Source organism: Sarcophilus harrisii, chromosome 1 (assembly GCF_902635505.1).
Source record: "Sarcophilus harrisii chromosome 1, mSarHar1.11, whole genome shotgun sequence".
Taxonomy (NCBI): domain Eukaryota; kingdom Metazoa; phylum Chordata; class Mammalia; order Dasyuromorphia; family Dasyuridae; genus Sarcophilus; species Sarcophilus harrisii.
Window position 1 is genome coordinate 159,820,115 of NC_045426.1, and position 144,179 is coordinate 159,964,293.

Genomic DNA, 144,179 nt, shown 5'->3' on the forward strand with positions numbered 1-144,179 from the left:
TTAGAGGTCTACACTGCATCCAGTAAAATCAGGGAATTATATTCTTAGATTAATTTCCAAGTCTACAGCCCTAATTCCTAGAAGAGCAAGCTAAAACTATTTATATTTATGGTCTCTAGATAACATTGCCCTCATCCAACTTAAAGTCATTATTTCTCTTTAAAGATTTTAAAAGATAAACTTTTATTCTCTGAGGCTGTGCTTTTTTTCACCTATAAACTAGAGAAGTCAATCTATTGATTACAAAACACACACACACACACACACACACACACACACACACACACAAATCCTCATAGCAACAGTATCTAAGAAAATCTTTAAGCAAATGATGCAGAGTTCCTGCAAGGAAAATCAGTATCTTTAAGAGAGGGAGAATTAATGACTATGCCTAGGAATATTGGTATCCCAATAGAAATGATCAAGGTTGACCTTGTCCTCTGTGATGTCATAGACTTGCTATTCCATAGTTCCCTTTTATTGTCCTGCCTCAGTTTCCCTAAATTGTTCTGCCTCAGTTCCTTGAATTGTTCTGCCTCAATTCCCCTGGTTGCAACACCACCTCTCCCTCCTAATCATTGGAATTTAGGACTGGCTACTCTAAGATTATAAACTGTAAAAGTTTAATCCAGATAAGGAGAAAGACCTTCTATCTTAGACATCATGACTCCAGACCTTCCCAACTTATCAAACTGTCTGGTGCCTTCCCCCATTTTGTCATTGTTCTTTTTGATCCCAATTTATCAGAATGTCTGGTGCCTCCAACGACCCTGTCAGAACCGGATTGATGGTCCGTTTCTGCTCTCATTGTTCTGACTCTGCTCCTGCCTTCGTCTACCCCAGTTGCTTAGAGCCTCATATATATGTATATATATATATATGTATGTATGTATGTATGTATGTGGGCAATATGCCTCCAGCACAATCTCTCTCTCTCAAATAAAATATTAAAAACTCTCTAATCTCTATCTTGCCTCAATTTCTTCAGCATTACAGACTTATGGTCATGGCTAAGTCATGAACTGGTATGGAAGACTCCACTCTCAGGTGAAGGGGCATACCAGCAGCTGTCAGAAAGGGAGTTTGGAGAGAATTGGATTCAAGGGAAGGAGAGCTGTGCAAGGGTACCTGCCTCACTTTCCCCTCCAGAGCCATCTGGGTCCAGTGGCAAAATATAGATCAGAATGACTAGACATCACCCTAGATCCAGTGGGAGACCTTGGCCCTTGGAGTCTTTAACAGGTTTCAATTTGGACTGAGTCAACAACCATTCAGTGATTTAGATTAGGTAATTGAAGCAAAGAATAGTCTCTTTAAGATTTCTGATCAAAACAGAAACAATTGCTATTTACATTCACTCCGAGTTAATCAGGATCTTAACAAAGACCAATTAGGGCTTGGTCTGGGACCTATTGTTGGCCAATCAGAATGATTTAGTTGGATTTAAGGCATAGTCCTTAAGAAAGAAATCTAGACAGCAAACCTCAAGCCCAGCTTTTTTTAAAAAATTATTTAATTATTAATTTAATTTAATTAAAAAATATATTATCTCATTTGATTCTCAAACCTACAAAGTAGGTACAATTATTATCCCCACTTCACAGCTAAGGAAACTGAAATTAAGTGACTGACTCAGGATTATACAACTAACAAGAGTCTGAGACTGCATTTAAACTCTTTCCTTCCTGACTTCAAGATCCTGGACTCTATTCCCTACAATTGGCTGCCTCCAAGGAAGAATGGAATTCTGAGAAAGGCAAGGGGAGACAAAGCAAAACTTGGGGGAGAAAAGCTTGGCCATCTGTGCTCTCTCTAGCATTATAAATACCTATGACTTTATCCACAGATACAGGTTACAATCCTCCTATGCCTTAGTAGATGGTTAGAAGAATTGAAGTGACCAAAAACATTCATCATTTGGGTCTAACTGGAAATGAGTTTCCTCAAACTTGGAAAAATTGGTCTTTAGACAAGAGACACATGGTTGCCATTATCATGGAAGTGTAGTATTAGAGAGATGGAAGGAAATTTCAATGCCATCTCCTCAATTCCTTTCCCAATTCCTCCCCATTTTACATATGAGAAAACTGAGGACAAAAGAGATGAAAGGACTTGACTAAAGCCCTATAAACAATAAGTAGCAAAGCTGGAATTTGAATCCAGGTCCCTTTGATTTCAAAACCTGTGTCTTTCCATTGTATCACACTGTTGATTATTATTTAAATTTTTTTCTCAGCTGAGTGGGAGCTTCCAGAGCTCCCACTCAGCTGACATAGTCTTCAAAACCCAGGATCACCTTCACTTTATGATGAGGCAGGAGTTTGGCAGAAGCATGGAAATGGGAAAATGTTTTTTTTATATTCTGATAAGAAATGTCATTACAGAGATTTTCTGTTCTGATTTCTCTCTAAAGCAGAAACTTGAGAAAATGAAAGGAGATAGGAATGCCAAAGAATATGTGATCATTTTGATGCCATTGTTAGATACTTAACTTACCTCTTTCATCTAGGCAGAAACCATCTTGTAAGGGCTGTGTCTCCCATGACCTCAATCTTGGGTCATGTGAATAACTGCCCACCTAAGAAGAGAAACCATAGCCCTGCCATGCTCTGTGTTTTCTTTGGAGCCTCTCTTGGGCTGATTGAGTTGGTGGGGGTATGAGGGAGCAGTCCTCCATTAGGAATATTTTGTACACTACTTAGAAGAAGAAAGAGGAAGTAGGGTATATTGGACATAGAGTCAACTTCAGATTTAGAAAGTCCTAGAATCAAATCCCACTTTTAACACATACTGATTGAGTGAACCTGGGCTAGTTTCACCTCTCAGTGTCCAAGGCAATTATCTAAAATGATATTTCAGGACAATAATAATAAATAATAAAATAATATTGATTTATTTTTGTAGTATGATTTTTTTCATCTAGGAATGGATATATACTTTATACAATGTAATCAAGGGTCTAGCAAAAAAAAAAAATTAATGTGAGACTAGAAGAGTGATGGAAAGAATAGTGATAGTCCCCTGATGTCTTCTAACAGGATATCATGGCACCTTTACATGTTGTTATCCCCCCTAATATGTACAAAAATATTTATAGTAGTTCTTTTCAAAGCAGTCTCAAACTGTAATGTCTACCTATTAAGCAAAGGCTAAACAAATTGTGGTATATGAATGTAATGGAATATTATTGTGTCATAAGAAATGATGAAATGGATATTTTTCAATGAAACCTTATAAAGTTTCTATGAATATATGATGCAGAATGAAGAATTAGGAGAACAATTTATATAATAACAACAATATTATAAAGAAAAATAATTTTGAAAGACTTTAACATTTTTCTCATTGCAATAATAAACCATAATTCTAGAGGACCAAAGATGAAACATACCAGCTATTTATTCCCAGAAAGATAATAGAATGAGGCATACATTTTTTGATATGGCCAGAGTAGAAATTTGAGTTTTTTTTAAAAATATTTGTTGTACAGGTCTTCCTTTTTTTTTTCAATTGTTCAAATAAGAGGGGATAATCAGAGTGAAAATTAATAAATGCTTATAAAAATAATTTAAAAAAAAAACCGATTGCCTCCAAGTTGAGAGGTATATAAACTTAATTCAAATTCAAGTCCACCATTAAATGGCCCTGATGACACTTGAGAAGGGAAAAACCAATTTTCTAATAATAGTTCAATAGGATTTCAGGATTTTAGAGATTTCATAGTTTCTGAAACCATAGAGGTTTCATAGATTATGATTTTGGAATATAAGTCTATTGGATCAAGACTTGCAAATTGCTTCCATTTTCTTTTGATATGTAAGGCTTGTAATTTTTATATCATTATCTTCATTTTATGGTTCATAATAAGAGGCTCATGTAAGATCCAGCCATCTTATTGTAGACTTTATGGGGTCAAAAGAAAAGATCACAAAATTTCATTGAAAGTACAATAAGACAAAATCATCATTTCCTCCAAATTTACGGTATTTGAATAATATATCATCAGTCATCTTTTACCCACTAGAAAGCTAAAATGAGGGAGTGTCCCATATAACCAGTCCTGTGGTATTTTCTCTTTATAGTTTATCCGTAAGGACATTTCTATTTCTAATAATTCAGAAAAATATATACACATGTTTATCATGATGTTCATCATATTGTGTATCTGTGTGCATATGGACAATAGCCCAATATTCTTGAGTGTTTGTTCGCCATAGTTTCTGAGAACATAATGACACAGAATACATCTCAGTGACTGCTGGATCCAAATTACAGGGCTGCAATCTCCAAAGTATTCCACGTGTTATTAGTGGGATATATATTATATTCATGGTCCTTAGTTTCACTACCATTTTGAGCTCTCCTTTGCCTCCCAACCAATCCTGCATAATGCTATCTCCCTACAGAGAATTTCAGCGCTCATTGGCAACCTCACCCAAATTATTTTGTATTTGTTTATCATGTATGATGTCTCTCTAAATAAAATGTAAGCTTCTTGAGGGCAGGGACTGTTTTGTTTTTTTCTTGGTGTTCCCAAGCACTTAGCACAGAACCTGACACATAGCCAAGTTTAACAAGTATATGTTAAATAATTAATTCATCAGGATTTCATTAGAAGAGATATAGCAAAGTAAACATTATATTGCCATTTGAAAGAACTTTGTTTGAGTTTACTACTTACTAGCTTTGTGACCTTAACAAGGCACTTTGGCTTTCCAAGTTTCACTGTCATAATGGCAAATTGGAAAGAAATAATAAAAGCTGCTCTGCCTACCTCACAAAGTCATTATAATTGAGGGAAAGTGTGGGAAGAAGCTCTACCCTTGTTTAATACCTATATAATCTTAAGCAAGTCACAACCTTGTGAGACCTCAATTTCCTCCATAGGATAGGAAGAGAATAGGAAAATTGAACTATGTGGTCTCCAGAGTCCCTCCCAGTTCTAAGTTTATGATTCAATGAACTATGCTGTTGGAGACATTGTCTGATTCTTATATAGGCTCAAAGAATTCTTATTATCCCTGTTGCTATCATATATCATTTGACTGGAGAGATCCACTATCAAGTTGCCCATCTCTAAAGTGCTCAGTAAAACAGATGATGAATAAAACTTTAGGTTCTGACCACTAGGATAAGCACATTCAGTTTCTGCCTCAGGTCTCAAGTTGCCATTAACTCTTCCTAAGTCTAGGGTGAAAGGGTAGAAGGAGACATTCCTTTACTCTGGAAGAAGGAAGAAAGGTAAAGAGAGAAAGAGAGACAGAGAGACAGAGAAATGGAAAAAGAGGCAGAGATGGGGACAGAGAAGAGAGACACAGAAATATACAGATAGACTAAGAAAAGAAAGACAGATGGAGACAGATACAGAGAGACATAGAAACAAAAATACACAGAGACAGAGAAAAAGAGAACATAGACACAGAGAAAGACAGCAAAGAAAATGTCAGTTTTTATAGAAAATACAAAGAGTCAATTCCTGGGAAATGGCTGAATAAGTTATAGCACATGAGAGTAGTAGAATATTATTTTTTACAAAAAATGATAAACAAGCTGATTTTAGAAAGGCTTGGAAAGATTTTCATGAACTGATACTGAGCAAACCAAGCAGAACCAGGAATACATGGTACACCATAATAGCAAGATTGTGCAATGATTACCTATGAAAGACTATTCTTCTCAGTGGTCCAGTAATCCTAGGTAATCCCGATAAATTTTGGATAGAAAACATCATCTGCATCCAGAGAGAGAACTATGGGGATTGAATGTAAATCAATACATGCTATGTTCACTTTTTTCTATTTTTTTCCTCTTATAGTTTTTCACTTTTGCCCTGATTTTTCTCTCCCAACATGATTCATAAATAAATTTGTATTAATATACATGTATAACCAGAAAAAATAAAACAATCAAAAAAGTTGGGGGAAAAGAGTCAATTCCTGAGCACTTAAATCAAAAAGTTTTCCACCCCTTTTCTTAGACCAATTTCAAACCTTCAGACCTTGATCAAAGATGACAAAGTTCCAAAACATAGAGATTCTTAGATAGATTTCAAAGAATAATTGGCCTCTTCTGGTATTCCACTAGTCAATCGATTAATATTTATTAAAAACTACTATGTGCCAAGCAATGAAAGTGTGTTAAGTGCTGGGGATATAAAGAGTCAGCAGTACAATTCTTTCATTTCATACCTGAGGAAAGTGAAATCAACAAAACTGACTTGTTCAAAATATATGTACATACATAACTAGTTAGAGAATGGGACTGATTCTTTAATCTTTATCTCTTGGCCACTACTTCAATAGTCTCCACTATACTATACTATCTCCTATGGCTCATCTTTGGTTCTCAGACTGTAAGTAGTCTTCAAATAGGCTCCATGGAATGCTAGATTTGGAGTAAAGATAATCTAAATTCAAATACTGACCCAAATACTTCACTGTATGACCTTGAACAAGTCATTGAATCTCAGAGTTTCAATTTCCTCATCAGTAATATGAGGATATTGGACTTGATGGTTTGTGGATATCCTTTCATATCCTAAATTTATGGTTCTATGCTCATAGAATATGGAAGGTGTCAACAAAGGAAGAACATCTATATGTCCATGATTATGATGGCAGACAAATACCAGAGGGGCCAATTAATCTCTGTACCTATCTAAGAATATCAGAATATAGTTTTCACATTGGACTTGGTCATCTTTGACGAAGGTTTAAAATTCTGAAGTTGGTCTAAGGTAGCAAAGGGAAAAAAGGTTGGATGGGGAACTTTTCGAGGTGAATGCTCAGAAATTGGTGAGAAATTCAATAAGTAATTCAGGAGAAATGAACTGATGTATGAAGAGGAAAAAGCAAAAAAAAAAAAAATTAGAATAGTCTTGATTGAATTTAGTAAATGATCAAAGGATTTAATGAATATGAATGAATGAGAATGAGTATTAAGGCATGAACAGAACTGTCTACTTCATGATAAGGTACTATGTTTACCAACACTGATAGGCAGAAATGATAGGCTGTTTCCCAGCTTCCATTTCATATCACTTATCTGACCCTAGCAAGGTTAAAAACTCTTCCTCAGCTATTTTAGGGAAAGAATGCCCAGAGAAACACAGGATTATTCAAGGATATGAGTGAGGCATATGTGCCGGTTAATCAATAGGTTAATATATGCATTAAGGACCCATTAGATTCCAAGTGAGGTGCACTTTGGGGACAATAAAAAGAGATCTTCTGAATTAGGAAAACCCAGCTTCAAGTTACACTTCTGCCCTATGAAAGAGCTGTGTAATCCTAGATCAAGTCATTTTGTTTTTTAGGGCCCGTGGGCAACTAATTCACAAAGATTATACATTATAGACAATGCTACCTTAATTGAAAGTACTTCTTCAGAAACACTCTATTATCAAAGAAATCACAGATTCGGGCCATTCCCCTGCCAAAAATCTTGTGTCAGATACTGGGAATGACAATTGTGTGATAATCCCCATGACTGGAATGCCCCCTTCATCATCACATATTTGTTGAATTCCCATCTTTCCTTTATAGTTCAACTCAAATATCTCCTCTTATATAAAGTCTACTAGAATTTCCTCATTCGAATCAGATAAGGAACTTTTTCTGACATCACAATTATGTATTTCTCAGTTGTTATTTCATATTGAAGTTTATTTTTAACACATCATACTAAGCAGCTCTCTTACTGTGAGTTTAGGCAAGTAATTTCACCTCTCTTTGTTTTCCCATTTGCAATATTAGGGGGCTGGACTAAATTATCCCTTAGAGGTCTTTCAAGTCTAATTGCTAATATATATGAATGTACCATCTCACTAAATTATAAAATTAATGGGAGAGGTGGCTGTGTCTTCTCTACATTTTGTGCCTCATAGTGCACTTAACCACAGTGCTCTGTGCACAGTAGGCACTTAAGTGTATTGAATCAAATTACTGAGTTCAAAGTTTCCCAACTGAGATCTATGAACTTTTAAAAAATATATATTTTGGTAACTATCTCAATAAAATCAATTTCCTTTGTAATCTTATGTATTTTATTTTATGCATTTAAAAACATGATTCTGAGAAGGGTTTCATAGACTTTAGTAGATGGCCAAAGAGGTGCATGATATCAAAAAGATGAATCCCTGCCCACTTATCTATAGTTACCTACTTCTAAACTGTGTTCTTCACAAGCTAAATAAATACTATCCACTACTCAACTTCAATCCAAATACTACCATTATACCTTCCTCCAAGTAGAATGCATTTTTGGCATTTACTTCTCTCATTTTTGGCCCCTAAATAAGTCAATCACCACACCTATGGGGTGATTCATCCAGGACCAATCATGAGATTTCAAAAAATTCAAAGTAACTTTTTAGCACGAACAGGTGAAGAGATACATATAAAACCATTTAGGTCCCTCAGAAATAATATAATAGTAGAAGTACTTGCATCAACTTTTCCAGAAATCTTTTAAGGAAGGGGTTTGAGAATAATGTATCAATATTGTTTTAATACATTGTTGGTGAAGCTGTGATTGGAGCCAAAAGTTTTTATGCAAAAAGTCACTAAACTATTTAATGTCCTTTAACCCAATGTTCAAAATCAGAATATACATGTTGGGGGATATATATAGATAGACAGATATAGATATACATATATATGGATAAATGAGCACACATAGATACATATATATATATATGTGTGTGTGTGTGTATGTGTGTGTGTGTGTGTGTGTGTGTGTAAATAGATAGACACAGTACTTCCTAGTTACCAAAAAGAAAAAAAAGAAACAACCTAGAAACAATTGGAGAATAGCTGAACAAATTGTAACAGATAAATATGGTAGAGGAAAAACCAATATGTGGAATTCATTTAGGAAAGGTTTTGTGAACTAGCATGAAGTGAAGTAAGCAGAACCAAAGGAACAATAAATGAAGTATTAAGTGCCTAATATTCTAGGTGCTTAGGAAACAAATATAAAGAATGAAGCAATCCCTACTCTCAATAAGCTTACATTGTATCAGTATACACAGTAACTACTATACTGTACATGAAAATATTAAAAGGATACCAAACTCAGACTAATTGAAATAGCCAATCATAGTCTCAGAAAAATAGGTGATGAAATATCTTTCCCTACTCTCTATAAAGAGGCAGAAAATTGAGGTATAAAATACTGTTCAGCCTGAGAGATAATAATTTTGTTAGCAGATTTTGCATAATTCTTGTCTTTTTTACAAGTGAGAATTCCAGTTGTGAGGAGAAATCAGAAAATGAATGATTTTTCTAAAAAGTCATCAATACAATTTTTGAAAGAGAAGCCATGAATAGAATTCTATTCTGTAAGAATAGAAATATAGAATCATGGAATATAAGACTTGTAAGACCTCCAGCCATGTGAAATCCCCAAGATCCTTTCACATCATACCAATCTCATTTGAATGTTTCCTACCATTTTCCATTTCATGTTCTGGTAAAATGTTGCTCCTAAGCAATTACAATCCTATTTTGTAAGAATAGTTTAGATGGATCATTTCCTGGACCTCCAGATCTCAACTCCAGATGCTTAAATGATGTCACTTTCGCACTTTTTAAGTATTCTGAATCATTGTTAACAGATGTGGGTTTTCAAAATAAACACTCATCTACCCACCACACCTTTCTAACTGAGTGGAAGTCATTGGTCCAGAGGATAACAGATCAGTTTCCTTTAGTATCATCCCACCATCACCCCAATCCAAGGAGATAGACACATGAAATATTGCTCTTGGCAACCAAGAGCCCCTGTCCCCTGTAAGTTTACTCAAAAGCATTCAAAGCAGTACTGAGGCAAGGCTGCCCATGATTACTGAATATCATGTGATGTTTGCTGCTGAGTATTCTTTGAAAAATACAAGGGATTGAACTCAGTGGCACAAAATCTAATATGAAGTTTCTGAGCTGATTCAGAGATTTTCATGTTATGCTATAGCAGCCCAATCTTGGATCCATACACAGACACTCAGGGATACACCTGAAGTCCAAAATGACTTTCCAAAAGAATCAGCAGCTAGAGTCACACACACACACACACACACACACACACACACACACACACACACCACACACACACATTCTGAGACAGAAGTGCAAAGAAACTTCAGATCCCACAGCAAAGCTTCCGAGACTCTTGCCTACCCATTTGGTCCTGTACTCTCACCCACACACTGCATCACAAACTTAACTTAGTAAGATGGGACAGCTTGACAGCCTGACAATTTATACACCAACATGGAATGTGATGTGAATCTTGCTTAAATACCTCCTCCTCATTTAAGTATGGGTGGAGCCACCGAAGCTCATTGCAGGTATTTCTGAGCAGCTACCCTTTTTGAGAACATATTTTCCCAGATAACAAAGTACTAACACATCCAGCTCCAATATTTCTGAAATTAAAAGTAGCTTCCCAATAGGAAAAGTGGCTTTAATAAGGCAAAGCTCATGTAAAGGTTGCAAGTAAGCCTGGAATCATCCAAAAGAAAAATCCGGCAGAGGAAATATAAAATCTGGGTTTAAGATCCATTTCTGAAGTTTCCTAGTTGTGTGATCACAGGCAAATAATTTTACCATTATTAGTTTTTTTGTTTTGTTTTTACGCAGTATAGAGTATAGGCAGATAGGTGGAACAGTGGCTAGAGCACCAGGCTTGGAGTCACAAAACTCATTTTCTGAGTTCAAATCTGGCCTCAGAAACATCCTAACTGTGTGACCCTGAACAAGTCATTTAACTCTGCCTCAGTTTTCTCATCTGTAAAATGAGATGGAGAAGGAAATGGTAAAGCACTCCAGTGTCTTTGCCAAGAAAACCCGTAAGGCCACAAAGAGTCAGATATGATTAATGACTGAATACCTACAATGGAATACTTACAATAGCTATCTTGTAATAATATTTATAATACATACCTTGCAGAGATACTGTGTGGGAAGCCCTCTGTAAATTATGAGGCATTAATATAAAGTGACAGATTAATATTAGAGAGATAACAATATCATCACACTACCACCAAAAAAAAAAAAAAACTTCCCTGAAAATCCCACCATTAGAAATTCAGTTTTTTGGATTAAGGCACTATCTCCAAATATAAAAATACAGTTCCTTCTGCAAGCTTGTGAGGACATGACCTTTATGTGAAGAAGAGGAAAGCTTAGAATGGAGACTGACAGTCTGGAGATGTTTCTGAGATAGGCTATAAATGGACATCCTGGAGGCCAGGAAGAGGTGATGATCCATCTATCCGCTGAGTCCCACCTTCTATAAGAAGTCTTTCCCCATTCCCCTTAATGGGTGTGTCTCCTCTCTGGGATTAACTCCACTTTTGCTTGTATGCGTTTTGAGTTGTTTGAACTGCTTGCCCCATTAGATTGTACACTCCTTAAGGGCAGGAGCTATTTTTGTCTTTTTTTTTTTTTTTTTTTTGCCAACATTTAGGACAGTCCCTGGCACATAAGAGTCCCTTAAATACTAGTGGACCTGACTATGGATTCCAGGTTTCCCACTAAACAGAGATTAGGTTTTTGATTCACAGTAGGTAAAGTGTCGACTGGAATCAAGAAAACTGACCTCAAATCTAGCTTCAGATACATACTAGCTGTGTCACCCTGGGCAAGTCACTTAAGCCTCTTTGTCTCAGTTTCCTCATCTGTAAAATGAACTGAAGAAGAAAATAGCAAACCACTGCAGTGTCTTTGGCAAGAAAACTCCAAATGAAATCATGAAGAGTTGGACATGACTGAGCAATTACAAGGGGATCAAGAAAAAAAAAAAAAAAAAAAGGAGAGGAAAGCCTTAGTTGATAATGACTATTAGGAAAAAAATTGGGAAAAATTAAAATTATTCAATAATGGAGAACTAACAAAGGTCTAAGCTTAGCTATTTTTCCAGGCTTTAGACAATTCCAGGATTTACAGGAAAAGCTATAAGCAGGTCTGACAGATAAAAAAAAAAAATAAGCTGTTTAGATTGTTTCCATGAATTTGGGGAAGAACCTGACATGAGAAAGTGAGAAGAGGACTTGTCTTCTTGGATGCAAAATGAGGTCTCTATCCACAATGCTATGCTGTATGAAGGGAAAGAATACCAAAAAAAAAAAAAAAAGTAGTAAAGCTAAGTGTAGCTGAGTATCAAGATATAAAATGGAAATTCTCATAGGCAATAAAGATAACCCAGAGGTTCTTGATCAGGATAATGGCATGAGCAAATATGGGCATCTTACTACAGACCTGTACAAATGGGAGAATACTCTACCTTCCAAGGAAGTCCATTCCATTAATGAACAGCGTTATAGAGAAGGGTGCGGAGTCAGGAAGACTCATTTTCTGAAGTTCCACTCCAACTTCACATGTCTTTGTGACCATGGACAAATCATATAATTCTGTCTGCCTCAGTTTCCTCATCTCGAAAATGAACTGGAGAAGGAAATGGCAAACCAATATAGTATCTTTGCCAGAAAAACTCCAAATGGCATCATGAAGAGTGGAATGCCATTGAAAACAACTGAACAAATTACTAATAAGTTTTTACTTGTATTCAGCCAAAAATCTACCTTGACCTTAATCACTGATTGGACATTGCCTTCATTAAATGCAAGATCTGTTAAAAACAAACAAACAAACAAACAAACAACCCTTAATTAAAAAAAAAAAAAAAAAAAAAAAAAAAAAAAGGTCTTACATTACATGCAGAACCATCTTCAGTCATCCTGACCAATAACTTGCCACTGGACCCAGTTAGCTCCAGAGGAGAAAGTGAGCTGGTGACTTTGCATAATCCTGCCTTGCTTCAACTCAATTCATTTGTAAATCGTGGCCTCAACCCCCGGTGGCATGGTCTTCTTCAAAAACAAAGGACAAACAACAACCTTGATCTTGGGTGGGAATTCCTGAGGTCAAGTTCAATATCAGTACCACATTATCTGTATAATCCTGAACAAGTCATTTAACATTTTGTAATGCCAGAGAAACTGAGCAAGAAAGAGATTAGAGAACAATTTAATAATTTATTTAATGGAGAGATTTACTGGTTCCAAATGGATCCATGGTTTGGTCCCAGGGCTGAATGAGACGATAGTCTCAAAGAATCCAGCAGGGAATGTCAGATACAAGATTCTTTTTATAGGATAACAAGAACAATGACATAATGGGGGAGGTACCTGGATGGGGATGCCCTAATTGGGGGAAGCACCTAGGATGACATAATGGGAGGTACTGGAGAGGCTTCTGATATTCTAATGACATCTAAAATGGATAAAGACCTTTATCCCATTAAACATTTTTTTTTATTTAATAGCCTTTTATTTACAGGATATATGCATGGGTAACTTTACAGCATTAACAATTGCCAAACCTCTTGTTCCAATTTTTCACCTCTTACCCCCCCACCCCCTCCCCTAGATGGCAGGATGACCAGTAGATGTTAAATATATTAAAATATAAATTAGATACACAATAAGTATACATGACCAAAACGTTATTTTCCTGTACAAAAAGAATCAGACTCTGAAATATTGTACAATTAGCTTGTGAAGGAAATCAAAAATGCAGGTGTGCATAAATATAGGGATTGGGAATTCAATGTAATGGTTTTTAGTCATCTCCCAGAGTTCTTTTTCTGGGCATAGCTGGTTCAGTTCATTACTGCTCCATTAGAAATGATTTGGTTGATCTCGTTGCTGAGGATGGCCTGGTCCATCAGAACTGGTCATCATATAGTATTGTTGTTGAAGTATATAATGATCTCCTGGTCCTGCTCATTTCACTCAGCATCAGTTCGTATAAGTCTCTCCAGGCCTTTCTGAAATCATCCTGTTGGTCATTTCTTACAGAACAGTAATATTCCATAATATTCATGTACCACAATTTATTCAGCCATTCTCCAACTGATGGACATCCATTCAGTTTCCAGTTTTTAGCCACTACAAAAAGGGCTGCCACAAACATTCGTGTATATACAGGTCTCTTTCCCTTCTTTATAATCTCTTTGGGATATAATCCCAGTAGTAACACTGCTGGATCAAAGGGTATGCACAGTTTGATAACTTTTTGAGCATAGTTCCAAACTACTCTCCAAAATGGTTTATCCCATTAAACATTAAGAGGGAATAAATATAGCCTGAGGTCTAAGATATAAGACTTTTGTCCAATCAAATATTAAGAGGGAACAGTTATAACCTAAGGCAGAGTAACTAAATAGGACAATTAGTGAAACTAGGTTAGGACATTAAAAGAGAATAGTGGCACAACAATATACATAAATATATATTTATGTGTATGTATATACATATGTATTTATGATATATGTGTATATAAGTATGTATATTAGGACATTAAAAGAGAATAGTGGCACAACAATATACATAAATATATATATTTATATGTATGTATATACATATGTATTTATGATATATGTGTATAAGTATGTATATACAATATTGTATGTGTATATAAATATGTATATATACTATACATTTGTATGTGTTCTTATAATGTGTGTATAATTTACATGATACATGTATATATAATATACATAGGTATGTATATATGATATGAGACCTATCACTAAGGGGAAGATGGAGACAGAGAAAAAAGACAGACAGAGAAAGAGAGAGAGAGAAAGAAGAGAGAGAGAGAAAGAGTATTCTTTGTCCTTCATTTTCAAAAAGAACCAATGAAATCATGGGGTGATGTCTTGACTTGCCCATAAACTGGATTTAAGTGAGATAGAACTGAACAAAGTCATCAGCCTCTTTCTCTCTCTCTCTCTCTCTCTCTTCTAGTGTCATCAAAGTCCATGTCAAGATAAAAGTCAAGACAACTGGTGATAGCCCAAGAGAGGGAAAGGGGAGAATAAATCATATCCACAGACATACATATGTGCATTCATGCATGCATACAGGTTCTTAGAAATCAATAATTTAATTAATCACTTTCACAAAACTCTGGTTCTGTCCCCCACCAAATAAGACCCCTGGGACTTGAAATAATTACTTAAAAACTGTTTCCAGAGGACTGGAGTCTTGCACTTGTGGGCTTGTCACAGGAAACCACTAAGGCCCTGAAAAAGATTGTGTTGTAATCTATCTTCCCCTTTCCTTCCCACTTATGATTTGAGTATAAAATTTCTGTCTTTACTGCAACAGGCAGGGTCTCTGGCCCAGAAGAGCTTCCAGTTTGCAAAGTGCATTTCTCACTCAGAAAGTGATTAATTAAACCACTACTTGATCTCTAAAAATCTCTCTCTAGACCTGGTACCTCCAGCTTTTCACAGTATAGAGACCAATACAGTAAAATTCTGCTAACAAACTAGATGTGAACCAATTTCTTCCTTCTACCTTAGAAAGGAGGTCATAAATTCTATTTTCTAAGCCTTGGTTCAAATATCAACAACTCATTTTCAGACACCAACTTTTTAATCAGATGCTTTTTTCTTCTAAAGTGTTTGCCTGCAGTGGTACACAATCTGTGTCTCTAAGATCTTCCTTTTCTTGCCCAGATCTCAATCAGGTCAGTCTCTGTCCTAAAGGAGCATAGAAATTGCTGGGGGGAAAGGAGAAAGGGGAGAATAAAACATATCCACAGTGATTAAATAATAGATAAAAAGAGGATAGATATATGCATGCATGGATGAATCCATATATAAATACATATATGAATCCATGCATGTATACATACATAGCCAGAGGACTGAATGTACTGATAAATGTTTAACTTGAATCTCCAGAATAAACAAATAAAAATAGTATGCCGCATACACACAGTAAGATTAATCTGCATTATGAATGCCTTCTTTAGTCTAGACAATCAACAAAACAATAAAACAAGTCTGGTTTGTAGAAATTGCTGATTTCCAAGGTATAGTTGCTCACACTAATAATTTAACAATCTCTGGAATACAAGAGAGACAGAGACAAAAAGATAGAGGCATGGGGGCTAGGAAGGGAGAAGAGAAGAAAAGAGTCAGAGAAGGGGAAAGGGAGAGGGTTAGAGAGGGAGGAAGAGGCTAGAGAGAGGAAGGGAAAGATTGTATAATAAACTGAATGATAGCTATAGAAACAAATAGATGATAGATTAGAAAAAAGATGGATGCGTAAGAAAAATAGAGAAGAGAACATTTATTAAACATAAATGTGTCAGGCACTGTACATTGAGTTAATATAAGATACATACAAAATCAATACAAACTGATTTCAGGGGAGCCACTAATACCTGGAAGGAGCAGGAAAGGCCTCCTCTAGGAGGTGGCCCTTGTACTGAACTCTTGAAAAAAAACAAGTCTCCAGAGGGGGAGGTGAAAAATATTCCCTATGAAAGGGCCCACATTGTGTATAGAAGCAGACTGGTTTCTCTGGAATATAGAATATAGAGAGGAAAAATATGTAATCAGCCTAGAAAGATAGTCTGAACACAAAAGGTGAAAGGTTTTAAATTGAAAATTAGATGAGCTTTATCCTAAGGTCAATAGGGAACCAATGAAGTTTCTTGAGTAGGGGAATAACATGTTGATATCTATGTTTACAAATATAGCTGTTCCAAGGATAGATTGGAGAGAAAGATTCGGGGGATCAAGCAGAAAGCTATTGCAATAGTTAAAATGAAAGGTGATGAGGATCTGAATTGCGGTCCTGTGAATGGAGAGAAGGGAACAGATGCAAGAAGTATTGTGGAGATAGAATTGACAAGACTTTTCTTTTTTCTTTTTCTTTTTGCTGAGGCAATTGGGGTTAAGTGACTTGCCCAGGGTCACACAGTTAGGATGAGTTAAGTGTCTGAAACAAGATTTGAACTCAGGTCCTCCTAACTTGAGAACTGGTGTTCTATGCACTGCATAGAACATAGAATGTTGAAGCAAAACAAAAAACTGAAGATCATTCCTAGATCATAAAGATGAGTGTCTGAAACAAGAATAAAGACATTTGACAAAATTTAAAGAGTTAAGAGATGGGTAGATTTAAAAGGAAAGATAATAATTTTGATCTTGGGCTTGATGACTTTGAGATGTCAATGGACCATCCAGGTCAATATATCGATCAGTCGTCAGTCAATAAACATTTATTAACTGCCTACTATGTTAAACACTGGAATGTGCTCTACAAATAGTTGTAGATTCAGGGCTGGAATTCAGAAGAGAATTAGGTTGGTATGTATATTTTGGAGTCATCAATACATAAATGATATTTGAACCCATGGGAGCTGATGAGGTCACCAATAATACAAATGTAGAAAGAGATGAGAAGAGGGAAGTCAGCAGTCATTTTTTTAGTAGCAGCCAAAAAAGTTAATGCAGGCTTGGGTTCCATCAGGAGATGAATAGCTTCCAGGAATACAGAGATAATAATCCTTGTGTACTCTGCCCTGGTCAGACCATTTCTGGAGTATTGTTTTTAGCTCAAATTGCCTCATTTTAAGGACAATGATTAGCTGAAGAGCTTTCAGAAAAAAGTACCTAGGATAGTAAAGGGTCATGACTCTTGAGGATCCATTTAAGGAACTGAGGATCTATACACTAGAAGAGAGAAACTCAAGGGAACATGAAAACTGTCTTAAAATATTTAAAAGGTTGTCATGTAAAGGAAGAATTAGACTTGAACTGTTTGATCCCAGAGGGAGAACTAGTGACAACAGATAACAGTTGCAAAGAGGCATATTTCGGCTTCATGTCAGTATAAAAAAACAATTTGAGCAGTGCAAAAGTGATTGGGTTCTCCTTCATTGGAGGTCTTCTGCCAGAAGTTGGATGCCTACTTATCAAGTATGTTATAGTAAGGATTCTTTTCAGTATGTGATGGACTAAATGGTTATTGATTTCTTTTCCAACTCTGCAGTTTCATGATTCTGCCATTCTGGGCCCACGACAGAGTCCTGGAGTATATCCACACATGGGGATCAGGACATGGATAATGATCCTGCCAACAGCAATAAGAGAATTAGTCAGAGAAGTACAAAGAGAACTGTGACAGGACAGTGAAAACAAAAATCTAACAAGAAAGATTGATGAATAGTGTCAAATGCTGCAAAGAGGTCAAGAAGGACAACTGAAAAACAACCATTCAATTTTGGAGTTAAGAGATCACTGTTAAATTTGAAGGAGGAAGCAATGGCAGTTAAGTACTTGAAATGGAATCCCAACTGAAAGGGATTGAGAAGTTAGTGGAAAGTAAGAAAACTGGAGAAAATTTCTAGGAATGTGGCTACAAAAGGGAGGAAAGATACAGGACAATAGCTTAAAAGGTATGTAGGAGGGCAAGAGAATGTTTTAAGGATGACAAAGATTCTCCTATAATATAATGTCCTTTTTCTTTTTCTATTGATCTTCACCCAAATGTTTTCCATCATTCTACCCCAGCCTCCACCCCAGGGCATAGTTTCCCCACAAAAGAATATTTTCTTGGTACATGATAATGGTATACATCAATTTTATCTATTCTGTTTCCTTTAAATAAGAAATGTTTCTCCATTGCCATACTCTAATCATGACTCACATTCTATCAAGTCTTAGTGAAATTCATGAAGTCTTATTTATCTATTTCCATTAAGGCCTCTAGTTCAGATTGTTTATTACCTTTACACTGGGCAGTTCTGTATATACGAATATACAGAAGTTGAATATTATTAGAGTTCTTTTTCCTGAAAAATAATAGCTGTCATTTTTCATTCAGTTAGTCAACCAGCATTTATTAAGTACCTACTATGTGCCAAATACTGTATTAAGTTCCGGGGATAAAAAGAAAGACAAAATATAGTCCTTGCTCTCAAGGAACTCACAGACCAATGGACATTCGTAGCTTAAAGTTTGCAAAGTGTATTATAAACATTATCTCATTTGACCCTCAGAGCAACTTTATGAGGTAGATACTATAGATATTATATCCACTAAATGGATGAGAAAATTAGGGCACAATCAGTTGAGAAATGACTGAATAAGTTATGAATCTAAAAGATATGAGGAGCAGGCTAATTTCAGAAAAGTCTGCAAAGATTACATGAACTGATGCTAAATGAAGTAAGCAAAGCAAGAGAACATTTTACACAAAAACAAGATTATGTGATGATCTGCTTTGATGGATTTGGTTCTTTTCAAGAATGAGGTGATTCAAGGCAATTCCAGTAGAGTTGTGATGGAGTGCCTTCCACATCCAGAAAGAGAACTATGGAGACTAAATGTGAATCAAAGCATAGTATTTTCACCTGTTGTTTTTTTGCTTGCTTGCTTGTTTTTTTCTCTTGTTTTCCCCCTTTTGATCTGATTTTTTTTGTATGTGTGCAGCATGCTGAATATAGAAATTTGTTTAGAAGATTTGCACATGTTTAACTTACATCAGATTGCTTGCTGTGTAGGAGGGGGGGAGGGAGGAGATAGGAAAAAATTTGCAAAGGTGAATGTTAAAAACTGTCTTAAATATATTTGGAAAAATAAAATACTTTTTAAAAAAAAAAAGAAAGAAAGAAAAATGGAGCACAGAAAGACTAAGGGTTTGGGAATGGTCACACAGCTAAGGATCAGATCTGGGAATTAAACCCAGATATTTTTGCCTCCAAGACCAGCATGCTATATACAATGCTCACTCTGTATTTTAGATTCAAAGCTTGATCCTGGACCAGATTCCTCAATAGCTCCATCATTTTTTTTTTTTTTTTGGCAAGACAATTGGGGTTAAGTGACTTTCACAGGGTTACATAGCTAGTAAGTGTTAAGTGTCTGAAGTTACATTGGAACTCAGGTCCTTCTTATTCCAGGGTCAGTAATTCTATCCACTGCCACAATTAGGTGCCCTGATTTTTTCTTAATCTTTTAATCCTTTTTTCAGTCTTTTAATTTTGCTGCTACTCTAGATCTCTTTGTTCCTCTTGAGTGTTCGACTCGAGCTCATTTTCAACTTTGCTTTTACAGGAAGCTGGCACAGTGGATAAAGAATACCAAGTCAAGAAGACCTGATCCCAATTCCAGCTTTAGACAGGTAAGTAGCTGTGTGATGCTGGGGTAGTCATTTTAATTTCTATCTGCCTCTATTTTTTCATTTATAAAATAGGAATGATAATAGCACTTACCTCCTGAGGTTGATATGAGGATTAAATGAGATTTTAATTGTAAAGCACTTAACATCATACCTAGTAAGTACAATATACATGTTATCTACTATTATTGTTGTTATTGTTACTTGTTCAAGTCACTTTCCTGAATATCAGTTCCTCATTTCAAAAAATATAACATCTCTGATCCTGTGAGGGAATTAAATTAAGTGTTTAATATGTGCTGAACACTGCACTAAGTGCCAGGGATACAAATATAAAGGAAAGTAAATTTGAAAAGAGTGGGAGTCCAGGGAGAGACAGTGGCCTGAATGCACATCTTGGAGGAGATCAGGAAATCATATTGTCTGGGACCTGGCAAGATAAGGCAAAAGCTGTCTATCATCAAGTCTTGGGGGTGGAGTGCAAATTCCAATGGAAAGGGGTGAGGGAGGAGGATGAAGAAGAGAAAGGGGGAAAGGAGAAAAATAAAGAGAGAGGAGAAAGAAAAGGAGGGGAAGGAGTGAAAAGAACAGTAGGAGAAGGAGAGGAGAATAAAGAGGAAAAGGTGGAAGAGGAGAAATGAGGAGAAAATAAAGAATGGAAGGAGGAGGAAGAAAAGAAAGAGGAGAAAAAAGGGGGAGGGAGGAGGAAGGGGAGAGAGGAGAGAGAAGGGATAGAGGGAAAGGAGAGAACAAGAAAGGGAGGAAGATAAAGGGAGAGGAGATAGAAAAGGAGGGGGAGGGTGAAAAGAATAGTAGAAGAAGGGGGAGGGAAATGAGGAGGGGGAAAAAAGCAGGAGGAAGCAGAGAAGGAAGAAGAGGAGGAGGAATGTTTAAATACTATAGATTAAAATGCTTTCTCTCCTGCTTAAGTTTGCATATTCTCTATAAGCTACTTTCAAGTGATATATCCCCATATGAATTGCCAGAAACCTAGAGCAATGAACACATTTGACAGAGCTCAGGAGGTTCTCCAGCATGTCCCAGAAAGACAGCACATTTCCTGTTTCCTGTCAGGCTGGCATATGTTCTTGTCAAGTCAGCATATGGCACTTCAGTGCCCCTCAGCAGAGGGGAGTCACCAACCAGCAGAAATCAGCTCTTCTCCCTGAGGTTAGTACTGGATGCCCACTCCCCTGATGCAACCTGCAGATCTCCTCTTGTGGAACTTGAAAGGTCTTAAAACCTATTCCCCAGATCCAGGGACTCAATAATCCTTTATCATTTCTGCTTCATCTGGGTCAAGTCTCCAATCTCTGGCCACCAATCAGCCTGATTTATATCTGGCCACTAGACCCAGACCCAGACAGCTCAAAGGAAAAAGTAAGGCACCTGCCTTTGCACAGCCCTCCTTCACTTAAATCCAATTCACTTGCATGTCATGACATCACCTCCCTACTGTCAAGGTCCTTGTCCTCTTTAAGAAGGAAGGGCAAACTATACCTCTGTGAGTAGAGCTCCCCACTGGGACCTCCTCTTAATTCTTTTTCTTTGTTTGCTGCTTGTGATATCTTTTACATTCTTTCTAGGAAAATTACATTGCTCCTGATAAGCTGGCAAACAGACTTTCCTCTGAAAACAGGTTTCTCACTTCTCTCTCTCTCTCTCTCTCTCTCTCTCTTCTCTGTCTGTCTCTCTCTTTTTTTCTCTGTCTGTCTCTCTCTTTTTTTTCTCTGTCTGTCTCTATAAGTTTTTTATTTTCAAAACATTTGCATAGTTTTCAACATTCATCCTTGCAAAACCTTGTGTTCCAAATTTTTTTCTCTCCCTTCCCCCATTCCTTTCCTAAATGGCAAGTAATCTAATATATGTTAAACATGTGCAATTCTTCTATAATATTTTCACATTTACCATGCTGCACAAGAAAAATCAGATCAAAAAGGGAAAAAGTGAGAAAGAAAACAAAATGCAAGCAAACAACAACAATAAAAAGTGAAAATGCTATGCTGTGATCCTCACTCAATCCCCATAGTTCTCTTTCTGGCTCCATCACAAGACCATTGGAACTACCTTAAATCACCTTGATGTTGAAAAGAGCCATTTCCATCAGAATGGATCACCATATAATCTTGTTATTACTGTGCACAATGTTCTCTTGGTTCTCTGTTTTTATCACCATAATATCTTTCATATACAACTCTCCCCACTCACATAGCTACCATCCTGCTTCAAGCTGTCATCCCCTTTCTAATAATTCCTTCTCAGTTTCCTTTCTCTGTCTTCATCTTGGTCACACCCACTAACTGTAGGTATCTAAGACTTTGTTCTGAGTCAGATTCTTTTTGACTTCTATACTATTCATTCTACTTAGTGATCTCATCAGCCTCTGCTGATTTACCTATGCAATTATTCTCAAATCTCTTTATCTGGCCTTATCTTTTTATTCCTCAGTCTCAAATCTCCAAATGTCAATTGTTTATTGGACATCTTGAACTGAATATCCTGTAGACATCAACATTTCTACAAAGGAATTAATTATCTTTTCCTCTAAGCCCGTCCCCCTTTTCCTAAGTGTACTATTACCATCAGGGATATCAGCAATCTTGCAGTCATCCAGGCTCACAATCAAAAGTGTCTTTCTTAATTCTCTCTCTCTCTCTCTCTCTCTCTCTCTCTCTCTCTCTCTCTCTCTCTCGACAACTGCTGTGGATTCTATCTTCTCAATCTCTCCTATGTACCTCCTTCTCTCCTCCCACACTGCCACCACCCCAGTGCAGACCCTCATCACCTCAGACCTGGAACTGTTGCAATAAACTGCCAATTGATTTCACTGTCACAAATTTCTCCCTTCTCCATTCCACTTTCTATTCAGCTATCAAAGTAATCTTCCTAAAGTACAGTTTTAATGATGTCATTTCCCCATTCAATAAATTCCAGCAGCTCTTTATTACCCACAGAATCAAAAATAAAATCCTCTGTTTGGCACAAAAATACAATCCTCTGTTTCATAATCTGAACTCTTCTTATCTTTAGTATTCTTACACTTACCTACTCTCTATGAGCTCTGTGATCCAGTAACACTGGCCTCTTTGTTGCAAGACACTCCATTTTCCGACTATATGCATTTTCAGTGACTGGCCCACATACCTGGATCTTTTCTCTTCCTCCTCTTCTTATGGCTTTCACAATTTCCTTCAAATCTCAGTCAAAATCCTACCTTCTATAAAGTCTTTTGCAGTGATCCTCAAGGCTAGTCCTTCTATGATTATCTCCAAGTTATCCAATACATATCTTCTTTATACATAGTTAATGGCATGTTTTCTCCCTATATTGCTTGTTCCCAGAAAGCAAGGACTCTTTGGGTTGTTGTTGTTTTGTTTTGTTTTGTTTTGTTTTGTTTTTGGGGGGAGGAGAGCATGCCTTTTTAAGTGTCCCCCAGTGCCTGGTATATAGCAGACACTTAATAAATTCTAGTTCATTTGACCTTTCACCTGGCCTATTGCACTAACTTCTTTGTGATCTTTTTGTCTCATCTCTTCCCATCCCATTCCATTAACCATGTGGCTGTCTGTCCTTTTCCTTAAAAGCAGATCTATTTGTTCCATATCTCTCTTCATTAAACTCCAGTGACTCCCTATTACTTTTTGGTTCAAATACAAGGTCTTCTATTAGGCAACTAAAGCTCTCCACAACTTTGATTTTTCTTTTCCCTCTTCAACATTTCTTCATTCTACTTCTCCACATACACCCCACAAACCAGTCATCTTAACTCACTTGCTGTTCCTCATATGTGATATTCTATCACCTGTCTCCATTCATTTTCTACTGGCTGTTCCTCATGCGTGGAATGCTCTCCCTCCATTCCTTCATCTCTTATAAAACTTGATTTCTTTCAAGGCTCAATCCAAGGACTACTATCTCCAGAAGGCTTTCCTGTTATTACCTTCTCCCAGTCAAGATTACCTTGTATCTGCTTTGTATGTGTCTTGAATATACATTGTACATATTGTCTCCCCTTTTAAAAATGTAATCTCCTTGAGGATAGGAACAGTTTCACTTTTTCTTTGTACCCTTAGCACTCAGTACACTATCTGGCAAATAGTAAGTGTTTAATAAATTAAAAATGCTGGTTTGCTATATGATAAACTCCAGCCTATTTATCTACTCTTTCCTCCAGGAGATCATTCTTCTTTATAGTTTGTCCCTTTTGCTTTAAATTTGTCTGTCTTCCTGTGTTTTTTTCTCCTTGATAGTTTCAAAAGGAGGCAACCATGAATTAATTTTGCTTTGACCTTTGCTATGACCTAAAATTCAATATGAGATCAACAATCTTTTCATGATACATTCATTCAAACTCAACTAGAAGTGCAATCAGTGCCTAGACCTGTTTAAAAAACCTTTCTAACTTGTTGAGCTTTGCTTGCACTTTTCTGGGAGATGAGATGGTACAACTGATAGAGAGCTGGAATCAGGAAGCCCTAAGTTTAAATATGAACTTAGACACTTAATAACTTGGTAGGTGGCTGGACAGTGGATAGTGTACTGGGTCTGGAGTCAGGATGATCTAAGTTTAAATCTGAACTCAGACATTTACTAGCTATGTGACCTTGGACAAGTCACTTAAGCTCTGCCTCACTTTCTCATGTATCATCTAAGCTTCTGACTCTATGATCCTATGACCGCATTTGGAAGTCCTAGATGTTAAAAGGCAAGCATGAATATGACTGGATATCCTTAAAAGAAAAGATCCACCCAAATGGGAAACTTCAAAGGCCGTTCCATGGCATAGAAGGTACATAAACTGAATAATGTGTCTTCCATTGTCAGGTATATAGCAAAAAACAAGTTTGGAGAGACTGTGAATCCCTATGCTATCCATGTAATACCAAAAGAACATGTCAAGTAAGCCCTCCAAGACAGATCTATGAAGAGTATTGTAGATTAGAGTTCCTTTACGTTTCCAGATGAGGAAACTCAGGCTCAGAGAGTAAAGTGACCTATCCAGAGTTACACAGGTGGGATATAGAAGAACTGAGATTTGAATCCAATTCTTCTAAGTACAAACCTAGTCAGCTGAATATGGATGGGCAAGAATGTTCATCATTAGAAGGAAGACCCACAATGGCAAGATCTCAGATCCATTGGCACACTGGAGTACTAACAAAGAAACCTCATGGAAAAAATGAGAATCAAGAAAGCTGTTACTCCACAATACCAGGAAAAGGTTAAAGAAAATAGCATGTTAGGGTTAAAAGATTAAAAGAATTTATCTGGATCAGGACTTTTTAACTTTTTTTCACTTATAACTCTTTTTCCCCCCAAGAAATTTTTATGTGACCCTGGGAATATAAGGTATATAAATCAAACATCTGTTGATAACAAATCATAGTTTTGCTTCTCCCACATTCAGTTATGCAATCCCATATGGAGTCACAACTTACAGTCTCAGAAGCTTTGATCTGGACTATCTTCCTCATTTCATAGATGAGAAAACTCAGATTAGATAAGTGATTTGTTCAAGATCACAAGGCTAGCTTATGGGCAAATCAAAATGAGAACTCAAATCACCTAGCTTCCAGTATACTTCCTTCTGTTGTATGGCCAAGGGAAAGGGAAAGTATGCCATGAAACTATAAAAATTTTGCTTTTGTGTATGTGCCAACAGATTAAATATGTTTCTCATTTGCTAAGATCAATGATCAATACTTTGGAAAATGATGACTGAAGAACAAATACTCCTACTTCACATAACCTAATTAAGATGGTCCCATTACTACCGATAGAACTGAATTAAAAATCATTAAAATGGCTTTCATAGAGTGTTGCAAAGATAACTTTATCCCACTGACTGAAATTTTGTTTTTGGGTTAAGTTCCTATTTTCAAACACTTGCCATTTTTAAAAGGATTGCAGTTTAAAAAACAAAAAGATGGAGTAGGCTTAGGGAGGGAGAGTTGGGGGGTGGGGAGGTGGGAAGCAAAGCTTTACCAAACTTGTTCTCAGCTCAGAGCAGACTTCTTGGACCCATCTGAAAGAAGCAGGTCAGGCAGCCATGTACATTATTTAAACCAGAATTTATGACTTGACTTAACCTAGATAGTAATTTTTCCAGAGACACTCAGGTGTTTGGGCAACTCCAAAAAGGCTCCACTTTGGGAGCTCCAAGTTGATACAAAGACTTTCAAGCACTTAATAAATGCCTTTTCATTCATCCATTCATTCATTTAATAGAAAAAGGCCTGAATTTCAAAAGAATTGGTGGAGGAATAAAGGCCCATCAAAGGAGACTCATGTTGAGCAGAATTTCAAAAATGCAACTGATACCTTCTTTCTTTGTATCTAGAGTCCTTTTGTGCTATGGTCATGAAGAAAAGGGGAATGGGATAGATGTCTTTGGGTGGCACAGAGAAAGAGAGAATAAAGACCACTCTGTTGCCTGATAAATGCCTGGGTAGGGGAGCAAAAGCCCAGACATTGGCCTTACCACTGTTCTTGGAGAATATTTAAATCCAGAAATACAGTGCTTAGAATAGTACCTTCAAGTATTTATAGCTTCTTTAAAGGTGAAGCACGGTTTGGGGGTGTGGTTTTTCTCCTCTCTCTTGGCAAAGCTATGTTCCTACCTCAGAAACTATAGAAAAAACCAAATATGGACTTCAGATCATCTAAACTGAAAGACTTTTTTTGGCATTTAAGAATAAAAAAAGGGGGGAAAGGATCAGGGGTTTGAATAGCCTGACGTGTGAAAACACCACATTTTAACACTCAAATGATTCAAAAATAGATGAGCAGAATGCTTGCAAAGTTTCCAAAAATATTCACCTTCGGGAGAAAAAAAAATCAGTCTAAAGGGTCATTTATTTCCAGAAACTAAAAGCTCAGTTGAGTGCTCACTGAGCCCCCACAATGAAATGATGCAGGAGCCTGGGACTCCATAAAGGTCATTTATACTCCTTCTCCTGCCCCTTAATGATAGGTTTAGCATAGCTAATTTTAGAGCTGCAGGAAGTTTTTGATACCCTTAATCATAAGGTGTTAGTGACAAGACTGTGGTCAATGGCAGGCATAGGCTGAGCTCCATTTGAAGTTGTGGGGTCCATTCCTGGAAGGAAAGTCTTGATAAGCAGTCATGGGGAATTGCTCTTCATCTACTTAAGGCTTCTGGGAGGTCTTTCTGCTCTCCTCTACCCTGACTGATTCAATATGTACAAGATATGCTAGAGATAATGAACAGAGGCTGCTCCAGTGTATCAATGATATTAACCTCTTTCCTGCTGATCCATTCAAAATAGATCTCCTATTGGCTTGGCAGGCAGCTATTTGGGTTTGAACTGGAAGCAGTTGGCTTTGACTCAAATTGGAAAAGGCTAAAATTATGATAGTTGGTCAGAGAAAATGCTTCAAAAATATCTGAAGTGGATTTCCATCATTTTTATTCAAGGATGGAGAAAGGCTTATCTTTATAACAGGTGCAATGAGTATCAAGGAGTCCTTTTTCTTCTTTCTTACAGTAAATGATGGTGACACTTCTACCATTCATTCAACGGGCAGTTTATTAATTGCCACTCTGCTAATGGATAAAGGACTTGTCCCAGGATTGGGATTATCATAATTCAAATTCTGCCTCTAACACATTGGCAATATGTAGTATCTATGAATTCAGTGATGAACTGAATTGTCTATCATCCAAGTACCAGTATGGGCCATCCTGTAAGAGAGACAAAGCCCAGCAAAGAATCTGTCCTGATCTCTATAGCCTTTCTTTGTTATGGACCTCAATTTCCTCATTTTACTGACCAATGACAGGATTAGACTAAATTATCCTTAATATCCTTAATATCCTTCCCAGCCCTTAATCTGTAAACCTTAGTATGAAAAGCTTACTACCAAGAGCTTGATTCCCAAATAATTTGTGTTTTATGGCCATAGCATTTAAAAAAATATATTAAAGCTTTTTATTTACAAAACATATGCATGGGTAATTTTTCAACATTGACCCTTGCAAAACCTTATGTTCCAAATTTTCCCCTCCTTCCTTGCACCCTCTCCTCCCCTAGATGGCAAGTAGTCTCATTCCTGTTAAACATGTTAAAATATGTGTTAAATCCAATATATGGATACATATTTATACAGTTATCTTGTTGCACAAGAAAAATCAGATCAAGAAGGGGAAAAAAACTGAGAAAGGAAACAAAATGCAAGCAAACAACAACAGAAAGAGTGGAAATGCTATGTTGTGGTCCACAGTCAGTTCTCATAGTCCTCTCTCTAGGTGTAGATGGCTCTCTTCATCACTGAACAAATGGAACTGGTTTGAATCATCTCATTGTTGAAGAGAGCCACATCCATCAAAACTGATCATTGTATAGTCTTCTTGTTGCCATGTATAATGATCTCCTGCTTCTGCTCATTTCACTTAGCGTCAGTTCATGTAAGTCTCTCCAGACCTTTCTGGAATCATTCTCCTGGTCATTTCTTACAGAACAATATTTCATAACATTCATATACCACAATTTACCCAACCATTCTCTAATTGATGAGCATCCATTTAGTTTCCAGTTTCTGGCCACTGAAAAGAGGGCTGCCACAAACATTTTTGCACATGTTTTCCTTCCTTTAAGATCTCTTTGGGGTATAAGCCCTGTAATAACACTGCTGGATCAAAGAGTATGCACAGTTTGAAAACTTTTTGAGCATAGTTCCAAATTGCTCTCCAGATTGGTTGGATCCATTCACAACTCCACCAGCAAGGTATCTGTGTCCCTGTTTTCCCACATCCCCTCCAACATTCATCATTATCTTTTCTTATCATCTTAGCCAATCTGAGAGGTGTGTAGTGGTGTCTCAGAGTGGTCTTAATTTGCATTTCTCTGATCAGTAGTGATTTGGAACACTTTTTCATGTGGCTACAAATAGTTTCAATTTCATCTGAAAATTGTCTGTTCATATCTTTTGATCATTTATCAATTAGAGAATGGCTTGAATTCTCATAAATTTGAGTCAATTCTCTATACATTTTAGAAATGAGTTGGCTATAGCATTTTACAAAGCCATTTTCTAAAGTACAGAGGAGTTTGAGTCTGCATTGATAAAGGGAATGCCCTTTCTGAATCTGTCCACCTCTTTCAAAAGTTGAAAAATATACTAAGGTCTGAGAAAGGTGCTAGAGAAGAGGAGGAAAAGAAAAGAAAAAAAGAGATTCTACCCTCAAAGAAGTGACAGTTTGGTAGAGAGAATGAGGACCCATGATCTAAAAAAGATAATTCTATGTTTTATCCCATCCTTAGTTTAGCAAGAAATCCAGCTCAGTTCTATCTCCTTATTTATCCAGCTTGTCAGGCAGCATAGTGCAGTGAACAGAGAGCTGGTGTCAGAATTCAAAGGACCTGAGTGAAAGTTCTGACTCCAGAAGGAGTTTCCTCATCAAGAATTCCTTAAACCAATACATCACAGGTCTGGACCAAATTACAATACCACCAAAACAAAATCACAAAACCACCATGATTTACCTTGCTGATTCTGTAATCAATTCAGGTGAGTGAAAAGTACTTTTGATTAGAGGAATCAGGGAAAGCTTCCTGGAGGAGGTGATATTTACATTGGTCATAAAGGACAAAATAGTAGAAATTGGAGGGTGAGAAGAATGAAGAAGGGGATGCTGTTGAGGGGAGGAAACCAATCCAGGAGGTGGGAAGAGTACAAACAAAACATGGTAGCAGTAGAGTGTTCTGGGAATGGGTTAGTAGCCAGTTCCTAGAGTATGTAAAGGGGAGTACAGTGAAATAAAACCAGACTTTAGAAACCCTAAAGAATTTTAACTCTATTCAGTAGATAATGGGGAGTCTTTGAAGGTTTGATTGTATGTATGTGTGTGTGGAGGGAGAATCTTTGATTTGATCATGAATTTGGCATCTTAATTCAAGAATTTTGTCTGAAATATCTATTTTTGAACCTGGTACAATGCTGTATACCTAATAGGTAAATATTCTTATTTATTTTGGTGTATTGTTTAGGAATAAGGGCAATATACACTCATATGAGTTATTTCTCATGAAACATTTTCTATATTATTTCAAAGAGCAGAGCCATAGGTATAAATAAATAGATACGAGGTATCTCAGATTAAAGGAAAGCAGAAGTCCTCCTTACATCCTTTCTTATTAACCAAATATAATGTTTGTGGTAACCAGTGCAATGAAGCATTATCTGGATAATCAATTTGTTATAATAACTCATCTTTATTACATCCATCCTATATGCTAAGACCATACCTGTGTTCTAAGTTTATTTTTTCCATTTTTAAATAGAAATTACATTTAAAGGGAAAGAATTTATCTTAAGATGCTGAAAACTACCATCAGGAGGTTGTTGTTTTTTTTTTTTTTCCCCATTAGTAGATGATGTCATCTTTACAGAGACAGTACTTGAGACTACCACTGTTCCTTTTCCAGACTTGATCAGCTTTCATATGCTAAAGATTCTTACTCTGAAGTACACAGAATGGTGCACATATAAAGCATACTTTAAAAAAAAAATCCAAGTTAGCAGAAGAAACAGCCAATCAAAGCTAGAGTATTCTATTTTTCTAGGCACCTCATTTTAAGAAGGAAATTGCTTCCCAGAGAATAACCATAGCAGAACAACCAGTATGGGAAAGGGCATTGAGATCCTGATAATTGGGGAATATTTAGGCAGGAAACGAGATGAATTAGTTGGAACATGATAACTGCCTTCAATTACTTAACCAGCTGTCATGAGGAAGAAGAATTAGCTTTGTTTTCTTAGCCCCAAAACCAGAGGACCTAGGACTTAGGAGCATTGCACCAAAATTTTATAGAAGTAAATTTAGACACGAATCACAGAATCTCAGCCTGGAGGGATCTCAGAGGCATCTTGTTATAATTGGTCCACCTGAACACGGATGCCCTCAGTAATAACCTAGACAATCCTCTCTACTAACCTCCAGTTAGAGACCTTCAGTAAAAGGAGAGTCTGAAGCTCCAGAAATATCTCTTCCTCCTTCTAGGTAGGTCTGTTTTTAAGTACAAGGTAACCCAAAAGTATTAGTGCAGTTTTAAGCTATATTTCCTTACAAAAAGCTGAATTCTTCCTTTTTGAAACGTTCACCAAATGATTGTAGTTCTGTACTCTGGGTCCCAGCAGAGCAAGTCTAATAATCTTTGATCCATATGATAGTCTTTCATGTACTTGAAAACATTGTATCCCCGGAGCCTTCCTTTCTCTGCTCCAGGCATTTTCTCTGACTGTCTCCTATGCCCACAATGTTCTCCTTCCTCAGTACCACCTATTGACTTTCATGGCTTTTTTTAAGTCCCAGTCAAATCCCATCTTTTATAGGAAGTCTTTCCTAAACCCTTTTAATTTTGGGACCTACCTTCTGTTTATTATTTTTTATTCATTCTGTATATAGTTTGTTTATTGTATATTTTATGTGAACTCTTTGAGGGCAGGGGTTGTTTTTTTGTATCCCCAGAACTTAGTTCAGTGCCTGGCACATGGTAGGTGCTTAATAAATGTTGATCAATTGATTAACCACTAGCCGGTGAGAAATAGTGAACCAGGGCCAACTATTTCTTATTTTAGTAATGGCCCTTTTGGTGCCTTCCTCCACTTAGTTCCACAAGTTTCATGGGACTTTGGTTTTCTTCTCACAGTGTTTCGAAAGACTTCTTGGGTATACTCATTGATTATCTCTTCTGAAATATCTGCCATTACTAGGACTACTGACATAACATCACCACTATTACTACTACTACCACCACCACCACCACGTACCTTCACCTAAAGTATTTTCCTATACATTATCTCATTTAATTATCAGAGCCCTGAAAAGTACTAGAGTATTATTATACCCATTTTACAGATGAGAAAACTTCAGAGAAATGAAAGAAATTGTCCCAAATTTGGTTCTTTCTGATTCTAATTCCAGAACTCTCTCCACTAAATCACACTGATGTTCTCATGTCTAAGGCACTTTATAATACACTTACTTCACAATAATCCAAGATTCATAAACTCAAACTAGAAGTGGAATGGTTCTTAGAGATATAGGTCATACAGTTAAATCTCCTAATTTCCAAGATAAGAGCACTAAAACTCAGAGGGGTCAAATAAACTTGCCCAAGGTCACACAGCTGGTCAGGGTGCATTGACAAGCTATAGATCTAATTCTCCTGGTCAGCTGTTCTCTCCCCTATGTCCAAGACAGTATTTCCATGTTGAGGTCCATACATGTTTAAAGTGCCTATTGTATAGATCCTATATAAGCAGCATCACAGTATAATGGAAAGAGAAGTGGCTTTGGAGCTTGGAAGCTATGGCTAAGTACTGCCTGTGACATGACATTGAATGTAACTATGGAGAAAGTCATTTCACTTTTCAATATCCTAGAGACTTCTTTAAAATTGTTAAATAGAGAGGAGTTACAGATATGCCCAATGATGGGGGTTTCCAAACTGGGAGTTTCCTAAACTGATGGAATTACAGTTTTGGAATTGGAGATTAAGGGTAGAAGGAAAGACAGTAGAAAGTGAGAAACAGAGAGACAGAAAGAGGAATCAGAGAGTTATGAACCCGATTTCGGGGAAGACCTGAGATCAAATCTTGACTGTCTCAGACACTTCCTACCTATAACTGGTTAAATCACATAACCTCCCTTAGCTTCAGTTCCCACTCTGTAAAATGGGTATAATAATCCACCTCCCAGGTTTGTTCTGAGGCTCAAATATGATAATAATTGGAACATACTTTACAAATCCTAAAGTACTATATAAATGCTGGTTGTTATCATATCGCTTAAACTTGGTGAAGTCTAGAATGCCTAAAACCGTCCTAAACACCTCACTATGGATACCAGACCTAAACATCCTAATTATGGCTGGCGGCTGTGCACACAAAAAGTACTTGCATCATCAGACAATTACAAACTTACTCCCCCATCACAGAAAAGTCTAGAACACAAAATCCATTTTCATTTGCTCATCACCAGAGCAATTCTGCTTTCGCCTAATGGCCACATTTCTATTTTATTTCCCTCATTTTCCTTCCTAAAGACATTAAAAACAGAATCCACCACTAGTGAAATTTCATCTGCTCCTGATGTTTATTCCCTATTTAAAAGTCATAATATTCAATTTATGAAACCTGCAGTGGGCTGGCTCTGCTGCTGCTGCCCTAGGCTACCACTTTAAGGGTCTAAACTGCACCAAGTTTATGAATTGTCCCTCCCTTTGGAGCCAACTGAACTACATCTGGGTAGCAAGGGTGGTCCCAGAGAGCTCCAAGTAACTAAATGGAAAGGAAGAAAAATAGAAGTGGGAGACTTTAATGCAAATATCCCCAGCAACTAAGAAAGAAATAGCACTTTTCTACCAAAATGCATTCCGGGATTAATGCTTTTTTCAGACAAAGCCTGAGGGGAAGAGAATCCCCTCAAATAATTTCCCCAAGACCTCTATCTCACTCAGGTGTATTTACATCTTATTTCTTATTTATAACAATTCATTCCCTAAGGCTAGAATCTTGTTGCCAGGCAGACTATGCCCTGGGAGGTCAAAATGCATAATTAATTAGTCAAGGGAGTTGAAGATCCACAAGCGTTCAACTATTAATGCCATATACCTGCATTTCAGAAAGTTGGGGAGCTAACATTTTTTCCTATGGAAGGAAGCATCAAAGGTTAGGGTCAAAAAGGCTAGGGATTTTCCCATCATGCACTCCTCCCTTTGCTCTCCTGCTTCTGGGAATAGGAATCCCCCCCATACACACCCCCACTCCCCACTCCCTCTTGCAGGAAAAGTCATTCACCTCTGCAATGACATCAGTAGGCTACTGCCGGCAGGCTGTTGCTTCCATTGAAAACCAAGGTGACAGTGGAGGGGGCCCTACAGCTGATATAAAAAGATTCATCCTGAAGAGATGAGATCTCAGGAATTCATTCCTCTTCCCCTCCTTCTCTCCCCCCCCCCACCCCCCGGTCCCTGTCTTTTGAGAAATCAAGATCAAAAGCATCAAAACGAAAAAGTTTTCTTGGTTGCACTATTTATGCCAGTTCATTACCTCCAGCTCCACTCGAAAGCTTTGTAACAGAAATTGGCTCTGATTTTTGAGATAGGCATTACATCATGGTCTTCTTTTAGCCCATTATGTCATCCCTGCTGAGACGCATTATCCAGGGTTGGCTCAGCAGTAGCGATTTCTGCGGGCCTACTGCAGTGCTCCCAGAGTGCTGCTGGGAACCACAGATGGAAATCTGAAACATTTATCTTTTTACAAAGCTAGAAAAAAAAAAAAAAAAAGAAGGGGTGGGGGAGGAGGGGGGGAGAGGAGGGGGAAGGAAGTTAACATTAGGTTCCATTTATTGTCCTTAACCCTCTCCTAGCTCTGCCTCCTTTTTAAAGAATTTGGCAGGTGGCTGGCAAAAGATCTGCTGTCGGAGCAAGGGAGGCAATTTCCATGATACCCATAATCACAGAAGCGCAGGATTTTCAATTGCTCCCCATCATCCCTGATGTACCCCCTCCTCTTGCTGCTGTTCCATTTCATTTGGTTTTAGAAAATGCATTTGAAAAGAACCATTTAGATTCTTGCAATTATGAGATTTATTGACTCGTTTTTAAGAAAATATTTATATTATAAATATGTCTATAAAAACACTAATTAGAGATATATGGACAAACCTGTGTGTGTGAGCCCTCAAGACACAGAGACATGCATATCCCAAGATCATTTTGAAATTTCTGAAAGGTATGCATTAGAATGTAATTTTTATGCCAAGATCTGAGCAGATTTTATCTCTTCTCACTTCAACCATGAAATTAGAATCCATTTTGTATCACTGCATCCTAGGCAGGATTAGAAACCATAGCACAGAGGGAATAGGCAGGTGCTTTCAGGATAAAGCAAGGATATTCCCAAACCCTAGAGAATCCCCAAACCTCTCTCTTCACAAAAGGATAATTATTAAGAAAAAAAACTTCTAAATAGGAAAAGGAAATGGAATACATTCAACCATGACTAAATGGCAGTCCTCTCCCCACCACCCCCTATAAATTGACTAATGAGATTCATTGAATGGGGCTGGGTTTGGGAGAAACATTTAGGGAATACTGCTCTCCCTTATTTCAGGGACTCTGGGTCTCATGTTGTGTCTTATGAGATTCCCTAATGGTCTACTGCTTTTATATTGACCTTAAAGACAAATAGTGGAGTCTAGGGTGTCTTTTGCTAGGAAGTGGGAAGTGCCTCCATAATTAGGATCATAGATATAAAACTGGAAAGGACTTTAGAGGCTATCAAGCCCAGCCTTCTCATTTTTACTGGTGGGGAAACTGAGGCACAGATAGGTTATGTTATTTGCCCACCATTACACAGGTAATAGGCATTAAAACTGAGGATAGCCGAGACACTATTTATTCTGATACAATCATCTCCTTTCTATTTAACCACCAAATTATCATTTCACCTGATTCCTCACTAGTCTCAGGATAAACCATGAAGCATGGGTAGAACCACTATATACTTGTCTCCATCTGTGTGGTAGCACAGCAAATAGTCTATATTCCCACTTTCTATCCTTTGCCTATCTATTTTTTAAAAGAGCAAAAAAGAAAGCAATAATATTTATCTTTTTTCCTTGTGGACTTGGACACTGTAAGGATTGATGAGTAGTTATCTAAAGGGCTTCGAGTCTGTCAGATAAAGAATGTTTTGTAAAACACCATTATTTCACTACAAAGGGCATTTGCTGGCTGGAATCCTTTCTCTTTCCTTTCCTCCTCCCAATTTTATGATCCAGAGGCTAAAAACACTTTTAATCTTAATAGCTGTATGTGCTATTCAGGATGCTCAAAGGAAACTATATATTCTTTTCTTAATTCATCTTGTGCCTTTTACTGCTGCTAAAGTAATTGCTGGGTGATCTTTAAATTCCACCAAAAAAGGAAAATAGCTTCCAACATTGTCAGCCAGTTTTAACGGAAGTCATAAAGTAGTCAATAGTCACAAGCTTCTATCCAGTGATGGAACAACCTAATCTAAATCTTTTGGTTTCCTCCCAAAGAAAAAGTGAATGAAAGTAGACTGTCCTAAAGGCACTAAAACACATCTTTTGAGGTTCTTTGTAACTATCTTCTGACTTAGGAAGGAAGAGGTGGGAAAGAATTCTATCTCTCTTATTTATACCTTCCAGAGACCTCCATATTACCTAAAATCCCTGAAGGGAGTTTGACCCTGTTTTGAATGAGCAGTAACTGTCCTTCATATAGTGTCCACTCCTTCTCAAGAAGTTTCTTATTCCACACCTAGTCTAGAAAACATAACCAAATTCTCTGAGGAAAGATTGCTGATCCCTGGAGCAGAAATTTAACTACAATTTTTGGTTTTAGGGCTAAGCAAGATAGAATGAGTCCTCAAACCAACTGGAGGGAGAACTCAAATCAATCTATCAAAAAGGATCAATTAAGTGCTTACTATGTGGCAGGCATTGTCCTAGGTTCTGGAAACACAAAGATAAAAATAAAATAGTCTCTGCCCTCAAGGAGGAAACTGCAAGGTCTCTGGTGGGGAAATAGAGGCTGAGAGGAGCTCACTTGATATGTGATCATTTGTAAGGGAGTGGGTCAGAGCATTTGAAAGCTTTCTATCTTAAAATTATTCTGCTATGTTCTAGGTGCCGGAGGATCAAAAATGTCAATTTGTAAATATAATAAATTTTTAAATTGCACAATCTCTTAAAATCATCATTTGACATTGTTGTGCCCTACAAATCTTGGTGCCCTGGGATAATGCCATGGTTGCCCTACATTAGTTAAGGCTCTGTACAGAAACAGTGGGAAAAAAAGGCTTAAGGAGGCTCTTCTTCCCTCTATAAATAGGAAGGTACATTATTAACACCACTCAAGGAATGGAAGGGTTAGGGGTTATCTGAAGGAAAGGAAATATGAACTGAATATTCATTGGTTGTTCTGAGAGAAAATACAAATTAAGGATCTGATTTTAAAATGAGAAGAGAATGACATGTTCACTCTTAGAGGTCCTAAACCAAAGTTTTTCTTTAGGGAACAGGGTAAATAAGAAAGAAAAGGTACCAGAATCTACTCCCCATACTGAGAACACCTGAGTAGTAAAAGCAGAGGTAGAGGCTTGGAAGAAGACATTCTAAGCTTGCTTTCTGCCTTCTTCTCTAACTGCTCTTATTTTTGACAATGAGACTTTTGTAGAAGACAGAAAAGAAAAAACAGCAAATAGATATCAGGTTCTCCCAGACAATGAGTGCCATGAAGTGTTTGGAGTGGCCACCTTGGCTGAATACCCTGTGACTCAAAAGCTTCCTGATAATGAACTATCCCAGAAACTAGGAAAGTTACTCAACCTCCTTCAACTCATCTATATGATGATGGGGTTAGACTAGATGACATCTATATTCTCTTCCAGCTACAGATCTATGATTGTTCTTTACAGAGAGATTAATTGACTTGCCCAGAGGGACTCTACTGGTGAGTATCATAAACATTGTATACCTAGATCTCTGGACATGTAAGGTCAAAAGCACAGCTCTTCCTTATACCAAGCCCAGGACTCTATCTACTGTAGAAAGCTGCCTCTAAAGACTAAAAGCCTAGGTTTCTCCAACCTGGAAACTAATGATTTGATTTGATTTTAATTGTCTTTGAGAGTTAACTGGAACACTGAGAAATTGAGTGACTTGTCTAAAATCAAATTACTAGTATGTGTCAAAAGAAGTACTTGAACCCAAGATTTTCTGACCAGGACCTTCCTTTTATTCATTATGTCCTGCTGCTTCTCTCCTCTAAGGATTAACCCTTAACATTTAATTATAGTCACATATAGATTCCTAGGAGGCATCTGAAATGAAAAGTATCTATAAGAAAGAGAAGTTGTGTTAAAATAGTTGAGTAGTCCTAACCCATTTGTAGGAATTTGGAAGGAAGGAAGGAAGGAAGGAAGGAAGGAAGGAAGGAAGGAAGGAAGGAAGGAAGGAAGAGGAAGGGAGGGATGAAGGAAGGGAAAGAGGGGGGAGCAAGGAAGGGAAGAAGGGAAGGAGAGCCAGGAGGGAGGAAAGAAGAAAGAAAATCAGGGAGGGAAGATGGAAGGAAGGAAGAGAAAAAAGGAGGAAGGGAGAGAAGAAGGGAAGAAGGGAGGGAGGGAGGGAGAAATATCTATGTATTTTGGAATAAGAAGTTAGGTGGCTCACTGGATAGAGTGTTAGTCCTGTAGTTAAGAAGACCTGAGTTCAAATTCAGCCTCAGACATTTATTGGCTGTGTGACTCTGGGCAAATCAATTAACTTCTGTTTGCCTTAATTCATTGTAGCAGAAAATGGCAAATCATTCCAGTATCTTTGCCAAGAAAATCTCATGGACAGTATTGGCATATTATGATCCAGCAGAAACAGTGGAAAAAAAGGCTTAAGGACACTCTTCTCCCCTCTATAAATAGGAAGGTACATTATTAACACCACTCAAGGAATGGAAGGATTAGGGGTTATCTGAAGGAAAGTATATATGAACTGAATATTCATTGGTCTTTCTGAGAGAAAATACAAATTAAGGATCTGATTTTAAAATGAGAAGAGAATGACATTTTCACTCCTAGAGGTCCTAAACCAAAGTTTTTCTTTGGGGAGCAGGATAAATAAGTTACTGCTCATTCAAAACGGTCAAATTCCCTTCAGGGATTTTAGGTAATATGGAGGTTACAAAGAGCCAGACACAAATGAATGACTGAGCAGCAATAATATATGAATGAATGAAGTATTTATCAAGTACTTACTATGCTAAGTATTACTATTACTAAGCCCTATGCTAAATGCTGGAGATATAAATAGTAATAGTCCTTGCTTTCAAGAAGCTCACATAGTGACGGCTTCGGCTGCAAGTCAGGTGCAAAGGGCCCATAGTCCTTAAGGTGCTTTTGATACTTCAGCTAGGATGGCTTGGCTAGTACAGTAAAGGCAGCTGGTCAAGACCACTCCATCTTTAAAATGGAAATCCTAAGAAGAATGGGAAAGGGGGTCATAATGGGGGGGGGAAGAGTGAGAAGACTTCTGGGGAATAGTGAGAAAAAAAATCTAGAGTCAAGAAAGAGGTTCAGAGAGAAATGAAGGATAGTAGTGGTAATTTTTCAAATTTTAGGTGGACCAACAAAAGATGGTTAGTGTTAAGAAACTATTTGGGATGACCAAGGTCTCAAAAGGAGCATGGTGAATTCTCTGTGCATTGGGGAAGGCTTTAGCTAAGAGCCTTCTGGATATAGAAGGCAAAAAAAGCAAGTCTCTTCCCCCTTCTACTCAAGCTACAAGGCAACTGTGAGTCATGATATTGTCTCAGCAGGGGTCTGTGGTCTTTAAAAAGTGGTAAATCAATGTTTATTTTCCTGTTCTTTTGGCTACCCAAGGTACAGGGTTGTGGGCTGTGATGGAAGGCCAACTTTGATATGACTCAAGAACCAATCTTGGGGTGGAAGGAGGACATCCCTCTAGAGCCAGAGGGAGGGAATCCCCCAAGACTTCAATACCCAGGCTTGCTGATACTAAAAATCAGCCTCTATGCCACCTTTGGGTGCCAGTTTCTACTGAAGGGCTTTAGACTAGGTACCAGGCAACACTTCCTGGAAAGTATGCTTATAACTAGTCTTAACTCTTCATTTTATAGATGTGGAAACTGAGGTCTAGACAGATTGAATGACTTCCCCCAAAGTGAAAGTGTCAGAGGTACAATTCAAATTTAGGTTTTTTCATAACAAGTTCAGATCTTCTCCAGTCTGCAATGCCGATGATTCTCAAGCAGCATCTGCTTTCTTCCACTTCCTAAGAGACAGGTCTCTCTTGGGAGCTTAGTGGTCTTGGATGCAGGTCCTGGATGGAGAAGAGTAGATATAGTACCAAAGGGGCTATTGGAAGAAAGACAGAAGAGACTTTTTTTTCCTGTGGATCTGGGGAACAGGCTGCTTCCACAGGAAGGGCAGAAAGAACAGAGCTCAGAGTTTTATTATTATTTTTATGAAGGAGAAAATCAGAGATCCAGAAAAATGATGATGAGGGATGCTTTCAAAGTTATATTTAGAGATCTGACTCCCACATTCAAACCAACTCCTAAGCAGCCTTTCAGGTGGGTGGTTCAGTTGCTGGTCTGTTAACATCTTTGTGTGTACTTTGAGCACAGGGAAGCTGATGACTTGTTTTTCTGCATTGTAGTTTAAGAAAGTACTCAGGGGTAGTGGCCCATAAGAGCTAGGTTCTTTTTGGCTTGAGACCCCATCCCACCCCCAATTCTGATTAGAAGAAACATAGGGTTTGAGATCCCGTGGGACTTTCTGAGGAAATAAGATAATTAAGTTCATTTTAAACAAATAGATCCCTACTTCTATTATAGAGCAGTCAAATTTTGAAATTGGAGAAAGATGGATGAGTATTCAGCTGGATTCAGTTAGGTTGAAGTCCAGGAGCAACATGCTTTCTTCTAAAGAGCTCTGAGAGTCTTACCTTCTCATTTAACTCACTTTGAAAGAATGATACTTGAGGTTATGAAGAAAGTTGATAGTTTTGCATGAAGTTAAGGCTTCACAGAAGGTTTAGTAAAGTCCTTCTTTGCTTCCTTGCTCCTTGAAGATAGTCGTCTAAGTGAAAATGAGGTGGAAAGGGAAAAAAAGGGAATAGGTTTGAGGAAGGAAGAAGTAAGGAGAAGAGAGGGCAGAGAAGAGCAGGGAAGGGCAAGGGAGGGAGAAGAGAAGGACAGGGAGAAGGAAAGAAAAGAAAGAAAGGAAGGAAAGGTTATTCATTTACTTCACTGCTCTTTGACAAAAATCTCCACTCTTACTACTCTAGCAAAGTGCCAAGCACAGATTGCTTGCTTCTGTGATCATTTTTGCTACCAGAACCCCTGGACTCTCTTAGAGACTTTGTCCTATTATCCCTCTCATGCATCCTACTCAATTCAATCAAATGAAAGACACAAAATGCTACAGAAGACTGAGAAAGAAAAGGCAATTTCTGGTTGGTTAGGAGGTGAGGGTGAAGATTATGGAAAACCTAAAAGGAAGAGTGAGACTCAATCTGGGTATTTCAGGAGAAGTAGGATTTCAGCAGGTGGACATGAACAGAACGACAACTCTAGATATGTCACAACATGGGGGAAATTTCTAGATTAGCCAGAATGCAGAGAATCTGTATAAAATTTTTCCACTAATGGAATGGAAAGAATAGCAATTCCATCCCTAAGTGGCTGTGTCCCCATGAGATAATTATGAAAGCCTCCACATATACAGAAGTTAGGTTTTGTGTTCTCCAGACTGGACCAGGCACCATCTAATACTGGGACAGATTCTTGGAAAGAGCAGATCTAGAATAAGAATTTGAGCTTGAACGCTGTTTTTGTTATTTACTAACTATATGACTTCAAGCAAATCATATAACTTCACTGGGCCAGAGCCTCCTTATCTATCAGAAGAGAGGGTAGGATGACCTTACAGATCTAATCTATGATCTTAAGAATTTACCTTCACTTCAGGGCTCTCCTTTTCCTCATAAAATGAGGAGGCTGGAGTAGATGATGTTGCTTAGTCTCTCAGACTGGCCCTATCCTGTCAGGTAATCAACTGACCCAAAAGAGGCTTTGTGGTGACATCAAAAAGGCATTCCATTTGAAGTTGGAAGAAAGAGCTGAGTTCAAACTGAGGATCTGACACTTCTGTGGTTTAGAGCAAGTCATTTTTCCTCTCGGAGCCTGATCCATAAAATGGAAGGGTTAGACTTCGTGATCTCTAAATTCTTGTTTAGCTCTATAATGTCATCCTAAGATTTCTTCCATCCCTAAAATTCTATGCTCCAGGGCCCTGCAGGGTAGGTACCAGGAGCTACATTTGCTTTTCTCTTGGGTCTCTGGACCCTACTGGGCTATTTGCCTCAAAATATTCCCTAACTTATTTTTAAGAAGAGAGGAACTTGAAATCCTTTAAGGATAAAGGTGGGGGAAACCATAAATCAAGGACAAATCTCTGTCCAAACTAAAATTGCCTGTCTGGTCCTCTTTCTTCCTTTCTGTCCTGCTTTCTCTTCAGGGTCCTCAGACTCTAGACCCAAATGTTTGTTTCTGGTCATTTGTAAAGAAGATCTGCTGCCTACCCAGATCACTAAAAACTATGCTGTATTTTCAGGAGGTGAGATAAATGTATCAAGGCCTTAGGATAGTAGCCTTCTTTTGTAGAACCAATGCCTGCATCCCTTTCTATAAGATAAGCTTTGGCTAAGAGGACCTAAATTTATCTGTTACCTGTAGCTTCAATGAGGACTTCCTCACTGAAGGTTTTTCCATGTATGTGTTTTATTATGGAAGGTGGTACCTAAGGACTATATAGTTTTTAAGTAGGAATGGCTATAATAAACATATAAATGTACATACATCTTAAAGACAAAGAAGAGAGGAAACAAAGAAAGAGAAACAGAGACACAGAGAGAGAGAGAGAGAGAAAAGAAAGAAAGAAAAGGAAGGAAGGAAGAGAAAGAGAAAGAAAGAAAGAGAAAGGAAGGAAAGAAAGAAAGAGAAAGGGAGGAAGGAAGGAAAGAAGGAAGGAAGGAAGGAAGATAAAGAAAGAAAGAGAAAAAGAAAGAAAGAAAAAGGAAGGAAGGAAAGAAAGAAGGAAGGAAGAGAAAGAAAGAAAGAAAAAGAAAGAAGAAAGAAAGAAAAAGAAAAAAGAAAGGAAGGAAGAAAAGAAAGAAAGAAAGAAAGAAAGAAAGAAAGAAAGAAAGAAAGAAAGAAAGAAAGAAAGAAAGATAAAGGGAGGAAGGGAGGAAGGAAGAGAAAAAGAGAGAAAAAAAGAAAGAAAGAAAGAGGAGGAGGAAGGAAGGAAGGAAGGAAGGAAAAGAAAAGCAGATAGTTTGTCTCCAAATCTAGAGCTCTTTCTATTATACTCAAATTATAAAATCATAGAGCTAGAGGGGAACTCAAAAGCTAAGGAGACCAACTCCTTTATTTTATTCTATTTTATTTTTAATGAATTTTAATTAAAGTAATTTTATTTTTATTATTCCATATTTGACAAATACTAATTGGCATGAAAAATCATGTATGCAAAAAGAATCGTAAAAAAAAAGAATATTGTGCATGAAATTGTGAATAATCTATTATAAATGATTCAATCTACTCAAACTCATGGGTTCCAAATCTATTCTCAGACAATTATTAGTTATGTAACCCTGGACTTAATATTTCTTTTTTTTTTAATTTTTTTTTTATTTAATAGCCTTTTATTTACAGGTTATATGCATGGGTAACTTTACAGCATTAACAATTGCCAAACCTCTTGTTCCAATTTTTCACCTCTTACCCCCCCACCCCCTCCCCTAGATGGCAGGATGACCAGTAGATGTTAAATATATTAAAATATAAATTAGATACACAATAAGTATACATGACCAAAACGTTATTTTGCTGTACAAAAAGAATCAGACTCTGAAATATTGTACAATTAGCTTGTGAAGGAAATCAAAAATGCAGGTGGGCATAAATATAGGGATTGGGAATTCAATGTAATGGTTTTTATGGACTTAATATTTCTAAAGCACCTGGCATATAGTGGGCATTATATGTTAGTTATCATTATAAAACTGCTTGAAAATTTCCAGAGCACTTTATACTGGTAATTTCATTTAATCCTTATAATAACCCTATGAGGTAGCTGATATTGCTAGCTCCATTTTACAGATGATGAAACTGAGTTAAACAGGATTACTACCTTGTTCAAGATCATATAATTATTAATTGTCTAAGGTCAGATTTGAACTCAAATCTACCTGGCTCCAAGTCCAATGCTCTATCTACTATACCACCCAATTACTTGTGCAAGCTTCTTTAGCATCTCAAGTCCATCAGTTCTCTCTCTATCAGGCTCTGGGTAGCATGCTTCATTATTGGTTTTCTGGAGACATGGTTGATCATTGCATTAATCAGTTGACCATTGCATTAATTAAGTCAAAGTTGATTTCTTTAAAATTTTATAGTCACTGCACAAATTGTCCTCCCATTCATATTGATTTCACTTTACTTCAGCTCCTCTAAATCTTCCAATGGGATGAGAAAATTGGGTCATAGGAAGTTTTTTCCATGGTAACACAGATAAGAAATATTAAAGATGGGGTTTGAACTCAGGACTTCTTACTCCAAACCCAAGATTCTACTCTTTCTCTTCTGAGACCTCCTCTCTTTTTTTTATTTGTTTTGAGACTGGGCCTTCCCAGTCTTGCAGGCTGGAAGTGCAGTGGTCATTTTCAGACTCAATCCCTCTCCAAAAAGGCATTTTATTTTTAACTTGGGTCAATTCAATCCTCCTTAGACAACAGAGTAGCTTTTCTTCACTGCCTAGGGTTCACTACATTGGTATCAGTCTTAGTTTAGAAACTTTAATCCTACTGCAGCTTAAAATTCCTAAACTTAAGCAACCCATCATTCTCAGCCTCCCCAATAGAAGGGACTACAGGCTTGTTCTACCACGTCTGGTCTGGCTTCTTGGATCTCTCTACAGCACAGGCTGCTTGTGATTTGAGCCCATCTAAATGTCTTTCCCTGTGCCTTGGCAATGAACAGAGATAGAATTTGTGATCTCATTCAGCAGAGGTGAGAAGGTCCCTGTTCTATCAATAACTTTTCTCCATATGACAGACTCCTTTGAGCTGGAATTTAACTGGAGTTTATTTAACACAGGCCAAGGACAGAATCTGGAACTGGATCAACAAATGGTATTTTATTCAGGCACAAACAGTTTGTTCCCTTCATGAAACACAAATTATTTAAAAAATCATTAGGTATGTGATTTGCTGGAAGATACCCCCACATTAACAGGAAAGATATGCTTCTACTTGTTTAGAAGCATTTATGTTGGCAGCCCAGTTATGCTCTTCTGCTAGACCTGAAAATGTGGAAAAAGAAATCTTTTTCTAGTCTTTGTTATGACACTGGCCAGTCAGGGGTTAATATGAGTCTCTTTTAACTGAGGAAATCTGAACAGATGCATGTGACCACATTATAGGCTCACTGCTTTACAGAGATATAACCCTGGCTACAGAAAAGAATCTCTTTTCAATGTAGCATCATTTCCCCTTCGGAAATAGATTTTATATGTGTGTGTGCATGTATATAAATATCCACACATATGTATATACATATACATATATGTGTATGTATGTGCATGCATATGAATATATATATATAAATATAAATATTTTAAGGCAGTATATTATGGTAAATAAAATCATCATTAGAGTTAAGAAGATCTGGGTTCAAGTCTACCTGTCCTTACCCATACTAATTTTTCTATTCCTCAAGGCAACTTTTTAAGACTATAATTTGAAGACCAGATGCCAGTATACACTGGTAGAAAGTGCTTCATCATGGGAGCTTCCCATACCAATTGAAACATAATCCAGCTCAAAAAAAAATATCCTACCTTTTAAATGATCTATCATGGTCATTGCTCTCTGATCTGGTCTGTGATCTCACTGTGAAGATTAGTTGAAAGGTAATTCCTTCCAATAGTACAGATCATGCACACCCTCTTATCTGGGAAGGTCTTGTTCATACCTGTCCATGTCTGCTTCACAGCATAAATACCTTTTTGGATAGAGGCCTTTCTCAGGGTATTTTAACAGTTGGTGATATCTAGTATGGCATTCAAATTGTCTATCCAATGGTCATAATTCTCACTAACCTATTTTTCTTTGAATGGTTCTTGTGTGTCACTTTTTCACTTCTTACATTGATGTCATCATTTGTAATAGACTGCAAAATATTGTCTAAAAAGGGAAGAGAGTAGAATCTGCTAATTAAAGGCCAGTGAGCTTGATTTTGATTCCTGGCAATATCTGTTTAGTCATTATGAATAAGATAGGGGAATTTAATCAAGTGAATCTGGTAGTTATTGGTTGGCCAGACCCAAAAACTAGTCATTAATGGCTCAATTAAGGGAAAGGGGGGTGGGGAAGGAAAAAGGAAAGGGAAAGGAAAAGGGAGAAAGGGGGAAGAAAAGAAGTCTTCACTGGAATGTTCCAGGGATTAATTCTTGTTTTTATGATATTAACATTTTTATCAATGACCTTGAATAAGTTTCAGGTGGCATGTATATCAGATTTTTGGATGATAGAAAGCTGGGTAGCAGAGTTAGATTGAAAAAGAATTTAAAACATTAAGCCAAATCTAATAATATTAAGCTTTAATAGGGATAAATATCTGAAACTTGGGCTCAAAAAATCAGCTTCTCAATTTCAGAGTGGGTTCACAATCTAATTTGTCTGAAAAAGAATCTGGGAGTTTTGGTGAGCTGCAAAATTATTAAGAGATGAAAACCAAGAAAGCTAGGGCTATCTTAGGCTTCTTGAATAAGGTAATTGGTCACCCAATGGATAGAACACTAGAGTCAAGAAGATATGAATTCAAAAATATCCATAAGCAAGTCACTTAATTTCTCTTATCCTCAGTTTAACTCCTCTGTAATATGGGAATAATTTTAGTACCTACCTCCCAGGATCATTCTAAGGATAAAAAAAAGTGAAGACTTTTGTACAAAGTTGTATAACACTAGCTATTATAATATACATATATTTATCATGTATATATAATGTATATAATATAAATGCTTGACTATATCTCAAGTATTGTGTTCTAGACACCACAGTGTAGGAAGGGCATTGAGTCTAGACATGGACAGCTGGAATTATGAAGAGCTTCAAATACCAACAAGGATTGGTTGAAGGGAATTGAAGGTATTTAGAAGGGAGAAGAGAAACTTAAATCAGAGCCATTACACTTAACACTGACTAGTTGTGTGACATTGAGGAAATTCCTTTACCTCTATTTGCCTCCTTACCTTACCTTAAAATGGGCATAATAATAAAGCCTGCCTCACAGGTTTGTTGTGAGAATCGAAAGGGAAAGTATTTGTAAAATACTTGACATAATGTCTCACAGATGCTATATAAATGTTGGTTGTTGGTTGTTGTTGTTATTAGCTATGTGATTCTTTCTCAGAATAGGTGCTTTGTTCATATATGTAAGTGCTTTTCAAACCTTAAAGGACTCCATAATACTAGCAATTATTGCTATGATTCTGCTCAGCCTCATTGGTCAGAATTAGAAATAATGAGTATTAGTTGCAAAGAGGCTAATTGAGTGACATAAGGAAGCCTATCCTAACAGAACTATCCAAAAGGAAGACCCTCCTCAGTGGGGGTCTTCAAGTAGAGGGCAAATACTGGATATAGACTAAAAGGGAACCTTTTTTCAAGCAGACACAGGACTCTATGACCTCTGAGTACCTTCCTCCTCCAAAAGTATTTAATTTTGTGATATCTAGGCATCAAAAAAAGTCTGTGGGTCAACTATTTCCCAGTATTGTTCCTTTGAGGGACAGCTTGTCCTTGAAAAACTGCTTTTGTCAATTGCCTAAGATTTATAGCATCATCCTGGTGGATAGAAACTGTATCTTTCCTTTTTCAGTAGTGTGACTTGCCCTTAGAGCTCAGCACAAATGTAATAAAACATTGCTTGACTCTCCCCCACATCTCACAGAAAGCATATTTCCCAAGCGGTGACTCCCTCTGCTTCCTCCTACATTCTCCTCTTAGGCTCACAGTGTACACATGATACCCAGCTTTGATTTTTTTTAAGTGTATTGCTCATTGCTACTTTGAGAAATTCTTAAAAACCATCTCTGTGTTCTCAGAAGAATATACAGTGCTACTCAGGGATGGCTGCAATCACGCTTTTCTGTATATCTCTGTGATTCCAAATAGTCCTCTGATCTGGTGAGACCCGGTGTTGTTGCTGCTGGTAATGTTGTTTTTGTTGCTATTGCTATACCATCTCTATAATTAATTGACTTGCCCAGTCACGCAATTAATAAGCAATAGAATTGTATTAAGACCCAGGTGTTCTAACTCCTAGTCCAATGCCCTTTTCATTCTACTAAGATACCTCTCTAATCAAAGAAGATAACATTGGAAGAGTTGGCCATTGGAACAGTCTTCTTGGAGAAAGTAATGAGGAAGTATCAGGGTCAGAGAAAAGTCAGCTTCCATTTATGGAAAGGATGTGGAAAACATACTTGTGGAAAATATACATAGGGCATAGGAAAGTGTTCTTATAATAATACAAAGTTTCCATGTGGTCCAATGGGAAAGCAATTAAAAGGACAGATGTAGGCAAAAAAGGCTTGGGAAGGTGTAGAATTTAGCTGGATGGAAATGAGAGATGAAGGGAAATAGGGTAGGGGAGAAAGAATTTTTGTTTAGTATGTCAAGTATGGTAAAAAATCAATCAGGTATTAGGGGATAAGAAAGAAGATTAGAGAGACAAAATGAAGAAAATTCTCTGCTTCAGAAGGGAGACTTTTTTTTCTTTGAGATGGTAGAACTAACAAGCACTAATATTCTGATTATAATGCTGATACAAAGGCATGAGATCTCTTTCATCCTTTCATCTCCAGTGCAGGGCTAGGATTGATTGTCTCATTTCAAAGTTCTGATGGGAAGCATTGCTTTTACAAGAATCATCACCCAGTAATCCATCATAGGTTGTAGTTGAGAAGATTCCATAATGTGGAAGTTGGAGAGGAAGCCAGAAAAAAGTCAGGTTTGGGGGTCCCTAATGAACAAGTAACAGGATATACCAATTAGACCAAGAATGATGCTAGTTGTTCTAAGGGTAGCATAGGATTCCCATGCCTGATGATGGCAGCTTCTTCAGAACTTCTTCAGCAAGACAGCTCTCACCTTAGCTTCTTTCATTGCTGTTCATAAGTCAACAACAGAAAGCATTTGTATAACAACAAAAAAGTGAGAAACAAAAGGGATTTAATTTGATTCAACAAACATTTGTAAAGAATATACTGTGTTCTAGCCTTAGACTAGAAGGGGGAAGTGTGGGACAATTGGGAACAGTGGGGGCTTGGCAAATTTACTTCCCTAGGTGCCAGGTACTAACTTGCCGTCTATTGTTTGATGTGTGTCTCTTTGCAGCTAAATGTTCTTGAGGAAATGCCTTTCTGAAATGCTTTAACCCAAATTCTTTTTTTTTCTTGTACAAAGAGCAAGATAGAAGAGAATATAGATGCTGAATTTTGCCAGTGCTAAAAGCAAATATGTTTAAGTTGTATTCTCACAAAACTCCTCAAAGTACATCATGATTACAATGCAAATAAAAAATCACTGGAAGGAAGAAAGATTCTGAGTAACTGAAAAATCCAGTGGACAGACAATGAAATATTCCTCTTTCACAGAAGAGTAGTGAGGGGATCACTAGGGTAGAATGTTGTGTTTTCAGATTTCATCCTTGTGTCATATGTTTTTAATTGTTTGTCTTTGTCCCAAGAAAAATCTTCTCTGGGAAGAAAATGGCATCTTCCATCCCAGAGAAGACTATGTGTGATATGTGAGCCAAGTATTTCTTTTTAAAAAAAAAAATAATAGTTTTTCCCCTCAATTACATGGCAAAACAACTTTTAGCATTTATTTTTACAAGATTTTGAATTCCAAATTTTTGTTTACCCTTCCTCCCATCCCCTCTAAAAATGGTAGGCAATTTGATGTGCTATAAAATAAATAAAACTATGATGTAAAATTTATTTTCATATTACTCATAATTGTGAAAGAAGAAACAGATCAAAAGGGAAGAAAACCATGAAAAAGAATAAAGTAAGTGAAAAAACATATTTCTGTATGCATTCAGAGAGCATCAGTTCTTTATTTGGATTTGGATAGCATTTTCCTTCATGAGTCCTTTGTACTTTTCTTGGATCATTATGTTACTCTGAAGAGCTGAGTGATTCATAGTTGATAATCACAGTGTTGCTGATACTGCATTGTACAACGTTTTCTTGGTTTTGCTCATTTCACTTTGCATCAGTTTATGGAAGTCTTTCCAGGTATTTCTGAAATCTGTCTTCAATAAGTATTTAAGTGCCTACTATGTATCTGGCACTGTGGTAAGTACTGGGAATATAAGTACAAAGGATAAATCAGTTGATTTTTCTTGCTCAGCATGACAAATATGGAAATATATTTAAAGGAATTTCACGTTTAACCAACAAATGGGATTGCTTGCTGTCTTGCAGAGGGAGGAAAGAGGGAGAAAAATTTGGAACATAAAGTTTAGCAAAGGTGAATGTTGAAAACTATTTTTGCATATATTTGGAAAAAGAAAAATAACATTAAAATGGGAAAAAATAAGAATGAATCAATTCCTTTTTCAAAGATTACTTATATTCCAATGAGAAGAGACAAGTATACATACAAATATATACAGAAAAAATAAGTAAATTTGTGTGTGTATTAAAAGAATGCTAAGTATCACCTAACCCAATTGCCTCAGAAAGAAAAAAAAAAAAAAAGAATGCTACTGTTGGGGAGATCAAGAAAAATGTCCTACACATGTTGGTGCTTAAAGCTGCATCTTAAAGGAAGAGAAGAATTCCATGGGGCAGAGTTAGAGATGATGAGCCAGAACGATTAGACAAGAGAAGCAACCCAAAAGGAACAGAAATGTAACAAAATGCAAAGAAGAGAGGATGTCTAGGATAGAATATTTAAGTGTCAAATGTAACAGGTAGCTTGAGGAGTGGGCAATTAGGTGACACAGTAAATAGAATACTGGACCTGGAATAAAGAAGACTACTCAAGTTCAAATGTGACTTCAGAAACTCACTAGTTATGTGACTCTGTGCAAATCACTTCATCCTGTATGCCTCAGTTTCCTCATCTGTAAAATGAGTTGGAGAAGGAAATGGCAAACCACTCTAGTATCTTTGCCAAGAAAATCCCAAATGGGGCAGTAAAAAGTCAAACTGAAAAACAACTGAATAACAACAAAAGTTTAAGGACTAAGAAGCACCAGTAGAGGTCATCCTGCCATCTAGGGGAGGGGGTGGGGGGCAAGAGGTGAAAAATTGGAACAAGAGATTTGGCAATTGTTAACGCTGTAAAGTTATCCATGCATATAACCTGTAAATAAAAGGCTATTAAATTAAAAAAAAAAAAAAAGAAGAAGAAGAAGAAGAGGCACCAGTAGATTAAACAATTAGAGATCATTAATAACTTTGGAAAGAATAACTTGTAAAGATAAAACCTATCAACAAAATACATTGATTTTTTTTAAAGTATTAGTACCAGAGGAACATTTAGGGGCCTTACATATACTCTTCCTCTCTGTACTCCGTACTACTAATTCTATTTTTAAAAAAGAGAAACAAATATTTTAAGCACATACTAAGTGTCAGGTACTGTGCCAACTGATTTTAAAACATCATTCCATTTGCTTCTCATAACAAGACTGGGAGGTAGGTGCTATTTTTATCCCCATTTTATAATTGAGGAAATTAAGAAAAACAGAGATTAAACAGCTTGTCCAGAGTCACACGACTAGTGACTGTCTAAGTGTGGATTTGAATTCAGATTTCCTTGACTCCAGGCTCAGCACTATAGCCACTGCATGACCAACTGTCTCCAAGGTAGGGATCACTTCTCTGGATTACTCTTTCTTTTTCTTTAGGCCTTTACCTATAGTACCTGAGATTAATTCTGTCTTCCCATAGTTACTCTATCACTATTTATAGGCATTAAAGTTAAATTAGTCCAGGTGCCAAATTCAATTCAATTCAACAGCTCTATGTAAAACATGCCTAATTAAGAAAAGACAGCATCAAAGTTCTGTAACTTGCTATTTCTGCATTTCTATTTTTACATTTAGGTCTGTGTCCCTGATGTTCTTGAGCTGAGAACTAGACTTCCTTGATTCCATGGCTTAGGTTCTTGGTTAGTCATATAGCATAAAAAAAAATTCTAAGTTAGATGTCAAGTGAGACCCAGGTATCAATCCTCCCCCTCTTTAGTTGTAGGACTCTAGGCAAGACTTCTCTGAGATTCAGTTTCTTCCTTTGTAAAACTGTGATAGTACACATTCCAAAGAATTTTTATAGGAAAAGATTGAGACTGTTTATGTAATATATTAGCAAACTCTAAAAGCTCTATATAAATGTAATTGTTATATGGGCATTGCATTAATGTAATTATTATTAACAATTATGTATTAAATACCTTCTATATAGAGTATTTAATAGACACATATATTAAATACTATATACAGACTAGGTAGCTAGTTGGCACAGTAGAGGGCCATGCTTAGAGTTAGGAAAACTCCCCACCTTGAGTTCAAATCTGGTCTTAGACAATGGCTGTTTGATCCTGGACAAGTCACTTCATCTTGTTTGCCTCAGTTTCCTTTTCTGTAAAATGAACTGGAGAAGAAAATGGTGAATGACTCCAGTATCTTTGCCAAGAAAACCCCAAATGGGGTCACAAAGAGTCAGACATGAATGAAAAACAACTGAACGATAAAATATACACAGTTCAAGTATGATGTAATGAATAAAGGGCTCTGCTTAGAATAAGGAAGACCTGTGATTAAGGCCTACCTTAAGTGACAAATACTTGTGCTTGTGACCTTGGGAGACTGCATTTGGTCTGAAACTATGCCCAAAGGGCTATAAAACTGTGTATACCCTTTGACCCAGCAGTGCCATTACTGAGTCTGTATCCTAAAGAAATCATAAAGGAGGGAAAAGGACCCACATGTGCAAAAATATTTGTAGCAGCTCTTATTTGTGGTAGCAAAGATTGAAAAATTAGTAGATGCCCATCAATTGAGGAATGGATGAACAAGCTGTGGTACATGATGGTAATGGAATATTATTGTTCTATTAAAAATGATGAACAGGGGCAGCTAGTTGGTGTAGTGAATAAAGCACCAGCCCTGAAGTCAGAAGTTCAAATCTGGTCTTAGACACTTAACACTCCCTAACCTGTGTGACCCTGGGCAAGTCACTTAACCCTAATTGCTTTAGCAAAAAAAAAAAAAAAAAAAAAAAAAAAAAAAAAATGATGAACAAACTGATTTTAGAAAGACCTGGAAAGATTTACATTAACTTATGCTGAGTGAAACAAGCAGAACCAGGAATACATTGTGTATAGTAATAGCAAGAATGTGTGATGATCAACTGTGAAAGACTTGGTTCTTCTCAGTGGTTCAGTGATCTAAAGCAATCCCAATAGACTTTGGATAGAAAGTGCTATCTGTATCCAGAAAAAGAACTAAGGAGACTGAATGTTAATCAACACATGCTATGTCCACTTCTTTTTTTCTGGGGTTTTTTTCCCTCTCTCCCATGGTTTTTCTCTTTTTCTCCGATTTTTCTTTCCCAACATCTTCAGCCTCCAGCCAGCACCAAGATGAAAGTTGCAATGAATCTGTCTTGCCTCTGAGAGAGGATTTGTGGGCTTCTGTATCTCCCAGAGTGCTCCTCTCCAACCCCTGACAATGTTCAGAAGTAACTCACTAAACCAAAGCTAAGAGCCTCTTTATATATGATCTCCCAAAGGTTGACTCCTCCTTCTGGAGGCAGGGATTAAAGGAGGTGTGAATTCGGTTATCTCATACTAAACCCTGAAATTTCCCAAACATGTAAACTCCAATGAGTAATTAAATACTTCTTGCTTATATGAGCTCTCTAAAGGTGTGAACACAAGCATTGTTTCTATTAGTTCCACTTTGTACCTTGTTTCTTCTGACCTATAACATCTCCTTCTAAGATCAGATCAATCATACTGAGCCATGCTAAATTAAATAATTATTGTCTCTGTCAACTCTAATGACAACACTTTGTAAAGATCCCAAGACAACATGATTCATAAAGCAATGTGTGTTAAAAAATAAATAAACATAACTACAATAAAAAAAAGAAAGAAAGAGACTGCATTTGAGTAGACTAGGAAATCTATAGGTAGTGAGAATGAAAAAAGAAAGGCTATGAGGCTGGAAAGCAGAAGTCCTATATAGGAGATAGAAAGTAATCCATTTTGACTAAAGCATAAAGTTACAACCTGCACATCCCCAATACTATATGAAAAGTAAAGCTAAGGTAGCACTCAGGTTAGTGGGACCAGCAGAGCAGAGCCATAAGCAGCCATTTTATTACCGTTATGTGAGTATAGGACAGAACTAAAAAGAGCAAGAAGAGACTGATGCAGCTGAATAAATGTAACCGCATTGCCTTTGCCCAATTTGATTGTTAGTGGGGTGAGATCCAGGCCCAGATGAGCTTCCAGATATTGGGCTACATTTCCTGAGATTTCCTCATGCCGTGTGTCCCTGTGTTTTTTCTCCCTATGTGCTAGTCTGTAGAAAGGAATCCCAGTATTTTATATTTTCCCTCTCTTGGGTCTTCATTGCTCCTCTACTTGATACCTCCTTCAACATAAGATGATTCATTATAAAACAGAAAGATCTGTGATAATAGGACAATTTTAAGATAATCCAGAGTAGCTAGGTGACACAGTAGATAGAGTATCAACTTCAGTCATGAAGACATCTCAACCTAAGTACAAATCTAGCTCAAAACTTACTAGCTGTCTGATCCTGAGCAAGTCACTCAATTCTGTTTGCCTCAGTTTCCTCATCTGTAAAATAAGCTGGGAAGGGCAGTATCTTTGCTAAGAAAATCCCAATAAGGCCACAAAGAGTCCCACACCACTGAAACAACTAAACAACAATAATGACCCATGGATTTTATCCCCAACTCACCCCTTAAGTGGTCACCAGAACAATGCCCCATTGCTCTCTGGGATAATTTGAGTCTTTGAGAGAGGAACACATTCACTTCCATTTAGCAAATATTTGTTAAGCTCCCATTGTGTATCATGCTAGTGATTTTCTTTGGCATCCACCCCATTCTTAGGATCTAGAGTTGGAAAAGAACTTTAGCTTTTCTGGCCCAGTTCCCTCAGTGACTTCTCACATTGGAAATACTCTACCTCTGTGGCATCATTATTTGACTGGCTGATTCCTCCAAGAACCTCCAATCTAAGGAGAAGGTTCAGGACAAAGATATCTTCATCCCTCTCTTGTGCTGATTCATCTCCACAAGGCTTTGTTTACCATGACCCCATTCTAGGACCTTCTCCTCTAACCCGCCTTTTTCAGCCCCTTTTTTTACATATTGTCTTCCCCAGCAGAATAAAAAAGCTCCTTAAAGACAGCAACCAATTTTTCTATTCCTGTTTACATTCCCAGCAATTATCACAGTATCTGGCATATGTTGGTGGTGTAACATAGTTTTTCAGCTGTGGCTGATTCCTTTTGACCCCATTTGGGATTTTCTTAGCAAAGATACAGGAGTGGTTTGCCATTTCTTTCTCCAGCTCATTTGGCAGATGAGGAAACTGAAGTAAAAAGGGTGAAATGACTTGCTCAGCTAATAAATGTCTGAGATTGGACTTGGACTCATGAAGATGAGTCTTCCTAATTCTAAGTCCCATGCTCCATACATTGTACCACCCTAGTTATTCCTACCTGGCACAGAGTAAATGTTTTTAAAATGTTTGCAGAATGAAAGATGTATAAACTGATTAAATGAGTTGCTCAAGACAACACAGGGTAGATAGTCTTCAAAGTAAGCGTGACTATAACTCCAATGGAGAATTAAGGAGTGAGGTAAAGGGAAAGTGGGGAGGTTGGAGAGAGAATGAGGCAGAATCTCAACATACATAAGATGATGAAATGTACTTATTTATATCCTATCGCTTTCAGTAAAGAAAACAGCAAAATACAACATGTATATATTAGGAAGCATTCTAGTAAATAATTCAGGTTAATTACTGTCATGGTCATGGCATACGTTTGACTTGAGGAAAATATGCGCTTGGTAAACTGAAAATCTCCATAAATTTAAGAGAACACTAGAGATGGGAAGATTTTTAAAGATCATCTAATCAAATCTTGTTGAATGCCCACAGAGAGGAAAATGTCGGGGGTAGGACTCCCCAGAACTTGTTACAGGTTCTCTGAAGTTTAGAGTTGGAAGAAACCTCAGAGGAAATCCAATCTGACCCATACCTGAACAGAAATTCTCTCCATATCATCTTCAACAAGTGAAGTATTGAGGGTATCTAACTCAATGGAGCAAAGGCAAGTGTTTTCCTCCTGGAAAAGGAGAGCGACCCAGATCACATTCTAAGTGGGATTGCACTCCAAGTCATGTTAGTGTTTGGGAGTCATAGGAAAAGAGGAATAATCCTGTCCCAGAGGCCAGGATGGAAGTGGCAAAGGAGCTTATCACAATGGCCCAACATTAAGAAGGTGAGCAAAAGTCAGAAAGCACATATGCTCTAAGGGCAGCAGCAAGTGATAGTGAGATGACTATTTGTTTCACTTCCTATTCTGCCTGAGAATCCATGCTATATCATCTCCTTCATCAGATCTATTGTTGTTGGCAAGCTTTCTCATTTTAGAGATAAAGACATTGAAGACCAAAGGAGAAGTTATTCATACCATGTTACATTTTGCCTCTTCTTGTCAGTGACTAAAGTGACTAATGGCAGTTAGATGGTTCAGTAGAGAGCATTCAGGTCTGGAGTCAAGAAGACTCATCTTCCTGAGTTCAAATCCAGTTTCTAACACTTACAAATGATGTGACTCTGGACAAGTCACTTAACTCTACTTGCCTCAGCTTCCTCATCTGTAAAATGAGCTGGAATAAGAAATGACAAATCACTCCAATGTTCTGCCAAGAAAACCCCAAATGGGATCATGTGGAGTTAGACATGATTGAAATGACTGGACAACAACAAAGGACTAATAGTTGATTGTCAGAAAGGATCATTGCTTCTAATGGAGAAATAACAGCAAATCTTGACCCATTCCAAAATCAATGACTTCTGAAAAAAAAACAAAACACCATATGTTTTGTTTCTCCATCAGGAGTGATTAATTAGCTTGCATTTTTAAATACCTACCATGTGCTAGACCCTGTGCAAAGACTGATAGAAGCCCCTTGAAATCAGAAACTGTCTTAATTTTCTATTAATATCTCAATGCTTTGCATAGAGTAAATGGTTAACTATGATTTTTATTTTATTTTATTTAATATAAATATTAAATATTTATTTATATTTATGATTTATTTTATTATTTATTAATTTATATGATTTTTATTTATTATCATAAAATTGCTTACTTACTTAAATACAAGTTAAAAAGAGGACCCAGTAAGCCAAGAGAGGCAGCATGACCCAGAGAAAAGACCAATGGATCTGGATCTGGATACATTTACAAGTCTCACATTTGACACCTCTCTCTGGGCCTTAGTTACCTCATCTGTAACATAAGACCCTTCTAGCATTAAACCTTTGATCCTCTGATCCTCCATAGCTCAAAAGGCCCAGTCTATCAAGCTACCATGGGCCAAATCACAAGCAAGACTTGGCTTCCATCTTAGATATGACCTTCGACCCTGGAGACTAGAACACTTGTTAGAAATTCTTCCAGGAATAAAGGTAAGTTGAGAGTTTGATAGGACCTTTTTCTAAGCCATGAACTGTTTTGGTATATTAGACAAATCTGCTTTGAGGCAGCGTTTTTTTTTTTAAGTGTTATGAACCTGTTAGAGTTGACTGGCTTCTTTGAAGCTGCTTTGGGTTTATTGGTTAAATATTTATTCATTAATATATTTAAAGGCCATATTATTTACACAATAGTTTTGGAACCATTCTGGTCTATTGGATAATTATTACCTATTTCAAATCAGAGTAAAAACACTGATAGTCATTTATAGGGAAAGAGCATCTACCTGATCTTTAAATATGCCAGTCTTTAAGAACACTTTTATTTTTAAACATGGGTTTTTTCCTGTGTTTATATGTATGGTGAGAGTAAGGTGGGAGGAGAGGTCCTTTTGCCAAAGCCCAACACAATTAAATGGCTTTATGGACACATTGCCTGCCAAATATCTCATTGAAATGGTGCCTTTGAGTTCCTCAAACAAGAGCAGGGTTGGGGAAAGTGCACCTGCAGTCTCTTTCTCATTTTGCACTCTTGTAACTCAGCTGTCCAGTGGATTAAGTGAAATTTGCTGCTGAATTGAAACCATGTATCTCATGGATCAGCTCCATTGGAATTTGGAAACTGGAGAACAGAAGTTGTTGCTCAAGTATGTAACTGGTTTACACTGAATATGCTACAAGTCAGGGAATCATGGTTTAAGAGTATGGATCCTCAATTTCATGGCAGGTAAGAGAAAAGAGAAAGCCTATGCTTGCCATCAGTGGCAGCACTCTCACCCTGCCTATGGGGATTCTTCTGCAGAAAGGAAAGGCATGTCCTGGTTTAAGGAATACCAAGAGCTGCACATTGATAGTTCATGGCCAAGATGTAGATTTATAGCCACCTCCTGCTGCACAAAAAAAGAAGCCAAGCAAGTGGGGGAAGTGGAGTGGGGTGTCAAAGAAATCCAGGGAGGATATAGAACTTCTGGGCTCTCCGCTAAGCCTTACCCCAAGCTACAAGTAGGAAAAGGAGGCCCTTGGGCTCAGATCCTATACTGAGCTTGCCTAACCCTGAAAAGGATTTTGCAGCTTTCCAAAATAGTCTCTGAATTAAGGGGCGGGGTGAGGGATTACTGAATCCACCCATATAAACCATGTCCTTTTTCAGCCTGAAAGAATTTTCTTTGACCAATTAAAAATAACATTTAGGAAACTTCTCTGAATCTTTTCCCATCCAGAGACAGAGAAGAACAAAGAGAGAGAGAGAGAGACAAAGGGAGAAAGAGACAGAAATAAATTAAGATGGATAGATGATGGACAGAGATAGTGCATGTGTCTAAACATGTACAGAATTACATATATGTATCCTTACATCACATGTGTGTATGTACATACATTGAGCCTATGTGTGCCCTGTGGGTATTTATGGAAACACACATGGTATGGACTGGACCTCTCTCTGAGCCAGCATGAAGCCCCATGGTGAGCTCATCATTTGTGTGTAATGAGGTACTGGCCAATAAGCCTGATCTTTAAAAGCAAGTATTTAATGTTCCTCCAACATCCCCCTCACATGGAAGAGGCAAGCAATCTCACTTCCAGAAAAGTATGATGGCATGTAACTGAAGTACTCTGGAGACTTTCAGAGCATGTATGGACTTTCTACAATTGGTTTCAATCTACTCAACCCATCATTAAGAGGAGCTACCTGATTGGCAGCTGAGTCAGAACTGGAAGAATTCAGATGGCACTATGGGCCTGAGACTGCTCCTCTTCAGCTATGTCCTCCCTGCCCATGGGCATCTAGTGAAAGGGGTTAGACAGTTTTGAGGGCAGCAGCCTCAAACCCTCCTCCTTTGAGGTAGATATACAGTACATAAATATGAACTTTGGTTTTTGTTCTTATGTTAAAAAAAAATGGAGTTAGGAGGCTGTGTGCTTTGAGAGGTCAGACGAGTAACCCACTTGAGGTCCAAGAGTTCAGGAGCAGAGCTTGTGCCAGATTCTGCAGCCAGTCCATCATTAAGGTTCCAAGATGAGGAACAAGTCTTACTTCAAGCCAAAGCCAAAGCCCATTGGTAGCTAAAACAGGGACCCATCCAGCAGCAATATGAACTTGGCTGGACCAATGTAATGGAGAAATCTTGTGAAGTCTGAGTGTGATAGAGACTGTGGTGGTACAGGGGATGGTGTGCCTCCAAGTGTGTGAGGGAAGGGGAATATTTGCATTTCTGTTCTTGCTATCTTTGAAATAAATGTCCCTTTGTAAAAGTAAATTGATGTTAAATAGTTCAGTGGAACTGGGAGTTAATCATTGACAGTTAATAAAAGAAAATTACCCCAAATCTTCAATCACATCTCAGAAGAGAAGAGGTAACTAGCCTTGTGCTGGGAGAGTAACTCCAGAGTAATTGCTCCATAGATATAAGATAAATATTATGATATATACATATAACATATATGTAAGAACATATATAATATACATTATGCATATCATATAATTCTGTATTTATGTATGTGTAGCTAAGTGGCAAAATGGATAGAACACAGAATTAAAGAAGATCTGAGTTCAAAGTCTGCCTTGAATGCTTGCTATCTGTGTAACCCTATGTAACCTCTCTCAGCCTGTTTCCTCATCTATAAAATGGAGATAATAATAGTACCTACCTCCCAAAGAAGTTGGGGCTAATCAATTAAGTTAATGTATACAAAGTGTTTTACAAATCTTAAAGCACCATATATAAATGTTAGCTATTACTATTAATAATTATTATTATATATTTTACACAATATACACATGTATCTGTTTCCTGTATCTATGTATATCTTTGCATAGTCTTTCCATGATGCCAAATAGGAACTTGGCTAAGCCTTCAAAAGCTTCTACCTCCTCAAAATCTTAGCGTCTATCCCCCCTCTGAATTTAGACTACAAACACTTTTTTTTCAGGAAGTCATCATTTCTGCTATTGTAATAGCCTACCTGTTCTCTCTGCCTTCAGTTTCTCCCCTTCCAATCCATCTTCCACAGTGCTGCCAAATTAATGTGATAAAATCCCAAATGGGGTCCTGAAGAGGCAAACATGACTGAAACAACAAAAATAACAACAAAGTGTGAGTTTGATCATGTTGTTCCTCTAAGAAACTAATGATTTCCCATTGCCTTTAAAAACTTCTTTGTTTGGTATTTCAAGCTCTTTATAAAATGACTCCCATCTGTCTGCCCAGACTGATTACAGATTTCTCCCTCTTGTTTCAGTCCAGCTGATCTGCTTTCTTTTTCATTGTCCTACTGTCCATTTCCCACCTCTTCACTTTTGCACCCCCAGACCTGAAATGCTCCTCCTCAATGTATCTTCTTCAGCTATCTGGCTGAGGCTCTGCTCCAGTGCTGCTTCCTTGAAGAGGCTTTTCCTGATTCCTCCAGTTGCTATAGACTAAACTGACAAACCTGTGAATATAGTTTTTACCCCAAGTAAAATACAAAACTCACTGAGGGCAAGAATCATCTCACTTTTGTATTTTTGTCCCCAGCGCTTAATATAGACATAATACATTGTAATCTCCTAATAAATGGAGAAAGAGAGAGAAAGACAGAAATGGAGACAGAGAAATAAAGATAGAAAGAGATAAGAAAAAAAGAAAATAAAAGATAAAGAAATATAAAGATAGGAAGATAGAAAAATAGAAAAAGACAGAGAGAAAGTGAGAGAAAGAAAGAGGCAGCAAGATAGAAAAAAGAGAGGGAGAGAGAAAATAGAAAAATAGAGAAAGAAAGATAGATAAAAATGGAGATAAAAGGGAGAGAGAAAAAAAGAGGGAGGAAAAGGACAAAAAGAGAGAAAAGAGGGAGAGAGAGGGAGGGAGATGAAGGGAGGAGAGAAGGAAGAAGTAAGGAAGGGAAGAAGAAAGGAAGAGAAAATGAGAGCTTTTGTCATAGTATAAGGAAGACAGAAGAAATGGGGAAAAGATTTCTCTATTTGGTTTTTCTGCCCTTTAGGAGTGAATCTGTGAACGCACACACACACACACACACACACACACACACACACACAAATTCAAATGACACTATTTTAAAAAATGAAGCCAGTGAGGTGAAAAGATCATTTTTCTCTCCTGACATTTTCAACTACTTAGATGCTTAATTATCTGTTACCAGAAGGTCTCCTGGTAAGCGCCAGCAATTTTGCCCATTAGCAATTAGTGAAAAGAATTATTTTACTTTTTTTAATGTGCCCAAATAAATAGATAGATGCTTTCCACAAGTACCCAGAATCAGCAAGCAAAGGAAAAAAGCCATGTAAAATACTAAAAGTGACTTTCTGTTTGACTCCCTCACATCAAGGGTATTATTGATCCACTGACTGCATCACCATTTAATACAGCAACCAAGAAGTTTCCTGGTCCAGATGAATGGTGGGCAGAAGGCAGAAACCCTATTGATAACAATAATATCATATCACATCTTTCAACTTTATAGTTCAAAGGTTCATTTAAATATGGAAACAAGAAAGTTATTTAAACTCTAATGATTTTTACCAAGCAATTAAATTAGCCAAGGAAAGAGTTATCCAAAAAGTGCCATAATTAAATAAATATATGGAGCTACGGGTTGAGGTAGCTATTCATATTGTTGAGGTCTAGACCAAATGTTGAGGTCTAGATTTGGGGTACCTAAATGAAATTAGGATTTAGTTGAGATCTAGTGGCAGGTTTGGGGTACAGGGAGTCAAACAGAGCTCCCCTGCAACCCCCTTGGATTTGGCGCAAGGATACGGCAGTAAATGAGGTCTAGTAGCAGCACAAGTCCCCAATAAAAGCATTTATTAGCCTGAGAGCTAGATTGATAAAAGAGGTTTATTATTGAGTCTGGAAGTAGGAGATAGGCGAAGGTAGAGATAAGGAGGGCACTGGACAGAGGGTCCAGTGGACAGAGGGTCCTCACATGGCTACCATGTTTGGAATCTCTGCAAAGAGGGGTTCCCAGAGTGGCCCTTTTAAAATAGGAGACTTAGCTCGAGGGGCTTTTGGGTGTAGCCCCAAAGTTGGCTCAGATCCGGGTGGGGCTGGGACAGGCCCGGATCTTCTATTGGAATTCAAAGGGACCAGGATTTGTGAGTCAAAGGGTAATTTACATTAACTGGTGGGGTTGGGAATCAAAGATGGAATCTTTCCACATCAATATGACATATAAGTCATTACTGAATTTAGGGGTGTTTGTTTTAGACTAAAGAATTCCCCCCACCCCAGAACTGGCTACTTAGTTTAAATTAACATAGGAGGAATATATGATAATAGGACACAGAAGTAGTTCAAAGGGACAAAATTATTAATCTTTTGGGCTCCAGTCTGAGAATACACAAAACAGATGGTAGAAAGGGCCAAATCTCTCTTCATGAATCACAAAAGAAACTTTTTAAAAACTCCTATTAGCCCAGAATCCTGGATTCTCACTGGCTTTTGGGTCAAGACCAGGACTTTCTAATTCCACTCTGAGTTTGTATAAACTATAATTCTAACAATTTACAAGCCTATATTTCATGTAGCTTAAATTAATGGCAATCTTGATGACCACCGCCATTGGGAAGTGCCTTAAAATTTCCAAGGTACATTATATATTTTATATTCATTTGAGTCCCACAACAACCCTGTGAGATAGTTTCTATAGGTTTTTCCTCCCATTTTTCAGATAAGAAAATTGAGGCTCAGGTCACACACCTAAGAAGTGTTAGAAGCAGGAGAACCCTATTTTACTTTGTTTCCAAATCATCCACTCTTTCTACCACACTCTACTTCTTGCTTTTTATGCTCATCCATATAAGAAGAGTTAATTGGGGCTTCATTTATTTTGATCTTGAAATACCAATAAGAATTTTTTGTGTTTTTTTCATGAATTTTATTAAAACAAAAAAGATATAGCTGAAAACATGAAAAAACAAACCACAAGAAAAGTATACTTCCATGAAAAGCATTAAGGAAAACGTTAAAAAGTGTTTGCTACTGAGAATATATGCACTAGTGCATTTTCATAATTTGCAATTTGTCAAAAGAAAGGCAGCTTTCTATTCTGACATTAATAAAGCCATATCACCATTATCCATTATATTTAACCAGAGTTTTGTGGCTGTTTAATGTTGTCATTTACATAGTTGTAGTCATCGCATATTTTGTTATTTTTGATCTTCTTTCTTCATTGCCTCACTTCATATTTATCATTTCTCATGACACAATAATATTCCATTCCATTCATATACCAGAATTTATTCAGCCATTCTCCAGTCATTGAGCAAGTAATTTGTTTCTAGCTTCTTGCTAGCGTTGCTATGAATATTTTGTACAGTGAAATTTTTTTTCTATCTATAAACTCCTGGGGATTAATTTAGTGGCATGACTGGGTGATGAGCTATGAATAATTTTATAATTATTTTGTATAATTCCATATTGCTTTCCAAAACAGTCCAACCAATTTGTCAACAATAATGAATTGTGCCTGTTTGCCCACAGCTCCTCCAGCATTGATTTTTTTCTACCCTTTATCATCTATGATAATTTGACAGGCATGAGGAACTAAGAGTTATTTTAATTTGTATTTCTCTGTTAATTAGTTATTTCAAACACGTCGAATGGTTGCTAAAAGTTTGTGTTTTTTTCTTGGGAAACAGCCAGTCCTTATTCTTTGACCCAGTGTTTTCACCAAGGCCCACATTTCTCTAGCTCCCATACAGATTTAGCTCTCAAATAAAAGCCTTTGCTTAAATTTTGGCTTAAATGAAAGAACAGGAACCTGGACCAGTAGGATTTGAAAGGGAGATAAAGGAATGTGTGAGTCCAAAATCAAAATAATACACTTTACAGACCAGTCCACAGTTCTTTGTGTGAAGTTGATGAGGTTTAGATTTAGGGAACTCAAATGAAATTAGGGTTTCTGGTGGTCAGGGATTTAAATGAGGTCTAGTGGTGGCACAAAGGTAGGAAGTTCTGGGGATTCCCTTTTGGTGGAGCAGAGATCCTCTATAAAGGAATTTACACCCGAAAACCTAGATTGATAAAAAAGGTTTATTATGGGGATTGGAAGTAAGGTTAAAGTCTGGTTAAGGAAGTAGGTGAGGGTAAAGAGAAGATAGCACTGGAAATAGTATTCCAGTGGGCAGAGGCCCTTGGCGTGCCAAGCATAGTATAGAATGTCATGTTTGGAACCTCTGCAAAGAGAGGGTTTTAGTTTGGCTCTTCTGATAATGAGAGATTTAGCTAAAGGGGGCCCATAGGTGGAGTCCCAAGTTGGCTCCCTGCTGGGTTTCATTGAGGGCTAGAATTTGCTTCATGGGGGTTGGGAAACCCAAGCAGATCATCAGAATGGGGGCTGGGACAAGCCCAGATCTCCTATTGGAATTCAAAGGGATGCTTTTGACCAGGATTTGTGAATTAAAGGCCCTGGCTTCCTGAACTGATAATGCATCAGCCAGGAGGGGCTGAGGGTAATCTGAAAGGAGTCACAAATCAATCTGAAAGGAATCACAAATGTAGTTTCTTTTTTTTTTTTTTTTTAATAAGTATAACTTTTTATTGACAGAGCCCTTGCCTGGGTAATTTTTTACAATATTATCCCTTGCACTCACTTCTGTTCCGACTTTTCCCCTCCCTCCCTTCACCCCCTCCCCCAGATGGCAAGTAGTCCTATACATATTGAATATGTCATAATATATCCTAGATACAATATATGTGTGCATTATTGCACAGGAAGAATTGGATTCAAAAGGTAAAAATAATCCGGGAAGAAAAAACAAAATGCAAACAGTTTACATTCACAAATATAGTTTCTTAAAGGGACCATAACCCACTTCATTATGACTGGTAATGATACTTTTACCTATTATCTTACCAGGACCTCACTGTCTCAGGTTAGTATGACTTCAACTTTCAATTTTCTTGACCTTCCCATTTCAATACCTCCTCCTGGCCTTGTGTTCCCAAGAACTTCCTCCATATACACATTTTTCAGAGCTGACCTATTTAAACTGGAACCAAAGAATTTCTTTATGAAAAGTTTCTTTAAATGTGCTCCTAGAACTGCCTTAGTGTTTCTCAACACTAAAGTTGAAGGATTTGTCTTATAACTATTTCCCTTAAGGTTTAGAATCAGATAATGTTGACTAGAGATTATGCAGAAATACAACATTCTGGTGTTCTAAATCTAGGAAAATGAAATAAAATTTTAATCAACTTAACTCTTTAAGAGACTGGTACAAAGAAAACTGTTAACTAAAAGAAAATGGCTTTAACACTATTATTAACCTGATATATTAAAAAAAAAAAAGTTAAACCAGTGCTCTTTGTAGTGAAAAGATTAATCTTTCTGGCCTCAGCTACCTAGTCACTGCTTGGTACTATGCACATTACTAAGATGCCGAGTCTCTATACTTTACATGAACAATAAGGCATTGAAGCTGAGCTATCATGGTAGGGCAATTACCTAAATGTCAAAATTTAGGGGCCATCACCACAGTGGACCATGCTTCTGCCCTTCAGATATCTTATCTTCAATTTCAAACTCCTTTCCAATATCTAGTCTTCATCACTTCAGAATCCCTGCATCCTTCTAGCATATGCTTCTTCCCTCAGCAGCCACAATTAGGAACTTTCTTTCCTTGCCCACCTCCCCTCAATCATGTCTGCCTTACTCCTTTACCTCAATCATAATGATATCTAATTATGGCTTTGCATTAAAATAATACATGGCAGCAGAATGAACATGGATTAAAAAAAAAAAAGATGGGAGACTATGATTGGCTGGTTTGGCCAATAATATGTTCATGTCATGACTAGTAGCTAAATCCCCAGTGAGAATGACATACATTTAATTTAATGGGGATTCACTAAGTACTTGGTTGTTGTTCAGTTGTTTTAGTCATGATTGACTTTTCATGACCCCATTTGGGATTTTCTCGACAAAGACCCCCCAAAAATCGGGATTTGCTGGTTCCTTTTCCAGCTCATTTTACAGATAAGGAAACTGAGGTAAACAGGATTAAGTGACTTGATCACACAGCTAGCAAATATTTGAGGTTAAATTTGAACTCAGGTCTTCCTGACTCCAGGTCAGGAAGGATCACACTCTGTCACCTAGATGCCCACAAAGAACCTACCATTTTGCAAATTGAAAGGTACCATGGCAAAATAAATGTCAGTCTTAGAGTTGAAAAGATGAAGGTTCTATTTTAATATTTACCAAAAATACTTGTATATACTTTGTACATACTAAGATACTTGTATATACTTTGTACATACTAAGATACTTGTATATACTTTGTATATACTAAGATATACAAATCATGTAAAGGTTTTTTCTCCCTGAGATAGATCTTCAAAGATAACATAGCCTGGTGAAAAAGAAGATGATCTTAGGGTCAGGAAGGCTTGGGTTCCCATCCTGACACATATCAGGGATGTGACCAGGAGCTAACTACTTGTTCTCTTTGTGATCTCAGGCAATTCTCTAAGACAAGTTACAAATCAACAACAAACATTTATTAAATCAGCTATTGATTAATTGCTAGTCAGTAATGGTGAAGGAAGTTTCCACGCTGAGAGTTCCCCAACATGATAAAATCACAGATCCAGACCACTCCATCCCACTCTCCAAAAGAAACTATCAAATTAATGCTCTGGTACAAAGTGTGGATAATAATATTTATATGGATGATAATTCTGACTGTATAATAAAGGGCAAGAATAATTGGAAAGAAATTAGAAAAAGAGTAGGTAAACTTGTGGCCAGAACAGATACTTGGGACTTGTCCATTTCTTTCATAGACTTTGGCACACCACTCATTTTCTTTGGCTCCAGTTTGTTCCTCTGTAGGAAAGTGGGTAGGAGTGAGGCAAAAGAGGAAGTTACCTAGATGTTCATTGTTCCTGTTCTCATTCTATGGTGAAGTTGGTCAGTAAGTTAGATACCCTAGACCAAGTCTTCAACAATGATTAATAATACAAGGGTAGTTTAAAATAGAGGGATAATTTTGTCCCATTGTTTCTATTTGATGGGTTGCCCTGCCCACAAGGTCCAACACAAATACTGTGGTGCACTTTCCTTTAAAATAATGCTCGATGCAATCAAGGCTTGTTATAATTTCTTGAAAGGGTTAGGAGATTTGGAAGAATGCTACTATAGGATTGGGTCTACTTTGAAATCTACAAAAGATCATTTTCAGATGACATGGTATAGAGGATAGAGATTTAGCCTTGAATCCAGAAAGTCTTGGATTCAAGTCTCACCTCGAACATACATTGTATAATCCTAAACAAGTCCCTTAAACCTTTCAGTGCTCTGGATTTAAGTTGAAGAAAAGGTGTCAATCTGAATTAGTATCTATTTGGGCAATGGCTGGAATTAAGAATTCAAATCCAGTTTCAGACATCTCTTAGCTATATGACCTTGGGCAAGTAACTTACATTTTGTCTACCTCAGTTGCAAAATGAGGATAATAATAGCAGTAGTTATATATATATATATATATATATATATATATATATATAGTTATAGTTGTAAGGATCAAATGAGATAATATTTATATATTATTTCATATGGCACCTGACATATAGAAGGTACTTAAACAACAGTTCCTTTGCCTCCCCCTTCTTATATCAATCCTAAAACAAAACCCAAATCTTTTAATGCTCTCTCTCTCTATTTCTCCCTCCCCTTTCCTATCCTATTTTACCTTTATCTCTCCTTCCTCTTCTCTATCTCTCCATTTCATATAAAGCTAACCACAATATAGTTAGTCATTCTTTCTCAGAGTTACTCCAGATGCATTATAATCACTTCCAAAATTTTAGATAGTCACTGCCAATACCTCTTTTGCAAACTCAATAAATGAAGTTCTGCTTTTAAAAATTTGAAAGGCAAGAAGTAGCCAACCAAAAACAGATAAAGAGCAAAATCAACCAAAGAAAACATTGTAAACCCACTTTACAATTTTGCTGATATTGTATAATGAGGTTTAATGCCCAGTTCACAATATTACTTGGTGTTGACAGATTGCAAGTAAGGCAGTATTCATTCTAACATATCATGTTTGTGAATAATGATGTTCTTTAAAATCCCTTTGCCCTTCTAGAATGTCAGCTGATTTGCTTGAATGATGATCAATCTTGAGGTGGGCCTCTTGTTACTAGCCAAAATTTCACAAAGAAAATTCAAGGACACTTGTTCTCCTGAGTTCAATTTACTAATTTAATTTCAGTACATATAAAAGTAAAATCCATTTCATATTGTTCTAACACCTGGATGCAAATATTGCCCTTCTTTATTTAGAGACAAGCAATTAGAAAGGTTTAACATCTCTTTAAGAATTTGGCTACATATATAATATAAAGGCCTGGCAATGAATTGGATAATATAACTTACATAAAGGATTTTTGTTTCATACATATAGTTTCATCAAAATGGGAAGTTTTAACTATGGAAATTCCTACCATGAATAAAGTCTGTAACTTGTAATTTAGGAATTTCCAGAGAAAAATTAACTTAAACAGTCGATATATACCAAAGGCATAACTTTAAACCCAGATCCTCTTTGATTCCATGGCTGTTATACTTAGAAATTCACAGACCCCTATTGCCATTTTCCCCTTGGTTCTCCTCCTTTCCTGGCTTAACTAAATCAGCATTTGTCCTGTAAAAATGTTGGAGATAAATACTGATTCATCTTAGCAATAGAGAGAAGAAAGGAGGGTCAAGGAAAGAATGGAGGGATAGCATGTAGACAAAGAGTACTAAAAGTGAACAGGAGCCATTCCTGTATCCTCAGAGTCCGTTCAGAATAGGAATACAGGCTGGTGAGCTTTATAGTACCCAGAAAAGTGGTTCAGCAGCTTGGAAGTCCTACTTTCTATGAGTAACTATCAGCAAAGGGAAAATAGCCAGAAAATAGATGATGGAAAGAACACACACATTCATTAAAAAAAACAAAAAAAACAAAAACAAAAACAAAAAAAACTGAAACACAAAAGGTTTCTAGGAGGAAATTCTCCATTAAAAAAAAACAGTTCAAGTGAATAAAATAACAGAGGTGATCCTAAAAGCAGAAGGAAAGATGGGTAGTAAATTCTCAATGAGACTATAAGGTCTCTTAATAATATTGTATGAAGGGTGGAGCCAAGATGGAAGAGTAGAAGAAAGCAATGCAGCTGAGCTTCCATCCACAAATCCTCCAGACAGATACACAAGACCTTTGGAGAAATCCAGGAGAGAGAGAGAGACAGATAAAGAGATTTACAGACAATGGAGTCAAGTGCAGGGCAACAGTAAGCAGACATGGAGCATACCAGCACCAAGACTGATGTGCACACCAGCAAAAAGAAGCCTCGGACTCATACTGGGGAAACCCTGAGACCTACAGTGGGGCAACCCTGAGACCTACACTGGGGCCTGCAGTGGGGTCTGCAGATACCAACTGGCAGCTCTGACTCCTAGTATCCAATCCTAGATAACAAATCCAATGTGTAGTGAGAAGGTCAATAGCAGTGATCTTGCCTTTCCCAGGTAGTGAGACTCTGGAAGTAGATAAAGAAAGGTGTGATGGTCAACTATGATAGACTTGACTCTTTTCAGAAATTCAATGATTCAAGGCAATTCCAATAAACTTTGAATGGAAAACACTATTTGCATCTAGAGAGAGATCTATGGAGGCTGAATGTGAATCAACACACACTATTTTTACTATTTTTTTCTTTTTTTTTCCTAGTTTTTCCCTTTTATTCTGATTTTTCTTTCCTAACCAGACTCATATGGAAATATGTAAAAAGTGAATGTAAAAAAAAAAAGAAAAAATATTTAAGCAGTTTCAAATCGGGAAAATCAAAAGTGAAACAACTGAATGGAATCACCATTCTCTTGACCCCTGAAGATGAAACAAAATGAATTGCAGAGCAGATTTCCTAAGCACAGAAAGGAGAAATCCAGATCAAAAGGTAATAACTAATATATTCTTACCAAGTCTATGTAGGAATAATGAGGCACCTAGGTGATATTAGAATATAAGTGTTAGGATGGATCTGGGTTCAAATCCAGACTGAGACACTTATTATGTGACCCTGGGTAAATCACTTAACCCTGTTTGCCTCAGTTTCCTCATTGTAAAATGAGCTAGAGAAAGATACAGATCACCACTCTGGTATCTTTCCCAAGAAAACTCCAAATGTAGGTATGAAGAATCAAATTCAAGTAAAAACAATGAAAAGATCAAAAAGCAAAAATAAATATTAACTTATTAACCACTATTACTATTGTGAATCTCTCATCTAGAGGGGGAATTATGGGGTAGAGAGTGAAAAACAGAAGAGGAGAAGGACTATCAGAGGAGGAACTGAAGAAAGTTAGTCTCACTCAAGAAGAAGTTAGAAAATCCAAATGAACAATCAAATGATCTCAGGGAAGGAAGGGTATGTGTATGTCTGCAAATGGAGATAATGCTTCTTCTGGAGAAAGTATGTGTATTGAGGGGTCACCTGTTCTTTGAGAGTATTTTGTCTCCATGAGTAGCATCCTGACTCTTGAAAAGATGTATGTGAGTTCCTACGAAGATCTGATATTCCTAAAAGGCTTGCTGGTTCCTTACTCACGGATAGTTCCATTCTTTCCCAGGTCCTCCCATTCTGCATGACTTTCTCTCTAATCACTCTCTCAGCTCTCTTTTTTTCTGGATTTTTTTTTTTTCAAATACACTATGCAGAGGAAAAAAATTACTGAAGTACTACCTCTTATAACAAACCCAATTCACAATAGCCTCTCCTGAACCAGCACTATTAAACTCACTGCTTAAAAAGATCAGATCTAAATTTTTTTCCCTGCCCTAAGAAGTTACAAAACCTGAATCTATTATTCTCCTTTGCTCAGCTCAAACCTCCAGAAAAGAAAATTGCTGTGGAAAATCCAATATATCTCATACTTTTGAATTCTCTGGAAAACAGCCACACATGCTCTTCCAAGGAAAGGAAGAGAAGAGGGAGAAAAAATATAACAAAACACTAGCTTTGCTCTCAACAATTCAAACAGTTTTAGCAAACCCAGCCTTTGCTCCATACTTGTGGATACAGGTTCAATAACAGTCCCTGAATTGCAATCTGGTGCTATAGGTTGGGCTCTTCTCTTCTACAATTCTTTTAAGTACTTCCTGAAATGCAATCTCTCTCAAATCTTGTGATACCCCACAACCCACCCTCTCCCCAGGTAACTACTCTCTTCTAGATCCCAATTTTCTCCTGTCTTGGGAATGGAAACAGCTATCTTATTAATCAGTCTGCCAATCCATCACAGAATCAACAAGTAGGGGGCAATACTTGGAGTTTTTGTTTTCTAGTAGACTTTGTCTCTTACTTTTGTCTGTTACAAAAGAAAAAAAAAATGATAATTAAGTAAAATCCAAGAACTTAGGAAAGGATAGACATTGGAAAATGACTTATGGGAATAGATTAGCATAATAATCGTTAATGCAAAACTAATCATGGGACAAACTACCAACTTACAAAGGATTTAATTTTTTTTAAAAGAAGAATAAAGTAATGTAGGAAAGTCCAACCTAACAATCATAACTTCAAATGTGAGTTGATTAGACAATTCAATTTAAAAAAAAAAAAAAAAAAAAAGAGTAACAAAATGAATAAGAAAAGAAAACCAATCAATCTGCAATATTCAAGAAATACAACTAAACTGTACAGAATTGAAATGAGAGGCTGGAACAAAATTTACCATTCATCAGGTGAATCTAAAAGGCTGAAATCATGCTGTAAAACAACCTGCTATGCAGTTTCCCTGTCTCAGGTCTCATCCCCAAGCTAATCCATTATCCACTTAACTGCCAAAATGATTTCCTTAAGACCCAGATCCAATCATGACATACCACTACTGAGTAAACTTCAGTGGCTCTCTTTTATCTCTAAAATCAAATGTAAACTTTTCTTTTTGCCAATCTATTTGATAAGTTGTCATTTCAGCCCAGTCTATCTTTCCAACCTTATTACACATTACTCTCTTTTAGGAATACTATGTTTAAGCCAGGCTGGCTTTTTAAAAAATCATTCTCTATACAGGACACTTCATTTCCCACTTTCATGATTTTTGCTTTGGTTATCTCCCATGCCTAGAACATACTCCTTCTTTATCTCCACTTCTCAGAAGCCCTAGTTGTCTTTAAAACTCAAAGCTCAAATATTAGCTTTTACATGAAACCTTTCCTGATTCCTTCAAGGTAAAAATGCCTCCCTCCCCAAAAACAACCCCCCCAAAACAACCCTTGTATTTATATTGTTTATAATTATATATGTGCATGCTGTCTTTCCCAGACAGATTGTAAGTACCTTACAGATTGTAACTACCAGTGCTTAAGACATAATGAGTACTTAATAAATGCTTATTGATTGATTAATTGGTTGATTGACTAATAGTTGAGAACTTGGATGAAGATATCATTTTAATATGAACAATGCAAAGTAGAAATCAAGATCTTAAAGTCAAAAAGCTGTTTTTTGGCTCACTTGTTTGGAGCTGCTATCTATATGTCAAAAGGAAATGTTCATTTATCTTATATGACTATCAACAGAAAATCTCATTTGATACGTATAATATAATGCTAAAGCAAGGTTTTCATTAGCATCTGTGAGAAATGCTCAAATAACCTCTACCACCCCCTCAAAGGATGGACAATGAATTTGAATTGTTGGGAATGGAGATAGAGTAAATGTTTGGCTCACTTTAAAGTGTTTATATTAAATGAATTTACATCAGAATTAAGTAAAGTTGCCAAAGATTATAAGAAAAGATGCTCACTAATTATTGCTGGTAGAATTGTGAATTGCTATGAACTTCCATTTTAAGAAGCAAAAAACAAGAAAAGTTACAAAAGGATTCAAACTAGCTGACTCAGATATGCCATTTGCATTTCCTTGACAGAGATGGGGTACCTGCATTAAGGGCTAATATGAAAAATAAATTTCTTTGTGTATAAGCATGTATAGATATTTATATATAAATATGTATATGTATACATATGTGTATATAGATCAGTTTTAAGGCTCCAGGCAAATACATATACATATGTACATATATGTGTGTATGAGAGAGAGTGTGTGTATATAGAGACATATGTATATGTCTATATATGTATTTTTCTGTAGTTTTACAAGTCTAATGAAGAGGACTTTAAACTGAAAAGAGAATAGAAAGGAGGCCACTGCTCTACCACAAAGATCTACCAAGCCAGAAGTCATTGATAAGAAAAGTTTTAACAATAGGAAAGATAGTAGAAAGGTGCACAGAGGAGGTTATAGAAAGGATTTGGGAGAGGGGCAGAATTTATCTATACAAACATATTTAATATTCAAGGAAAAAGACCCAAGCACTGAGTCACTGAGAAACAGGATGCTCTGTATATTCCCCATTTCATATGTCTTTATTTTTTTATATTAGGTAGACAAATGCCACTTTGATACTCCTCAGCAAGGGGTGACCAAACACCACTACCAATTTATTTTTCCTCTGACCATCACTGGATAAGTCCTCACTGAAAGATGTACATGAATCCAAATTATCATTCCTTGGGACACAAAAAAAGCTACTTCTTCCCAAGACGAGTGAATGCTTTCCTCTTCAGAAACATTTCTTCTTGTCTCTTCCTTCACAAGGATCCTCATATCTATTACTTAGCTTCCAACATCCAGAGCTCCTTCTTCCCTCCCTTCTCTGAATTTTATCTTTCCATCATCCAATCTTCTGACATATATAATATGGGATATACAGAATATGATTGTATATTTCCTGCCCATTTCCCAGTGACGCCATCTATAACTCAGCACTTGGACCCTTTGGGAATGGCAGACTTCCTAACTGCTACCAGCAATGTGGTGGTTCAGGTCTGACATGGAGAACTAAAAGACCACTCGGGTTTTCTACATCATACCTTAATGACAAGTCCCTTGGTCCTCCCTTTCAGCACTGAGCCACCATGTGGCTGGAAGCTGCCAGGAAATAAATTTATCATCTCTAAAGGACCCAAGTGCTAAATCACATAAATAGTCAACTAGTAGCAGGCAGGGGATTTCTGCACATTCTCTGTACAACCTACATTACACATAGGTTAGGATTTCCCTCATCTTTCTTTCTTTTCTTTTTTCCCTCCTTGTAGCACTTTCTTCCATTTTTTCAAGAGAAACATACTTTCCCTGATAACCTGAAGAGGAGAGATACATTATTCCCATTTAGCCCCTCTTCTGGGATGGTGATCAACTTTCACTTTGAGCAATTAGAGGTGATAATCAGCACGGGGTGTTCAAAATTACAAATGTAGCAGTCACTGAAGTATCCACTCCTTTCTTTATTCTGTCTTGAAGGCAAATGCTCAGTCCTTTTGAGAAGCCTTTTGGTTAATTCCTTCTTGATTTATCCCCAGGGTTAGATATGCTGGAAAATTGAATGTTTTCCATATCTATTGATGACACTGGAGACTTAGTCACTCTGATGGGAGCTCCTAAGAAAGATTAAACAAAATTATAAAAGACTTTCCCTTTAATTTATTGGAATGAAACAATACTATTTGCTAAGATGCTTTTAATTGTCACCAGAAAGAAAGTTGACATCATAGATTCATGGGATCATAGATTTATAGGTGGAAAGGACTTTAGAGATCATGAGAACAGATTCATTTTAAAAATGAAGAAACCCAGAGAGATTAACTGCTTTATTATAAAGCAAAGCATGCAAAAGACATTCCACAAACAAAAGTATAATTGTCTTATTGAACCTCATTACCTTAATTTTTCATTTTTGATTTTTATTGATCTCCAGAAATCTACTTGTCCTGCTCTGGCAGCTCCACCCTTCTGAGAGGTTAAACATAGCTAATCCATGCTACAATTGTGACCAGGCATCAGTAGTATGGAAGTATATTTTTTAAATTTCCTTTTTAGTTTCTCTAGAAATATTAAGAAATAAAATTTCTTCAGCCTCAAACTCTTTCAGGAGTTTTGTCTTTAGGAAAACAAGGAAAACAAAAAAGCTAAAGCATTCTTTTGAAATGGAAGAAAGATAACCAAAGTTAATTCTTATTTTTTTAGTCAAGATCTTTATTAATCTACAGCAACCACTGGTGAAAGTTTTCCTATGATTCCAAATACCTGTTGGTTTTGAAGAACAATTAAAATAAAAACAAAAGAAAATAAAAGGTCACAAAATCCATGGAATTATATAGAAGTACCTAAAGCCCTTGACTGGAAGCCTCTGATTTCCATCCAGAATGATAACAAAAAGGAAAGGAATGACGAGTGGGTAAGTGCAAGGGAGGGCATCTCCACACAATTTTTGAATAGCCATAACTTTTTGCTGAGGCAATTGGGGTTAAGTGACTTGCCCAAGGTCACACAGCTAGGAAGTATTAAGTATCTGAGATCAAATTTGAACTCTGGTCTTCCTGACTTCAGAACCAGGTTTTTCTATCCATTGCCATCTAGTTGCCCCAAGTCATAATTATTAAATTTAGAATGACACTGAAAAAAAGGGGGCAAGAAGACAAAGGGCTCAGCAATACTGGACAAGATGAATTAATGCTTCTTAGGTTAATATATTGATCACATAAAAACTCTTTTAAGCCCTAAAGGGGAAGGGAAGGAACTAAGAAGTAATTATCCTGGAATGTTACTGAATTTGAGCTTGTTCTTGTTTAAGATCTATAGAATTCTATGTTACCTCACACTGTCTTGAGGTAGAGAGAATCATGTTGAGAAGCATGGGGAAATATGCCAGTCTGGACATCAGTCTCTCCAAGTTTGAAATGGCTTGAATATAGATTAATGATGAATTCAGTTAAATGGTTTCTGGCAGATTTGAACCTAAATCACAATATACATTATCAACATTCATTTTCTATCCTTCAGTAACAAAATACAGGAAGAGAAAAGTGAAGCATCTAGAAATTCAATATGAACCCTGAACCTTTAACTTAGATTCAATTCAATAGGCATTTTTGAATGAATACTAGCAAAAAATTGGGTGAACTCTATCAGATTTACTTGCGTTTCACTAAATTGGGGAGGAGTTGGAATACATTTGTGAGTTCAATAGTATAGAGAATTTACATTGAGAAAATCTCCTTCCCGAAGGTAGGGAGGTAACTCGTCTGAAATTTATGGTCTTAGTTGTCTAGAGCACTTAAGGATTATTGCTTTGCCCAGTCACACAGCCAATAGATGGTACACATTTCAGATACCAAGGTCTTCCTGATTCAAAAGCAAGCTCTCTATTATACCACATTTCTTCTTTGATCTTTATAGGTTGTATAGGTTTATAGGTTCACTTTTTAGGAAATAAAAAGTAATCATTTTTTCCCAAAATATCTCTAGTTTTAAATTAAATAGGAAACTAATATTTAAGGAAGAAAATCAGTATTATTTAGTATATCTGTCAATATTTACTAGACTTTCTTGAACCTAACGATCTTAAAACTTTATTTTTTTAAAAAAAAGGATCCAAATCATTGTCAAATTTAAAAAATTTAGGAATTGAATATCCCTTTATTTTAGATTTTTTCAGTGTTCTAAGTTTAACTTCCCCTATGAAGCTTTCTTTTCTCTGATCCTGCCACTCCCACCTCCACCCCTGCAAATTTGAAGGGTTCTCTCTCTCTCTCATCTGATCATCCAACAGTTTGTGGGTCTTTTATGCACATCTATTCCATCTACATTATATTTACCATACGTGATGTTTTCCTACTGAGTTTATTGTTGTTTAGTCACTTTTCAGTCATGTCCAACTCTCCATGACCACACTTGGGATTTTCTTGGCAAAGATACCAGAGTGTTTTACCATTTCTTTCTCCTGTTCATTTTACAAATGAGGAATCTGAGGCAAACCAGGTTATGTGACTTCTCCAGGTCACACAGCCAGTAAGTGTCTGAGGTCAGATTTGAACTCAAGAAGATGTTTTCTTGACTCTAGGCCAATATTTTATCCATTCCATCACCTAGTTGCCCACTCCTACTAGGTTAGACATTCCTTAATGGTAATGACTCTTAATCATCTATCTATCCCAGTACTTCATAACAATGATTTCCCCAGAGTAGGCACTTATTCAACATTTGGTCAATAAATAAACTACATGAACTTGTCCTGGGATTCTGGAGGAGATGTTTCCCATTTCAATGGGAAATGTGGATTTTATCAAAACCTGGAAAAAAAAAAGAGCTCTTTTTGAGTTGTTCTCCAAATACAACATTAATATGGTTGTGATGATGATGGTGATGATGGTGATAATCATGATTTTGGACTGGCTTTGTAATTTCATTATTTATAGGGAATTTCTGTGAGGGAATTCTTCTAGCAACATAGATAAGCATCTAATCTATAACTTAAATGTTTAGTGAATTGCCAGGAATACCAAGAGTAAGTCATTTGGTCATTATGACAAGGCAATTATGCAAAAGAGACAAAATTTGAATCCAGATTCCAATGCTAACTCTCTATCCATTACTCCACACTGCATTGTTATAGTTGCTAATAATAATATCTATATAACAATTACTATATGCCAACCCCATAGATAGGCACTATTATTATCTCCAGCTTTTAGAAGAAGGAACTAAGATAAACAGGCTTAAGTGACTTGCCTAAGCCTCCACATCTAGTGAGTGCTGAGGTGGGTTTTGCATTTTTCTGATTCAAGGCCTGGAACTCCATCCACTATAAGACCCAATGGCTAACCATTGTTGTTGTTGTCATTATTTATCTCATTCTCCTCACCTTTTTTTTTTTCTTTCTTTTCCTTTTTTTTTTGAATTTATTTAGTATCTTATTTTTCCCAAGTTAAATGGAAAAACAATTTTTTACACTTATTTTTTAAACTTTGAATTCCAAATTCTCTCTTCCTCTCTTCATTTAGTAGGTAACCAATTCTATGTAGGTTATACATGTGTAGTCATACAAAACATTTCAATATTAACCATGTTGCAAAAAAAAAAATTAAATAAACCCCCCCAAAAAAAAACTTCAAACAAAATAAAGTTTAAAAAAAAGTATATTTCAATCTGTATTCAAATATTATCAGTTCTTTCTCTGGACTTAAACAGCATTTTTTTAATAAGTCCTTCAGAGTTGTCTTAAATCATTGTATTGTTCAGAGTAGCTAAATCATTCACAGTTGATCATGCTACAAAATTTCTGTTACTATGTACAATGTTTTCCTGGTTCTACTCATTTCACTTTGCATCACATCACATAAGTCTTTTTAAGCTTTTTCTGAGAGCATCCTGCTCTTTGTTTCTTATAGAACAATAATATTCCATCATAATTCCATACTACAATTTATTCAGCCATTTCTCAATTGATAGGCACCCCTCAGTTTCCAATTCTTTGTCCCCTAAAGAGAGCTGCTATAAATATTTTTTATACATATAGGTAGGTTCTTTCTCCTTTTCTTTTTTCCCCCTTTAATAATTTTACTGGACATAGTTCCTGATTGCTCTTCAGAGTGGTTGAATTAGTTCACAACTCCAGAAACAATGCATTAATGTCTCATTTTTCCAAGATTCCATCAACATTTGTCATTTTCCTTTTCTGTCCTATTATCCAATCTAATAAGTGTGAAGTAGTACTTCAGAATTGTTTTAATTTGCATTTCTCCAGTCAGTAGTGAATTAGAGCATTTTTTCATATGACTATAGATAGTTTTGATTACTTCATCTGGAAACTTCATATCTTTTGATCATTTATCAATTGGAAAATGGCTCTTATTTTTATAAATTTTACTCAGTTCTCTATATGTTTGAGAAATGAGGTCTTTATTAGAGACATTTGCTTCAAAAATTTATTTTATTGCTAACTATTTCTTTCCATCCTATTTCCCCTTCACCCCATTTATCCTACTCTCTCCTTTAACCTTGCCCCTCCTCAAAGGTGTTTTGTTTCTGATTACCTTCTCCCCAAGTCTGTTCTCTCTTTCATTACTCCTTCCTTTATCCTCTTTCATTTCTACTTTCCTGTAGGGTAAGGCATAAGACATACGATTTATGTTATTCCCTCTTTGAACCAATTCTAATACTTTCTGATCAGAGTAAGGTTCACTCCCTCTAATCTCCCTCCCTTCTCCCCTCCACTGTAGAAACTTTTTCTTGCCCCTTTTATGTGAGATAATTTACCCCATTCTAGCTCTCCCTTTCCTTTCCTCCCAGTACATTCTTCTCTCCCAACTCAATGTAATTTTTTTAGATATCATCTCTTCATATTCAACTCATACTTGTGCCCTCTGTTAAAAACTTTTAACTGTCCTAATAATTAGAAAATTCTTATGAGGTACGAGAGTCATCTTCCCATGTAAACAGTTTAATTTAATTAAGTTTTTTTTCTTTAATTTCTCTTTTTTTTACTTATCTTTTATGATTTTCTTGATTCTTTCATTTCATTTGAAAATCAAATTTCCTATTCAGTTCTGTTGAGTTTTTTTTTTTTTTCATCAAGAATTGTTGAAAGTCCTCTATGTTACTGTTACTATGTTACTAAAAGTCCATTTTCCCCATGAAGGATTATATTCAGTTTGGTTGGGTGGGTGATTCTTGGTCGTAATCCTAGCTCCTTTACTCTCTAGAATGTTATATTCAAAGATCTCTGATCTTTTAATGTAGAAGCTGCTAAATCTTGTATTATCCTGAGTGTGGCTCCAAGATATTTAAATTCTTTCTTCCTGGGTGCTTGCAATATTTTCTTCTTGTTCTGAGAACTCTAGAATTTAGTTATACTGTTCCTAGGAATTTTCATTTTGGGATCTCTCTCAGGACATGATCAGTGGATACTTTAATTTCTATTTTACCTTTTGGTTTCAGAATATCACTTCAGCTTTCCTTGATAATTTCTTGAAAGATAGGCTCATTTTTTATTATGGCTTTCAGGAATTTTAAAATTATTTCTCCTGAATCTATTCTCCAGATCAGTTATTTTTTCCAATGAGATATTTCACATTGTCTTCTATTTTGTTTTGTTTTGTTTTATTGTTTCTAAATTTCTCATGAAGTCATTATCTTCTCTTTGCTCAATTCTAATTATTAAGGAATTATTTTCTTCCATGACCTTTTGTATATTCTTTTCCATTTAACCATTTCGGCTTTTTATGACATTCTTTTCTTCATTGGCTTTTTGTACTTCTTTTACCATTTGGCCTACTATGTTTTTAAGGCGTTATTTTCTTCATATTGTATGTGTATGTGTGTGTACTAAGCTGTTGACTCATTTTGCATGATTTTCTTGCATTATTGTCATTTCTTTTCCCAATTTTTCCTCTACCTCTCTTACTTAATTTTCAAAATCCTTTTTGAACTCTTTCAAAGAACCTGAGATTTATGTTTTTCTTGGAAGCTTTGGATGTAGTGATTTGGGTTTTATCTTCCTCTAAGTATGTGTTTTAATCTTTTTTGTTACCAAAATAACATTCTATAGTCAGAATTTTTTCCTGTTGTTTCCTCATTTTTCCAGCCTATTTTTTACTTTTACTAAATAAATTGGGCACTGCATCTAGGGTGAAGAGCACACTATCCCAAAGTTCAGAGTTTTGTGCAGGTGTTTTATAAGATATTTCTAGTGACCTATAAATTTTTAATTGTTCCAAGGTAGTGGGATCTAAGGAGAGGTATGTTTTACTATCCTTCTGGTCTGTGCCCTGATTTGTGAAAAATCACAAGCATTCATTTCTGCCCTTCTCCACTGTGGCTGCAAGCTCTGGTGTGCTAGTGCTCCTCCTCATCCTGACTACTACCCAGGATTGCAACCCAGGATTGCAACCTACATCTGAGTATGGGCTAATCAACAGAGTCCTCTCCCTAGTCCCAGTAAAGAGACCCTTGTAATCACTACTGACCAGTTGTTCAATCCCCTTAATGTCTGTAGGCTAAGAGCTCTGAAAGTAACTACTAGTGCTGCTCCTGGTAATTTAATGGCTCTCTAAACTTGCTCCTGCTTTGCTGGAGCTTGGTCTGCATTGGATTGTGCTCTACTTTTACCTAAATGAGACAGACTTTTCTTGCAGACCTTCTAAGTTGTCTTTAGTTACAAAATTATTTCACCTTATCCATTTGTGAATTGTACTGCTGAAGAAATTGTTTTACGGCATTATTTAAAGGTGTTCCCAGAGGTTTGGGGGAGATCTCTTGTATGTAATTGCCTTTTCTCTATCATCTTGACTTCCCTCCTTTCTCCTTATCTTTTTCAATGGAGTTCCAAATAGGAATAGTTTTGGGGCATGTCATTATCTTGATATGATTCTTTTATAATCAATATTATGCAGATTATTTTAAAGCTGGGTAAAAAACTGCTTTTTATTGTAAAATAAAAGCATTAAAATAAAGTATTTTGTTTAATAACATAAAAGTATGCAGATGAAAGCTTACCTTCTATATGTTTGATGAAAGAAACTTCAGATAATTCCAGGACCAGAGTGATAAGGATATATACTTTATTCTGTTCTATCATGAATCTGATGAGTTCTCTTAGGTCCCCCTCCCTTGAAAACTTCTTGTTACACATAGTTTGGATATTATGAGGATTTGATATGGAAACATCTATTAAAAATGTTCTCTCATGTTTTTATGAATCAGTGATATATCTGAGCAACAGTCTAAGCCATGTAAATTCTCCTATCTCAGTACAGTTTATTGGTTAAGGATATTTTGAAATACATATTTTAGTATCTTGGGTTTACTATGAGATTGATATTTAAAAAGAGATTTTTATCTGGCAGTCTATATAAGATAGGTTCTGCATATAGTTTTGAGCCCCAATTTATTTCTTGCTGCTGATATTAGTCTTCTCCATGTGGTTCATTGAATTACTTCCATCGTTGTTATTTCAGAAATGCATTTAAGACTTCTTGCCAAGTTAGATGCCTGTATAAAAGACAGTCCACCTAGTTCCTATATGACTACTCCGGCAAAACTGATCTTAAAAGAAGGAGAAAAAAGGAGGAAAAAAAAGAGATAAAATCTAAGATAGATTGCCTTTTAGATATTTGTTGAATAGCTGAATAAATTGTGGCATATTAATGTCATAAAATACTATGCAATAAAAAATTATAAATGAAGTAATTGTAGAGAATCCTGGGTAGCATAAACTGGTTCAGAATGAAGTAAACAGAACCAGGAAATTGATTTATTCAGGAACAGCAAAATTGTTAAGAAAATCATCTTTGAAAGACCTAAGAACATTGATCAATTAAATGAACAAGTATGTCTCTAAAGAACCTATGATGAAGTATATTCCCCTCCTCCTGACAGAGGGGTAATGGACACAAGGTACAAAAGCATTGATTTTTTTATATGGCCACTGTGTAGGCTGGTTTTGCTTCACAATACTTATTTTTTTTTGCAAGTTTCTCAGTTTTCAATTAGGATGTAGGGAAAGGATGAAGGGAAACAACGCTTAATGGTGACAAAAATGAAAAGACTTTTTTTTTAATTCACAAAAAGAAAACAGGAAATCATAAGGAAATATATATAACACAACAGTTTTAAAAGTAACAGAATTAAGTAGGAAAATATGTGTGTATATTTATATTTTAAAGCAAATGATAAGAAGTGGGGAGAAATTAAAGGGTATTATGGCTGACATCACTTAATCAATATTTATTAAGGACAGGACAGCTGGGTGGCTCAGTGGATTGAATACCACTCATGCCAGTCATCTTTCTGAATTCAAATCTGTCCTCAGACAATTATTAGCTGTATATTCCTGGGCAAGTCACTTAGCCCTATTTGCCTCAATTTCCTCATCTGTAAAATGAGTTTGGAAAAGGAAATGGTAAGCCATTCTAGCATCTTTGCCAAAAAGAAAAAAAACAAAAACAAAAACAAAAATGGGATCACAAAGAGTCAGGCATAATTGAAAAACAATTGAACAACAGCAAATGTTCCAAGGACCATGCTAAGTGCTAAGGATACAAAAAGAAGCAAAAGATAGTCCCTGCCTTCAAAGAGCTTACAATCTAATGAGATGAGTTAATACTTTTAAGACTTCTATAAGTATTCAAGGAGTAAGAGGAATGTAAAAAATTAAACTATAATTAGATCAATACTAGGAAAGCTAATAGGATCTATGAAGAGTCCAAGGATTTAAGATCCTGGAGCATCACAATTTAATACTTCAAGGGTTGGGAGATTTTAGCTAGAAAAGATAAAGTGAGGTGGGACTACTCTGTACAACAAGATTTGTTGTTACAACTAGTGTGGCACCTCAGAGGCCATTTAATTTAAATCCTCCTTTTTGTAGATAAACTAAGACCCAGAGAGGTCAAATATCTCGCTCAAATTTATACAAAAAGTAAGTGGCATCTAGGGGAGGGGGTGGGGGGTAAGAGGTGAAAAATTGGAACAAGAGGTTTGGCAATTGTTAACGCTGTAAAGTTATCCATGCATATAACCTGTAAATAAAAGGCTATTAAATAAAAAAAAAAAGTAAGTGGCAAAGCAGATCTTTCTCTGTCTCCCTAATTACTAGTCTTTTCTCTTCAAAGAGTAGCATTTATCTAGTCTGAATGTATCATATTTAAATCTACTTATCTCCCCCTATTTAAAATATAGCATCTTGAAAACAGAAAACTCTTGCTTTTTCTTTGTAGCTCTAGCACTTAGAATAGTGAAGGATACACAGTAAGTATTTAATAAATCCTTATCAATTACCTGGGTGGGTGGCAGGGCAAGCATTTAACCAAAATAGTTTAGTCTTTGTCACACTCACCCTGAGCTTACTCTCCCCCAACTCAGTATTTCTGCTCTATGGTAAAAATAAAAGAGCTAGCTTTTCAACACACACCTGAGCCTAGGGTCCCTCCACTGTTTCACCTACCCCTGCTTAAAGGTCAACTGCTGAAATTCCTTTACTATTTAAAACCCAGAGGGACACAGTTAACTTATTTGGGTAATCAATCAACCTATTCCTTCCTTGACCCAATAAAAGAGAAGTTCACACCTTGTAAAGAGATCATGGGGCATAAATAATCTTGTTCAAAATATTAAACTTCATCAAGTTTGACCACCTTTAGATCTGACACCTTTTAATTACATTAATTAGGATGGAGATGAAATCTCACCCTTTAACATTCTAATCAAAGGTTCAAATCTGATACTTATCACTTGCAACCATCAGAAGTCCTATAACCTCCCTGAGACCCACTTTCAGAAGGAATATGACACACTAGAAAGAGCAGGGGTTTTAGAGTCAGTCAAGCCTCCATCACTGTACCTTAACCTCCATAAGTCTTAAGTTCCTCATATATAAAATGAAGGGTCTGCACAATATGATATCTAAGTTCCCTTTCCATACTGAAATTATGGTCCTTCAAAGAATATCTAATGTTTTTATTAAGCTGAAAATCTACCACTGAGAAAAATAGACATATACATATATCTAAATCTATATATACACATACATACACACACACACACACATATATATATATGCACATACATATAAGATACATGTTCTAAACAATAGCAAATATTCTCAGATGGAATCATATTTATTTGAATATCCAATTGATTACACATTAAACATGAAAGGAAAATGCTATGGATCTATATTATGGTTTTTTAACTTAAATAGCCACATTATGCATGTTAGTTACAAGCTCTGAATTTGTTAACATGGGTTAGATTCCATTAAAAACAATTGGATAGAACTTTCCAATTCTTTTATTGTCCTGATGTTTTGTTGTACCAAACATTGCCTGAAATGCCTTGGCCCGTTCTCTTGTGTTCAGTTATCATTTTTTATGTAAAGAAAATCATTTTAATGTTAGGGGCTCTTACTTCAGGATTTGACCTTTGTTATTTAGACTTTCAAAAGAAGTCCAGAAAAGACCGAATCCTTAAAACAGGCATTGTGGTTGTTAGATCATGGCCTGATCCAAGGCACTCCACCCTTACCCCTCACTCCGAAGAAAGAGGATAGTTAGCCTCCAAAGAAGGGAATAACTGGTGTCCCCCCCAAAAAAAATGATGACAATTTTACAAGTTATTACTGCTTGATTTAGAATTTTTGACTTGATTTGACTTACAGAAGATGAAAATAGTAAATGCTTACTTTTTAAGTCTATCCTGATCAAATATTTGATTACATAGAATTTTAGGGCTTATGAAAACTTTAAAGTGTTAAAGTTACCATAAGTTACTTTAAAAAATAAGTTTGCACATTTATTCTAACAACCATCTTTACAACAGCCAGAAGTTGTTCTTTTTTCCTTTCTAAAGTTTTATTTAATTTACCTTTACTCTAAAATACAAAAAGATTGAAAAAAATAGAAATGTAGACCAATGAAACCAATTAGATGGAAAATCTATCAATCAATACCCCATGCTAAACTCTGGAGATAGAAGGGAGAAAAAAAGAAGTTGTCCCCACATTCAAGAGCTTACATTCTAGTGGAGAGACATATGTAAGCATAAATACAATCTCTATAAATAAATTCAAAGTAATTTTGAAAGGGTGGACACAAATAGTTGGAGAAATGAAGAAAGATGTAAAAAATGGTATTTGAGCATCTTAAAAGAAAAAAGGTATTAGGAAATTCTAAGAGGCAAAAGTGAGGAATAATTACAGGCAAAGGAAATGTCAAAGAAAAGGAAAGGAAATAGGAGAAAGGGTATCATATATGAAGAACAGTAAGAAGGCAGAATGGGCTAGAATCTTGTGAAGAAGAGTAATATATAATGAAAAAGGCAGATTTGGAATGAGTTAAGAACAGTTTTAAATGCTAAACAAAGTTTATATCTTATACTAACAGAAAAGAAGAGCCACTGATGTTTATTGAATAGGGGAATAACATTGTCAAGAATGTACTTAGAGAAAATCACTTTGGCAATATGTAAAGGTTGCATGGAAGAAGAGAGAGATTTGAAGGAAGGAGAACAAGTAGGAGGCCAAACCCATATGCAACTGAACATAAAATATGTATATTCAATAAACCTAAGAACAACAAATTGTTTTGGGGAAGGACTTTGAACTTGAAGAAAACTGTTGAAAAAACTAGATGGTTTTTGGCAGAAAATAGATGTAGGCCAGAATCTTACAACATGTACACAACGAAAAGCTGTGAATGGATACCAACCCTAAATATAAAAAAATTAATCCTCTAAAAACAAAACTTGAAGAAAAATGAAAAGTAGTACCTTTTGCCACTGTGACCAGAAAGAAATTTTTTTTTAAATAATTAAGATTATATTGATTGTATAACATAAGATTTTGTGTGGGGGGAAATTAATGCAGCTAAATTAAGAATGGAAACTATGCTGGAAAAACATCTCTGCATCAAATATTTCTGAATCAATTCTGATATTCAAGATGTGTAGGATGTTGACACAAACATATATACATATACTGCCAAAAACTGGTTTTGAATAGATAAGTAGTTAAAGGATGAAAAGAAAGAGTTTTCATAAAAGGAACTGTAAACTATAAACAACTATATGAAAAAATGTTCCATAACACTAATAATGAAAGAAATGCAACTTAAAGTTCCCTGAAATTTGACTTCATATTCTACAAATTGGTAAAGATGATTAAAGATATTTCTATCTTTATAATATAAGCAGAAAGGGTATGGGAAAACAAATACTATTGCAGAACTGTGACTTTATCCAAGAATTCTAGAAAATAATTTGCAACCATGCCAAAAATATAAGTAAATTTTTATGCTTTTTGACCCATTGATGTGATTACTCCATCATTAGATTATAACATCTTTGACAGTAGGAACTAATTGTTTCCTTAGCATTTATCATAGTGCCTGGCACATAATAGGTATTTAATAAATATTTATTGGTTTATTGGGATTTATAATAAAAGGTTTATTGATTAAAGACAAAGGAAAAGTTATTATATAGATCAAAATGTTCCTAGTGATATCTTTTATGTTGTAGCAAAATACCAGAAACAAGATAGATGCTCTCATCAAATGAGGAAAGGGCAAATAATTTGTGGTTTTTGAATGTAATGGGTGACAAATATGTGGAATTCAGAAAATTTTTAATTCACTTTTATAAACTGGCATAAAATGAAGTAGAACTAAAAGAACAATATTCATAATGACTACAATTATATAAAGAAAAATAAAATGTAAAAACATCAGAATTCAGATTACTATGAAGACTAATCATAATCTCAAAGGATTAATGGTGAAACATACTTCCATTCGCTAAGTAAAGAAATGGTGGCCTATGGGTCTGGAATTTTTTACATGCTCTACATCATAATCAATGTGCCATTTTTCAATGTTATTATAAGGGAAGGTTCTTTTTGAGGGATGGTCACTGGGAAGTGATTGGAAAAAGATTTTTTTTAAAAATTACAAAAACCTTACCCATTGTGCCAATTCATAACAACAGCTCGGTGAATTACAAAGTATTTCACCAAAGAGGGATACATCAAGAGGAAAAATTTAAGGCCTAAAATGAGACAATCAAGAGCAGGAAAAAGAACAAAATTCCTGGTAAAGGATCCAAATCAAAGAATTTGAAAGTTGAAAGGACCCTCAAGTGGTGATTTTGTCTAACCCACACGCAAAAGGAACCTTCAATATAATACACCCAATAAAGAATAATCCAGTCTCTACCTGAAGACCTCCAGAGATGGGGTACCCACAGTCTCTCAAGTCATCTCTACTCTAATTGGCAGGAAATTGCTTCAGCCATGTAACTATACAAATTTGACCTTCATTCCTTTCCTAGTTCTATTCTCAGGGGCCAAGCCAAACAAACCAGTCCCTCCACATCACAGATAAAAAGACAACCATTATGACCCACTACAACCAACTCTTTTCTTCAGGCTGGGCATGCCATTGACTTTAGGTCCCTCACCATCCTGATTGTTATCTTCTTGACCATCTCCAGTTTGTTGTTTTCCTTACCCTGGTGTCCAAAGCCAAACACAATCTCCAGATGAAGTCTGATAAGGAGTTACTACAATTGAACCCTAGCTTTGTCATTACTGTAAATTGTGTCCCTCTTAATGCAGCCTCAAATAGCATTAGTTATTACACCTTCCACATCACACTGCTTATTCAATTTGAGCTTACTCTCTAGTAACATTCTTCTGAACTCTTTCCCATTTTTTATGGAACAAATCCATCTAAATGTACTTTCCTCACCTTATACTTAGGAAACTACTTTTACCCAAATGCAAGATTTTACTTACTTTAGCTTCTATGAATTTCTTAGTAGTTTCAGGTCTTTAATCTAAATATTCCAGATCTTTTTTTCTTCTTTTTTATTAATTTTTTTAATTTTCAAAAGATACGCATGGATAATTTTTCAACATTAATCCTTGCAAAATCTTGTGTTCCAATTTTTCCTACTTCCCCTAGGTAGCAAGTAATCCAATATATGCTAAACATGGTAAAAATATATTTTAAATCCAATATATGCATACATATTTATACAATTATCTTGCTGCATAAGAAAAATCAAATCAAAAAGGAAAAAAATGAGAAAGAAAATAAAATGCAAGAAAACAACAAGAAAAAGAGTGATCCACACTCAGATCCCACAATCCTCTCTCTGGGTATAGATGGCTCTCTCCATCACAAGACCATTAGAAATGGCTAGATCTTTTTAGAAACTAACACTATCATCAAGCTGGTCAACTACTCTTTCTGGTGATGCAGTTGGTTATACAGTGGATAGAGTATTAGACCCAGAATCAGCAAGTCTTGAATTCAAATCCAGCCTCAGACATTTGACAATTGTGTGATCTTGGGCAAATCATATCATTTTTGATTGCTTCAGTTTCTTCAACTGTAAAAAGAGGATAATAGATCAAACTTGCAAGATTGTTTTGAGGATCAAATGAGGTGAGATTCCTAGAAAAGTACTTTGCACAGCATCTAGCACATAGCAGGAGCTTTATAAAAGCTGGTAGATTAAGCACTTAGCACTTCTTAAATTGCCATGCAGATGTAAGTTGTTTTTGTTGTGGTGATAGTGGCTGTGGTTGTTGTTATTGATAAAGCTAAAAGTCACCAGTGTCTATAGGCCCATGGAAAGGTAAGCATCTGCCCACCCAGTTGTATCATTATAATAGACTATATTACATAATTATAATTATAAAAATATAATATATATAATATAATCATGTCATTATAATAAGATAAGATATTCGAATTTACACTTTGTTGTACATTTTAATAATACATTGTAAAAGCATTTATTCTAAGTTTGATAAATAGTATATCTAACGAGGGGATCCAAAGATCCAAATCCAAAGCAGTTATACACTTCTTTAGGCTTTTAAGTGAGACCAATAAAAATATTTGGCTATATGTCATGAAACACAACTGTCATTGGATGCTGACTGACAGCATTATTCTATTGTTCCAGTTCAGTGGAAAAATCTAGAAGATGGCATTTTATCATATCTGCATTTCTGAAATGCCATATTAGTTAGTCAATAACCTTTATTAACTACTATATGCCAGACACTTAGTGCAGGGAAGACAAAAAAAAAAAAGCAATTGATAGTTCCTGTCTCAAGGAACTTATGATCTAATGGAAGAAACAAACACACATGTACAAACCAGCGATATATAGAAAAATTGGAAATAATTAACAGAGGAAAGGCACCAGAATGAAAAGGGGATGGAGAAAGACTATCTGGAGAAGATAGAGTTTTAGCTAAGACCTGTAGGAACTCAGAGAATCCAGGAAGCAGAGATGAGGAAGGAAACTGTTCCAAATATTGGGAATAGCCAGAAAAAAAAAATGCCTAGAGATGAGAAAAGATGTGTCTTGTTTGCTGAATACCAGAGGTCTGGAATCTGAAAATCACTTGCAAAATTACTCAACAAAATTACCCTTTTGCTATTAAATTGCACATGTACCAACTACAAGCTTTTGTTACTCCTTTATAGTGCTAACTACATGATTCCAGATCTCATGGTTACTTGTGTATAAATTTTTCTTTAGTATACATGTTATAAATACCTTTATATATGTTTTCTTTCTTCTTAATATGTAAAAGTCCTCAAGGGCTGGGTTCTTTCTTTCAACTTTGTATCCCCAGCACTTAGCCCAATACATATTAAATAGTTATTAGTGATGGTTGATTGATTGATCTCCCCTACCACAGTGTTAAAACCCATAATGGAAAGGATCTTAGGACCAAAGATAGAGTTAAAAAAACTTATCTTAGCCCAGCTCCATAGTTTACTTGACAAGCAAAATGAGTTGGGAAGAGATTAAGGGGCCTGCCTACTTACAGGGGTATCAAATGAGAAAAGCAGGCTTCCAATTCAAGTCATGTGATATTAAACTATGTTGCACCCCAAAAAGACCATGCCTTACACTCCCCTGTACGCACATAGCACCTAACAGAGAACTCTTCCTTCAGAAATATTTTTGAAGAAACAAATGGACATATGATGAGGAGAAAAGCTTAGAGAGACCAAATGTGAAACACTGAGAAGGTGTGAGTGATTTCAGCAGATGATATACTCTCTGAGTTTTCAAATTTAATTCCTCTTAACCAGAACTTCTAAAGTCAGTAACTTTGTCCCTCCCTTCTTCCCCTCCCCATCCTGAGTCATAAGCTATTTCTACTCTTAACTCTGTAACCTGACAGATTTGGGTCAGAATTTACAGAAATTCTATACAGAGATTTTTTTTTTACCATTCCCCATTGAAATGGCAATTAGAGAAAAACCACAAAGGAATGTAATGTGTCAAAGTTGCTTGTCCTCAATTATTCTCTTGGCCCCCTTCATTTTGCTTTCCCATTTTTACCTCTGCACCTTCTTCCAAGCAACCCGTTAGGACTACAACAATTTTCTGGTTATGTTTGCAGACACCATCTTTGTTCTTTGTTCGGAGTGGATTTTGCAGCCATTTTGATGTATCGCTCAAATTAACCAGTTAATAATCACCTCTCTCTTACTTTGTGTTACAGAAATCCTGTCTCAGTGTGTGATGCCTTGAGATTTTTTTGTTTATGTTGGAACAAAGGAGAGCAAGTGGAGGACCAGTTTTAAATAGAGGTGGCTATAACTGCAATGCCAGTTGATAGTCTTGTTCAAATTCTCTGGAATTTCAATGTATGGAAAGGAAACCATCTGAAATAGGAATTAAAACAGATTTTCACAGTTCTGTACAGCATTTGTATGAGACTGACATGTAAAAGTGCTCTGTAAACCTTAAAGCATTCTATTATGTCAATTGTTATCACATTGATGCTGTGTCATTTGCTGTTCTCAGTCAACAAGTGCTGATTGCTTACTATGTGTCAGGCATCCTACCAAGTTAAGTACTTAAAATACAAATATATGAAGAAAGACCAAAAAGAAAGTCCTCCCTTCAAGAAGCTCATATTTTAATGTGTAAGACCAATATGAAAATACCTACGGATATACAAAATATATTCATATAGAGTAGATGAAAGATAGTATGGAAGAGGAAAGCACTAGCATCTGGGGGGACTAGCAAGGGCCCCCTGCAGAGGATAGGATTTGAGCCAGGTTTTATAGAAAATAAGAAGCTGAAATGAGACAGACAAAATATTTCAAGTGCAGGGAACAGCCAGTTCAAAGGACATGGAATGTTGTGTGTGAAGAATCACAAGTAGCCCAGTATGGCTGGATTGTAGAAGACTGGAAAGTAGGAAGGAAAAGCCTCTAAAAGAAATTTGTTATGATTATTACAGAATAGGACAAAACTACTTGCCAGAGATTTCATCTCACCTGTGATCAATAAAGCATTTGCCAAGGTATCAATTCTATCAATTATTATAGAAAGATACGCTGAGTAAGATATTTCCTTAATGGAACTTCAGATTCCATTGGCTTACCTGGGAGCTGTCATTGGGAAATCAAACTTGAGTTTTTCACCTTTGCCAAAATAATTCAATATAATTTCCTTCTTTAAGCCCTAAAAGTTCAAGAAAAAATAGTGAGTGAGTTTTACTTGCTTGTTTTCTGAGCTAATGTGTTATTGGTAATGTTAATTGTTCCATGATTGCACCAGGGAGCATGCTTAACAAACAATGCAATTAACACCATCTAGCTGTTTACGGGTGAGCAAGATCACATACAAAGCAGCAAATTAATCTGCACACTCAGTCCCCAAAGATAGCCAAATGGGCAAACTGAAACGTCAGATGTTTCCTCCTTGTGTTATCAGTTACTGTTTCCTCTTTATGGGATTATATCGCTGACATTACATTGGAGCACAAGCAATCTGATCACTGGCCATTGAACAGCCAATGCCAGGAGGCATAAAAATGTGTTTAATGAGAACCTCCTGAGGACTTTTTACTTTTAAACTCATGTCTGATTCTGGAACCTAGAAGGCATCAGGGAATAATAGCACATTGTAAATCTACAGTGAGAGGCATAATGAATGAGGTATTAGATTTGAGAGTCAGGAAGATGAGTTTTAATTTGACTTCAGACTGTAACTAGCTGTGTGATCCTAACCAACACACTTAGTTTCTCATATGTAAAAAACCTCTAGAGGTTGTCATTATAAATATAAATATATATGGCATAAATATATATTATAAATACATAAATATATTATATAATTATAAAGTATTATAAGATTATATATTATATAAAATATAATACATAATTATATGTACTATTGTATATATATTAATATAATATATAAACTATATATGCATATATACTGTATATAATGCTATATATTGATATATAATATTATGTAAATTATATATCGTATACTGATATGTATTATATAAACTATTATATATTATAAAAATTATATATGCTGATATATATTAAACATAATATTATATAAATTATATCATATATACTGATATATAATATATAAAGCATTATAAAATTATAAATATAAAGAGCTTTATGAATCTTAAATCTATATAAATGCTAGCTATTATTATTATTAATAATAAATCAAGAACTACTTTTAGAAAGGGCAGCTGAAGGGGCAGTTGGTAGAGCACTGGGCTTGGAACCAGGAAGACTCATCAGGAGTTCAAATCTAGCCTCAGATTCTTTCTAGGTGATCCTGGGCAAGTCACTTAACCCCATTGCCTCAGTTTCCTTATCTGTAAAATGAGCTGGAGAAGAAAAAGACACTTTAGTGTCTTTGCCAAAAAAACAAACAAATAAATGGGGTCATAAAGAGTCATACATGATTAAAACAACTAAACAATAACAATACTTTCAGAAAAAAAGTAATGTTGATCACATTGTATTTGTGCTGGCAGAGTCTAAGAGAAAGGAGTGTGTGTGTGTGTGTGTGTGTGTGTGTTGTTGTTGTTGTTGTTGTGAGGAGAGTTGTGATTGAAAGAAGTTTGTTTTCTCATTGTCTCCTTAACCTAGAGTGGCCAGCATTTCCCATTCTGTGTGGTCAGGGCCAGACCCTGGTCGGCTTATAACCAACCTCTCCTTGGTCCCAGTGTACTATTAGCAAACAAAGGGGCCTTTATTCCTACAATGTAAGCAATCATTTCCACAGCTTTTGTCCCATTCCAAAACCAAAAGTCTACGTGTTAACTAAGCCCCAGGCCCAAGGGAAAATCCTCTGCTCTGAAGCCCGAGTCTTTGCACACACCCATTACCAAAGCCCCTGTTCCAAATGTCACCTCACTTTTTCCTTCTCCTTGTTTCCTCTCTTCTTCCTCTCCATCACACACTTGTTTCTAGGCACCACTTGTATTTGATTAACATTTCTTGAACAAACAATGGACTAAATGGGCCACAAAGTAGGGCAGGAATATTCCTGGGATCCAAAGCCACGAAGCAGCTGCTTCAGGGGTGGAGATCACTTGGTTCTGAAGTGGAGAAGGCTCAGGCTAACCCACAGACACCTGGGGCATTCTGACCCGGATGTTAAATAACAGGCTGAACCAAGGACAAAGTGGCCTCATGTGGACTTGGACATCAATTACAAAAGTCTTATTTTACAAATTATTTTCAGGAAGAATTCTGACCCAGCTGAGAACGGATAATTAAAGAAACATTACAAATCAGGGGTTCTTAGCCTGGGATCTGGGAACTTACAGTTATTGTTTTTCCTAATATGTTGAAAACTAAATCATCAGTTTCAGTTGTAATCCTATGTATTTTATTTTGTACATTTAAAAAATTTATTCAGAGTTGGGGTTCATAGGTTTTGCCAGACTGTCCTGAAACAGAAAAAAGTTAACAACTCCTACTCTAAGCAAAGTTAGTTTGAAACATTAAATATTTTCTGAAGAAGTTTATATATCTGACATTGTTTATGTCTCATCTCCTCAGTTCTCCTCAGTTCCTCTGTGAAGACCAGAGCATGGTTATGCTTTCTTGTTCCCACCACAGCAAATAGGCCTTTATTGAACTTTATTAAACACAATTGCCATGAGGATTAAACTACAAATACCTTTGTTTGAAATAATTAGTTTCCTTTGTAACCTATTTCATATATCCAGGGGTGATAGTTTCTAAGTGGAGAAGATCATTAGCTATAAAAGTCAAAATTTTCACTTACATTAACAACTTCCTTAAGATATATGAGGAAAGTCTGCCTTTTAGAGAAGCGCTTCTTAAACTTTTTCCACTCACAACTCCTTTTTGCTTAAAAAATTTTTATGTGACCCTAGATATATAAAATAGGTATAAAAATCAAGCATTCATAGATAATCATGATTTTGCAATTCCCACATTCAGTTATGTGACTGTTACAGTCATTTTTGTTCAACAGTTTAAGAAGATGGATTTAATTTCTAGTCATATGAAAAATGTTCTAAATCAATATTGATTAGAGAAATGCAAATTAAGACAACTCTGAGGTACCACTTTATACCTCTAAGATTGGCTAAGATGACAGGAAAAGATGATGATAAAAGTTGGAAGGAATGTGGGAAAACTGACACACTGATACATTGTTGATGGAATTGTGAACCAATCCAACCATTCTGGAGAGCAATCTAGAACTATGTGCAAAGGACTATAAAACTGTGCATCTCTTTAACCTAGAAGTCTCACTACTGGTTCTATATTCCCAAGAGATCATAAAAGAGGGGAAAAGGACCCACATGTGCAAAAATATTTATAGCAGTTCTTTTTATAATGTTAAGGAACTGGAAATTGAATGAATGACCATCAGTTAATGAATGGCTGTATAAGTTATGGTGTATGAATGTAATGGAATATTTTTGTTCTATAAGAAATGATGAGCAGACTGATTTCAGAAAAGGCTGGAAAGATTTACACAAACTTATGCTGAGTAAAGTGAGCAGAACAAGAAGAATGTTGTACATAGTAACAAAAAAATTATGTGATGATCAATTATGATGAAGTTGGCTCTTCTAACAATGCAGTGATTCAAGGCGATTCCAGTAGACCTGGAATGGAAAATGCTGTTCACATTCAGAGAAACTGTGGGGACTGAATGTGGATCAAAGCATGGTGTTTTCACCTTTCTGTTTATTTAATGGGTTTTTTTATTTCTCATGGTTATTTCCCTTTTGGTCTGATTTTTCTTGCACAAAAGGACAAATATGGAAATATCTTTAAAGGGATTGCATATATTTAACCTATATCAGATTTCTTGCTATGTTGGGTAGGGGAGGAAGGAGAAAACTTTGGAACACAGAGCCTTATAAAAATGAATATTGAAAACTATCTTTACATGTATTTGGAAAAATAAAATACTATTTTAAAAAAGAAACTGGATTTAGAGGAACAATATGATTCTGATTATATTCCTTTCATAATTTGAATACTTGACATTTGGATTTTTCTATTTATCATTACTTCTCTCTCATATTGGCATTTAAATTTCTATCTGTTTATGTCTCATCTACTTGGTTGTGTGTTCAACTCTGTGAAAATCAGGAGTGTGGTTATGCTTCCTTGCATCCACCACAGTAAATATTTCTTTATTAAACTTGAATAACACTATTGTCAAGAAGATAAACTACAAATACCTTTGTTTAAAATAATTACTTTCCTTTGTAATCTTATTTCAAAAATCCAGGGATGATAGGTTCCAAGTGAAGAAAATCAATACCTGAAAAAGTCAAACATATTTAGATTCGGAAGACCATGAATGGCTAACCAATTCATAGACCCTATAGCTAAAAGGGACCTTAGACATCACCTATTCCAACCTCCTGATTTTACTGGGGAGAAAAATTGATCCTCAGAAAGATAAATTTATTTTTCCAAGGTCACAAAAGTAACAATTAGGAGAGACAGGATTTGATTCAAGATTCTCATACTCCAAATTCAGTCCTCTTGCCACTATACTGTGTGGAAAACATCTCACTGGACATTGGAGTTTAGGAACCAAGTGGGGGATAAAAAAGGATTTCATGCAGATAAAAAGGGAATGCATGACCTATGTGATCTTTAAGGTTACCTTCTCACACAGAGATTCTTTGGTTCTATTTTCAGAGACAGTAAAGTAGGGAGAAGGGAGCTGGGCCAGCATTTGGACAGCTCCAGTTACCCCAAATTCCAGAATGTGGAAGCAGCTGCCATGCTTTAGGGACAATTCAAGGAAAAGGAAAGAATTCTGGAATAAGTATCAGAAGTCCTGGCTCTGACATCAATATTTATGACTGTGTGGTCTCTAGCAAATCATTCAACTGTTCTCTGCCTCAGTTTCCTTATCTATAAATTGCTAATAATAATTGTAATGGGCTGAGGTTTGAGTTGATGCACTGAGGTCCCAAGTATGTGAGGCTAAAGAGTAATTGGGCTATACTCTATTAATATACATGATTGGATAAGAAACCCTGCCCACTCTCCCGAAGTCCTGATTGTTGTATAGGAAATGATGATTTTGGTGGTGGAGGGAAGAGAGAGACAGGAAAGGTTTGAAGGGGTTGGGCCTGGATGAGTTGTTGGTTGTGTGGCTGCTGGTCGATAGCTTCTTAACATGAAATTGTTCCCGATTCTCTTCCAATTCCGATTTTCTTCACTGAGAAAAAATGACGATTTTCTCCTAACCTGAATTCCTGACTCGTGATGATTTTAAATATGCTTATCTTCACATTTGGGCCCAAGGTAACCAAGGATAAGAAGTTCAACCAGGAACTTGGGTGAGTATTTTAATAGACAAAAAGGAAACTTATTTTCTTAAAACAAACCAGTAATCTTTTTTTTTTTTTTTTTTCAAATGGGACAAATTAGCTAAAGACTCTATTCCCCCAACCCCACCCAAGAGGAAAATAGAAAGCATGATTAAGCTTGAAGAAATATATTTACTTTAACTTGGGAAAGAAGAGATTTGTGGGTATATTAAACTTGATCTCCCCTTGGTTTTAGAGGAGGAGCAGATTCTAAGGTCCGGTTGACAAGAGATGTCCACATTTTGAGAATGTGGTCCTATTCAATTTATTAAAGGGCATTTTTTTTATACAATGTATTTAGTTACACTAAGAATCCCAAAAAAGAAAAAACCCGTGGCTCCAACCCCTCCAAGTAGGGAGGCCTGATATTAAGGAGGAAGACAATGAAGAGATTAATGACCAATCCCCACAGGGATGGAAACTTAATGAGCAAGGATGTGGTGACCTTCCCCTCAGGAGGAGCTTCAGCCCCACCCCAGGAGCAAGGATTATCTCTCCACCAACTCCACCCTTGGGGGAGGGGGGAAATGACAGGACCAATCTTATAGGTTCAAGAGGCTTAAGGGCCAAAGAAAAGGGTGGGAACCAGGAGTTCACCACTTTTTCCTGTAATTTCCCAGTCTAATGCCTCAGGTCAAAAAGTCAAGATACGCCCCTTTAACTTAGAAATCTTAAAGATCTTAAAAAGGCCTGCATATTTATGGGGCTACACAGCTTTATGTTAAGATGCTATTACAGAATTTGGCTTTTGGAAGTCTTGACCCTGATGATGAAATCTATAAAGGGTTGCCTAGAACCACAAAATTACATGTGGCTTCTGAATAAGTGAGTTCTGTAGGAACAAGCCCAAAAAATAGTCAAATGTGTTCATGTGGGATACCAGACCTACTAAAGGTATAGGTCCATATGCAGATGACAGCAAGGTTAATTATTCAGAGCAGCATAGAGCAATTGTTGCAAGCTATCAAAGCGGGCCTTGATTCACAATAAAATGACAAAGGTGGGCCTTCAAAAATAATGCAAGGGCCAGATGAGCCCTTTGTGACTTTGTGGGACGTTTGGACTCTCCAAGAACTAAGGGGAAAAACCAACAACAAATGTTTTAATAAGGCAACTTGTAAGGAAAAATGCTAATGAGGTGTGAAGGGATTATACAGAACCAAGGATGCTCCTTTAGAGGAGTCATAAGACGCTGTGCCACAGGGGCCAAATGCCTTTTATAGTCAGACTATGAAGCAGACTTCCCAGGATCCAACATGGAAGACAGGGTCCCTTCCCAAGGGACTTTAGAGAGAACGCAATGCTTTCAGTGTGGTAAAGTAGGGATCTAAAGCCAATGTTGGTATAGAGGGAGGAGAAAACAGGGTGGGGAACAAGACCCAGATCCCATGTCCAAATGCAACAGAGGCTTCCATTGGGCCTCAGAATGGACAGGTCAGGAACGGGATGAGGGGCCCAGCCCCAGGGCCCCGGAAAACACTTGGGGCATGATGGGAGCCAATGGGAAGAGAGTGCCTAGACGGCCAAACCCAATATGACCAATCAGCCAGGAAATTTAAGGATGGCAGAAAGGGATTACAATCAATCAGCCAGGAAGCAAACCGATGGAAGAAAGGGATTAAATTAGGAGAATAGAGTTGGATAGACAACTGAGATACCCCCTGAAAGGTGAAATCTGTTCCTCTCCAGCCTATGGATCCCTTTACCTCCAGGCACAGTAGGTTTGAATTTTACCTCCTGAGGTAATGTAAAAACAGTGTCCATCCAAACTGATGGGGAAACTGGGGAATGTGTAGATAAATCCCAGTCACCAAATTTAAGGAGACAATGTGTGACATCACCCAGGAGAAATAGTAGACGTTTTACCCCATACAGAATCCTAATAAGCAGCTTGATAGTCACCCGATTCTGATTCCAGATCAAAATCCAGCAATTTACTGATAGCAGCTGTAACAACTGACGACCCATGCTCACAATCTATAAAAACCCCATTGAAGGATTGGTAGACACTGGTGCAGATGGAAGTCATTAGAGGGTGGAGTCCTTAGGGCCAAAAGATAAAGCAGACACCTACGTCTGGTTAGGAGGATCAATAGCCAAGTTAGTGCTCCCTATGAATGGACTTTTGAAGGAAAACAGGAGTTTTACCCTTTTTGTGGAAAAAAATCCCCCATCAATCCGTGAGGAAGAGAGTTTACAGCAATTAGGGTTAAAATGAATACTTTGGTTTTTAAGCAGGGCTGTTGAAGGCCTGCCAACATTTCACCTGTTCCTATCCAATGAAAACATACACCAGTGGATAGGAGTGGCCCTTAAGAAAGATAAATTCATTAAGATATAGTACAGAAAGCTTAACCAAGGACACTTAAAACCTTCTCTAAGTCCTTGAATTCCCAGTGTTTGTTGTGAAAAGAAATTAAAAATGGAGGATGTTAAGGATTTGAAAAGTGAATGAACAGATGGAAAATATGGAATCCACTGGACTTCCATCTCCTACCAAAGGCCTAGAGAATGGCCTTTGGCTGATATTAAGGGATTGTTTCATTCATCCCTCTGATAAGGAGGATATGAAAAGAGTTTTCAGGCCCAGGTTAACTTAGCTGGCCATAAAAAGATAGAATGGACAGCCAAAGGGAATGAAAAACAACCCACTATGTTCAAATGTATGTTGCTGCTGCTCTTGTCCAGGAAGAAAAGCATTCCAAAAGTTATGCATTACATTACATGGATGAATTTTGGGATGTTTGAGGAAAAAATGTTAGAATGCTCAAAAGACCATAGAAACACTAAGGAATTAAAATTATTAATAGCACAGAAAAATTCAAAGAATGTCTTTTCAATATTTAGGATATGAAGTATATAAGGTGCTTCAGTTCAAAACTTCCTTAAGAACAGAAAAGCTAAACACATTGAATATTTTCAGAAATTGATAGGAATATCCAATGATAGACCAGTTTTAGGGTTTGATACCTATCAGTTAAAATGTTATAACATTTTAAGGGGAAGTGCTTTAAATTCACCAGCCAGCTTACAAAAGAAGCCAAGAGGCTTTGAGAGAAGTTGAACTGGTTTTACCAATGGGTTGAAAGAGTCACCAAAACCCTTGAGATACGTTTTTGCATACAAGAGGCACCCACAGCAGTCCTTCATCAAGGACACAGGGATTAGGTAACCTCCGCACAACAGAAAAAGCCTTAACTACCCAGTGCTTGTTAGATTTTTTAAACACTAAGGAGAGCAATTATCTGGGATAAGACCTGATTTTATACAATACACAAATTAATTGTGTTTGAGACATCCTAGAGTGGTAAATTTTATTATATTCTAAATTTTTATATGGGCCCATTAAAGATAATTAGATTATTAATAATTAGAGGACTATTGAAGAAAAAGTTTCTAAAGTTCCTCTTCAAGACCAACTATCTTCACGGATATCCAAACAAATATTTTGTGTGTACCTCAGGATCTAACTATAAAAGAGAGTCAGAACTCCTTTTCAGTCCACCAGCAGAATGAATTGTAAGGATCATTCTAGTTTACTTATTATCCAGAGACATAAATATAATATCTGATTCCCTATTAGTAGGGGTGTGGTAAAAGAATTGCCACAGCCCAAATAAAATTTGCAGCCTCTAATATATATCAGCTTAAGAAACTTCAAGAGAAGGAGAAAGATCCAAGTAAGATCTATATATTACATGTCCATCTTGTGGACTTCCAGGTCCAATTTGATGGACCAAAGGCAGAAGCCTTCAATTATGTTTCAAACCCTTTTTTCCAAGGCCAGGCATCTCATTTAAATATCATCAGGCTGCCTTGAGCTTTAGTTTCAATTTGAAAACAAGAGAGGGTTAGAGCATAGTAAAAGCCTGTAGGGCTTGCCTTCCTTTCCACGCCCTACACTGCCTCCAGGGAAGAACCCTGGTTTGAGACCCAGTGAAATCTGGAAATGGATGGACCATTATAAATCTTTTTGTCTGTCTTTCATCCATGTTGTGGTAGACACCTTTTAGGATTCACTTTGCAATGCCAGCAAAAAGAGACAGCCCAAGGGTCATTGAATTCTATACAAGATTTCATTATGGGTGTGCCAAAGAATAAAAAAAGAAATGGTCCTGTTATATTAAAAAATTTTGCCACTTTTTGTGCACAGTATAAGATTTTACAAACGGCATACTTTAATCCTCAAGGACAGGAAAGTGGAGAGGAGAAAAGTATTGAACCTCCAAAAACAAAAGAAAGGGGGAGCCACAGGTAACCCAGAGAACTTCAAATCTAACCCTTTATACTATTAACTTCTTGATTTTTGACAAAGATGCACTGGCCCGCAGAAGGTTTTATAACCCACGGAAGGTCAGTGTCCAGGCAGCAGCTCCACTATGTTTAGATAATCCCAGGTGTGGAGAGACCCAGAAAGTGGTGAAATGGAAAGGACCAGATAGGCAACTGTTTTGGGGAGAGGGTTTTTGTATCTCTACAGGTGGAGAAGGAACGATGGGACCAACGGCCATTTCGCCTTGTCCATCTAAGAGACGGAGCAGACCCTTGAAACAAAGGAGAAGACCCAAGAAATATTGGGTGGTTCTGTTGTTGATTGTGCTACCATTAAAGAGCGTAAAGTTATGGATTTGACTATGGAACAAAGATTGTTGGATTCAAAACCCTTGGAATATTGATTCTCTGAGCCTAGGATTTGAAAACTCGGAATCATTGGATTCTTGGGAATAGGATTTGAAAACCCTTTGGAATCATGGGATTCTCTGAGACATAGGATTTGAAAATTCAGAATCATTGATTTCTGAGAAATGATAAGACTGTTAAAACTTAAAATCTGCTGAATCATTGGATTCCCTAAACATAAAAAGACTTTTAGGATTCAAAACTAGGGGATATTGATTCTGACATGTGAAAAATGGACAATAGATTGGTTTGGGACATTCTCCCTTGAAGAAGGTGTATGTGTGATGATGTTTAATACCCACCTTCTATGACTTCTGGTGATTTTTCCAACAATGTTGATTTATATTGTTTGTTATTCTGCTACTTGAGTAAAATTATGTTTGTTACACCACACGGCCTGACTGACTGAGGGGAGGGTCATCCCTAAAGCCCTCTGCGTTATTTATGTGCTTTGTAATACCTCCCATGCTGATGGGTTTTGGATAAAAGACCCTTCAGCCCAGAAACCGCCAGAACCCCCATTTCCCCTTTGGTGCTTTTCATCTCCTTCCTGAGATGTCAGGGGGGATCACCCCTTTTCAGTGCCACCTCCTTCTGAGAAGTTAGAAGGCTGTGATCACCTCCCTTGGGGCTCTGACCTCCCTGAGGAGTCAGGGATGGCATGACCACCTTTCTTAAAAAAAAAGAAAAGGAGATGTAATGGGCTGAGGTTTGAGTTGATGCAATTGAGGTCCAAGTATTGAGGCTAAAGAGTAATTGGGCTATACTTCATTAATATACATGATTGATAAAGAATGGTCCCTGCCCACTCTCCATGCAAGTCCTGATTGTTGTATAGGGAAAACGATTTTGGTGGGTGGAGGCAAGAGACAGGAAGAAAAGCTGAGAGAGATTGGGCCTTGGGTGAGACTAGTGCTGGTTGTGTGGCTGCTGGTCGAAGCTTTCAGTTTGCTCAGCTATCGCGACTTTCTTACCTCCATCTTTCTTCACTGAGAATAAAGACTGACGATTTTCCCCTAACCTGAATTCCTGACTCGTGCTGATTTTAAAATACGCGATCTTCACAAATAGTAATACTATTTTAAAGTTTTAGATCTGGAAGAAACGCTAGGAATCCTCTAGGGTAGACTCCTCATTTTATAGTTATAGGTACATCAAGAGAAAGTGATGACTTTCATATTGATACTCATAAAGCACAGGATTTTCCATATCCCTCTCCTACTCAAAAAGTTTCCATGCTTCCCTATTGCCTTGAGGATCAATACAAATATCTTTGTTTAAAATAATTGGTTTTCTTTGTAATTTTATTCCTATGCATTTTGTATGCATAAATGTATGCATTTTATGCATTTAAAAACATTATTCTGAGCAGGGGTTCTTAGGATTTGCCAGTTTGTCAAAGTGATTCATGACATAATAAAGATTAAGAACCTCTACAGTAATTGATTCTGGTCTGCTACAGTTAGTATGCTCTTGACAAGAGTTTCATAAATCAACAAATACATAAATACAAATAAAATGCAAATACCTTTGTCTGGCCTTTGAAACCCCTAACAATCTGCTTCCAACCTATCTTTCTAGAGTTATAACACATTCTTCCCCATCATATACTCTATTCTAGATGGTCTCCTCACAATTCCTCATATATGATATCTCCCAATTCTGTGCCTTTGCCAACTTGTAAATAACACGAATGCATTTCTCACTTCAGATTCAAGTATAGAAGGGCATTCTGCATGCCCTTCACCCATATTGTTAGTGCCCACCTTCCAAATGACTTTGCATTTAGGGGTGGGAACCGTATCTGTGATTTCATTGATAAAGAGAAATCCTAGATGAGAAAACCCTGTATCAATGCAGGAAGTCACCAGTTTGCAACATGTGTTCTCAGAGAACTGCATAGGGACAGCTAGATGGTACAGTGGATAGAGTTCCTGCCCTGAAGTCAGGAGTCCAAGTATGACCTCAGACATTTAACACTTACTAGCATGACCCTGGCCAGGTCACTTAACACCAATTGTTTCACCCAGAGAGAGACAGACACAGACACAGAGAAAGACAGAGAGAGAGAGAGATGTGGGGAGGGTGACCTCTACTTTATATATATATATCTATATATATATATCTATATATATATATCTATATAGATATATATATCTATAGATATATCTATCTATATATATATCTATAGATATATATATATATATCTATATATATATAGATATATCTATCTATCTATCTATCTATCTAGATATATCTATCTATCTATAGATATATCTATATATATAGATATATATATATAGATATATATATATAGATATATATCTTATATGTATCTTAAATGTATATTCATGTGTGTGCATGTGTATATTCAGGTATGTGCATGTGCATATATGTGTTTGTGTGTACATGTATGTGTACATGTATATGTAGTCTCTGTGTGTATATATATATATATATCTCCATGTATATTCTCTTTCCTCACAATAGAATGTGAGCCCCTTGAAGATGCTAATGTTCAATCTTTTTTCAGTTGTGTCTAACTCTTCGTGACCCCATTTAGGGTTTTCTGGGCAAAGATGTTGGAGTGGTTTACAAATTACTTTTTCAGCTCATTTTACAGATGAGGAAACTGAAGCAAAGTTAAGTGACTTGCCCAGAGTCACACAGCTAGCAAGTGTCTTGAGACCATATTTGGCTTCAGGAAGATGGGTATTCTTGGTTCCAGGCTCTACCCCTCTAACCACTGCACCACCTAGCAATAAATGCTTATTGAATAAGTCAGTGAATTAACCAATGTCACAGACTTGAGTTTATAGCAAAGACAACTAGAGAACTCAGGTTTCTTGGTTTACAATCCCATGTGTCCTATCCTATCCTTTGCTGCCCAGCTGACCTCACAAGCTTATAATGATTAAAAGGAACATTGAAAGTTCTACACAAACCTGAGATATTATCATGAGGAATCTAATATGCAGAGCACAAGATCTAGGCAAGATTCCTTGGAAAATATGATGTGAAAATGAGGTTCTGAGAAATTTACTCACCACCTATGCAGCCCATCTTTGCAGGAGAGGAATTTTCAACAGCTGAAAGGCATCATAATGACCTTCAGGTAAGAGAAGTTTTCTATAGAACTTTCTATACAACTTTTTAGTTGAAAAAAAAAAAAACAATTTAAAATCTTCCAAATAAAATTTCTGTTTTTATAGTTATTAAACCAAGTAGATATAGTATTCAATTTTAGAAGGAAAAGAATATACATTTACTTTAAAACAGAGCAGATAATAGAACTTTATTATCAGCTTATTGGTTATATATCATACTTTGTGATCTTACTAATTTATATGACAGAAATTATAACAGGAATAATGGAAGCTTCTTGAGGGCAGGAATGGTTTCTTTTTTGTATTTATGTCCCCAGTGCCTAGCACAATGTTTGGAGAGTATAAATTAATAAATGATTCATTGATATATTAACTCTTTTGGAACATTCAGTGACCTCATACCTAGGAAGACTAGTGACTAAAATAAATAAAAAGACCTTATCATAAGGCAATTTTGAGAGACAATATTGTCTAGAGGATAGAAACTCATTCTTGGAGAAAAACTGGATTTAAATCTCACCTTCTACTAGCTGTGTGATAATATCAAAGTCTGATGATGCAAAGGTTGATGATGCAAACCTCTAATTAGAACATATGTCAAGTTGAGTATACATATATATATATATATATATATGTCAAGTTGAATTCACTTACAGCAAGAGTTCTTAGATCTTTTTTGTGTCCTGGACAATTTCAACAATTTGGCAAAACCTATGGATCCTTGCTCAGAATATTTTTTTTAAATGTATAAAATAACATACATGGGATTATAAATGAAACCAATGATTTGAAATACAATTATCAGCATATTAAGTGATCGCTCACTAGGATTATAAGTATTTAAGATTTTCTAGAAGTCCCTCATATTGATGAAATCACAGATCCAGACCTCCTCCCAATTCTGGCAAAAAAATAAAATGAAATGAAATAAAAATTCCATCTAAAGAGAGATTCTACAACATAGATACTAAGGCTGACTTTTTTTTCAATGCAGTATGACTGTGTTTACTGCTAACTAATATCTGGGACTTTCTTTTTCAAGGGTCAGTGGTTCTTCTGAGTAAATCGAAAGGCATTCAGTTCACTTCTTGCTATGAGAGCTGTTTGTGAGCAAGGGCGGGGTAGGGTGGGGAGGGTAGCATTCAGCAAAAAGGACAACTTCTTAGAAAATAGAAGTCATTTGAAAGTTTTACCCCAGATTCAGCACTTTTTTGTCAGACAAGCAAAGACTGGATTGTGGAGAGGCAAGAGAAGCATAGGCAGGCACAGAGAGAGACAGACCAAAAGTTTGTGTCTAAAAATTAGCTAAACAATTTTACCCCTCCCAAGCTATGATCTGATTGTATTGATTTTTGTCCAGGTGCCTTTGAAAAGTTCAGAGGTAAAATGGGAAAAAAAAAGTGGTGATATTTCTATGTCAACCCTGAAAATTCTCACAAAATTTGGAAAGGATTCAATAAGGGTATGTGAATCTTGGCAGTTAAAGATTGGCAGTTTCACAGAAATCTAAAGCTATGTAAACAAATACAAGATGTGAACTGATCTATAGTGTTCAGTTACAGGATAGAAAATAAGAAAATCATAACACTGCCAATTGACAGATGATTTATTTCTTCTAACTGAAGGATATACTGTCTAATAACTATTATTTCTGTGTGTTAAATCTTGGTAGGACAGCTGTTTCCTGTATGGCCCACTGTGTCTTTCTCACCTTTAGTCTCCAACAGGGTAACACTTTTAACGTCTTAAATGAGGCTTGTTTTAACTGGGTCACTCTTTTTTCTCTTCATTTAAACAGTTGAAACCCTATTTTGTCAGCAATGACAAGGGACGTGTTGGGGCCCACTGACAGATCAAGAAATAGACCATCTGTTGAAATAATAACACAAAAGTTCTCAACATGGTTCCCCATATCAAAATAAAAAAACATAGGCTTGTGTAATAGTAATTTAAAAGTCACCTGTTGCAGCTATTCCTTATATTCCAGACTTTATCCTTGACAATCAATTTTCAAAGCAGCCAGAGAGTATTTACTAATATTAACTTGTCAGGGAGAAAGGCAACGAATTGCCCTAAGTTTCAAGCATTTGATAGACACTATTTCACAAGTCCTTATAGCTTCCCTTAGGAATCAGCTATATTGATGTATATCTTACATTAAGGAAACTGAAGCCACGATGAGCTTCCATTGAATCCTGCTCAGTACACTCATGAGATTAGTATGAAGAGAAAAGGCGTAGGGGATACACAATAACAAAGTATCTCACAGACTGTCACAGTTGGAGAAAAGATTAGGTTTGATCTGCCTGTGTCAGCTTCCTCCTTCCTTAAGCATAAGGTAAACATCATAGAAAGAATAAGACTTCATGGCAGAAAAAGCTTCCTAACAACTATAGGCTCCTTTTTGAGGTTATTACCCTCATCCCAAGAAGTCATCTTAAGTGTGGACTGCCTTCCAATGTTTGTTGTTCACTCATTTCAGTTGTATCTCACTCTTCGTGACCCCATTTGGGGTTTTCTTGGCAGAGATGCTGGAGTGATATGCCATTTCCTTCTCCATTTTATAGATGAAGAGACTGAGGCATAGAGCGTTAAATTACTTGCTCAGGGTCACACACTCAGAAAGTGTCCAAGGCTAGAGTGGAAGTCTGGTCCTCCTGGCTTAGCACTCTAACCACTACACTACTTAGCTGCCCACCTTCAGAGGTTAATGACTCTTATCCCAGGAAGTCTAGATGACTGCTTGTCAAAGGTGTTTCAGAAAGAATGTGTGTGTTCCTAGAAAGTTCATATTTTTTATGCAAAATTTATAAAATGCTTTCCCTATAATCCTTTGAGGGAGGTAATAAAAGTATTATATTATATTATATATTGTATAATTGAGGAAACTGAATTTCAGAAAATGTGTTATTTATCCAAGTAAGTAACAGAGCAACATTTGAAGCCCTTTCAACTCTTCAGATTCTTGATACTGTTTCCCTCACTGCTTAAGATCATCTATGACATGGGTACCAGATTTTGATCATTTTCTTTCTCTCTCTCTTTTTTTTTTTTTAAAGTAGTACACATATCCTCTTGGGCAGCAGTGAACAGAATGCTGCCCCTGGAGTCAGGAGGAATTGAGTTCAAATTCAACCTCAGACACTTATTAAATGTATAATCCCAGCCAAGTCACTTCTACCTGTTTGCCTCAGTTTCTCCACTTTCATAGGAGGAAATAGCAAAGCACTCCAGTATCTTTGCAAAGAAAATTCCAAATGGGATCACAAATTGAACTAAAAATGTATATTATATGTGTGTATGTATATGTGAATATCCTCTCTAGCCAGAATTTCAGACAGACATTTTTGCTGCTGAGTCATTTCGAGGAATTTGAGTCATTTGGAGAAATGTAATACTGTGTATTTCTAATATGATGAATGAAACCTAGTATTGGACAATTGTCTCAGGTTGGTATCAGAAGATCCTAGATCTAAAGCTGAAAGGGGAACTCAAAAGCCATCTTAGCTCAATCCTCTCATTTTACAGATGAGAAAATTGATTAGAGATTTTACAGGACCATAAATAAAAAAAAAGTACTTGAACCCAGGATTTCCTGATTAACTGATTCTCTGATTCCCAGATTCAATATTCTTTCCACTATAGCAAGAGGAACAAGCCATTTGCTCTTTGAAGATTTCTCTGGTTATTGTTATTTCTCCCTATCTCTGATCATTTTCAGTGCCAGACAAAAACTCTGCCAATAGATAATGGTGTTTATGAGATCAGCATTCATCTATTTTGGTGTCATGTAGGAGTATACCCAACAGTTCTCTGCGATCTTACACTCTGTTCCCCTTCCAACAAGCCTAAATTTAACCAATACCTGGCGCAAAAGAATCAAGCATAATTCCATCAAGAAATACCCCAGAATAAGTTGTTTTCTAATTCACTTAAAGCTCTTACTGCCCTCCCTCTCTATAGTGTTTATCTGACTGCCTTTTATCTTGGCCAGGTAAACCCCCTCCCGCCTGTCTGTTAGTGGTAGTCTGCAGGCTGAGCAGGTACTGGACTACTCTCAGGCACTAGCTTCAATGTGCCAAGTCCTTGCCTCCACCTCCCCATACCCTCTGGCTTGTATTCCAGGTGCAAAGTAAAGCTTAAGCCCCCCAGGCTGGCTACCTTCTTAGAGTTCCTAGAATCCTGGGTAGAAGGAGGACTTGTTAACTCTTCTCTGGTCTCAGATCTTCCCTGAAGTTTGCAGGCAGTCTGCTTTATTCTCTTTCAGGTCCTGCTGGGCCCTGGTCTCAATTAAGTTCTCTGGTTCAGACTCTTCTTTTCCTGTCCCCCCACCCCAGTCCAGAAAATACTTTCCTTTCTGCTGCCGAGTCATTTCTTACAAGGTATAAACCCCAAAGGAAACATTTGTTCTGGAACAACATGGACAACATGGAGGAATGTGATACTGTGTATACCTAATATGATGGAGAATGAGTGTGTGTGTGTGTGTGTGTGTGTGTGTGTGTGTGTGTGTGTGACAGATACATGTCTGTAATGTCAAAAAAGTTCTAATCCCTTTCCAAAAAACAAACATTCACACCCATTTCCCCTGAAAGAAAAACAAGAAGGCAAGACTGTCAATGCCTGTGGCAGACATATCAAGCAATTTAGAAATCACAGGATTTGAAACTAAAAGGAGCCTTTGAATTTATCTCCTTTTAGAAATGAAGAAACTATTTTCAAAAAGGGGAGAGAAAATCCCTAAAGTCTCACAGGTATGAAGTAGCAGAAGCAAAATTCAAACTCAGGTGCTCTAACTAAATTTGATCCTCTGAAGAGGATGCTAAAGTGAAGATGTAATTTGTGGGCGTGCCAGTCCCCCTGTGTCAGCCTTTTCCTTATTTCCTCTACTCATCATATTTCTGTGAAATCACTCCTGACTTTTCTCTCCTTCAATTATTTTCATGTTATATTACCCAAAAAGAAATGAAGGAAATAGAAAAGAAGCCTGGACAGCTTTTATGATCATTTCTGAATTATGAGGCTCAATAGTATTTGTCAAGGAACAAAAGAAAAAACTTTTTTTTTCCTGCTAAAATTCATTCATTTATTCCTTCAAAAAAATTTATTAAGTGCTCCTATATGCAAGGCACTGTGCTAAATACAAAGATAGGGACAAAGATAAAACAAGACATGTCTTTTCTTTAGTGGCATTTACAATTTAGAAAATAGGTTTAGAGATTATTTCTATTCAAAGAATTCAGCCAAGAGGTAAAAATGACCAAGCACCAGTTTGATTAAATGTTAGTGTAGAGATACTCAGATGATGGGATCAGAATGAATGAATGAATGAGTATTTATTAATCATCTACTACCTATCAGACTTTATGGTATGCATTAAGGACACAAATGGAAGTGAGATAATATTGCTCGTAAGGAATTTACATTAGTGACGAATGAAAAATCCAAGAGACATTTGTTTCTGGGTAATTAATAATGAATTTATTATGGCTAGCAAATAATCAACAAATTGAGGTTGGTGGTTGTCTGGGAAACCAAAGATTAACCTTGGGAGCCCTCTGAATACTTAAATACATTTGGAGAAGGGGTTGTCCTTGATGGGTAGAAATTATCTCTGATTGGTTAACAGTTAATAAGAGAATAAATATTATAAATAGAGATGACCTTATTCTAATAAGGGGATGGGGGCTTAATTCTGATCATGTCACTCTTGGACAAAGAGATTCATCTCAAGTCAGACTACTACCATCTTGGGCAATCTGTTCAAAAGGGTGTATTCTCCATCCAGTCCATGAACAATAAATGATGATGGGAGAAGAATTCTACTTAGATAAGAGCCAGGGTAGGGCAAATTCTTTGGGCAAGGTCAAAAATGTTCTTGAAGGGCTGGGCTTTAAATGAGGAAACAGAAAGGAGAAAAACCCTGGATCCTTCCCAATATTAATAATTGGTTATTAATAATAACTATCTTCACAATTTAATATGGAGATATATAGAGGGGAGTGGCAGAGTAGATGGCAAAATGCCCAGGATGTATGGATGAATAGGCAATGAAGCATGGTCTAGGGTCAAGTAGGTAGTACCAGTCAAATGAGTTTGTACTTATTTACTAACCAATCAGAACTAGTCAACCCCCAGACAGGGTTCCAAAATAAAATCAATAAATTATCTCAGAGAGAGGATCCATGATCTCTAAAGGTTCATTCCAGAGGATACTATTTCAAGTAAGGAAAGGAAGGAAATAGTGGATCAGATAATAGCAAAATGCCTGGATTGAAGGTCGAGTTGGTCCCAGAAACAGCCAATAGAAAGAAAAATAAATTATTTAATGAATTTCCCCATGTATAGTTGCTTGTGTTATATCATAATGGTATAAAGCATTTCCCACTAAAGTATTAAAAATTATGATATTCTCCCAAATAACTTTATAAACTTGCTATGCAGTGCCTAAAATTACACCATTCATTCATTCATTACTTTGGATTAGTATTCTCCATTCGTATCTGCTGCTCTCTCTGCCTAGTCTCAACTCCACAGAACAAGATGGTCCTTCACAGACTAGGGTTAATTGGGTTGCTCACCACCAGGCTGCTAATTCAAGCCTTGATTGTCACCATCTCCTTCTGTCTGTTCTGTCTTCTGCCTTCTCTTCTGTCTGATTGGAAAAATGAACGGTGGCATACCAACCTCCTCCCAATGCCTTTCTTTATAAAGGAAAGAAACTGAACTGAGATCACTCCCCTTTGCATCTGCTGCTCTGATTTCAGCTCCAGAGAACTATCTACTCCCTATTATCCTTCCTTTTCTCTTGTTACTTTCTTCTCTCCTTTATATTATAAGCTCCTTGAAGTTAGGGACTATTTTCCTTTTTATTAATTGTATCCCTAATGCTTAGCACAAATAGTAGGTGTCTCATAAATGTTTATTGGATTGGATTGGATATACTTCTGTCTTCAGGAAAATGTCTTTTAAATCATATATAAATGCAAAAGATCCCTAGGTGCTTTTGAGTTTCCAATATTTCATTGCACATTTATTTTTCAGATAGTTTTTATAGAGAAATAAGCAGCAAAATAAATGGACAACAATAAGAAAAAAATAAGGGTGAAGTCATGAGTTTTAATTTCCATACCTTTTTTTGTACCCTAATCTTCCCTTGTTTTATAATGCCCTAATACAGAGAATCTCAGTTCCAAGTAGAATGGAAATGTCTTTCAGTTTATTATCAGAATACCCTGATGTTCAAAATGACACAAGGATATTCTCAAGGATTCTCTTAAGAACTTTAGAACTGATTGTATTACATGGAAGACCCTGGCACAGGACCACCCAGCATGGTGTGCCCTCATTAGAGAAGGTGCTGTGCTCTGTGAACAAAGAATTGAATTAACTCAGAAAAAACAGGAGATGCATAGAGAGTCCACCCCAAATGTTCATAGGAACTATTGGTGTCCAATCTGTGGCAGAGCATTCTGAGTTCATATGGGTTTAATCGGTCACAGTTGGACACACTATAACTGACTCTAACTTTGTGATGTCATTTTGGCTTTTTTTGAGAATGAAGGACAGCCACCAACCATCTATTTCCTGCCCTTAGCCAAATCACAACCTCTCTGGGTCTCCAGTTTCTTCATCTGCAAAATGAGGGAAGGAGGAGGGGAAGGCAAAGTAAGTTATCTGTAAGGCCCCTTCCATCTCCAAGTTTATATAATACTATGAGTGTGAGGTCCTTGAATTTTGCCAAAGAATATATAGTATTCACTGCCCAATGAGCTTCTGGTGGAGAGCAGAACTGGCTTAAGAATGCATTCAGCTACTCATGCTTTGAGTTCCCACTGGATGCCAAGTTTTGCAAACACCTCCTTCCTCTTCTCTTTCTGGGGATGTTTAAAAGGTGTTACTTTGGATTCTTGGGATGGTAGAGGAGGGAAAAAAACCAGCAGAAGGAACAGGATCAGTCACCTTTTTTTTTTTTAGTTTAATAGCTTCTATAAAATTGTTGGCAAGTGTCGATCTTTCCTAAGAATGTTTAGCAAAGTCTTCTTTGGCTCTTCAAAGTCCCTATCTTTTCTTAATTCATCCATCATTTTCCCCTGTTCTAAATCTATATCAAAAGATAAAAAAAAATGGATGTTCTTTTCAAAGAGTATAGCTAAAATGAACCTAGTCCTATAGATCCGGAAGGCTCAGTATTCGTACTGCCATAGAGTTGGAATTTGGAAGACCTGAATTCTAATGCTACTTCAAATCCTTACTGGCTATGTAACCCTGGAAAAAATCCATTTTTTTCCTGTAAAATGAGGATTGTGCTCAAAAGCCTTTTGAGGTCACTTCCAGTTCTTCATCTGTGATATCATGATATTCATTAGAGTCACTAGTCAGACCAATGATCAGGAGGTTGGGAGCAGCTGCAGAGTTTAATTTCATCATTAAGATGCTATACCAAAAGAATGGTTTTTCACCCCAGAGCTGTTTCCATCAACATTTTCCATGGAAATGAATACTACTGGCTATTACTATTCTAGCTACTAAGGCCAAGCTAAAAGCCATGCTCTGGTATTCTGGAGCAGAGAGTCTTACCCTTCTTTGTATCTTGGACCCCTTGTAAGTTTAGTGAATCTTCTGGACACCTCAGAATAGTTTTTAAATGCATAAAATGAAACATTTATTAGTTTTTCACTCATATCTGTCTCTTTATGATCCTGTTTCGATTTGTTTTGGCAAAAATACTGGAATGATTTAAGATTTCCTTCTCAAGCTCATTTTACAGATAAGGAAACTGAGGCAAAAAAGGTGAAGTGACTTGCCCAGGGTCACACAGCCAGTATATGTCTGAGGTATAATTTGGATTCAGTTCTTTCTGACTCCAGGCCTGGTGCAGTATTCACCACTCCACTTAGATGCTTCAAGTAAAAATAAAATACATAACATTGGAAAGGAAACCAATTATACCGAAAAAAATTATCAAAATCCTTTTTTTAAAAAGTTCATAGATTCCAGATTAAGAACCACTATTAGAGGTAGCAGGACACAGGTAAAGACCTGAATTCAGGAAAATCTAGGCTGGAATCCCACCTCAGAGATACTAACTGTGTGACTCTGATTTAACTTCTGTGTACCTCAGTTTCTTTCTCTTCAAAATAGAATAATCAAAGCACCTCGTTCACAAGGTTGGGTGAGGACCAAGTGAAATAATGGATATAAAGTGTTTTGCAAACTTTAGACCCACATAGGCATGAGCCAATGTTATTTTCCAATACATTTTTGGGGGGCAGTTTGGGCAAACCACTTCGAAGATAACGGCCTTCCAAATGCTCCTTCAAGAAAAAAGATTTCAGTTGAATTTCCATTTGAGGCAACCTTCATCCATTAGCTTCAACATGATGCTGGCCTGATGTCACAAAGTTTTGAAACTTTTGTTTCCCTGAGATTAATTCAATAGCAAGCAATCCTTTTTCGCTTCATCATAAATCTCAGAGAAAAAAATGGATTCTCGAGGGTAGAAAAAACAAACAAAAAAACAAAACCACTGGTAACATGGCCTACATCCTGAATGGCCTTGCCTATGTGCAGGGATAATAGAACCATCATTTCCCACTAACACACTGAAATATTCTCATGGTGGAGGATAAGACCCATCGTCTATCCTTTCCACAGTCACCCTCAGCCTGGCATCCATGCCTTGATTTCTTTACACATAGCATCCAAAGAGGGCTGATAATAACTTCTATTAAGATATAGCATGGCAAAGTATTTTCTTTCCTCTAGTAGGCAAGCATGGAGGAGTTTCCATTATCCATTATGCATACTGACAGTTTTCCCTGATCCAAAACATCTGCCGCTCTGAAAAGACCAAGGACTGTATTTTGACCCTGTTTTGCTGCCAAGGCTACTAGCTTTTGTAATGCCAGTGCTGGCACCTTCTTCCATGTCCCACGCTGGCACCTTCTCTTGTGTCCTTTTCTTGTTTATTTATGTATATCCTCCTGACGACAGAAAACGCCCAAAGACAGAAAATTAATTCCAATGGTCTTGGGAACCAAACACTAGCTTAGCAGCTCAGCACCCCTGGCTTGAGTTAATGTGCTCCTCCATTAGGGTCTTCATAACACTCTCTGCATTCACACACACACATACACACACACACACACACACACACTCACTTTTTTGTGGGGAATCTGTGATCTTATTTGTGTGGGAAACTCCCAATGTGGAAACTCTCTCCACCAATGTGGAACAGCAACTTATCCTTAACTTTGCCTCAGAAAACTATCTAGAGCCCCATTTTCAAGTTAACTGACTTGTCCAACCCCAGAGAAATATTTAGAATTAGGAGTTAGAGGCAAAATTTGAACTCAGGCTTTCCTAATTTTAAAACTGGTCTTTATCCCATCATCTATCTATCTATCTATCTATATGGGAATATAGTGGGATATATGTTTATATATTCAGCTCTATGAGTAGATAATTATGGACTGCTTGTTGAGTATCCAATAACATGTAAGATACTCTCCAGAATATATCTGAAACTGAGCCCCATTGATGATCTCTCTGGAAGGCCTTTTCTAATACTATACAACGAATCTGTATAAGGCAATAGCAGCTTGATTTGCTCAGGAACACACATATAGTAAATATCTGAGGCTGGATTTGAATTCAGGCTTTCATGAGTTGTTTCATCTGCTATGCCCCCTAGCTGCTTCAATCATAGGATCTTAAAACAGACCTAAATAGTAAATAAAATAGAGAAAAGTAGATAGAAGAGTAGAGGAAAAATAGCTGTGCTTTGGGTAGGAGAGAAGCTTACCCCTCACCATAAGAACAGTATCTAGTATAACACAGTGCAAACAGTGGATACTCAATGGTATCTGATAAACAAGCAAAAAGGACAGGGGAGTCTTCAGTAGTCATGCTTCTAAATACTGGTGGGATGAATTCATGAAGAGAGATGATAATGGGCAAATTCACTATTCATTCCAACATACTCTTCAATGCCTAACAAAATGCCTGGGATATAGTAGGCACTTAATAAATGCTGGTTAAATGATTCCCTACATCAAAGGAGCACCAAATGTTTCAAAAGATGGTCCAGAAGGTCAGCCTTTCTTCTTTCAAAGGCATAGCTCCCAGTCTAAGAAAGTCACCCCTGAGTAAACAGAGTAAAATATTGATGGAAACAATTCTGGAGTGAAAAGCCATTCTCTTGGTACAGCATCTTAATGATGAGAATCTTTCATTTCCAAGTCTCTTTATTTGCATGTGCTTGGGACTTTTTTTTTCCCCAGACCTTAATTACTCTCCATTCATCTTCCTCTGACCCCTGCTACATAATGGCATTTGGCACTAGAAGGCAGAAGCAAAGATCTTGTCTCCCTCACTTTTCCTAATCAGCATCCTGAACAAGTAGACTCTATAGCCTTTGCCAAGAGACACAGGTAGAGAACGTTTTGACAATGAGTATCATTTGTCTGCATACTTCGAGCTTTCTAAATGATGAGACTGTCCTTTCTCAGTGTAAATCCTTCACTTTAATTAAGTAGTGAGTCTGCATTCATAATTTATCCTAAACCCCCAAGACTCATTTTTTGGATTACATTGCCAGCACTCTAGCATCTGTATTCCAAAGCACCTCATGTAGTAAACAGCATGTCCCTAATAAAGACCCCGCTTAGAATAACATAATTATGAGAGAGAAGCAAGGATATTAAAGCAAATACAGGTTTGAGAGATTGTAGCCAAATGATCACCACCACACTATGGATTTATACTTGGTCTTTCATCACCCATTACCAACACTAATGTATTTGTCCTCTGCAAACTCCTATAAAGGAGGATGATCAAATGATGGTTTCCAGCAAAGGCCAAGGAAAACCACATTCCACTATAAGACCAATACTGAAGTGATCAAATGAAAACAGCCAGGTTAAACAAGCCCCAGCTTTGTGTTTTTCAATATCTATTTATCCACTTTTATTTGGAAAAGGGATAGATTCCAAGTCAAGGAAATTCCAGAAGGCCCTGCTGGAGGAGCCAAGCCTTTGATTTGACTTTCTGTCGTTCTCTGCTTCCCCCATGCAAGTCTTTCATCCCCTCCATCCAAATAACCTTTCAAACCACAACTTCCTCTGTGTCTTGCAATAAGGAAAGTGGTGCACTTGTGCTAGAATAAATAAAGTATTAAGTACCTGTATTCACTCACCCCCACCCCCCACTTTTAGTTGAAAGTTGGGGAGTTGTCTCTTTTCCATAGGTTGCTTGAATTGGAGGGGAGAGAAGGATCAAAGCACCAGCATTATTCATCTATGGGAAGAGAGTAAAATAATTTAATGTGTAGGACTTGGCCAATTGACATTTGAAGAAGCATATAAATACCCATGAGCATGTGAAGGGTGGAACTAGATTCCACAAAGGATTTTTTTCAGGGTGGCTCTATAAGAAGTAGTAACTAAGAGGGATTGGATGAAAGTAAAGGAAAATCCAGACCGAGGATCAGGAAAATTTTACCAACAACCAGGGCTATTTTACCAGAGGGTTGATTTCCCTCTGGGGGAATTGGTGCTAGCAATGTCACTTGTCAAATAAAACTAGGCTAAACATCTCAGATCTCTAAAGTGTCCTTAATGTTCTGACTCTCACCCAAAGATTTGCTTAATGCATAAAGTGGGTGTTAAAGAAGCATGTTTGACTTCTACTTCTTGGGTCCAAAGTTCCTATGCTTTTGTTTGCATTTACTTTCATGTTGCTAATATGATATAGCTCCATTAAGATGATTTTATTGACCAGTGCATGCATTGATTTTATTTGCACTCAGCCAAAAAACTCCTTTATGGTCCTATGAAAAACACCAAACTCAGGAAACCTTTTATCCTAGGGGCTCAAAACTTCAAAAAGATCTAAAAATCAGTCCTAAAAAGGAACTTAATATTTCTCCATTTTTCACAAACTGTCTAGAGGGAAAAGGAGAATGAAAATCAGCTGATGAGCTGAGAAGTTGTATCTCAACAGTTGTCTCTTGAGATACAGTGTACGAGAAGCCTTCTGGAGTTTCTAATTAGCAAAGAATATGTATAGGGAAAAGAACTTTTCTGAGAACTGAGCCACACATTTATTCCCAGCTGGATTCAGTGCAAAATCAAAAATTATATTCTTATGAAGCTAAGCAAACTAGCCAAAAGTTTGAGTTGAGTTTAGACTGGAGATAGAAGCTCTGTTCATAAGATGTTGAAATTTGAAGCCCCAAACAACTGGTTTTTTTCCCATCTTGCAAAGGACTTTAGAAATCAATTAGTCCACTTTGTACCTGTTCAGAATTTCCTTTTTAAGATATCTTCAACAAGTGGTCATTCAGACTTCTCAAGAAGACCTTTTGTGATGAGGAACCTACTATCTCCCAAAAGTAATATATTCCATTTTTGATGACTAATTATTTGGAAGTCTTTATTCTTACATCAAATATAAATTTGCCTCTTTAAAGAGGCAAATTTACATTTGATGCAAGATGTTCTGAATTCCATTCAATGGTGTCAAGTATAATAATCTTAATGCCTGTACAAATAACACAAGACAGCTATCATAATCTAAGTCTTAAAGGAACACTTTAAGCAAAAGTTGAATGACCACTTATTGGCTAAATTATGGTGGGGATTTCTTTAATGTATGGGTTGAACTAGATGGCCATTGATATCTCTCGCAAATCTATATTCTCTGATTCTGTAATTCTTTTTTTTCTTAGACTATTTATTCCCAATTTTTTCAATTATTCCTCTCATATTCTGAACATTGTGCATCTACCTCAAAGTAGCATAGGATTGCATTAGTTTTTTTGACTTTTATGTCACCTTGTTGACTCCTATTAAGTTTGCATTTTGCTAACCCTCCTCCCCCAAATCTTTTTCCTGATGAGCTGCTTATGGCTACTCCAACTTGTAATTGAGAAGATAATATTGGAATCTAAGTATAGATTATTTTCCATTTGACCCCACTAAATTCCATATTACTAAATTTTCCAATGTTTCAATCCCCTGTGATTTTTCTTTATAATTATTCTGACATCTCTATTATTTAACCTTTATGCCATCAAACTTTACATAAAGATATCATCGATGCTTTTACCCAAGCATTGTCAAAAATATTGAATGTAATGGAGCCAAGGACAAATGCTTGAGGCACTTAACTAAAGACTTATTCCACTAATAGTTATTTTCCAGAACCTAATCATTCGGTTTGTTTTAAGCCCAGATAACTGTATTATCACCCAACCTACATCTCTCCATCTTTTCTACAAACATCATGAGACTTCATCGTATACTTTATTGAAATGATTGTAGCATTTCTATGGTCTACCTAACAACCCTATCAAAAAAGCAAATGAGCTTAAATAGTTCTGGATAAAGCCATTTGGGTGATCGTTTCTTCCTTTCTAAATACTCAAAAACCATCTCTTCAATAATGCATCTAGATTTTTCTCAAGAATCAAAGGTAAATCCATTGGCCTATTATTTGTAAATTCTATTTTTTTTCTCTCTTTTGAAAATAGGTATATTTTCCCAGTCATGTTGCACCATCTTCCATTCTCCATGCCCTCTCAAAGATGGTCCAGCACTCCCATCCACAGAATTAGATAATTTAGATTTGGAAGAGATTTCAGTGGCCATCTATTCCATACTATACTTTAGCCAACAAGTGATCATTCAACTTTTGCTTAAAGTCTTCCTTTTAAAGACTTGGTAGAATATGCTAGCTGCTTTGGGCCATTTTTAGGGGCATTAGGATTATTATACTTGACACTACAGAGTAGAATTCAGAGAAATGGATAGAAACTTTCAAGACCCAGACTTAGATTTGATGTAAGAAAAAAAAAAATGCTTCCAAACAATTAGTCATTCAAAAATAGAATATGCTACCTTTGGGAGATAATAGGTTTCTCATCACAAGAGGTCTTCTCGAGAAGTCTAAATAACCACTTGCCGAAGATACGTCAAAGAGGAAATTTTGAAAAGGTACAAATTGAGCTAATTGATCACTTTGCAAAGTAAAAAGAAAGCAATTGTTTGGGGGTTCAAATCTCACTCAGCATTTTATGAATAGAGTTTCTATCTCAAGTCTAAACTCAACTCGATTTTTAGCTAGTTTGCTTAGTTTCATAAGAATATAATTTTCAGCTTTGCCCTGAATACAATTGGGACCTGATGACTAGCCTCATGTTTGGCCCCAGCTTTCCTGATCCAATTTCCTCCTCTTCATTCTTTCCCTGAGCCACACTATATACCCATCTACATGCCTTTCTCTGCACAAGCTGTCCCCCAAGTCTAGAAAGCTCCCTTCATCTCATTTCCACCTCTTGTAATTCCCAATTCTATTTAATGCTCAAGTCAAATTTCTGTATAGCAGAAAGACCTGCTATACAAGTCTTTCTTAATTTCACCAAATGTTAGTGCTTTCCAGATTAAATGATTTTGTATTAATTTTGAGTTTAATTATCTGTGTACATGTTGTTTTCCTACTCTCCCACCAATAGAATATAATTTACATGAGTGCAGAAGCTGTTTTCATTTTTGTCTTTGTACCCCAGCACTTAGCACAATGCCTAAAATACAATGGTTGCTTAATAAATATCTATTGCCTTGAATTTATGTCTGAGCTCTAAGGGATCAGCAAGCAAAACGATCAATTAGAGTAAAGAGATATACTGACAGACTGCTCCACCTCTTCATTATTATTTACCTGGTAAAATTACCCTGGAATCAGTAGGTCCCACTTTTATCTAAACTTTTCCCTTCTATTCAATCCAATCCCATCCAAAAGAGAAATATGAAAGGCAAAAGCCAGGAAACCAATGGCAGAACAGCCTTAAAAACAAGAAAAATAAAACAAATCAATGTAAGTGGACTCCAAGGAAGAGAGACTGTCCATCATCTGGGGAAGGGTCAATCAATCAGTATAAGAACACATGCAAAGGTAAATTTTTCTTCCTCTTTACTAGTCATTGTCAAAAGCTGCAGAGGTAGGGGTGGGGAATGTCAGTCAATTTGTATCACTTTAATCGAACTATAATCCAAGAACAAGACTGTATTGATTGTAAAAAACATTTTTATAGCAAACCAATTTGACAGAGTGGTATGGTAAGGACCCAGAACTATCACTAAGAGAATGTTTTCATCTGAAGCCAAAAATCAATTCATGAATAGAAGGTATAGTACTTCTAGACTGTTCACCAGAAAATAAAGGAGAGAGTATAGGTAGCAGTGATGATATCAGTACTAATAGTAGTAGTAGTAGCAGCAGCAGCAGCAGCAGTAGCTTGTACTATAATGTTTTAAGGATTCCAAAGAATTTTACAAATATAATTTCTTTTTATACTCATTACTGTAAGTGCTATTATTATTCCCATTTTGCAGATGGGGAAGTTGAGGCACAGAGATTAAGTGACTTGCCCAGATTTGAATTCAGAATTACGTGATTGTGCCACCTAGCTGCCTCAAAGATAAGAGGACAATCTAGGAGGAGGAACTACAATGGCAAGTCAACTACCTGACATTAGAGTGGTGGTGACAGCACAGCACAATATGATGGGCAGAGAGGTACAAAAAGGGTGCACAGGTGAGTGAGATCACTCAATGAAATAATGCGGGGAATGGCCCAAACTTCATACCTGTTGGGGTTGGACTGGAAGGAGGGAAATGAAATACCACAGCAACTTGTCCCCGGGAGAAGAGTTAAACTTGTGATCTAGGAAGGAAGTACATGCCCCCATATCAGTGCCCTGAGGCAATGCCCTGTTTGACATAACTTATGACTCTGGAAATAACACTGGACAAAGCATCAGAATAAACAGGGTTGTTCTGGTTCTTGCTCTTTCCCTAATATCCTTGAGTAAAGTACAACTACTCTAAACTACAACAAACTCTCAGTTTCTCTACTGCTAAAATGGAGGGAATGCCAGCAGACAATCTGTTAAGTTCTCTGACAGCTCTGTGACTCAATAGCACTGATTTTTTTTTTCCTGTCTGATGCTACAGATAGCCTGACACATAGTAGGTCCTTAATAAATACTGGTTGATTAACTGATTGATTGATTGTAACAAAGTAGATCCTAACAACACAAAACTATATTCATGCTTAACATCCCATTTGTAAATGGTACCTAGAAAGTGCTATAAACCTTATATCTCAGTAACTCCTCTATGGCATAGCCATACATTATGCTGTTTCTCCCCACCCTCCCTGCCCCAGGAGATTCTTGGAAGAGTTTTCCAGAAGATAAAAGACCAATCCTGAGCCATGTGGCAAAGGTCCAGTGCTCTTGTAACTTGAAACATCACAATTCAAATCAATGGAAAAATGTTTAGTAAGTGCCTACTATGTGCAAGACCCTGTGTTTGGTGCAAAGGATACAAAAACAGAAAGAAAACTGTCTTGACCCTCTACAAAGACCATACTCTCTACTGGGCATTACAATATGTACAGAAATAAATGAGACACAAAATAGAAGGTGGTGGGACAAAGGAGAAATCAAACGAAGTCTTACAGGAATATTTGAAGAAGAAGGAAATGTTGCTATCTATCATGGAATCATGAAAGGCTAAACTGAGGAAGTTGTAACCAACTGGAGCCTCAAAGAAAACAATGTCATGCCTTCAAAAAAAAATCATTGGATTTAGATTCTGAGAATTTGAGTTCCTATCACAAACTCTGCCATCTATTACCACATAAATTAAGTCAAGAGAATTCTCTGGGTCTCAGTTTCTTTATCTACAAAATGGAATTAAACTAAATAATCTCCTGACAATAAGCCAGCCCTGCATTCCTAGTATAAATCCCATTTGGTCATAGTGTATTATCCTGCTGATAAGTTGCTGGAATCTCTTTGCTAGTATGTTATTTAAAATTTTTGCATCAATATTCATTAGGAAGATTGGTTTGTAATTTTCTTTTTCTGTTTTGGCTCTTCTTGGTTTAGGTATCAGTACCATATTTCTGTCATAGAAGGAAGATTGATATGTCCTGGAAGACATTTATTAGAGAAATCTTAGTCATGTTTTATGCTATTGAATTAAATGTTCTTTTTATCATCAACAAACAACAAATACAATAAGATCTTGTATTCTCTTTTCCTTTTGGTCAGTTGTATGAAGGTCAAGAGTGGTCTTCTGTGGAATACAGGAGAATACTGATGTTTAAAAGATAGGATTGAAAGGCCTCATTTCTAAAATATATAGAGAATTGACTCAAATTTGTAACTGATAGTCAAAGGATATAAACAGACAATTTTCAGAAAAAGAAATTAAAATGATTTCTAGTCATATGAAAAAAATGTTCTAAATTACTATTGATCAAAAATGCAAATGAAGACAACTCTGTACATAGTAACAAGATTATGTGATGATCAACTGTTATGGACTTGACTCTTTCCAACAATGAAGTGATTCAAAAAAAAAAAAAATTCTAATAGATTTGTGTTGAAAAAAGCTATCTGCTTCCAGAAAAAGGACCATGGAGACTGAATATGGATCACAACATAGTTTTTTCACCTTTTTGTTGTTGTTTGCTTGCTGCCTTTTAGAGTTTTTTCCTCATTTTTTTTAATCTTATTTTTCTTGTGCAGCATGATAAATGTGGAAATATATATTGAAGAATTGAACATGTTTAATATATATTGGCTTACTTGCCAAGGGAGTGGGGAAATGAAGGGAGAAAAATTTGGAACACAAGGTTTTTTTTTATTATTATTATTATAGTTTTTTATTTACAAGTTAAATGCATGGGTAATTTTACAGCATTGACAATTACCAAATCTTTTGCTCCAATTTTTCCCCTCCTTCCTCTCCACCTTCTCCCCTAGATGGCAGGTTGACCAATACATGTTAAATATGTTAAAGTATAAATTAAATACAATATTAGTATATATGTCCAAACAGTTATTTTGCTGTACAAAAAGAATTGGATTTTGAAATAGTGTACAATTAGCCTGTGAAGGAAATCAAAAATGCAGGCAGACAAAAATAGAGGGATTGGGAATTTTATGTAGTGGTTCATAGTCATCTCCCAGAGTTCTTTCGCTGGGTGCAGTTGGTTCAGTTCATTACTGTTCTATTGGAAGTGATTTGGGAACAGAAGGTTTTGCAAAGATCTATCTTTGCATGTATTTTGAAAATAAAAAGCTATTATTTAAAAAAATAAAATGAACAATTTGCCTTAAAATTTTTTTTAATTTTAAAAAATCAAAAAAATAAAACCAATTCTTAGTTTTATTAATTAGTTTTCGTAGTTTCAATTTTACTAATCTCTCCTTTAAGTTTCCGAATTTTTAATTTAGTATTTAATTAGGGGTTTTTATTTGTTCTTTTTCTAGTTCTTTTAGTTGCATGCCCAATTCATTGATCTCCCGTTTCTCTATTTTATTTATGTAAGTATTTAGAGATATGAAATTTCCCCTAAGAACTGCTTTGGCTGCATCTCATAGGTTCTGGTATGTTGTCTCATTCTCTTGAGCGAAATTATGGATTGTTTCTATGATTTGCTGTTTGATCCTTTGACTATTTTTTTTTTTTTTGCTGAGGCAATTGGGTCAAGTGACTTGCCCAGGGTCACACAGCAAGGAAGTATTAAGTATAGGAGGCCAGATTTGAACTCAGATCTTCCTGATTTCAGGCTACCAACTCACTATTTAAAATTAGATTATTTAATTTCCAATTGGTTTTTAATCTATCTTTCCCTGACTTTTCATTAAATATAATTTTTATTGTGAGATGGTCTGAAAAGGAAGCATTTACTATTTATGTCTTTCTACATCTAATTGTGAGGTTGTTTATGCCCTAATATATGGTCAATTTTTGTGTAGGTGCCATGTACTATCTAGAAAAAGGTGTATTCCTGTCTGTTCCTATTCAGTTTTCTCCAGAGATCTATCATATCTCTCTTCTATTAACTCCCTAGTTTTTTTTTCTTGTTTATTTTGTGGTTAGATTTGTCTAATTCTAAGAGGGGAAGGTTGAGGTCCCCCACTAATATAGTTTTGCTATCTATTTCTTCCTGTAACTTGCTTAATATCTTCTCTAAAAGTATGGATGCTCTACCAGTGGGTGCATATACATTTAGTTTATGGTACCCTTTAACAAGATGTAGTTTCTTTCCTTATTCCTTTCAATTAGATCTATTTTTATTTTTGTTTTATCTGACCTCAGAATTGCTACCCCTGCTTTTTTTTTTGCTTCATCTGAAGCATAATAAATTCTACTCCAGTCTTTTATCTTTACTCTGTAAGTAAAGTAAAACTCTCTCTGTTTCAAATGTGTTTCTTGTAAACATGTTGTAGGATTCAGTTTTTTAAACCACCCTACTATTTGCTTCCATTTTATGGGAGCGTACATCCCATTCATATTCATAGTTATGATTACTAGCTCTGTATTTTCTTCCATCCTGTTTTCTCCACTGTATATACTTTTGTTCTCTCTTTCCACCCTGTCCCTCCTTAGTAGTGTTGTGTTTTTAACCTACTCTACTCTCTACCTGCCTTACCTTCTATTACTCCCTACCTCTTTCTCCTCGTGTTTCTGCTCTTCTTTTTATCCAGCTCCTCCCTTTTCTTTCCCCTTTCTCCTCCTCCTTCTTTATAGGATAAGATATACCAACTGAATCATTAAATTATTCCCTTCCTGAGCCAAAGCTGATGAAATTAAACTTAAGGTAATGCTCATTTTCCTCCCTTTCCCCCCTCTTTTGTAATAGGTCTTTTGTGCCTCTTAATGTGATATAACTCATCCTATTATACCTCCCCTATTCCTCTTCTTCCAGTACAATCCCTTTTCTGCCCTTAATGTCTTTTTCCTTGATATTATCACATAAGAATCAATTCACAACATATCCTCCATCCATGTGATGCCCCCTCTAATTGCCCCTAAACCAGATATAGTTCTTAGGAGTTACAGATATCGTTTTCCCATCTAGAGATGTAAACAGTTTTACTTTTAAATAAATATATATTCCCCCCCCTCATTTATCAGCCTAAGCTTCTCTTGAGTCCGATGTTTGAAAATCAAATTTCCTGTTTATTTCTGATTTTTTCAAAAGAAATGATTGAGTCTCTTATTTCCTTGAATATCCATCTCCTCCCCTGAAAGATAATGCTCAATCCAGCTGGATAGTTAATTCTTGGTGGTAACCTCTAGTCCTTTACCTTCTAAAATATGGTGTTCCAGATCCTTGATTCTTTATTGTTGATACTGCCAGATCCTGGGTAATCCTGACTGTTGCTCCTTAATACCTGAATTACTTTTGTTTGGCAGCTTGCAATATTTTTTCCTTGAGACTGTAGTTCTGGAGTTTTGCAACAATGTTCCTTGGCATTTTCTTTTGGGATCTCTTTCCAGAGGTGATCAGTTGATTCTTTTAATGACTATTTGTCCTTCTAGTTCTAATGTATTAGGAAAATTTTCCTTGATGATTTCTTGAAGAAGTCTATCCAAGCTCTTTTGGTAATGGCCTTCAGGTAGCCCAATATTTTAAAAATTATTTTTCCTAGATCTATTTCCCAGGTCAATTGTTTTTCCAATGAGGTATTTTACATTTTATTCCATTTTTTTTCATTATTTTTAGTTTGACTGATTCTTGATGTCTCATAGAATAATTAGCTTCCATTTGTCCCGTTGTAGTTTTTAATGTGTGATTTTCTTCAGTTATATTTTGCATCTCTTTTTCCATTTGATTAATACTACTTTTCAAGGTATTGTTTTCTTTAGTAGATTTATTTTTTGCATTTGGTCTATTGTGTTTTTTTAAGAAGTTGATTTCTTCAGTGGATATTTTTTTTGTATTTGACCAATTGTATTTTAAATGAATTGTCTTTCTTTTCCAAGCTGTTGATTCTCTCTGCCTACCTCTCATTTCTTTTCTTATTTTTTCTTCTACCTTTCTTTTTTAAAGTCTTTTATGAGCACTACCAACTAGCCTCTTTGGGCTGGAGACCAGTTGTTATCACTCTTTGAGATTTTCTCTGTGGATATTTTGTCCTCTTTTCAGTTGGTATTTTGGTCTTCCCTATTACCATGGTAGCTTTCTATGGTCAAGATTCTGTTCTGTTTCTTGCTCATTTTCTTTCCTTTTCTTTGTGTGTTTCCCTTTTTGTGACCTTTAAGGTTGAGCTCTGCTCCTAGGGTAAAGGGGGTGCTGTCCCAAGCTCCTTGTGCAGCACTGTGTCTTGGCTTTGAGCACAGGGATCCCTTATGTCTGCAGGGGTTACCTACCTTTCCAGGAAACATCCTGATTTGCTTTCTGGGCTGGGACTGGAGGCTACCCCAATGATCTACTCTACTACTGAATCAGGACTGAGGTCTCAATTGCTGATCTGCTATAAGTAAGACCCTCTCATTGACTTTCTCAGACTCCATCTGAGCTGGGTTGAACACTCCTTTCACCCCAATGAGGATGATCTTTCTTGAAGTCCTTCCAATTTATCTTGAGCTAGAGAGTGGTTTCATTCTGAGAGATTTTATCCAGAGGCTTAGTTTCATGTGGCTTTTTGAGGGAAACTGGGAGAACTCAAGCAGCTTCCTGGCTTCACTCCATCATCTTAGCTCTGCCCCTGGAACTCCCTAAACTAAATAATCTCAAAGTTCTTTTCTAGCTCTAAATTCACAAGCCTATAAAATACTCTCAGCCTTCCTAATGAGCTATGTGGTTCAGTGAATAGGGTGTCAGTCCTGGAGTCAGGAAGATATGAGTTCATATCTGGTCTCATAATTTTTAACTGTGCAATCCCAGGCTTAATCAATATCTGCTTCAGTTTCATCAGTTGTTAAATGATGATGATAATAGTACCTTCCTCCCACGGTTGTTGTGAGGATCAAGTGAGATAATATTTGTAAAGCATTTAGCACAATGCCTATAGACATTTTATAAATGCTTATTCCACAGCCAGCCATGATGGATGACAAAGGACCAGTTGTCTTATTCATCTCTTCCACAAGTGGTAAGAAGTGGTTAAATGAAAGATTTCCAAAGCATTTAGAGAAAGAAACTGGACCCACTGAAAAGAAACATATAAATCTTAGCACCTGATTAATTGCTCACTGTGCTGTCATTTTTGAGGTTGTGTAAAGTTTATGTACATTACTTATGTTGGTCATGTTATTGTTGTTGAGTTATTCAGTATTTGTAATGTTTCTGACCACAAATGGCCTATAAGAAATACAAGCTGGAGTGAATAATCTCTTTGTTTTAGATATGGGCACCATTGTTGATGAGGGGGGAAGTCTTCTTAGATTGAGAGCTTTGAAGATAGAAAGTTGTAAACATTCCATTACTAACCAGCCACATCATTTCAAGCCAGTGTTGAGCGACATTCCTCTTAGGAAATCAAAATACAGAATAAGCCAGCAACTATTATTGATTAACTAATCACATGTCCCAAGAAAGGAGATTTGGGGGTGCTATGCTTATAAACATTAAGCTAAAAATAGCCTCAATCTTTTGCTCCACACAATAGATTGGCTAAGAAACCCAAACAGCAGGTGGGTCACCTATAAACACAGAACAAGGTTCTCCCAGGGAACTGGCCACTCCCTTGGACCAGGGCTGTATCTACCAAAACAACTAAGAAAGACAGTCAGTTCAGTCACAATTCTGATCAATTCAATCTCCAAAACAGACAAACAAGTTCATATCACTCTGGAGAGCTCTGTTCTTCACATTTATGACATCATGTCAACATAGGTTGAGGCTGGATCTGTGCCATTAGGGCCACAAAACCATACAAAGCATCCCTGTGGGTTTCATATTGATTTAGGAAACCACATGTTATCATTATTTATGTTGTATTGTATTTTTATTTATTTTGTTAGGTTTTCCTCAATTACATTTTAATCTAATTCAGGCTTCATTATAATGTGTTTAACACTTCTGGTCTACACATACAAATCTTCCATTTAATTCAGACTAAAAACCACACATGTGCTACTCAGAGGCTAAAAATGTCCTGTGCCTCAAAAGGAAAAGAGACAAGGTGCCCTTGATGGTGACATCAAGCAAAGACAAGAAAGGTGCCTGTCCCAGCTCAAGAGTTTCTTTGTCACATAAATGATCATGGACACTGTGAAACTATTTTGTTCCATGCATAGCTTAAAAATCAATCCCAACAGCAGAGAGGAACAGAGAAACAGAGACAAAAAGAAAGACAGAGGGAGACAAAGACAGAGATGGAGATAGAGACAGAGAACAGGGAGAGGAAGAGGGTGAGGGAGGGAGGGAAAAAGGAAGAAAGGAGGGAAGGGAGGGAAGGAGGGAAGAAGGGAGGGAGAGAAGGAAGGAAGGAAGGAAGGAAGGAAGGAAGGAAGGAAGGAAGGAAGGAAGGAAGGAAGGAAGGAAGGTCAGGAGATTACTTTGCAGGGAGGGAAGGGGAAAGAAAGAGATGAAGAGAGATTCAGAGACAGAGAAAAACAGAGAGAGAGAGAGAGTAAGAAAGGCAGAAAAAGAGAGGGAAGAGAGGAAGAGAGAAAGAGAAGAGACAGACAGAAAGAGAAAGAAAGAAAGAGATGGGAACAGACAGAGAGGGAGGGAGAGAAATGAGACAGAGAAAGAGACTGATGTGTATATATACATATGCAAATATATACATGCATGTGTATATACATGTATCTATATACACATGTAGATATATAGAGGAATGGGAGGGGGCACACACACACACACACACACACACACACACACACACCATCTCCTAAGACAAACCATTCCATCTCAGGTCTGTTTGCTAGGAACTTTTTATTGATATAAAGTTTAAACTCCCTTTCTACTTCCTTCTCTCTTTTCCTTCTTCCCTCCCTCTGTTCCTTCCTTCCCTGCTCCATTTCTTTTTTCTTCCCCCCTTCCCTTCCTTTTTTACTCCCTTCCTCTCTTCTTTTTTTTCCTTCCTTCATCTCTTCCTACTTTCTTCCCTTCCTTCTTCCCTCCCTCTATCCCTAAACTTCCCTCCCTCCCTCCCCTTTTCAGTTTCCTCTCATTATTCCTAGTTCCTCCATCTGGGACTAAAAAGAACAAAAAGAATCTCTATTTCACAGAACATTTTGTCAAATGCTTGGAAATAGCTGCTGGATCCCCCAAATCTTCTCTTCTCCAGACTAAACATTCCCAATTCCTTTAGTCATTCCTCCAGCAAAGTAATCTCTTGACCCTTTCCCTTTCCTAGTGTCTTCCTCTTGATTCTCTCTATCTTTTTCTCAGTGTCCTTCATAAACTGATCATTCTCTACAAATTTATGGCTGAAAAATAAAAATTCAGAAAGGATAAGGGTGGGGGTAGAGGCAGGGAGACTTGACCAAGCTACTCAGTTGCAGAGTCTGAGCTATTTCTTCTCCTCTAGTGTTTTCTTCATGTCACTACTGTCTTTGAGTCAAGAAAAGGACAATGTGATTCAGATATTGTGACTCCTTTAGATCAGAGTAAACCTCTCTGGATTACCTGGTCTTCTCTAACTTTGGCTATAATATTAAAGAAGAGGCCCTGCATTTAAAGAAAAGAATCATGGTTTGTTTGAGGTTTCCAAAGGGGCCTCAGAGAAGAGTCGGACAGTCAAATAGATACAAAAGATGGAGGGGGAAAGAGGAGGGGGGAAGGAAGGAAGGAAGGAAGGAAGGAAGGAAGGAAGGAAGGAAGGAAGGAAGGAAGGAAGGAAGGAAGAGTAAGAGACAGACAAGCAGGCAGAGACAGAGAGACACACAGAAGAAGGCTCAGGGAAGCCTAATAAAGAAAGTATGACCTTGGTGGTAAAGACCATTGTCATGGAAAAGACTAGACTCCTAGAGCTCTAAGGAGACTCAGCACAGAACAAACTGCCCAGAATACATAACTAATTAATATCCTGAATGAAAACAAGATTGGGATGGTTTTGGTAAGGAGGAACTTTATGTAGCCAACTTCTAAATATTTTCTTTTCCCTCCCCTACCTCTTAACCATAGTACAGTACAAATTGTCATTTTATAGTCCCTTTGAAATGTCAAATGTTTTCTACTACTTTAATTCCAAGAGTTGCATAAGACAGTGATTTCCAGAAGGGTTTCACAGGAGTAAGATTTATTTGTCCCTTTTCTGCTTATCAATAGTCAATATGCCACTCACTTCATTAAAAAGACAGTATTCTATTGAAGCTGAATAGTATTGACAAGAGAATGCCCAATATGGAAACTCTCTCTACAATGGCAAATTATGCTATTAGAGGGCTGTCCAGGATGCTAAATTCAGTGACTTTCCTGGAGTCATACAACCTGTATGTCTTAGAGACAGGATTTGAATCCAGGTCTTTTTGATTCCAAGTTCAGTGCCGTGTCCACTATGCCATGCCACTTAAGTGAGAAGACTTCCTTCCCATCTTTCTATAGAGAACTCAGGGTAGAGGAAAAAAACTCAAAGAGAATGGGGGCATATGTAGGGGTTCAGTAAGATAAGAGCCAATATAAGTGGAGTGGGGTACTCTGAAACAGAGCCATAACAAAGATTTCTAGCACCTGGAGCAAATTCAGTCAATCAGGAGTGGTAGAATTAGGATGATAAAATGAGTGCTCTGTTGTGTGGTTCAGATGGACAGAGAGACAGAAGTCAGGGGAGCTGAAGATATATAAGAGCTGGGAGGTCAGGGTAATCTAAGATAGTAGGAGTTGGAGAGAAAATTGAGCCAGATACTGGCTTACTGGAGAAAAAATGTGACCTTGAAGATCTCACAGAAACAAAAGTCTAGTCAGGGAAGTATGAACTTTAAAGGAGAAGAAATAGTTGTTGAATAACAGTGGCAAAAGAAAAATCTGAAGATATTGACAAAGGCCAAGGAATACGTCATATCTGACTTTTTGGTCCTGTATATAATGAGTATGAGGATATGAACAGATAACCTTAGAGAGGTTGTCAGGAGATTAGTGTCTTAGGAGAAAGCTAAACCCAAGAGACCACCCAAAAATGGAAGGAATCTAAGAAGAAAAGTTTAATATATAATCCATATCAGATTGCTTTCTGTTTTACAGAAAGGGGGATGAAAGGAGGAAGAAGAATTTAAAACTCAAAAAAAAATTAATGAATGTTAAAAAATTTTATGTATTTGGAAGAAGAAGGAGAAAGAGGAGGAAGAGGAGGAGGAACAGAAGTGGGGAATGAGGAAGGAGAAGGAGGAGAAGGAGGAAGAGGAGGAGGAGAAAAAGAAAAAGGAGAAGAAGAAAGAGAAGGAAGAGGAGAAGGAGGAGGAGGAGAAAGAGAAAGGAGGAGAAGTAGAAGAAGAAGAAAAGAAAGAAGAAAAAGAGAAGAAAGAAAGAGAAGGAAGAAGAAAAAAAGAAAGAAGAAAGAAAGAAAAGAAGAAGAAAGAAGAAAAAAGAAGAAGAAATTTTCCTGAGATCAAATCATGCCTCAGACTTCCTTGTTACATGATCATGTGCAAGTCACTTAAGTTTTTTGGCCTCAGTTTCTTCATCTATAAAATGAATTAGAAAAGAAAATAGTAAAACCATTGCAGTATCTTTGCCAAGAAAACTCCAAAGGGTGTTGCAAAGAGTCAGATATGATTGAAACAACTGAACACCACAGATATCAAAATTTTTCTTAGGGGAAAAAAATCACAGATCCCAGGTTAACTCCTGAACTAGTGAGATAACATCCCAGAGCCTGTAAAAAGGAATGGGACAGTGGGAGGTGAAGAGGAAGGGATTATGCCCCCAATACATCAGCAACTGGAGCCAAGCTCTGACTGTCCTGTGCCAGTTCTGACCCCACTTACAAGTACAAACTATACAAGTCATGACTGTATAAGAATAACCGAAAAAAGGTTAGTTGGCATGTCATCTTGCTTTTGTTTTTTTTACATAAGAGAAAAGAGCAAAACTATTATAAGGGGGTAATTATGAAAACAATTTGGTATTGGCTAAAAAACAGAGTGGTAGATCAGTGGAACAGATGAGGTACAAATTATATTATAGTAAACAACCATAATAATCTAGTATAAGATAAACACAGAAATCCCAGCTTTTGGAACAAAAATTCATTTGACAAGAACAGCTAACAAAACTAGAAAACAGTATAGCAGAAAATGGGTTTAAACCAACATCTCACAACATATACCAAGAAAAAGTCAAAATGGATATATGATTTAAAAATAAATAATTACATCATAAGTAAATTGAGAGGTCATGCAACAATTTCTGCCTGATTAATGGATAAGGAAAAAAAATAGAAACACAGAAAATATAGAGAACATTACAAAATGTAAAATAGATAATTTTGATTATATAAAATAAAAACTTTTTTTGCCCAAACAAAACTAATGCAACAAATATTATAAGGAAAGCAGAAAACTGGGGGAAATTTTGCAATAAGTATCTGATAAAGGCCTCATTTCTCAACTATATGGAGAACTTAGTCAAATTTATAAAAAAAAATACAAGAACATGAACAGGCAATTTTGAGACAAAGAAATCAAAATTATTTAGACATATGAAAAAATGCTCTAAATCACTATTAATCAGAAAAGTGCAAATTAAGACAACTCTGAGCATCTCCCACCTTAGACAAAAAATGAAAAATGTTGAATGTGAGAAGTAATATGGGAAAATTGGGACAATAATGATCTATATTGTGAGTTGTGAACTGATCCAGCCATTGTGCAGAGCAACTTGGAATTATGCCCAAAGGGTTATAAAACTGTGCATTCCCTTTGATTCAGTAAAACCATGGTTAGGTCTATTTCCCAAAGACATACAAAAAAGGGGGAAAGAACCTATTTGAACAAAAATATATATATATTAGTTCTTTTATTGTGGCTAAGAATTAGAAATCAAAAGGATGCACATCAGTTATGGAATGTCTAAACAAGTTGTGGTATATGATTGTAATGGAATATTATTGTGCTACAAGAAATGATGAGCTCATTGCTTTTAGAAAATCACGGATAGACTTACATGAAATAATGAAGAGTGAAATGAACAGAACAAGAAGAACATATTGTAACAGCAATATTTTTTAAGAACAACTTTGAATAACTAAGTCATTTTGACTACTATAAACTCCTAAATTAACTGTAAAGGACCCATGAAGGAAGATGTTAACTTCATCCAGAGAAATAACTGATAAATAGAAAGATGTATAGAATTATTTTATATGTGTATATATCTATATTTTGCATATAATTGTAGTCAGCTCTAGGTCAGGAGAAGGGAAGAAAAAAGAAAAAAGTTACATGATAATTTTTTATATATATTTTAAAGGAATAGTAAGTTGTACATAATGAATTTGCAGTTTCATGTGTAGCCATCTTTCTTATTCTACTTTGTTATGGAAGTGCTTGTTTTATTTCATAAATTTAAAATAAAATAATTTTAAAAGAAAACCACTGAAGAAAATTGAGAAAGGAAAAAGCATTAGCAACTGGGAAAAGAGAAAGACCTTGAAACAAGGTCAGTATTCTAGGAAACAAAAGTCAGGAAAGCATTCACCCACCAGAGTGGAGACACTTTCTGGAATGGCAACTGCTTACTCATTTTTTCTTTGGGAATAGCCATGGAACTTTATTTTATGTCTTTGGAAATACACTGGGTCCCAAAATGCCAGGTATCAGAGTAGCCTTGCTACTGAAAAGAGTAACGCCCAACTACTGAGTGGAATTCAACATGAGGAGACAAAGAATCATATGCTACTGTCATGGGATTCAAGTTATTCCACCATTGTCATTTTAGCTAAGTCTAGTTCTCATCACCAACCTTTTGAGTAACTACTCAAAGGATAATCCTCCTCTAATTTTGTAACCACATGTATGTTATAGTAATGAGTCTTCTGCTCAGTGATCGTGCCTGTACAAGCATATCTTCATGTTCAGGTAAGCTAAATCAAATGCCAACACCCTAAACCATCTGCTCCCTCAGGTCCCTCATTGTGTCGGGACATCTCCACTGGAATTTAAACCATTTGATTAATCTCCCTAACCCATCTCCTCAGGTTAATCATATCACATTATTAGTGGGGTTCTTGAGACTCATCCATCTATTGAGTTAAGTAGAGAGAGCAAGGTTAGTGGAGAAAGTGAGAAATTGAGTCTGTAAAGAATGACTAACAGAGCTTTATTATTCTCTAAAATAGTAATCATGCTCTCTTAGTCACTCTTCTTACTTACATGAAAAGTATTGAATATGAATCTTTTCTTCTAGGCTAAAATTGAGTTGATATCTCGAAAAGTGCAAAGTAGAAAAGAAAACATTTCAGAATAACTTGCCAAAGGTATCCACTTTACAATGGGAAATGACTGAGAAATCTGAATCAAAACTCCCAACTTATTTTTGTAAGAACATTCTGGAAGCAAAAGTGGTGGACAGAATGGTGGGCTATGAGTTAGGAAGATCTAAGTTCAAATCCAGCCCCAGATACTTACTGGATGTGTGTTTCAGGGCAAGTCACAACCTATGTTTCTTCACAGGTGGTGAGAATCAAATGAGATAATAATTTGTAGAGCATTTAGTACAGTTCCTAGTACTTAAATGCTTGTTCTCTTTCCCCCTTAATTTGTGTCATAATCCTCCTCAAAATGGCCCAGAGTATCTTAGTCTCATCTCAGATCTCTGTTTCAATAATCATAGCATTATACCAATTATTTCCAATTCAGACTGTCAAATGCTGTTATTTTTACTTCAACTGAATTAAGAATTTGTGAATGAGCAAATAATTAAGCTGAGTAATGGTCCAGACCAGTGAGGATATCCTGAAGCAGAAAGACTTTGGTGTTCAAGACTAGCCAAGCTTCTTGTGGATCAACAAGTGACTTGTTCCTTTTCCACAACAGCAATCAGCCTTGCTGAACTAATGGACCGTTATCTTATTATTCTCCCCAATCAACTCTATCCAAATCTTCGAGAATTTATAAGAAAACAAGAATATATTTTGGATGCTGTGATAGAAATAATATCTACTCAAATCCCTGCCTTGTGGACTTAGTTATGTTCTCCTAAATGCTAGGGAAGCTGTCTTGACTTGTTCAAGTAATTGATAAGGCTGCCTGGTTGCCTAGTTTCTAAAATGGCAAGTTCATGGAAAGTCAGTGCCATATCTTTGAATTAGCACACACTTCTGACCATTTATGTTTCCCTATGGGGACCAGTGGAGCTGATTCTACCTAAACTAGAACTCTATTATTCTTACTAAATAGCTTTTCCATATTATTGATTACCCAATAAAGAAAGATGACTTTTGGACATGGTTATAATTAATCTCCTCCTGCCCTTCATTATTCCATCCACAGTGAAAGGTCAGCCATGGCTTTAGGTCTTCTCCCCTCAGAGAGTTCCAAATACACTGCAGAGAAATAGTTCAGATTCCACTCAATTGGCAGGTCTTCTTTCTGGTTTAAACAATTCCATTGGACTGTCATGAATCTGTATTTTTTTATTCAAACTCGGCTTTACCTCTACAAGGAATAATGTTTAGTAGGAATTTGGGATGTGGACCAAAGTGGAGACCTGCTACATAATTGTGGTTGTGAGGTACATGCCAAAGAGCACATAGGCTGGAGTAGCTTGGCCACATTGATTGAAAAAGAATCCCCCATATAATTTGGAAATAGCGGAATCATTAAGCATCTCAAAGCTTAATAAATGCTGACTTGATTAGAAGTATCTCTTCTTGGTCTCTTTTCTATTCTGGATCCCTTTGGCAGTATCGTGAACCTATGAACCCTTTCTCAGAAGTTTTTAAATGCACAAAATTAAATGTATAAAGGAAACCAATTATATGGAAATACAGATGTTACCATATATATTCTTATATAGTGAACATAAATACATATATATGTGCATGTATATATATATATGTACATATACATATGTATGAAAAAAAATTGGACCATGTTCTTAGACTACAGAATAAGTACACTTGCTCTAGAATTCTCTAATTTCAGCAATGCTTCATTAGGGTTCACTAGGACAAGGAAGGAAGGAGGAAGGAAGGGAGGGGAGAAAAGAAAAGGCAAGGGAAGGGAAGGGAAGAAAACAAAAGGCAAGGCAAGGGAAGAGAAAGGAAGGGGGAAGGAGAAGAGAAGGGGAGGGAAGGGAAGAAGAGGGAAGGGAACAGAGAGGAGGGAAAAGGGAAAGAAATGTGATTGAGAGGAAAAAAGAATTTATTAAGTACCTACCATGGACCAAGTATTGTGTTAAGCACTTTACAAATATCACCTCATTTGATCCTCACAACAATCCTGGAAAGTCAGGTGCTTTTATTATCCTCATTATACAAGGGAGGAAAACAAGGCAATTGTATTTCTGCACTCATTTGTGTTAATACCGAGGAAGTCTTGTAAAAGGGAACCCCTCTGTTCTAAGAGAGGTGGTGGGCTATGTGAGAACACAAAGGGGTTTTGTTGTTGTTGTTCAGTTGCTTTTCAGTCATGTCCAACTCCTTATGACCCCATATAAACTTTTCTTGGCAAAGATCGATCATTCCCTCTGATTTCCTTAGTGCTAACTCTATGTGTAAGGCTAACTTCTTCTCCTTTGCCTTTTTAACTGATTGTCAACCCAACATTCTACCCATTATCAAATGCTCCAATTTAGAGGAAGAAGAGAAAGAGACTCTTCTCTTCTTTATTCTGCTTTTGGACTTTTCCACCATAACTCACATCTTCTCACAGAGGAATATCTCTTACAATACTGACCCCTTTCTTTCATTTTTGAGTTCCTTAGTGGGCCTCCATTTTAGGAAATGGCCCAGGATAGTCAGGTTTCTTTCCCTTGTCCAAGCTTTTGCCTTTCCAGATTGTGCCCTCTCCATACTTCCCTTTTTCAGCTCCCTTTTTTTGTGTTGTCTTCCCATCATTAGAATGGAAGTTCCTTGAGGGCAGGGACTAATTTTTTTTTCTTATAATTGTATCCCTAGTGCTTAGTTAATAATATACACTTAAAATGTTTATTCTCAGCCTACCCAACTTATTGACAAGGATAGGGAGAAGATAATAAAATCAGATGGTGAATGAACAACTCCCCAAACTTGGAGGAGGAAAAAACCTTAAAGAAGGTCAAAGGAAGCTTTTGTCTTCACACCATAAGGGCAATTTTTGAATGGAATAATCAAAGAAGTATTAACATACATAAATGTTCCTTCTTTATTGCCACAGATATGGATACAGGCTCATAACTACATTTCTTTATTACTGGAAAGAAATACATAATGGAAGGTATAGTGGAAATATGGTATACCATGGAAAGAACTTTGGAATCAGAGGATCTAGATTCAATTCCTACTTCTGATACCTATTCCTTGCATAACATTAGGCAAGTCACTTGGGCAAATCATTTAATATCCCTGGACTTCAGTTGCCACATTTAAAAAATAAAAGGATCAAATTAAATGGCCTCTAAGATTCTCTTCTATCTTCAGATTCATGAACCTATCACAACCTAAAGTCCACATGGCTGAAAGATGGAGGGCAGGAACAGATTTTCCCACTGGGACACTATAGGGAGGCTATTAACAATTCAGCATTTCTAGTTCATGTGAAGAGGTTATTTCCACTTGCTAAAGAGAAGTGCAGAGCTGGTATTTTCTAAGACTGATTCTCCCTCCACAGGGTGGGGAACTATATTTCCTAAACTCCCGTAGAACAAACAGCTAGTGTGTGTTTATAATGAAGAAATAGACTGGATTGCAGCAGGTAAACCTTTTTCTCATCACTAAAAAGACAGATATTTGGCAAACCATCTGTTGTGATCCTAAGATTTCCATTTTTCTTGCTTTGAACAGAAAACGAAGGTCATGATCCTGGATACAAACTAGTCTTAGCTGGTAAAAAAAAAAAAAAAAAAGGCAAGTAGCCAATATAAATATTATAGCAAAGAATTGAACCCAAGAGGGAGGGGGGAAATGAGAAAAAGAATAGCACCCCTTCCCCCCAAAGAAAAGCTTGCTAAAAATGAAATTCTTTGCCAAGGAAAGCTATACATGCAATACCTCAAGCCTGAGGATAGCTTTAATCAGGTTGAATCCCAATATACCTCTCTGCAAATCGGAGAGAAGAAACTCTTTGCAGAGCCAGCTGAAATAAAGCACAATATTGTCTTTAAAAGGCAACACTCATGGGTCCCACCCTTCCAGGTGGTAGCCATGAGTAGTAGTAATCACCTATAGCCTGGAAATCCTCTTCCTTCACCTGTAAAGGCTGCACCACCAACACTCTTTTAATTCTTAGAGGACATAACTCAGCCTTTGAGAGAACTAGATCTTTGGTGCCAAAAAGCTGAAATACAATTTGTCATATTGTCAAACTCAGACATGCAGTTTTGCCTTATGTGAAACCAACTTGAGACTTTTCCTAAATCCCTCACCACACATAACATTGAACTGGCAAAAAACATTTTAGTATCTATCTTTTTTCCCTCACAGACTTTTTCTAAAGGGAAAATTTCAGCCTAACTAGTGGGGGGAAAGTGGTCTAATCTTTTGAATTATCAAGAATTGGAATGGTTTATGTGTGAGACATAACTTCCCACCACTAAAAGTTTAGCAAGGTGAAGGTGACCAATCACTTTTTCAGGAGTGTTGTAGAAGAGGTTTAAACATTAGACTGGGGATTGGACTAGATAACTTTGAAAGTCTCTTTCAACTTTAAGGATTTAGTATTTGGAGGGTGGAGATGGGAAGAAACCTAATAGAATTGCAGAACTTTAGAACTGGAAGCAAAACCTTAGACTTGGGCTAGTCCAGGGATTGGCAAACTACAACCAATGGCCAAATACAACTGTCCCGACTTTTGTACAATCTGGCCAGCTGTGGATGGTTTTTACATTTCAAAATACAATAAAATGAAATACATCTATATAATATAAAATATAAATGTATAACATAATAGTAAATATGATAATATAAATATATAATAAAATAAAAATAAGTTTTTATCTTAAAATATGGAAAAAGTATTCTTAGCTTACCAGGCTATACAAAAACAGGCAATGGGCTGGATTTGGCCTGTAGGACATAGTTTGCAGACCTCTATCTAATCCAGTGTCCTCATTTTACAGATGAGAAAACTGGAACAATAGAGATAACAATACAAACATAATTATTTGAATGCAGATTTTACCTTTGCATGGAACTGATCATTTTTCTATCAAATATAAATAATTTATGGCATGAAAATAATGCATTATTACTATTATTCATGTAATTATGCCTCTCTCTGATAATTCTTTATATCTTTAAATACATTGAAGGGAAGTAATTATCCTCAATTATTCTGAGAATGATGCTTTGAAACTTTCTTCACCCAAATCCTGTGGGCCCTTATCTATCTTCCTAAAATCCTTTTTTTTTCTCTTCATTTTTTTCTCTTTTCTTTCCTGTTTTCCTTCATATGTTTCTTTAATTTCAAACTTCCATCTCTTCACAAATGGCAGAGTGGAAAAAGTCCTTTCTGGTTGAAGGGTCCAAAGGCTTAGATTTGACTTCCTGTTCCACCATAGGCTGTCTTTTTGGGGTAGATTCCTGTTTTTAGGAATAAAATGTAGGTGTTGAACTTTATCACCTTGGTCCCTTTCTAAACCTTAAATCGAGGGTCCTATGATCTAAGGTCTCTTCCATCTTAATGTCCCTAGGTTTTTTTGACTGTTTTCTCCTTTAAACTCTCTTCTCTTAACCTTTGGTTCGGGATAAATGTCCATCTTAGCTGTTGTCCAGAGAATTTTACATTACTTTCTAATCTAAATAATCTGCTAAAGTTTCTCCCATTCTAAAGATATATGCATCCTACTCTTTTTCTTTTAGCTCTTTTGTCCATCACCTTCATTTGGCTTCAATCTTACATGTAGTTTAATGTAAAATATTTGGTAGAATTCATTGTGAAAGATCCCGTTTCAGAAACAAAACTGCTGGGGTGTGGGGGTGAGTGGTGGAAGGGGGATTCAGTGAACGGGCTGTTTAAGGGGTAATAAAATAATAATGTGCTAAGTGGCCCCCTAGTGGTTAAATGTGTTAATGCATTTTGAGCCCTACTTGGAGAAAGAACGAGCGTTATGACATATCTTAGAGCAATTGTGGGATCGCGAGCCCAGATAAGGTCTTGTAACTGAATGTGGGGGTCATAAAAAAAAATTGGCAACAGTAAAAAGTTCCTGAATATTCTACATCCTACAGTATTAAATACTCTTTCAAAATTTAATTCGTTATGTAAAAATATCCATCTCAGAATGCAAATTTGCTTTCCTCTTTAATAAATGGCAAAATTATATGTACATCAAAGAATTGTTTTAAAATAAATTTCCTACGTATAAAAAATTGCCCATATTTAACATAAATTGGATTACTTGCTGCCTACAGGGAAAGTGGAGAAGTGAGGGAGAAAAATATGGAATACAAAGTTTTGCAAGGGTGACTATGTATGCATATATTTTGAAAATAAAAAGAAAACTATTATTTAAAAATAAAATAAATTTCTTTATGATTTATTATCAGTATTTTTTTTGTTTACCTGTCATATACCTGGAGTCAAGTAAAAATTTCTCAGGTGAAAAGGGGTCACAAGTGGAAAAAGTAGAATACACAGAGAGACAAGGAGCATTTATTAAAAGCAGAAGAAAAGGAAAAAGCACCTGCTATGTGCTGGTCACTGTGATAAGTGCTTTATTAATTATTTCATTTGATTCTCAGAACAATGCTTTGAGTTAGATACTCTTATAAACTCCCCTTTACTGTTAAGAAAACTGAGGCAAAAGTTAAGATACTTTCCCAAGATCATCCAAGTAGTAAATATCTAAGTTTGGATTTGAACTGAGATCTTCCTGGTTCCACTGGAGCACTTTTTTTCTGTGTAGTGCTAGGCATTCTGCTAAGCACTGAAGATATAAATATGGCAAACAAGATAATTTCTACTCTCAAGGAACTTACATTCTAATGGAGGAAGATAACACAAATGAAAGCTGGAGAAAAGGATGGAGGTTCATTCACTCTGCTGACCAGGTGCAAAGATAACCTGGATGTACCATGGAGGTGTGGTTCCAGGTCAGAGTCCCAGGGGGCTGAGGTCAATTTGGGCTGGGGGAGAAGGTGGGAGAAGAGGAGAAGGTCAGGATGATGAGCAGCAGAGGCAACATGATGCAGTGATGGCTGGGAAGGGACCACAGAGATTATCCTCCAATGCTAGCTTATTTTAGAGCCTCCACAAATTCAGACCCATGTGTTTATGATAAAAGAACTGTTTAACCATGATTGTGGTGTTACAGGATGAAGAAGCATCTTTAAAAGTCAGATTGTAGAGTGATTTACTTGGGGAACAGCCTAAGTGGTTAATTAGAAACTGTCAGGGACGATTGTCTCTCAAGTGTAATGCTGCGCTCTGAAAGGAAGCATGGAGGTGGCTACAGAGGGGAGAAGGAAATACTAACCGGAGACTAGTTGCTCTGAAATATAAACTAAGGAAACTGAAGAAAGATATTTAATATAGCATCTCCCACTAAGTAGCAAAAGACTTAATATGATATTAAATGCAATGACTTTGCTTATCAACAAGGAATGAACTGGTTTCTATTTAGCTAATAATAAGAAAGGGCAGCTAGCTGCCATAATGGATAGAGAGCCAGGCTGAAATCAGGAAGACCTGGGTTCAAATCTTGCAAGTAAACTTTTTGCCTCAGTTTCCTCATCTGTAAAATGGACTGGAGAAAAAATGGCAAGCCACTCAGTCTCTTTGCCAAGAAAACCACAGATGGGGTCATAAAAAGTCAGATACTACTAAAATGGCTCAACAAAAGCAAAACAGTAAGAAGACTTGAAGAAACCTAGGGTAATTTGAGATGTGGCAACAACCCAAGAGTATCCCACATATCATTGTTCCTAAACAGTAAAATTTCAAGGTAACTTAAAAAAAATTATAACCAAACCCTAAAACATATTAAGTTAGGTCAAGAATCTGAAAATATTACTACCTTGACACAATTACTTCCCATTTCCAAGTTGACTGGAACTAATAATAATATTAAAAATAATATCTAGCCTTTATATGGTGTCTACTATGTGCTGAGCACTGTACTAAGATCTTTACATATATTATTTCCTGTGATCTTCATAACAACCCTGGGAGGTAGATGCTATTATTGTCTTTCTTTTATAATTGAAAAAATTGAGACAAACAAAAAGGTTATGATTTGTCCGAGCTCAAACAGCTAAGCAAAGGTTTAAGGCCAAATTTGAACTTAGGGAGATGAGTTCTTCCTCTGAAATACAGAATTATCTTTTGCTGTACAATTGGGGGCTTTTCTCATCAGAGTTTTTCAAGTAATACTAGAAAGATTCTGAGACACCTTGGCAGTTTTTTGGTCTTTGCCATTGGGGTGATCAAAGCAAAAAGTCCTCGCATAGCTTCAGCTTTCATTTGATGAAAGGCACTGGGGCCAGAACTAGTCTCATCTTTCTGAGTTTAAATCAGGTTTCTGGCTATGTGACCCTGTATTAGTTATATTATTCTCTTTGCCTCAATTGCTTCATTTGTTAAATGAGCTGGAGAAGGAAATGGCAATTCACTCCAGTATCTTTGCCAAGAAAACCCCAAATGGGTAAAAAAAAAAGTTGAAATAACTAAACAGCAACATGAGGTTAGATCTCTGAAAATCAGGAAGAGGAACTACCTGATATTCTCAGAATTTGAATCAAACTCAGGAAGTTGAAACCCTCTTCCTAAAGTTGTCTGCTCAACTTCCAGCCCATCAAACTACTTCCCTTCAAGAGATAAGGTGGCCGAGTAAAGGGAGATTCAACCCCAAAGCCAAGAAGAACAGAATTCAAGTCTTGCTTCTAAGACACATTGATTGTGTGACCCTGAACAAGCAAATTAATTTTTCAGTGTCCCCTGGCAATTCTCAAAATCTGCACATTGAAGAGAGAGTACCAGGTCTGAATTGTATGAGAGATTTGCTTGCTGAG

The 144,179-nt window shown here is 36.6% G+C and overlaps 1 long non-coding RNA gene across 1 annotated transcript; it reads left to right on the forward strand.

The window, feature by feature from the left end:
* Positions 1–17,273: 17,273 nt before the first annotated feature.
* On the forward strand, positions 17,274–92,301 carry LOC116423279. Its single transcript, XR_004233829.1, has 4 exons — positions 17,274–18,260; positions 19,921–19,987; positions 20,971–21,154; positions 91,332–92,301. It is a non-coding gene; the product is annotated as an uncharacterized LOC116423279 (long non-coding RNA).
* Positions 92,302–144,179: the final 51,878 nt, after the last annotated feature.